The 144,179-nt window shown below is 49.0% G+C and overlaps 1 protein-coding gene across 1 annotated transcript; it reads left to right on the forward strand.

Moving 5' to 3' along the window:
• Window positions 1-29,448: 29,448 nt before the first annotated feature.
• LOC148146479 (putative G protein-coupled receptor 139) lies at window positions 29,449-97,707 on the forward strand. The gene is made up of 3 exons (XM_087998642.1): window positions 29,449-29,761; window positions 83,834-84,739; window positions 97,562-97,707. The coding sequence occupies exons 1-3, from the start codon at window positions 29,449-29,451 to the stop codon at window positions 97,705-97,707; spliced, it is 1,365 nt and encodes a 454-aa protein (XP_087854768.1).
• The last annotated feature ends 46,472 nt before the right edge of the window (window positions 97,708-144,179 follow it).

Below are 144,179 nucleotides of genomic sequence, written 5' to 3' on the forward strand. Positions count from 1 at the left end.
TAGCAACTACTTCATTCTGTCTTCACAGAAGATTACAAAGCAAAAAAAAAAATCCCAGCAATACCATGAAACGTTAGTCTGGTGAGAAAAAGAGAATAGAATGAAATTGGCAACTAAACCGTTCTAGAGAAAGTATTGAAACTGAACATAATGGGCATAGACAAAGTCAACATAGATTTATGAAATGGGAATCATATTTGAGAAAGTGCATTTTAGCAAAACTATGGAGAAGCTATCAATGTATTACGATTGGATTTTCAGAAAGATTTTTGATAAAGCCTATTGTGCAAATTTGAATCCTCTGGGACTCGGGCTAATATATGGCCATGGTTTTAGAATGGGAGAGCTGGCAGTAAACAGCGAGTAGGAATAAAACAGTTTTTTTTTAAATGGAAGGCTTGGAGGATATAGCAAGGATTAGGTTTTGGGACCCAGCTATTCCCAATACACAAAATATCTTTCGTTGAGGGGCTCAAATGCAATATTCCTAGGTCTGCTGATGGCATTAAACGATGTTGTATTGTGAGTGGGTGAACAGGATGTAAAAAAAGGTCCAACTCGATTGAGACAACTGGAGCGACTGGGAAAAAGTGAGGACTGCCGATGCTGGACATCAGAGCTGAAAAATGTCTTGCTGGAAAAGCGCAGCAAGTCAGGCAGCATCCATTGAGCAGGATAATCGACGTTTCAGGAATCAGCCCGTCTTCAGGGCTTATTCCCAAAACTACGATTCTCCTGCTCCTTGGATACTGCCTTACCTGCTGCGCTTTTCCAGCAACACATTTTGCAACTGGAGTGACTGGGCAACTATGTGGCCGATGGAGAGCAATGGGGGTGGGTGGGGAGATGTGATTTTGTGCACTTTGTTGGGAACAATAGAATGCCAGCCTATCAATTCAAAATGGATTGATTGAAAAATGTTGATCTATAAAGGAACTTAAGCTGCATTTTTGTTTCCTTCTGCGCAGACCTGTGAATACCATGCAGGGCTGTGAGTTCTAAAACCAGAAGTCAATACTGGGAATGGCACTGACACACTGACCAGTGTGCATAGACCCACCAAATGGGTAACTGTAACATTGAAAAGGATTTGGATCTTCTTGTACACCAGTCACTGAAAGCAATATTGCAGGAATAGAAAGTATTTTGGAAGAAAAATGATGCGTTGACCTTCATTTCAGGCGTATTTGAGTACAGCAGTACGGGTGTCTTACTGCAGCTGTGCAGGCCCTCGGTGAGACCCTATCTCGATCATTATTGTGTGCAGTTTTGATCTCCTTACCTAATAAAGTACAACCCCGACAATAAAGGACAAATCTGACAACATGATTTTCTACAACACGGTGTTCCACTGGAATATAACTACAGTGTTATTGGAGAAAAACCTGGAATGATATCTGATCCTCTATCTTCACACCATAATCCTGCTCTCTGTCTATCCCTTTAATTTCCAGAAATCCTCATTTACATTCAGTGTCTTGGATTCCACAGCCTTATGTGCGAAAGAATTCACCAGGTTCACCAGTCTCTGAGTGAAGATATTTATTCTCATCTCAATGCAGAGTTGGCCTGTCTGTACCTAATGTTGTGGACCCTTGTTTTTTGACGTCCCAGTCAGGGGAATTATCATCCCTGCTTCCAATCTGTCTCACCCTGTCAGAATTTTAAATATTTCACTGAGATCACCACTCATTTTCCGAAACCCCATGGAATACAGGCACAATCGTCCCAAACTCTGCTCCCACAACAAGCCTGTCTTCCCAGAGATCAGTCTGGTCATCCTTCACTGCTCTCCCTCAATGTCAGATTTGTCCTTTATTGGTAATTGGACAGATTGTAGTTATTCCCCTCTTCAGGGATTGGATATAGTTGAGTAATGTTCCACATTGCCAGGGAGTTGTCAGAGTTGGAGCTGGAATGAAACAGCTTCACCAGGGACACGGCTTGTTGTGCAGCACAAGTCTTCGGTCCTATTGCAGGAATGGGGTCAGGACCCATTGCCTTTGTCGTATCTACGGTGTTTAGCTGTTTCTTCATGTCACGTGCAGCGAATCGAATCGATTAAAGACTGGCATCTGTGATTCTGTGGGCATCATGATGAGGGTGAGGTGGAACATCCACTCAACACTTCTGGCTGAGGATGGTGCAGACATGACATCCTTATCTTTTACACTGATGTATAGGATTGTTCCATTATTTAGGATGGAGGTACTTGTGGAGTCCTCTCCTCCAGTAAGTGGTTTAATAGTCCATTGACATTTATAATTGGATGTTGCAGGAATGCAAAGCTTAGATCTGATCCGTTGGTCTTGAGATAATTTTGCCCTCTCCATCAGATGTTAGTCCTGCTATTTGGAATGTAACCGGTCAAGTACCACAGCTTTAATGGTTTGTCATCAGGTTTAGGTACACATGGTTCTGACTCTGGCATGTTCACCCACGCTCCTTACTGAACCTTGGATCAGCTTGATGGTAGATTGAGAGATTATCCCAGGGAAAAAGTTACAGAATGTGATTAAACACAATTCTGCTGCTGCTGCTGTGATTTACATCATCGCATAAATGCCCAGTTTGAGCTGCAATATCTGTAATTCAATTCTACTGACTGTTTCCCAATTCACACCGAGACCCATTCACCCATCAGCACTGTACTCAGTGATCTACCCTGGTGTCTGCTGTGGTAACATTTCCATTTTCATATTCTCATTATGTTAGGATTTCTCCATGGTGTCACACCTCCAATTTGTTACATTTCTTAAACTCTTTAACATATTCATCTAAATCTTTTCCATTCCCGCAATGATATCTTCTATATTTAAAATGGATGTGTATCCCTCTGTTTCTCTCCCTGACCATGATGAAGAGCTCTGCAGTGCCTGTGATGCAGCCTTATGCACCTTCAGAGCCAATGAATCTGTGCACCTGGTGTTATTGTTCAATTCCCTGGTACACAGCGCTCGGTATTGGACTGGGCTTTTGAGCACCTTTGACAGACATCTGTGGAACTTGTTCAATAACAGATGTAACTGAAGAAAGTAAGCAGGTCTGGCAGCGTTTTGTGGAATGAAAGCAGAGTTCATCTTTCGGGTCCAGTGGCCCATCTACAAAGCTTCCAGTTTCTCCAGAAATATTTGTGTTTTTATTTCCAGTCTCCATAATTGTTCGTTTATTTGAAAATTTTGTGCTGTGCCTATTCAAACCTGGAGAAACTCAGCATGTCTGGCAGAATCTGCAGAGGTAGAGAAACCGAGTTAGTTTATCAAGTCCAGTGTGACACTTCTTCAGAACGGAAAAGGATTGGAAAATGGGATTTTAATCCCTTGACAGAGGTGGGCGAGCGGGTGGTAAAAGATAAATGGGCTTTTAGCAGTGGTGATTAGATTAGATTAATCCCCAACAAGTCCATACCGACCCTCTGAAAAGTAACCCACCCAGACCCATTTCCCTCTGACCAATGGATCTAACACTATGGGCACTTCAGCAGGGCCAATTCACCTGCCCTGCACATCTTTGGACTGTGGGAGGAAACCGGAGCACCCGGAGGAAACCCACGCAGACACGGGGAGAACATGCAAACTCCACACACACAGTCGCCCGAGACTGGAAATAAGCCCGCGTCCTTGGCACTGTGAGGCAGCAGTGCTAACCACTCAGCCACCATGTCGGCCTCCAACTGTGTGGAGACTGTTTTGAAACAGTACAAGTGACTGGGGGTGCAGTTGGTGCGGCAGCACGGGAGATAGGTCAGTCACAGCATAAGGCCCTGTCCACCGTAGTTCGGGGATTCCTGGTTTGAAGGAAAAGTGCTCACGTCAGAGGCCGCCCACTGGAAAGTGGCATCATCAAGCAGAAACATCAGAGACGGAGAAACTGCGAGAAAGGAGTCAGCCTCCGCTGATCGTGTATTCAGCAACATGCAGAAGTTCCCGCTGAGTGATTGAAACGAACCAGACATTAAATGGAGAAGCTCTGTCTCACATCTGATCTGAAGTGTGATGTGGATAGAGACCCTGAGGAAGGTCAGTGGGTATACATGAGCAGACATTCAAGCAGATATTCCATATGTTCAGCAATTATTTTGTTTCTGTTCAAAAAGTGCTTGATAATGAGATGAACCACCCATGGTTGACTAAAGCTCTCAAGGATACCATTCAATCACAAATTGATGAGCATTGATATCGTGCCAGATTTAGGATGGTTATTTCAGGGACTACTGGCAGATGCTAAGCATGAATTTCAGCTGTGCTTCCTGAATTACTCACAGCAACTCCTGCCATTGTTGCTCCATCCTCTTCCCTGCTCGTCTCCCCTTCCTGATTTCAGGTTCTCCCTTTCCAATTGCAGAGCACATTCTCTCACATTATGGTCCCTACCCACTTCACCTGAAGCTCTTTGATCCAGTCTACCTTCCCTGAACTATCTTCAAGCTGCGTTTTGTGCTGCCACTTTGCCTCTGGTCTCAATGTGGCTAGGCCTCTCCATTCATGCTGTTTTACATCTCCCACTCACATCTCATTCTGGAAAGTTTCCTTCTTGGAGTAAACCTTATTGAAAACACCTCTCCTCCTTTGCCCTGAATTCACATTGAGATCCAAAATCCAAAATAATATATTCAGCCTTCATTTCACTCTGCTAAAGGTAACTGCATGCTGACCGTGTGGTATAAGAATTCCCTTTGTTACATAGATCTGGCCAGAGATACGTTTTCACTGTAGAAACCATCACCCCCTTTAGACAAAGGAATTTATGTGTTTGACTTCTTTTTCGAACTAGTAAGAGTTTCCTGCTGCCTTAGTATTATAACATGGAGAAAAACAAATCACAGTATGAGGTTTGGGCTGAGTGTTGTTTACCTGTCATTTTTAATATTATTTCGAATTTGCAGTGCTTATCTTTAAATGTTTGTTCTTGAAGTTAGTATCAGATGGAGTGTCGGAGGTTGAGGGGTGACATTATAGAAGCTTATAAAGTCTTGAGAGGTATGGGTAGTGTGAATAGACAAGGTATTTTCTCATAGGAAAGGGAAGTTCATACATGGAGGACATAGCTTTAAGGTGAAAGGGGGAAGATTTAAAATGGACAAAAGGGCAGGGCTTTCATGCAGAAGTTGGTGTGTATATGGAATGAGCTTCCAGAGGGAGAATGGCAGATACAAGTACAATTGTAAAATTTCAAAGATATTTTAACAAACATACGAATGGGAAACATTTAGAGGCATATAGGACAAGTGCAAGCAGATGGGGCTAACTTAGTTTGAAAAACCTGGCGAGCATGGGCACGTTGGATCAAAGGGTCTATTTGCGCTATTTGACGCCAAATGAACTTTGTGGTGAATGAAACTTTTGAAAAGCCGATGTGCATGCTGGAATGGATAGGGATAGAGGAAGCTGATGTGCTGAAAATTTTGTCAAAAATTAAGATTGACTAGTCGCCAGGCCCGAACCGGATTTATCCTCGGCTTCTTTGGGAAACGAGAAATGCAATTGCTTCGCCACTTGCTTCAGATTTTTTCATCCTCGCTCTCCACTGGAGTCGTACCTGAGGACTGGAGAGAGGCAAATGTAATTCCTCTCTTCAAGAAAGGAAATAGGGAAATCCCGGCAATTATGGACCAGTAAGTCTCACGTCTGTCGTCTGCAAGGTGTTGGAAAGCATTCAGAGGGATAGGATTTATGACAATCTGGAAGGGCATGGCTTGATTAAATGCAGGCAACATGGCTTTGTGAGGGGCAGGTCATGCCTCACAAACCTTATCGAGTTCTTTGAGGATTTGACTAGAAACGTTGATGAGGGTCGAGCTGTGGATGTGATGTATATGGACTTCAGCAAGGCATTTGATAAGGTTCCCCATGTTGGCTCATTCAGAAGGTCAGGAGGAATGGGATACAGGGGAACTTAGCTGTCTGGCTACAGAATTGGCTGGCCAACAGAAGACAGCGAGTGGTAGTAGAAGGAAAATATTCTGCCTGGAGGTCAGTGGTGAGTGGTGTTCCACAGAGCTCTGTCCTTGGGCCTCAACTGCTTGTAATTTTTGTTAATGACTTGGATGAGGGGATTGAAGGATGGGTCAGCAAGTTTGCAGACGACACAAAGGTTGAAGGTGTCGTTGACAGTATAAAGGGCTGTTGTAGGCTGCAGCTGGACATTGACAGGATGCAGAGAGGGGCTTGAGAGGTGGCAGATGGAGTTCAACCTGGATAAGTGCGAAGTGATGCATTTTGGAAGGTCGGATTTGAAAGCTGAATACAGGATTAAGGATAGGATTCTTGGCAGTGTGGAGGAACAGAGGGATCTTGGTGTGTAGATACATAGATCCCATAAAATGGCCACCCAAGTGGACAGTGTTGTTAAGAAAGCATGTGGTGTTTTGGTTTTCATTAACGGGGGATTGAGTTTAAGAGTCGTGAGATCTTGTTGCAGCTCTATAAAACATTGGTTAGACCGCACTTGGAATACTGTGTCCAGTTCTGGTCGCCCTATTATCGGAAAGATGTGGATGCTTTGGAGAGGGTTCAGAAGAGGTTTACCAGGATGCTGCCTGGACTGGAGGGCTTATCTTATGAAGTGAGGTTGACTGAGCTCGGACTTTTTTCATTGGAGAAAAGGAGGAGGAGAGGGGACCTAATTGAGGTATACAAGATAATGGGTGGCATAGATAGAATCGATAGCGAGAGACTGTTTCTCAGGGCAGAAATGGCTAACACGAGGGGTCATAGTTTTAAGCTGGTTGGATGAAAGTATAGAGGGGATATCAGAGGCGGGTTCTTTACACAGAGAGTTGTGAGAGCATGGAATGCGTTGCCAGCAGCAGTTGTGGAAGCAAGGTCATTGGGGACATTTAAGAGACTGCTGGACATGCATATGGTTACAGAAATTTGAGGGTCCATACATGAGGATCAATGGTCGGCGCAACAGGCTGAAGGGCCTGTTCTGTGCTGTACTGTTCTATGTTCTATGTATGAATCTAGAAAGCGAAGAAAAATGAAGTAAAGATATAATGTAAGTAAATTAGCAACAAATATAAAAACAAGCTTCACAAGCTTTTCCGTGTATATATATATATAAAACCTTTCAAGATGGGTGTTTGACCTTAGTTAGAAATTAAGTCAGAAGAGTATATTGAGGACACTTGGAGGGCGTGTCTGGGGAACTGGCTGCAGGGAACAGATAATTTACACCCGCATTTTACATCATTCCTCACAGAGACTGTAAGTATTGCAATGATATAAACAAAATTGCAATAGGAGGGAAGCTCTTGAACTGTCTCCAAACAATGAACAAGGATTTTAACAAACAGATAAGAGTTAGGGTCGACAGGTCAGCAATAATTCATATCTAGTTTTAAAAGAAGTGGTTACAGAGTGACGAGTGGTACTGTGTGAAATATTCCATACGTCACTGGATTACAGGAGTTTTCCATCGAAATTGGAGACCCTCCAATGTGGCGCCTGCCTTCAAGAAAGGACTGAGACAGAAAGCAGGAACCATTTAGCCTATCCATTATTGCTGAGAATCTGCGAGAGTCTGTTATTAAGGAAGGAATTGCAGGGCATTTAGAAAAGCTTCACGCAGAGTCAGCATGGTCTTGTGAAAGTGAAACTAGAGTTTGCCTTGCAAAATCATGTCAGGTTTTTTTTTCTAGAGATCTCTGAGAATGTAACAAGGGGATACGATAAAGGGAACAAGTAGACACGAGGCTTTCCAGAGATTTTCAACAAGGTATCACAAAATTAAGGTCCTTATACAAGACAGCTGCTCATAGTATGATGAATAATGTATTAGCATGGGATGACGGTTGGCTAACACATAGAAATCGGAGAGTCAGGATTAATGGATGTTTATGATAAAATGTACTGGAGTAAAAAATAACTGGAGTATACAAATATCAGTCCGATGGCCAGAGTTATTCACAATCTATACTGATAGCCTGACGGGGCGAGCTGAGTGCAATATACATACGAGTTTGTGGATGACACCAGTAACCAAAAGACAGGTTGTTATTTAATTAAGAGGACTCTCAAAGCGGAGCAGTAAAAAAGGGTTTGGAGTGTTCCTGTGTATGAAACATAACGTCAGCATGCTGATGCAGCAAGTAACTAGGTTGGTACATTAGGCGGGTTCCTGGGATGGAAGGGTTGAATTATTGAGCACATCTAAAATGGTAAGGCGATTATTCATTGTGGTTGAAATGAATGAGGATGATATTACTGAAATGTACAAGATACAGAGGGGTCTTGGAAAAGTAGATGTGCTTTCATACCTGGGCAGAGTCTCGAACTCTGGGACATGGAAACAGAATAGGAGGTATTGATTTCATTCTGAGATGCAAAAAAAGAAGTATTCTTTCAGAAGGTAGTGACTGTCTGGAATTCCCTAACCCAGAGAGTTGTGCAGGATGGATCACTGACTGTATTTACATACGAGGCGGATTGTTTTTTGCCACATCAGCAAGTTAAGGGATACAAGGTGTTAGCAGGAAAGTGGAGTTGAGCCGTGGAGTAGATCAGCCATGTACCAATTGAATGTCAGTGCTGGCTTGAGAGGCTGAACAGCCTGCTCCTGTTCCTATTTCATAAGTTCTCATGTCTGCTTTTGGAAAGTCACTGGTTATTTTCCTGGAAGTTGTGTTGTACAATGTTGCATTCAGGAAGAGCAGCGGATTTGTTTAAGTTAACCCTGGGTGGGGTATGAGGGCTGTATTCACAGTGAATCTGGGTTTGTAACATGACCCACATCTCGAGCGAGAAGTTACAGAGAAGGGAAGCCTGAATAGAGGAATTGGGGGTGGGGGGTTAACTCCAGCCTGAGCCTGGATTTTCTAAGGACATTTCCCAAACTACACCTAACCATCGGAGTGGCCTAAATCCTCCCCTGTGTAGCAGGTCTGAAGGGAACATGGAACATAGGGCTGAAGGACACGAGAGGGCCATTCGGCCCTTTGACTCTACTCCACAATTAAATAAGGTCATGGCTCATTGCTTTAGAATACTTATAATGTGGAAACAGGCCATTCGGCCCAACAAGTCCACACCGACCCGCCGAAGTGCAACCCACCCAGACCCATTCCCATACGTTTACCCCTGCACCTAACTCTACAGGCAATTTAGCATGGCCAATTCACCTAATCTGCACATTTTTGGAGTGTGGGAGGAAACCGGAGCTCCCGGAGGAAATCCACGCAGACACGAGGATAATGTGCAAACTCCACACAGTCAGTCGCCTGAGGCGCGAATTGAACCCGGGTTTCTGGCGCTATGAGGCAGCAGTGCTAACCACCGTGCCACCCATCTCATTGTGGTCCAACTTGCACTTTTCTCTCCATGCAATATTATCCCTGATTCACTCGTCTGTAGAAATTCAAGCGAACCAGCCTTGATATAATATAAAGATTCTGCCCTTCCAAACTTCTGGGAAAGAGTATTTCCACTTGAATGAAATCCCACTTTGTGAATTTCTCCTGGTTCCGGTTCTGACTGAGATTGGAGGATGTTGCTGTTTCCTTTTCTAGTCGCACTCCTCCACTGCTCACAACAAATTTTAAATGTAACCAGGTTGGTGATATAGCCAATGATAAAGGTCTCAGACTGGGTCAGGTTCAGTGATAGGAACAATTCCGGCAATATGTTTTAGTCAGAACAAGTAACAAATAGAGCTAACGAAGGAGCATGGTGGATCTGTGGTTCGCACTGCTGCTTCACATCACCAAGGAGCCAGGTTCAATTCCATGTGTCTGTGTGGCTTTCCTCCCATTGCTCCAATTTCCTCCCGCTGTCCAAAGATGTGCAGCTTAGAGTGGATTGGCCATGCTAATTCTCCCAAATTGCCCAGGGATGTGTGGGTTAGGTGGGTTAGTCATGGGACTGCAGGATTACATGGATTGGGTAGGGAAGGGCAGGTCTGGATGGGATGCTGTTCGGTGGTCGGTGTCGACTCGATGGGCAGAATGTCCTGCTTCCACAGTGTCGAGGTTGTCTGACAATGGCAACAAGGTTGGACTATGCAAACACACAGTGGTTATCGACCTGCTCCACTCTCCTCATAGTCTTGTATCTATCAATAAGATCACCTCTCATTCCAAGAGTAACCTGTTAAAGCCTCCATAATATAAGCCCTTCATCCGTGGAATACGTGAATCGAAACATCTCTGAACTGTTTCCTTTATATTTAATTATAATTATATCCTTTCTCCGGTAAGGTGACAAAAAAATCTTATACAGAGATGAGGTTAATTTTTGTTTTCTCAGTGTTGTGAGTCTTGGAACTCACTTCTCCGCAGAGCATTGGAGGCAGAGATATTGAATATTTTTTGAGGCACAGACAGAAGCTTATAAATAACAACAGAGTGAGAGATTATCAGGGAATGTGCAGGAATGTGCAGTGTGGGGGAAATGCTGACGGTGGTACAAAATCACACTGCTCCAGAACATCCAGGAATATAATGCAAACCGAAATGATAACATAGGTAATTTTTAAAATGCTAACAGTGAGAGAATAGAGTTCCAAAGGATCATGGGGCTGCTCTGTCATTAGGGAGAGAGTGACCACTCGTAGTGGATTAAACTGAGAATCTGCACATCCCGGTGACAGGGTGAGGTTGAGAGAGCGTCCCCTTCATGGTAATCTCTGTCAGTGTGGGGAATTGAACCTGCGCTGTTGGCCTCCCTCCACATCACAAACCTGCAGGCCAGCCAACTGAATGGGAGACTGTGTAACTGTTCCAGACAGAAACATTAACAGACAAAGGGCAAGAAAAACTTTATAGCAAAGAAAAAGGTACAATTCAGATAACGGTCAAGATAACGGCTGAGGATAAAAACGTTCTCTGCTCGAAAATGTACTTTATAATGAGACAAGTATTTAGAAGTTGTCTTTGGCTGAATACAATAAGGTGAGACAAGTGAAGGAACTAGAATAACTAAATGTGATTGGATGTTGATAAACATAAAATAAGTATATATATATTGATTCGTCTGTGTAAAATGTGCTTATCATTACGTAGAAGCATAAAGCTGATGGAATATATTGTAAGGAGGGTCCATTCCCATGGGAATTGCCCTCAAACAGGCATTTCAAGTAAATCGGGGGGAAAGTGCCTCAAGTGTTGTCTGCTCAGTGACAGGAACTCAGGGCGTTGAATGACGGAAATTTCTTGTCACATAGAGCTGAGAAAGCCATCTGATCAGCCACGATCTTATTAAATGCTAAAGCACGTTTGAAGCAATGAATGGCCTTATGGTGGATTTGAACTGTATGTGATTTGGGAAGAGTGCATCTTTACTCATTCGCCTCTGTTACCTCCTGGGGCATTGACATTTTCTTGAAAATGCGAATTATTTGGAACATTACCTGGAGCATTCCAGATTTGGCCCCGTCCAGAATATTCTGTCACCATGTTGTAGTATTGCAAAGGCAACAGAGAGAGAGAGAGAGAGAGAGAGCGAGAGAGAGAGAGAGAGAGAGAGAGAGAGAGAGAGAGAGAGCGAGAGTGTGTGTGTGTGTGTGTGTGTGTGCGTGTGTGTGTGTGTGTGTGTGTGTGTGTGTGTGAGAGAGAGGATGAGGGGTGGAAAGATGTTGCATGCAGTAGTGAAAGAGGTGGAGCATAATCGTTGTTCAGGCAGTTCCGTAAGTGTGAGGGTGAGGAGACAAAATGGTGACCCTTATCCTGGCAGAGCAGGGAAGGTTAATGATCCTAGTAGTGTATTGCCGGACATTTCCTCAGCCAGGAGATACTGCACCGAGCTGGGCGGGGAGCTCAGACCATACTCGGTGGGTCTGGTGGTGCAGCCTCCTCTGGAATGAGAATGGTGTCCCTCTATACTAGCCCATTCACCAGGACTTCCATACACCTATTGAGAAAGCATGGTGTAATTATCCCTTATCTGCCCTGCTCGGGGTAAACTGCAGGGCAGCTCCACACTGAGAAAGCTTAACTGTGTTTCCATTGGCACAAGTATCAGGGTATGCGGGCCTTGGGAAGTACCTTCAGCCATGATGGATGGGAGAATCGGGCTGGCGTTGAATGAGAGGGACACCATGGGGTAGTTAATGAGGTGAGTCAGATAAGATAGCACCAGGAAACTAGGTCGGCCGCGTGCAGACAATCCCCCTGTCACACTTAATGAAAATGGCACTGAGACAAATTATTGTTCGATTTAGCCCAGTGAGTCGAAGACTCTGCTGATCCCACTCCCAGTTACAAAGCTGGAGAACAAATGCTCATCCAATATTTTCCATCATTTGAAGAGACGCCAGCATCCCGTTCATCCATCATTCCTGGGAATACTGCCTCATGTTGCAGGATGCTTTTGAAATATCTTTATTTCAGCATTCTGAAAACTGTGATCTCACATGATTTCTTTTCTCAATCTCCTTTTCTCTTTTTCCCCAAAATCCTTTTGTTTGTTGGTACTTAAACTGACTCCCCCGCCATCTCTCTCTGACAGGGACGAGGGAATAGGGAAGATGGACTATGGGATAAGGACTCGATATCAGAGTGATAATGCAACTGGACGGGTAATTCAGAGGCACAGGCTATGACTCCAAAGGCAGTGTCTAAAATTCTACCACAGCCGATAACAGAGCTTAAATTCGAATGACAAAAGTTGGAATGAAACCTAATTTCACTCATGGAAAACAGAAACCATCAGGATTTATTTTTATTTTTCACTGATAGCCTTTTGTAAAGAAAGTTAACATTATTGCCCAGTCTGGATTAAGTTTGTCTTCAGACTCACAGCAAGGAGATTAGCTCCATATTATCTTGACAAAGTACCTCACAGTTTAAGGGCAATTAGTGGTGGACAACAAATGCTGCCCTTGCCAGTAATGCTAACATCCCGGGAAACAACAACATTAACGGTGAAATAAACCAAGGAACTGTGGATGCTGGAGATCTGACATAAAATTCTCCAGCGTCTGAAATTGTTGAAGAATCTCAACAGTATGGCAGCCTCTGTGAGGAGAAACACGGATAATCTTACGAGTCCAGTGACCCTGCTTCACAACGGAAAGCAATTGGGAAATAATATTATTTATACTGGTATCAGGGATGGTTGAGTTGGAGGGAGAGGTGGGGCAAGGTTTGAATTGAATAGAGGGAAAAATGGACAGAAAAAGAGAGAAAAAAGAAAAGCGAGCAAAGGTGTTGCTGATGATGAACTGAAAGGAAAATAGAATGGGAAGTTATTCCAACGTTTCCCCTTTTCCGAAATTCATGAATATCACATCTATTTAGGATGCCTGCTTAAAGTGAGTCATGTTCACACTCTCTCTCTTCTCTGAGCGTGATGATCTCCTCCTTTGGCAATACTGGTGCTGCCCTTATAGTTGCTGAGATACAGAGAAACGCGATGTTCCATTGTCAACTGCTTTGGGCAGAGGAACTGTTGCGTTGGGACTGTACAGAGATGTAACGGTTTTCTCAGCCAGGAAGAGAAACTGAGGCGTTTTCAACACTGAATGGGTGCACCATGTATGTGAGTAATTGCTTTTCTCCTGTCCTTGGAAAGTCAGTGGAGGCTCTGTGGACGCAATTTTAAGGTTTGTGTTGTCAGCTGCTGGGGTCATACAGGGAGATCCAACAGTCTTTTTATCGCACTCTGGACACTGCATTTACAGAGTGTCTGGGTCCATGGCAAACAAATGGAGCTGAGACTACATAGAAGGGAACCACTATTAACAGGGAGAAGCAAGGCATTGCACTATCCTCCCTGGGATTTCCCAGGGATTCGGGAGCATTACAGGCAGGGGTGGGTGACATATCCACCATCTCCGGAGTGCAGTCCTCTGATGTATCACAAGCTGACAGAAGCCATCTGCCTGCTGAGAGGAATACGTTGGTCCTGTCTCCACGAAGAAAGGTAATGGAGAATAATGATGTGATTTGGTAGAGTTTGCCTAGATTCAGGAAAGGGCAATGATCTTTGATAAACCTGCTGGGGTTTGTGGACATTGCCCGTTGTAACATCGACAATTGAGAACCAATGGGAGTGGAGTATTTGAATTTTCAGCAGACGTTTGACATGGTTGAATACGTGTGAGTAGGGAATGTTAGTGTCCATGCGTAGTTATGGGTGGGGTATATACCCCATGGATTAAAAATTGGGTAATGGAGATACGAGAAGAGTCGTGTTTTTCCTGGACTAAAGGCTTGTTGGGTGGCAGCAGGATCAGTGTTTGGGCTTTAGCTGTTCACAAAGTATAAAAACGATTCAGATGTGAACAACAAATCCCATCACAAACATTTATATTCATTACATTGTGAGAGTTTGGGAAGGGTTGTTGTTGAAAACGACCTGGATGTCCTTGGTCATAATTCATGAACATAATTCTTACGGGGCAGGAAGTAAATGGTATGTGGCTCTTCATGCAAAAATGATTGCAGTACCAGCGTTTGTATATCTTTCCCAAAGGTAGTGTTTTGTTGAGAGAGCATTTGGTGCATTGTGTAAAGATTTTGTCTGCTTTATAAATAATGGTCTCTTTGTCACCGAGACAGTGCAAAGACGTTTTGACCAGACTAAATCTTGGCATGATGGTACCACCAAGAGAGATTGCAGTAACTATGTGTTTAATCTGTTGCACTGAGAGAGAAACAAAAATGAAACTTGATGGTTATGGGAGGACACTCATTATGTCTCAATAAGCAGAATAGGCTGAAATTCTTTACTTTTAATTGGATGCTTGATTCCCAACAATTTACATGCATCTGCAGAGCCCCCATGTCGATTGACAGAGAGGTACAGGCTCTGAATGAACTCTGAACACTTTAATACACAGTTACTGAGTGACACTGCATTGAATGTCACTTTGTACACAATTCTGTCAGCACCCACAATACCTTCATTCTGAAACAGTTAGCCAAGATTCCGAACATTTATGCAGACCAAGGGTATGCTTTCTTGGAGATGGAAGACAACTTGGAGAATGGCTAAAAATGTTGACATCATTCTGACTGCCAGAAAACCATGTTAAAGTAACATGTACGTACGATGGGTAATTAGGCCATGTGGTTCACTTTGAAGTAGTCTCTCTGGTCAGTCCCTGCTTCATTTGTTTGTGATGTTGGAGCATCTCTGACACCTTCCTGATGCTGTGTCAGTGACTTGAGAAGCTGAGTCACAGATTCCTGTTCCCTTTTAATGACTCCTGGTATGTAATGGTCTCTTTGTGATCCTGGTCTCTTTGTGATCGCGTGGGTGTGAGCGAATTCATCCTCTTCCTTTGTAACAGGTAATAGGGACTGAATGAGATATCCTACGTCTTGCAGAGTAGTTTTGATGGGCAGAAAGACTTCTCTAAATTCCTGTGAATCCAGATTGAGGTGCTGAACGAGTTCCTCCTTTTACAGTGGAAATGTACAGTGCTGTTATATGAATGCTACCGAGACTTTAACAGCACGATATTGAATGTTGTTCAGGTCAAGTTGCACATGAACACCGATTACTTCAGGAGCTGAAGGGGGACAACATGTTCTGAACATTATGGAAACTTCAGTGAATATCCCCATTTCTGCTCAGTTTGGACTCAATAGGCTGAATGGCCTCCTTCCACACGATATGGATACTGTGCTGATAAACTGGACATGCCTGGGCTGAGGGAGCTACCCTGAGGATCCCTTGCAGTGATGTCCCACGGCTGATATGATTGATGCCTCTGATAATAGACATCTTCCCTTGTGCTGTAAATGAATCCAAACAGTGGAGAGATCACGATCGATTCTCATTAAGAGCGTGTTTCCTCTGGTTCCTTGATGTCTTCCTCAATCTAATACTGAATTTGTGCAGCTTGCATTATTGTTCACTTCCTGGTCTCTGGTTTTGACACACGTCTTTGAAACTTGTTCAAAAATAAAACTTGCTGGAGAAAGTCATCAGGTCTGGTTGCATCTGGCGAGACAGAGAAACAGAGATAATGTTTCAAGTCCAGCATGACTCCTGTACAGAACTGAAAATGACTTCCTAATTCTTTGGCAAAATTGGACGAGGGATGATGGGAAACAGGGCATGTGGAGGTGCAATGGCAGAGAGGATTGGAATTTTAATTGGGGTGAAAGAAGAACCGATTTAAAATGGGTGTAAATTAAATTGTGAATTGGAGAAATTGGTTGTCTCTATTCAGTGCAAGATAAAGAAGACACAGACAAAGTCATAGGGAGACCACGAAGATAGGGAGACCAGGAATCAGACTGTATGAAGAATGGAGGACAGCCATAATGGGGTCAGGCTGTGAAGTTCTGAAATTGAAGATTAATTCCTAAAAGAGGAAACGTACCAAACTGTAAAGTGAGGTATAATTCAAGCTTGGGTTGTGCTTCACTGGAAGATTGCAGCAGCCCAGGACCGAAATGTTAGCATGAGAGAAATGTAGGTTATTGAAATGGGAAGCAATGAGGGTGTCATGGTTATTCTTACAGACAGAGTGGAAGTGTTCCTCAAAGCAGTCTCTGTTTGGTCTCCCCAATGTAAAGGAGACTGCATTGTGAGCAAGAATGAGAGGAGACTGGATTGAAAGAGTACAAGAGAAATGTTGCTTCACCTGGGAGGTGTGATTGAGGCCTTGGACAGTGAGGGAGGAAGAGTTGAATGAGCAAGTGTTGCAGCTTCTGCAATTGCATAAGAAGTTGCTAATGGGGGAGTTGAGAAGTATTCGGGGAGATGGAGGGTGTCACATAGTGAATGGTCCCTGTGAAAGGCAGACAGTGAACGGGAGGGGAAGATTTGTTTGATGGTGCTGTCTTGCTGGAGGTGTTGGAAGTGGTGGAGGACGATTCTATGAATGTGGATTCCAGTGCAGTGTGAAGTGAGCGCAAGGGCTGATCTGTCATTGTACTGGGAAAAAGGGAACGGAATGAGGGCGATGCCGCGGGAGGTAGGACAGTGAGAGTTGAAGGTCCTATCTACTTGACTTAGGGGATTCCTGGTTTGATGGAAAAAGACGTCACATCAGAGGCAGCTCATTAGAATGTGGCATTATCAAATAGAAACGACAGAGATGGAGAAACTGGGATAATGGAGTCAGCCTCCGCTGATCATGTGTTCAGCCACACGCAGAAGTACCCCCTGAATGATTTAAAAGAACCAGACATCTAAATTAAGGATTTTTGCCTCACATCTGGTCTGAAGCGGGATGTGGATACAGACCGATAGGAAGGTCAGTGGGTATACATGGGCCGATATTCAGGCAGATATCCCATAATGCTCAGAAGGTATTGATTCTGTTCAAAAAGGACTCGATAAGGAGATGAATCACCTACTGTTGACAAAAGCTGTCAAGGAAATTATTCAATCACAATTTGAGGAGTGTTAATGTAGTGCCTGATTTAGGATATTTATTTTATGATCGATAAGCAGATGCTAGGTATGATTTGAGCGGTGCTTCCTGAATTACCCCCAGAAATGCCTGCCATTGCTGCTCCATCCGCTTCCCTACGAGTCTCCCCTTTCTGAATCCAGGTTCTCCCTCTCAAATTACAGAGCACATTCTCTCACGTTATCGTCCCTACCCACTTCACCTGAAGCTCTTTGCTCGAGTCTACCTTCCCTGCACTAGCATCAAGCTGCGTTTTGTGCTGCCACTTTGCCTCTGGTCTCAGTGTGGCTCGGCTTCTCCATTCATGCTGTTTTACACCTCCCACTCACATCTCATTCTGGAAAGTTTCCTTCTTGTAACAAACCTGATTGAAAACATCTCTCCCCCTTTGCACTGAATTCACACTGTGATCCAAATTTCAAAAATTATACTCAGCCTTCACCTCACTCTGCTAAAGGCATGCTTACCGTGTGGTATAACAATTCCGTTTCTGACAAAGAATTGGCCAGAGAAACGTTATAATTGTAGAGATCATCACCCCCATTAGACAACGGAATTCAGGTGCGTGACTTCTTCTTGCCACTAGAAAGAGTTTTCTTCTGCCTTAGTATTGTAACATGGAGAAAAAGAAATCACAGTATGAAGTTTGTTTACCTGTCATTTTTAATATTATTTCAAATTTGCAGGGCTTACCTTTAAATATTTGTTCTTGAAGTTAGTATCAGATGGAGTGTAGGATGTTGAGGGGTAATATTATAGAAGTTTATAAAATCATGAGTGGCATGGATAGGGTGAGTAACTAAGGTCTTTCCCACAGGATAGGAGAGTTCAACATAGAAGACATAGGTTTAAGGTGAAAGCGGGAAGATTTAAATGTGACAAAAGGGCAACGTTTTCACGCAGAGAATGGTGTGCTTCTGGAATGAGATGCCAGACGAAGTGTGGTAGATGCAAGTACAGCTACAAAATTTCAAAGATATTTGGACAAGCATATGAATAGGAAATGTTTAGAGGCATATGGGACACATGCAAGCAGATTGGATTAGTTTGTTTTGGAAAACTTGGCCAGCATGTTTGTGCATGATATGACTGATGAATCTAGAAAGCAAGAGAAAAGGAAGAAAATATATGATGTAAGTAAATTGGCAAGAAATATAAAAACAAGCATCTAGAGCTTTTCTGTGTATATGGAAGCATGTTCAAGGTGAGTGTGTGACCTTTGGTAGAAATAAAGTCAGCAAAATATTTGAGGACATTTGGAGATAGGGGAACTGGCTGCTGGGAACAGGCAGATAACTTACACCAGGACTTTGCATTCATTCCTGACAGGAGAAGGCACTGTAAGAATTTCAATGATATAAACAAAATGGTAATAGGAGGGGAGTTCTTGAACTGTCTCTAACCAAAAGGAACAATTTTTATTTTACAAACAGATAAGACTAAAGGTAAGCATCAGCAGCAATTCACAGCTGGTTTTAACAGAAGTGTTTACAGAGTGACTGGTGGCACCGTGTGAAATATTCCATAACTCCCTGGATTACAGGAGTGTTCCTGCGAAACTGGAGACCCTCTAATGTGGCGCCTATCTTCAACAAAGCAGGAAGCAGGAACCATTTAGCCTCACCATTATTGCTGGGAATCTGCGAGAGTCTGATGTTAAGGATGGAATTTCGGGGCATTTAGAAAAGCTTCACGCAGAGTCAGCATGGTTTTGTGAAAGGGGGACAATATTTTGTCTGTAAAATCAAACAAGGTTTTTCTGGAGATCTCTGAAAGGGGACTGGTAGACATGCGGCTTTCCAGAGATTTTCCACAAGCTGTCACAAAATTAAGGTTCTTATACAAGACAAAAGTTCATAGTATGATAGATAATGTATTAGCATGGGATGAATGTTGCTAAACACATAGAAATCGGAGAGTCAGGATTAATCAATCTTTCTGACAAAGACGTACTTACTTGAGCACCACAATAACAGTACGATAGCTTCAGTTATTTACAATCTACACTGATAGCCTGAAGGTGGGAGCTGAGTGTAACATACATCGGAGTTTGGGGATGACACTGAAAACCAAAATGCAGGTTTTTAGTTAATGAAGAGGACTCCCAAACTAAGGAGCAGTGCAAAGCGGGTGGCATGTTTTTGTGAAAGAACCATAACGTCAGCATGGTGACACAGCAAGTAACTACTTTAGTTCATTATGCGGGTTCCTGTGATGAAAGGGTTCAATTATTGAGTGCATCTAAAATGGTGAGGCGTATATTCATTGTGGTTGCAATTAATGAGGGTGATATTACTGAAACGTGCAAGATACAGACGGGGCTTGACAATGTCGATGTTGAGGATATGGTTCCTTTCCTGAGCAGAGTATCGAACTCGCGGGTTCCTGTGATGAAAGGGTTCAATTATTGAGTGCATCTAAAATGGTGAGGCGTATATTCATTGTGGTTGCAATTAATGAGGGTGATATTACTGAAACGTGCAAGATACAGACGGGGCTTGACAATGTCGATGTTGAGGATATGGTTCCTTTCCTGAGCAGAGTATCGAACTCGGGGACATAGATACAGAATTAGCGATATCGATTTCAACCTGAGATGTAAAGAAATGTCTCCTCTCAGAAGGCAGTGAATGTCTGGAATTCCCTAACCCAGAGAGTTGTGGGGACTGGGTCACTGAATGTATTTACAGACAGGGTGGATTGGTTTTTGACACTTCAGCAAGTTGAGGAATACAAGGGGTTAGCAGGAAAGTGGGGTTGAGCCCTGGAGTAGATCACCATGTTCTTATTGACTAACAGTGCAGGCTTGAGGGGCTAAATGGCCGACTTCTGTTCCATTTCTTACGTTCAAATGTTATGCTTTTGGAAAGTAACTGGTTATTTTACTAGAAGTTGTATTGTAGAAAGTTGCATTCAGGGAGAGCAGAGGAATTTTTGAGTTAATCCTGGGGGGTGCGGGTGTATTGGGCCTTTATTCCCAGTGAATCTGGGTCTCTAACATGACCCACATCTCGAGCAGAAGTTACAGAGTGGGGAAGCCTGGAAAGAGGGATTGGAGAGCGGGGCTCACTTCCTGACCCACCCTATAATTCCAAGAACATTTCTGAAATTACACCTAACCATCAGAGTGGCCTTGATCTGCCGTGCAGCAGGTCTGAAGGGCTGAATGGAACATCAGAACACAGAGCTGAGGGACACGAGGGGCGCATTCGGCCCTTTGACACTGTCCCACCAGTAGTAAGATGGCGGCTCAGCTCATTGTGGTCCCAGCTGCACTTTGCTCTCCATGCACCATTGTCCCTGATTCACCTGTCTATCGAAAAGTAGACAAAGCCAACCTCGGTACAATATAAAGATCTGGCCATCCCAAACTTTTGGGGAAGATAGTTCCCACTTGAATGAAATCCCACTTTGTGAATTTTTCCTCACTCCAGTTGTGACTGATGTTGGAGGGTGTCACTATTTCCTTTTCTAGACCGACTCCTCCACTGTTCACAACAAATTATAAATGGAACCAGGTTGGTGATATGGCTAATGATAAAGGTCTCAGACTAGGTCAGGTTCAGTGATAGGAACAAGTCAGGCAGATTTCTTTAGTCAGACACAAGGAACGTATATATCTCACAGAGGAGCATGGTGGATCTGCGGTTAGCACGGCTGAGTACTATTCCAACTTCTAGATTAGAGTGGTGCTAGAAAAGTACAGCAGGTCAGGCAGCATCTGAGGTACAGGAAAATCGTCATTTCGGGCAAAAGCTCTTTGTCAGGAATGGAACGGTTCAATTGCAACCTCGAGCGAACCTCTATGTGGAGTTTGAACATTCACCACGTGTCTGTGGGAGTTTCCACCCAGTGCCCCAGTTCCCTCCCACAGACCAGAGATATGCAGCTTAGAGTGGACTGGCCATGTTAGATTGCCCATAGTGACCAGGGATGTGTCGGTTAGGTGGGTTGGTCATGAGAAATATAGGGTTACATGGAGGCAGGTCTGTGTGCGATGCTGCTTGGTTAGTTGATGTGGATTCTATGGGCAGACCGTCCTGCTTCCTCATTGTAGAGATTCTATGACAATGACAAGTTTGGACTATACAAACACCCATTGGGCATCTACCTGGTCCGCTCTCCGCAAGGTCTTGCAAGTATCAATAAGTTCAGCTCTAATTCCAAGAGTAACCTGGTAAAGCCTTCATAGCATAAGCCCTTCATCCTTGGAATATGTGAAGAATATCTGATCTGCTTCAAATGTCATTATATCGTTACTCAGGTAAGGATAAAGAAATTAATCACAGATGAATTTTATGTTTGTTTTCTCAGTGTTGTGAGTCTTTGTAACTCTATTCCCCGCAGAACATTGCAGACAGGGATATCAAATTCTTTATTTTGAGGCATAGACAGAAGGTTCATAAATAAAAATGGAGTCAAGGATTATTAGGCAGGAATATGCATTGTGGGGGAAATGCTGACAGTGGTACCAAATGACTCAGATTTAAAACATCAAGGAATGTAATACAAAACAAAATTATAACATAGATAAAAATCTAAAATGCAACAGTGATGGAATACAGTTCGAAAGGACCACGGGACTGCTCTGTCATTAAAGAGAGACCACTCATGGTGGTTTACCCTGAGGGTCATGGGGTGAGGGTGAGAAAGCGACCGCTTCATGGTAACCTCTGACAGTGTGGGGAATTGAACCTGCGCTGTTGACCTATCTCTGCATCACAAACCAGGTATCTAGCCAACTGAGTGGGAGACTGTGTAACTGTTACAGACAGAAACAGTCACAGACAAAAAGCAAGTGAAACTTTCATTAACAAGGAAAAAGTTACAATGTCGATAACGGTCAAGATAACAGCTGAGGACAAAATCGTTCTCTGCTATAAATAGTATTGTATAACGAGGAAATTGTTTAGAAGCTGTCTTAGGCTGAATACAATATGGTGAGACAAGTGAAATAATCAGAATTATTAATTGCAATTTGATATTCATCTCCATAAATAAGTGTATATTTTTGATTGGTCTATGTAAAATGTGCTTACCATTACATAAAAGTAAAAAGCAGATGGAATATAATGTTTGGAGAGTCCAACTCCATGGGAAATGCCCTCGAACAGGCGCTTGAATAAAACCAGGGTAAAAGTGCCGGAGTGTCGTCTGGTCAGTGACATGAACCCAGAGGGTTGAGTGACAGAAAGTTCCTGTAACATGTAACTGAGACAATCATCAGATCAGCCGCGATATTATTAAATGCTAGAGCACATCTGAAGGGCTGAATGGTCTCATGATAGATTTGAATTATATGTGATGTAAAAAAGGTACATCTCTATTCCTTCCACTCATGAGTTTCATACTGGGGCACTGACACTTTCCCTGAAAATTCAAATTATTTGAAACATTATCTGGAACATTCCATAATCAGCATTATCCAGAAAATTCTATCGCCTTGTGGTGGTATTGAAAAGGCGAGAGAGAGAGGGAGAGGTAGAGAGGGAACTTGCTGCATGCGGTAGTGAGAGTAGTGGACCATGAGCCTTTAGGGTGTAGGTTTGGTGTAGGGTTTCACTTGTCTCACCATATTGTATTCAGCCTAAGACAGCTTCTAAACAATTTTCTCGTTATACAATACTATTTATAGCTGAGCTGTAGGTTTGGTATCCAGACGTTTCATTACCTGGCTCGGTACATCATCAGTGGCGACCTCCAAGTGAAGCGAAGCTGTTGTCTCCTGCTTTCTATTTATATATTTGTCCTGCATGGGGTTCCGCGGTTTGTGGTGATGTCATTTCCTGTTAGTTTTCTGAGTGGTTGATAGATAGTATCGAGATCTATGTGTTTGTTTATGGCGTTGTAGTTGGAGTGCCAGGCCTCCAGGAATTCTCTGGCATGTCTTTGCTTAGCGTGTCCCAGGATAGATGTGTTGTCCCAGTTGAATTGGTGTTTTTTTTCATCCGTGTGTAGATCTACGAGGGAGTGAGGGTCGTGTCTTTTTGTGGCTAGCTGGTGTTCGTGTAACTTGGTGGCTAGCTTTCTTCTTGTTTCTCCTACGTAATCCTTGCATGGAATTTTATAGATGACGTTGGTTTTGTCCATGGGTTGTACTGGGTCTTTTAAGTTTGTTAGTTTTTGTTTGAGAGTGTTGGTGGGTTTGTCTGCTTTGTTCGGGGGTAGATGCTATAACAGATGTACAGTGAGTGTGAGGGAGCAGAGGGAATACTGTGACCCTTATCCAGACAGAGCGGGGAAGGTTATTGAGTCTTGCCCTGTATTGCTGGGCATTTCTTCAGACCACAGATACCGCACTGAGCTGGATTGTGAGCTCAGACCATGCTCGGTGGGTCTGGTGGTGAGGTCTCATCTGGGAAGAGAATGGTCCCCCTCTGTACTAGCCCATCCACCAGGACCTCTGTGCCCCGTTAACAAACTGTGGTGTAATTGCCCATTATCTGCTATGCTCAGGGTAAACTGTGCAGGGCAGCTCCGAAGTGAGATAGCTCAACTGTGTGCACATTGGCCTTTTAAAGATGTCCCGACTGCCAGGGATCACAGAATATCCACGGGCATTCGAGCGATGTTGAGTACCTCCAGTCATGATGGGTGGGAGAATCGGGCTGGCATTGAATGAGCGGGACACCATGGGGTGTGGTGGGTAATTAATGAGGTGTGTTCGATAAGTTAGCACCAGGAATCTAGCTCGGACTCGTGCAGCTAATCCCTCTATCACACTCAATGAAAATGACATTGAGACAAATTACTGTTCAATTCAGCCCAGTGAGTCAAAGACTCTTCTGACCCCACTACCAGTTGCAAAGCTGCAGAACAAAACGTCCTGAGAAGTGATGGATGTGGGTAAAGTTACAACGTTAAAAAGACAGTTGATGAAGTACAAGTATAAGAGAAGATTTGGGAAAATATGGTCCAAGCGCATGCAGGTGGGACTGGTTTAGTTTGAGATTATCATCAGCATGGACTGTATGAGCCGATAGGTCTGTTTCCAAACACCCAGTGTAACTCTATGACACCATGTGTGTTTGTATGTCCAAGCATGTATCTGCATATTTATGTCCACGCTTGCCTATTTGTGTGTGTTTATATGTATCTCTGTGTGCCCCCTGTGTGTATCTATCTCTCTGTGCATGTGATGTGTCTGCTTCTGTGTGTGTGTGTGTGTGTGTATCTGTGTGTGTGTGTGTGAGTGTGTGTGTGTATACCTGCGTGTGTCGATGATGCTGTGAGCTGCTGCCCTCCCTCTGTCCCTCGTAAACAGAATCTCTGATGTTTTTCACCCTCCACTCCCACCTGTACAGTGGTGTGGGGAGGCCAGCAGAGACTGACAACAACAGAAAGCTCAGCAAGCCTGGCAGCATCTGTGGACAGAAATTAAAGTTAACGTTTCAGGTCGTAACACTTCCTCATAACTCATGTCAGGGGGATATTACATCACTTTAAGCACCATAGAGACTGCCAGACTGTCCCCACACGGATACACACAGATACACGCAAACACTAATACAGAGACAGCGAGACACTCACTAATACACGGAAATTAATACAGACGTAGAGTGTCAGTCAGTATTTCTCTTGCTCCATATTTTTCCTGTCAATATTTCACTTACACTGTCTGGTGAGTGTCAGTATTTAATTCTGTCCTCAGGAAGTGTGTTAGTATTGCACTTGCTCACAATAGTGAGTGAGTCGGTATTTCAGTGTGGCATGTGACTGTTGGACAATTTCAATGTTTGCAGATACCAAACCTGAAAGAATTATAAAGTTTTAGATGGATAGTGTGGAATTCCAACGGGACAGTGACGCGTTGGTGTAGGTTTCAGGTTTATGGAAGATGAGGATCAATGTGGAGCAGTGTGAGGTGATACACTTCGGTAGTAAGAACATTGAAGTACAATATGAAACAGGCTGTGCGGTTATAAAAGGGGTGCAGGAACAGAAGGCCCTGGGTGCATATGAGCACAGATTATTGAAAATGTCAGGATAAGTGGGTACAGCAGTACCTCTCGCAGAAAAGTTTCAGTATCTGCGCTGTTTACAGGAGGAGGTGGAGGAAGGAGCCTTCGTGCTCCCTTCCTGGGACATGGTTGTGACAATGTGTTGTGAGCCCACCCTCCTGCCCACCGAGACCATGGGGATTCCATTCCTACCAACTCGGCACAAAAGGGAGATGGCATCAGGGCCATGCTTCTAAGTTGTGCCGGGGGGAAATGGAACGGCCAGTGGGCTTAAAGTGAGAATTGCCCTTCACTGAACATTGCTCCTTCCTCGGTCGGTGGGATGTGGATGTTTCAGAATCTCCACAAGAGGCGTCGTAGTCCTCTCCGGCTCGTAGCAGTGTCCTCCCCACAAGGCGGGGAGAGGGGGGTGTGAGGGAACGGATATCGGCACTCCACCACCCGAATTAGCCCTTTCCGTCCTATGCCAGGCTTTTTCTCCTGGAATGAGAGGAAGGGCGGGAGGGAGTGAGGGTAGGAATGGGTGGCCCTGCTGTTAGTGCTGGTGCAGGTGGGGAGGGTGGACATGGTGATGTGTCCGGAGGGAGTCAGTCCACAGTGATGTGTCCATGCAATGCTGTTAGTGTAAGGAGTGTAGTGGAGGGAGAGAGAGAGAAAGAGCGAGAGAGGCGGGGGGGGGGGGGGGGGGGGGAGTAATAGCGGGGAGCACAGAAGGCGATGCAGTGAGAGTGGTGGAGCATGAGCAGTGTTCGGGAGTTGGTGCTATAACACATATTCAGTGAGTGTGTGGGAGCAGAGAGAATACGGTGAGCCTTATCTTGACAGAGTGGGGAAGGTCATTGATGCTTGGCCTGTATTACTGGACATTTCTTCAGACCGCAGATACTGCACTGTGCCGGGTGGTGAGCACAGACAACGCTCGGTGGGTCTGGTGGTGTGGTCCCCTCTGGGAAGAGAAAGGTCCTCCTCTGTACTAGCCCATCCACCAGGACCACCTTGCATTTGTCGACAAACCGTCGTATATTTGCCCCTCATCTGCTATTGTTGGAGTAAACTGTACCGGACAGCTCTGAACTGAGAAAGCTGAACCGTGAGCCCATTGGCCTTTTAAACATGGCCCCACTGCCTGGGATCACGTATTATTCAGGGTAATCCGAGCAATCGTGAGTACCTCCAGCCATAATGGGTGGGGGAAACAGGCTGGCATTGAATGAGAGGGATACCATGGGGTGGGTGGGTAGTTAATGAAGTGAGTTCAATAAGACAGCACCAGGAATCTAACACGACCCCGTGCAGACAATCCCCTCTGTCACACTCAATGAAAATGTCAAAGAGACAAGCTATTGTTAGATTCAGCCCAATGAATCGAAGTCTGTGCTGACCCTTCTCCAAGTTACAAAGCTGCAGAACAAATGCTCATCTAATACTCTCCATCATCTAACCTCACACCAATATCCCGTTCACCCATCATTCCTGGAAACACTGGCTTATGTTGCAGGATACTGTTGAAAGGTTTACATCTAAACATTCTGGAACCTGGGAACACATCCATCCATGGCATAGACTCGCAATTTGCCCCTCTCTGTCTGTACCCCAAACTCCTCCCATTTATTGGTATTTAAACTGATTCCCAGGCGATCGCTCTCTGGCAGTCATGTTCACACCCACAGCACTCCTTATCATGGCACAGTGTAGATATGGAGCTGCAAATGGATGGGAGCTGCACATTGTGTCACTCCCAGCATGGGCTGCAAGTTTCCCCACGCTGCCCAGGGATCTAAAACAGTGTTACTGAGCAATGTACTGGAGTGGTGGACACGGTTCCACACTCTGGTCACATGTCTTATCTGTGTTTATAGATCAATGCACTGCTGTGATCTGCATAAATTTCGACTCAGGGTAGATTGTGGCTTTTATTGTACAGTACATCAGCCCGGTCTGCACGGTGCTCCATGCTGAAAACATTTCTGATCTGGGTTTATAGATCAATGCACTGCTGTGGTCTGCCCAGTGTTCCACGCTGAAACGTTTGCAGGGTTGTATTAAGCAGTACACGATCCTGGTCTGCACAGTGCTTCAAGTTGAACAGATATCTCCTCCGGATTTATGGTGTCAGGGCTGGATCTTTGAGGTGGATTGAGAATGTGATATAACTAATCATTTCAGTCGATATGACAATGCGTTTATTTATGTTCTCATTCTTGTAATTGGACCCTCCAAATTCTGAATCCTCCGTCTACTTGCATATTTCAGCAATCTGTCCCATGAGTAATTGTTCAGTTATACTGTGAATAACTGTCCTGTCTCTTTCTCTGATCTTTGGAGCATCGTGATTCAACGCTGTAAACCTCAGTGAGGTCATTCCTCAAACTCAACGCTCCAAGGAATATAACCCCAACCTATTCATACTCTCTGTGTAGGTCAACATCAGCAACATACTTGTAAATTTTTACTGCACCCTTTTAACTTTCACAACATCTTTTCTATAGCAGGGAGAATAGAATTCAAGGCAGTATTACGGAAGTGGCTGAACCTAGTGGCAGAAATGAGTACTGCAGAAGCTGGAGATTAGAGTGTGGTCTGGAAAAGCACAGCATGTCAGGCAGCATCCGATGAGCAGGAAAGTCAATGTTTTTGGCAAAAGTCCGATTCCTGTTGAAGGGCTTTTGCTCAAAACATCGATTTTCCTGCTCCTCAGATGCTGTCTGATCTAGCCTGCTTTCCCAGCACCACACTCTGATCCCAGTGTATATCTCAGATGGCTTCCATCTTCAAAAAACGTAATTTCCCCTCCCACATGGTCGACGATGCCCTGCAGCGCATCTTATCCACTTGCCACGCCTCTGCCTTCGAATCCCACCCCTCTAAACGCAACAGGAAAGTAGCATTCCTGTTCCCCACCTTCCAACACACCAAACCTCCAGAAACAATATATTTTCCTCCCCCATTTGCGTCACCTACAAACAGACCCCACCACCAGAGATATATTTCCCTCCCACCCCTTTCTGCATTCAAGAAAGACTGTTCCCTCCGTGACTACCTCATCAGGTCAACACCCCCCACCAAAGTACTATCCCCTCGCAGCTCCTTCCCCTGCCACCGCAGGAATTGCAAAACCTGCGTCCTCACCTTCCCCCTCACCTCCGCCCAAGGCCCCAAATTATCCTTCCACATCCATCGACATTTTACCTGCACTTGCAGGCACACCACCTACTGTATCCATCGCTCCTGATGTTGTCTCCTCCACATTGGGGAGACAGGATGTTAACTTGCGGCATACTTCAGAGAACATCGCCAGGACACTCGCACCAACCAACCCCACTGTCTCATGGCCGAACATTTCAGCACACCCTCTTACTACGCCAAGGTCCTGGGCCTCCTCCACCACCACCCCCTAACCACCTGATGCCTGGAGAAGAAAGCCTCATCTTCCACCTTGGGACATTGTAACCACACGGGATCAATGTGGATTTCACTAGTTTCCTCATTTTCCTTTCCCACAGGTTAACCTTCCAACTCAACATAGCCCCCATGACCTGTCCTACCTGCCCATCTTCCTTCCAACCTTTCTGCTCCACCTCCCTCTCCCACATATCACCTCCACCCCCAACTTCATCTCCCTGTCACCTTCTCAGCTACCTTCCCCCATTCCCATCCCCATCCCATTTATCTCTCAGCACCTTTGGGAGACAAGCCTCATTCCTGATGAAGGGCTGAGACATGAAATGTGGATTCTTCTGCTCTTCGATGCTCCCTGAAGGGCTGCGCTTTTCCAGCACCACATTCCGGACTCTGATCTCCAGCATCTGCAATCCTCACTTTCTCCCTTGAGTTAGTGTATCCAGAAATTTCCCCGAAAGACGTTTTATGCAGCTGGTCTGTTATTTCATCTCTGTCTCCTTTTATAAACAGAGTGGGACATATACAGCCTTGCACAGCTCTGAAAATTCTCCAGATACAAGGAAATTGTATAAAGAAAGATTGAAAGATTTATAGTCTTTCCGGCAGTAACCCTCATCCATTCCATCCAGACTGAGTAAATATTCCCTTTTAATATGATATAAAATGTGATGTAAGGAAGGGGTTAACTGAACGTGTTCATTCAGTGACTGTGGTTAATGTCAGTCTCCATGGATTTTAATTATTCCAGTGGAAGGTTTCCATCTTTTACTAATAAATGGGCTCCGTCAATGTGTTATTCCACAAGATGAACGGGAGCATCACCGACAGCACAACAAGGATCAATTGCTCCAGACAGAGGGGGAAGAGAGATCAGAATCTGAGAACTTTGGACTGGAATTATCCAGCAATGCATCAGAATCTGAGAACATTAGACTGGACTGTTCCAACAATGGACAGGGGTTTATCCAATTCTGTTTTGCATCTTTCTACATATTATGATTATTTTTCGTTATCATGGCGGATCTATTATGCTCTTCGCATTATTCAATATATTTATTATCCTCTCCTGTCTATCGTTGGTGTCCCTGGTAAGTCTCACTGTCCCGATTTTTTTTCTATAAACCAGTTATGACTGCATTTCTGTTCTTTCATATAGTCCACACTTCTTGCCACCAATAGTGTTCCTGTTGATATATTGAATCCAGTTCAATTCCTGTCTCCCTCCTTGCTTCTGACAGTGTTACCTATGGGTCTCTATGTTGACCTACTCTGCGGATGTGAACCATTGTCGCTCTGCCTTGTTATTTAAATATTGGGAGCTTGGAGGTCATTGTCATCTATTATGTTTACAAACTCCATTTCCTTACTGGGATGCCATCCCATCCCTGGCCAATATATTTTATTTTCATTCATTTGTGGGACTTGCGTGTTGCTGGCTGGCCAGTATTGATAGCCCAACTCTACTTGCCCTTGAGAAGGCGAGAGTGAGCTGCCTTCTTGAATCGCTGCAGTCCAGTTGCTGTTGGTTGACCCACAATGCCAATAGGGAGGGAATTCCAGGATGTTGAGCCAATGACTGTGAAGGAACAGCAATATATTTCCAAATCAGAGTGGTGATTGGCTTGGGTGGGGGTGGGGAATTTGGAGTGGGGGGTCGGGGGGGGGGGCGCGATGGGAGGTGAAACATGCAGGTGTTGTTTGAAACAGTCGCATCACAAGTTCGGTGATCCCTTTGGCCATGAGCTGATTCCTGACACCATGCCCTGACCATTATTAACTTTAACTACTCACTGCTCCAGAATATACTTCACTGGCTTAACCCATCTGCTGTTTGAACCTTGAGCTGTGAAATACAGACTTAATGATGACAACAATCTGCTGCTGACACTCTCGCTTTGAAACCTGCAAAAACAAATCTGATTCGAATTCATCCAAAAATCCCATCTGTCTGACATTCCTGTGCACGCTGATCTGCATCACCATGGTGTCTGGCAATGCCTTTATTTTAATATTCTTAAGCACTTTAACTCATCTGTCCATGAAACCTCCCTCAATCTCTCTGTGTTTATTATCTAAATCCCGGCCAGTTGTTAATATTTAACCTGGTTTCCTTCAAGTGCAAATACTTTTAAGCAGTGATTTTCATATTCAACCTCCCCAAATGCACGCCCGACCCACCACCACCACCACACACACACACACACACACACACATACACACACACACACACACACACACACACCTGATCCAATGGAGGTAGAAACCTTCCCCTGCTGTGTATATTTGATACGTGTACCGTTCCCATATGATAGTTAAGGTTAGCAATACTCCTCGTGCTGGGCAGATAATCCAGTTTACTGAGCAATACACTAGCATAGTCTATACAGCTCCCCATGTTGATCTGTCATCTTGTCCCAGCTTATGCGGCTTGAAGTGTTCTGTGAAGCCGATTCAGAATTCAATGAAACAAAGTATTTCAGCTGATCTGAAAATACCTTTATTTAATGTTCTCATTCTTGTAATTTTGCTCTCTAAGGATTCAATCCTACAGTTAGTCCCACTACGCGGTATTTTTCTATATATTTTCACAGCACCTTCTCAGTTAATTAACTGTCTGTTTCTGTCTTTAATGTGAACCTCTCTGTCCCTCTGTATCTTTCCTTGGCCTTGGTTTTTGACTCCCTAGTGTATTGGGTGCTGGCATTGTGAAGCTCAGAAACAGTAAAATGGTGTGTGTCAGGCTTCTGTCCACTTCCCAGTGTGTCCTATGTGGTGCTCCATGGACGGGGGGGGATGGTGTGTGTCGGGCTGTTGTTCACTTCCCGGTGTGATCCATGTGGTGTCCATGTTCAGGGGAGTGTGTGTCGGGCTGTTGTTCAATTCCCAGTGTGTCCCAAATGGTGCTCCATGTTTGGGAGTGGGTGGGTGTGTTGGGCTGTTGTTCCCTTCCCGGTGTGTGACATATACTGCTCCATATTGGATAGGGGTTTCAGCAGCTTTGACTCACATCTTTTAAACTTCATCTGTGCCTGGCCACTGAACGTCCGACTTCTGTGTTTATCCCTTTGAACTGATCGTGTGGTCAGTAACACGAGGAAGCCCCTTGAGTATTATTGTAAATGACCAGGCACCTAACATCTCTGACATTGCTGTCACTTTAAATAAAGGTTATTTGCTCCTTTTCTTGTAAGAGAGATCTTAAAGGCCGAACTACCTACTGCAAACTGTTGAAGTAAATAACTTAGGAGGCTTTTTTTATATCCATATAAATAGTGATAACAATGGTCAGTTCGCACAGACCAGGCTTTCCAGTTTATCTGAGCTGTAACAATCACCAGGTGCCTGGGGTGGGAGAAGGGTTGGATGCTTCAGTAAATAATCCCGAGCTGCTATTCTCTCTGATGCTGTTTCCTCTTGGATTGGAGACCTACATGCCTGGCTGACTGGCCTTGGGTGTGTCTTTTTGCTAAGGGACACGTTTATGGGATGATAGTACATTGGAACTGTTCATTAGTGGAAAGTACTGTGTCTAATATTCTGTTAAGATTTCCAGTAGTTAAGTTATTCTACGTACCTCTTCTTTTTGCATATATTTTTATTAGAGTGTTTAACTAAATTGTGTTATGCTTTAAGTCGAGTGGTTTGACCAGCTGCATCACATCTGGAACATTCATTTCACATCCACCTTTACTATAAGACAAAATTGGCTTCCAGGCTGCTATCTTAAAGCATTTTAAGGCAATCTGGTCTGGTCCATTGCAAAGAGGGGACTCTTGTCCGTTTCGAAATCGATAATTCCAAATTGGATTCAGGTTCAGAATCCCTACAGTGTGGAATCAGGCCATTTGTCCCAACAAGTCCACACCAATCCACCGAAGAATAACCCACCAAGACCCATTCCCCTACCCTATTGTTCTATACTTACCATGACTAATGCACCTAACCTACACGTCCCTAAAGAGTGTACACAATTTAACATGGCCAATTCACCTAAACTGCACATTTTTGGGTTGTGGGAGGAAATCTGAGCCCCCAAAGGAAACCCACGTTGGGAGGGGGAGAATGTGCACAGGGAGATTGATGGGTTCAAGGCGGCGTTTGGGAGTTATTGGTGCCTTTTGTTCCGGGTGTTGAATTCGGTTGGTTTGAACAGTGCTTTGTGAAGTAATGGTTCTTTCTGTTTCTAAGAGTTCTCTGGGTGTGGAAGAAGTGAATTTGGAGATTTTTAGAAAGGTGAGAAAGGCAAGGTTTTTAGAATTGGCTGACAAACTGTAGTTGGGTTTGTGTTTGTCTGTGAGAAAAGGGAAGATAATTATAGCTATAGCTTGGCATTTCGATTTTGGTGGAAACACCATTAGAATCTTTGGAAAAGTCTGGAATTCAATTGCAGAAGAGGCAGATTGAACACAAAATGAATTGAAACAGTTTAAAATACTATTAAAGGTAGAATTAAAAGAAAATACAGGGAGGTGGGCAGAGGGGTGGGGTGGCCTTGTTAGTTAAGAACAAAATTAAATCTATGGCACTAAACGACATAGTGTCGGATGATGTGGAGTCTGTGTGGGTGGAATTGAGGAACCACAAAGGCAAAAAAAAAACATAATGGGATTTATGTAGAGACTTCCTAAAAGTGGCCAGGACCAGTGGCGCAACATGTAACGAGAAATAGGAAAGGCATGTCAGAAAGGCAAGGTCACGGTGATCATGGGGGACTTCAATATGCAGGTGGACTCGGTAAATAATGTCGCCAGTGGATCCAAAGAAAGGAAATCATGGAATGCTTACAGGACGGCCTTTTGGAGCAGTTTGTCATGGAGCCCACACGGGAGCAGGCTCTTCTGGACCTAGTCCTATGTAATGAACTAGACTTTTTAAAAGATCTTAAAGTAAGGGAACACTTAGGAAGCAGCGATCATAATATGGTAGAGTTCAGTCTGCAGTTTGAAAGAGAGAAGGCAAAATCGGATGTAATGGTGTTACAGTTAAATAAAGGTAATTACGAGGGCATGAGACAGGAACTGACGAAAATCGACTGGAAGTAGAGCCTAGCGGGGAAGACAGTAGAGCAAAAATGACAGGGGTTTGTAGGTATAATTGAGGACACTGTACAGAGCTTCATCCCCAAGAAAAGAAAGATTATCCAGGGAGGGATTAGACAGCCATGGCTGACAAAGGAAGTCAGGAGATGTATTAAAGAAAAAGAGACATCGTATAAAGTGGACAAGAGCACTGGGAAATCAGAGATTGGGAACGTTACAAAAACAACAGAGGATAACAAAGAGGGAAATAAGGAAGGAGAGGAACAAATATGAAAGTAGGCTAGCCAGTAATATTAGAAATGATAGTAAAAGTTTCTTTCAATACATAAGAAACAAACGACAGATAAAAGTAGACATTGGGCCACTTCAAACTGATGCTGGAAGGCTTGTGATGGGAGATAAGGAAATAGCTGGAGAACTTAATAAATACTTTGCGTCAGGCTTCACAGTGCAAGACATGAGTAATATCCCAAAAATTAAAGGGAGTCAGGGGGCTGAGTTGAGTATGGTTGCCATTACAAAAGAGATAGTGCTAGAAAAGCTAAAATGTCTTAAAATTGACAAATCCCCTGGCCCCGATGGGCTACATCCTAGAGTTCTGAGGGAGGTGGCTGAGGAAATAGTGGAGGCATTGGTTGAGATCTTTCAAAAGTGACTGGAGTCAAGGAAAGTCCCGGATGATTGGAAGATCGCTGTTTTAACCCCCTTGTTCAAGAATCAAGACAAAAGATGGAAAACTATAGGCCAATTAGCCTAAGCTTGGTTGTTGGTAAAATTCTAGAATCCATCGCTAAGGATGAGGTTTCCAAATTCTTGCAGGAGCAGGTCGGATTACAAGTCAACATGAATTTAGGCAGGGGAGGTCGTGCCTGGCAAACCTGTTGGAATTCTTTGAAGTGGTGACAAGTAGGTTAGACCAGGGAAACCCAGTGAATGTGGTCTATCTAGACTTCCAAAAGGCCTTTGATAAGTGCCACACGGGAGGCTGCTGATTAAGTTGAGGGCCATGGTGTTCGAGGTGAGCTATTGGTATGGATTGAGGATTGGCTGTCTGACAGAAGGCAGAGAGTTGGAATAAAAGGTTCTTTTTCGGAATGGCAGCCGGTGACAAGCGGTGTCCTGCAGGGTTCAGTGTTGGGGCCGCAGCTGTTCACGTTATATATTAATGATCTGGATGAAGGGACTGGGGGCATTCTAGCGAAGTCTGCCGATTATACGAAATGAGGTGAACGGGGAGGTCGTACTGAGGAAGTGGGGAGACTGCAGAAGGATCTAGACAATTTGGGGGAGTGGTCCAGGAAATGGCTGATGAAATTCAACGTGAGCAAATGCGAGGTCTTGCACTTTGGAAAAAAGAATACAAGTGTGGACTACTTTCTAAATGGTGAAAAATTTCATAAAGCCAAAGTACAAAGAGATCTGGGAGTGCTAGTCGAGGATTCTCTAAAGGTAAACATGCAGGTTGAATCCGTGATTAAGAACGCGAATGCAATGTTGTCATTTATCCAAGAGCGGTGGAATATAAAGCGGCGATGTGCTACTGAGCCTTTATAAAGCTCTGGTTAGGCCCCATTTGGAGTACTGTGTCCAGTTTTGGGCCCCACACCTCAGGAGGGACATACTGGCACTGGAGGGTGTCCAGCGGAGATTCACATGGATGATTTCTGGAATGGCAGGCATTACATACGAGGAACGGCTGAGGATCCTGGGATTGTATTCATAGGAGTTTAGAAGGTTAAGGGGAGATCTAATAGAAACTTACAAGATAATAAATGGCTTGGAAAGGGTGGACGCCAAGAAATTGTTTCCGTTAGACGAGGAGACTAGGACCAGTGGGCACAGCCTTAGAATTCCAGGGCGTCAATTCAGAACAGAAATGTGGAGACATTTCTTCAGCCAGAGAGTGGTGGGCCTGTGGAATTCATTGCCGCGGAGTGCAGTGGAGTCCGGGACGCTAAATGGCTTCAAGGCAGAGATTGATAAATTCTTGGTGTCACAAGGAATTAAGGGCTACGGGGAGAATGCTGGTAAGTAGAGTTGAAATACCCATCAGCCATGATTAAATGGCGGAGTGGGCTCGATGGGCCGAATGGCCTTACTTCCACTCCTAGATCTTATGGTCTTATGGTCTAAAAAGAGAGGAAGACGAAAGACAGAAAAAAGATGAAAAGCAGAAAGACAGAGAGTTTCAACTTCAAAAGTTAGCAATTAGAGAGGAAAGTCGACTTCGCAGGGTGGAGATGAAGGCAGAGGGTAGGCGGCGTGAGGTGAAGAGTGAGGATGAGCTTATGTCCGAAACGTCGATTCTCCTGTTCCTTGGATGCTGCATTACCTGCTGCGCCTTTCCAGCAACACATTTTCAACTCTATAGTAGCCAAAGGTCTGATAGGGATCTGTTTAAATACCTCCAGGCATTGTCTAAATTTGATAAGAAGGATGCAGACGCCTTTTTAATTTCATTTGAGAAAGTGGCTAAACGGATGCCGTGGCCACTGACCATGTGGATTTAGTTGATCCAAACAAAGCGGGTCGGGAAAGAAGTAAGGTATTTGCATCCCTATCGGAGGGTGTATCTGGTCAGTATGAGGGGGTGAAAGAAACGTCCCTGGTTAAAGGTACATGCGATTTGAAAGAATCAAACAAAGTAATTTTGAAAGGTGGATAAGGGGATTAAAAACAAAGCAATCTATGACACTCTTCGAGAGATTCTTACCTGGGAGGAGTTCAAAAATTCAGTTTCTGCAGTCGTGAGAACTCGTGTGGAAGAGCAAAGAGTTAAATTGGCAAGCCTCGAAGCTGAAATGGCTAATGATTAGCAGTTGGTCCATAAATTAAAGTTCGGCTTCTGTGAGGGATGGAGAAGAATGTGCGAGATCTTGAAATATATACCTGTGAGAATAAGGTTTATTGGCATAGGCCAGGAGTAGCAGGTAAAGAGGTTTCAGCATTAAGCGGTACAGAAGCATGTAAATCTTCTAAGCTGAGACATGAGGAGACATGTCATTGAGAAGGACTATTGGAGAGATGAGATTTGCTCCATTATGTAATGTGTGGTTGCAGTGTCCGATTAAACTAACAACAGAAAAATACACAATTGGGCCTTGAGCTTGGTGTTGGCGTTACAACATTTCAGCATTTAACATGTAAATAAAGTGCCCGAGACAAATCTACATGCGATCATAATCGTAAATGTTTTTGGAGAAATTTAGGGAGAGAACTTCTGAGTTTTTAAAATTGAGGTTATTATTGTTGCCATTCAATTTGGAATTTATACAGGTGACAGGATGAGAAACCTTACTTGCTGCCAAGTTGTCGAGACTTGAATGAAGAAGAACAGAGGCGTTCTGTGGCCGGAGTAAACTGAATGAGATAAAATGGAGTTGCGAATGTTTGCATGCTTAGTGTCAATACAATATATATATGTATTGTAGTCGACTAAAACAGTAAGAATAATGAGTTTAAAATGAAATCACCTTTGCACATTGATTGTTATTTGTTTTCAAAGGGGGAGTTGTGACTTTTATGGTCCGGTACTAACCAGGCAGGACTGGTGACTTATCCATCAATGTCACCATTCAGAGTCGGAGGATATATATGGTGGATGAGGTTAATACAATGTTTTCTCCCTCAGCAGGGAGCTGCCGAGTGTATCCTTGTTTTCCCAGTAATTTTCTCAATGATGTACATGACTCTGCGAGTTCCCATTTCATTGAGGAGATGGAGGGGAACTGAAGGACATCTCACTCCATTAATGTAACAGTGCGCCCATGCACAGTATATCATGTTGGTGAATATCCACTGTCCTCGCAACATCCACAGCCTCTTCATTCAGACGCAGTCAGACCATTCCTTCATCGTCATTCTCCATGTAGAAAGAAGTGAATGCATCTTAAAGGCTGTCCCCTTGCTACACGTTTCAAAACACTGTCCCTACTGCCAACCAACAACATCAAAATATGTTCTGAGAGCAACCGGGCCACTGGGAATGTTACAGAGCAGACCATCAGGGAGATGGAGCAAAACCTCCCATGTCTGAACGGGTCTGAGTGAACTCCCCAGTACACAGTGTTACTAAGCCCTTTAATCTCTCTCGATTTCGGAAACATACTCCCTTCCATTCTTCCTGCAAATGTAATGACAGGTTATATCATATTATATTCCACCTGCCTCTCTTGATCATTTAATGTCTTACTTATCACAGAGTCATCACCAAACTTAGTAGTCGTACATCTGTTCCATCCACCTGATCATTGATATAGATTGTAAATAGTTGAGGTCCCCGCACTGGTCATTGTGTGACTCCACTGATGACGTTCTGTCAAACTGATTTAGACTGATTTATCCGGAGTGCGTGCTTCCTGTTTGATAACCAGTCCTCCCTCAATCCTGTGTAACACATTCGAAGGGCTGAATAAGAACAAGGAACATCAGTCAGTAATTCAGCTGCTCGAACCTGATCCACCACTGAATGGCTGATGTTATCGTGGCCTCTGTTCCACTTTCCTGCCATCCCTCCATCCTGAAATTCTGTTCTGCTGTCGTCGATTGCTGCACATGAAAAAATATCCACTCCACATCTACACTGTCAATTACTTTTAGGATTTTACAGATCTCAATGAGATCTCCTTTCATTATTTTTGACCTGAACTGCTGTTCATAACACAAATCCCTCATAGTTTATATCCTTATCCAATTCACTTTCAATAGGATCAGTTGGACTGAATTGCCTCCTATTATCCCAGCATAACAATCTCCAGTCACTGTGTGGCCTCTTCCCGTTCCTGAGTAACAGACGTGAGAGGGCTGAATGCATTGATCCTGTTGCTGTGTAATAGGATACTGCTACTTTATGGCCTAATCTGGGTCCATGGTCATAGGTTCGAGGGGCTGATTGGCCTCCTCCGATAATTGTATATCAGGCCTGAGGGGCTGTTCAGCCTCGTCCTATTCTGGTGTAACAGTGTTGAAGTTCTGAATATCCTTCTGTTGTTCCTGTGTAATGTAATTGGCTTCTGTGGCTGACTCCTTCTGGACATCTATGTTGAAATAAGATCATCTTTCATTCTGGTAAAGTCCAGAATGTATTGGATCAACCTGACCATCCTTTCCTTATAAGGTAACAGCTTCATTATATGAATCAGTTGAGGGAACCGTTTATGAACTGCTTCCAATGTAACAATATCCTTTCTTCAGTGAGGAGATTAAATCTGTACACACTACTCCAGATGTGAGCTCACTAAGATTCTGTACAGAAGCAGCAACGCTTCACCAGCCTGTTGTAAGGTTCCCATCCAGATTAGAGCAGTCTCAGCTGTCGCAGGGATACGCAGGGCAAAATTGAGGACTGCAGATGCTGGAAACCAGAGTTTAGATCAGAGTGGTGCTGGAAAAGCGCAGCAGTTCAGGCAGCATCAGAGGAGCAGAAAAATCAATGTTTTGGGCAAAAGCCTTTCATCATGAATTGATGATGACGGGCTTTTGCCCGAAACGTCGATTTTCCTGGTCCTCGGATGCCGCCTGACCTACTGTGCTTTTCCAGCACCACTCTGATCAAAACGCAAGGAATAAACAGCATTGTTGAAACATCATTGCCCGTCTCTACTCTATCAGCATAATGGGAGATCTAGAGAAAAACTCACAATAAAGCTTGCGAAGAGCATAAGTGATGTGGTGAGATGATTTCTACCATTAATCTCCCCAGAACCCACTTCACTGAGATTTCATTGAATCATATGAAGTGGAGCTCAGAAACAGCAAGGAAGAGCAAACATTGATTGGAGTTATATAACAAAGTGAGAGCTGCAATACATATGTTGGGCATGTCATAAAACAGAAATGGGATATACACATATCTGTGTACTGCAGTAATAATGTACTGTTTAAATTATATCTAAGCTGTGCTAACCCAACAGAATACTAATGCTCCGAAAAATGGATTTCATGAGCACGTGTGAGATGGATTGTATTAACATTATTTCGAGCACCGAGCTCGAGATCAGGTTATTTAGGAATTCGTGTTGGATGATTAGAAGAGCTAATTGAAAACTTTGCTGTAAAGTATCTTTTGCGAACAGTGACCACAACTTTTCATTTGAGATTCGATTCCCACAGTATGGAAACAAGCCCTTCGAGCCAGAAAGTCCACATCAACTCTCCAAAGAGTTACCCACCCAGATCGGTTCTCTCTGATTAATGCACCTACCACTATGGGCAGTTTAGAATGGTCAATTCACCTGGCCTGCACATCTTTAGACTGTGGGAGAAAACTGGAGCACCCAGAGGAAACCCACGCAGACGTGGAGAGAATGTGAAAACTCCACACAGACAGTCGCCGGTGGCTGGAATCAAACAGTGGTCCCTGTTGTTGTGAGGGTGGCAGTGTTAGTCAATGAGCCACGGTGCTGCCTCTATTAGTTTTCCTTTATGCTGTTTGACTACATGACAGTTTTTGTTTTATTTGAAGTAACGGTTATGAATCTGAGTCATGCAAGCCATGAAGGTGTGAGGAGAAAGTGGGGACTGCAGATGTTGGAGATCAGAGACGAAGAATGTGGTGCTGGAGAAGCACAGCCGGTCAGCCAGCATGTTCGCAACATGAGAATCGACATTTTGGGTAGAAGCCCTTCATTAGGAATGAGGCTTGAGGGCCAAGGGGGCTGAGAGATAAATGGGTGCGGGGTGTGGCGGGGGGACATAGCCAGGAATGTGATATGTAGATGGAGGAGGGGTTGAAAGTGATAGGTGATGAATGGAGACAGAACACCTCATCTACTGCATCATTTAACCCGATGTGGTCTCCTCAACATCGGCGAGATAGGACATCAATTTGTGGATCGTTTCTGGTACAGTCGCACAGACCAACTTCACCACCAACTCCCTCTACCACTCCACCAAGGACATGCAGGTCTTGGGCCTCCTCCAACGCCAAACCCTGACCACCTGACGCATTTAGGAAGTACACCTCATCGTCTGCCATGGGACCCTCCAACCATAGAGGATCAATGTGGATTTCACCAGCTTTCCCATTTCCTCTCCTCCCACCTTATCCCAGTCCAATCTTCCAACTCAGCACCGCCCTCTTGAATGTTCCTGTATGTCCATATTCCTTTCCAACTATCCACTCGACCCTCCTCTCCGACCTATCACTTTCACAATCCCTTCCTCCCCACCCTACCATTTACGTATTAGATCAAATGAAGCAGCTTAGAAAAATGCCAAGTATTGTCGTAAGTCAGTGGATTCAGAGTAATGTCGGACCCAGCAAAGGAGGGGAAAGAAACGGAGAAAAAAAATCAAAATGATAAAAAGCACGCCAACAAAAAAAATGTAAAAACTGCTAAAAGACCTTCTATCAATGTATGAAACAACAACAAAAATAAGGTCAAATGTGGAACAGTGAGTGTGCGGACAGGATAATTTATTGTACGTTACAGTGAAAATACACAGTTTGTTTGTGCCTGTCTTCATGGAAGAATATCCAGAAATTCTCCCAGAAATACCAAGTGAACATGGGACTTGTGTAAATAAAGTCTAAGTGATGAGGTAATATTTGAAAAGACAACTGGATTGAGTGTTGATAAATCTGACAGACCAGGTTTACTTCATACAAAAATTTCAGTGGAAGCAGCAATAGTCATATTGGTTGCATTACGTATTTTCACGTTTTTTTCAGACACATTCCCGAAAGGCAGCCAGCCAATCGAGATAAGGGACGGTTATAATATTATCCGCCAGCTTAAGTAGGGATGAAGATGGAGAGTGGCGAACTACAGATCAGTAACTTGTCATCCGCAGTCGGGTGTCTGTTGGACTCGATTACACAGAACATGAGACTAGATATATAGAAGGTAATGGAAAAACTGGGGAGTATGATAATGCATCGATAAAAGGAAAACCATAAGTGGCAAACATTCTTTTGGAATAGTTTGAAGATGATTCTTGTAGATATTATCAATGAGGAACCAATGGATAACGTATACTTGGATATTTAGGTGGATGTTTTTAAAAGAACTCACACACTAATATCATGAGAAAAGTTAAAGCAAAAAGTATTGTGCAGATGGGACAGTAAAAATTAGGTTTACATTCATGTGAATTTAATTGGAATATGAAAGATGTCGTGCACCCGTTGCAAAGCGTGTTGCTGAGACAAAACTGAGAGTATTGTGTTCTGTTGTGCAGTCTCCATCTAAGAAAGAATATACTGAGTACAGAGGATCCCCAAAAGGCATTCTCCAGATTAATTCCTAAAATGGCACGATTGTCTGATTGGGAAACACGGCCTGTGATCTCGAATTTCAAATAATGAGACGTGATCGTAGTGAATCTTATAAACTTAGAAACGTTGAGGGGACTGAATAAGTCAGGGATATGGAGAACTGCTACCAGGCGCGATTAGGGAGAATCCCATGATGTTCTATAAGGACAACAAGTAGAACAGAATAATCAGTGAACAGTTCGAGTCACTTAGAAACCTAGGGGGCAATCTGTGTGTGACGCTGGAGAACATTGACAGATTGTGACACGAGAGCTTCACATCTGTTTTACTTGGGAGAAGGAGGAGGCAGGTACAGAATTCGAGAACATGAATGGGGAAGCTCTTGAACAGTTTGATGTAAAATGCGAGCAGGAATTTGAGGCTTTGGCTGATCGAATATTGGGCTGATTGCCAGGTCTGACTGAGTTGTATCACAGGCTGTTGTGGGAGACAGGAAGTAAAGACCCTTCCTGAAAAATTTAATTAGAATCCGACCACAGTGGAGGTGCCAGAGGACTGGAGAACAGCTAACGCGATTCCACTTTACAGTAAGGATGGAAGAGATAGACCGGGAACTATAGACAAGCAAGTATTAGATCATTGTTAGGTAAACTACTGGAGCAAATAGAGAAGGAAAAAAAATGAACCTCAATCAGGATAGCAAGGCTTGATCAGGGATAATAATCATAATCTTATCAGAGGGAAGGCACACCGACGAAATGTGAATTAGTTTGAGGAGGTCGCTGAATGAGTTTTGCAGCAAGGCCTTTGACAAAGTTCCACATGGGAAAATGAAAAATAAAGTAAAATCTCATGGAATCAACGAGAACTTGAAAAGTTACAATGAAAGTTGTCTCAGTGGCAGGAGTCAGAGGGTGGTGGGAGAAAGTTGTTTGTTTGACTGGAGACCAGTGTCCTCTGATGTACCGCAGTGATCAGTGCTGTGTACCTTATTGTTTGTGGTGTTCATAAATGGTGCAGATGTGAATACAGGGGGGTGGGTGAAGGGGTTGGGGGTTGTGATAAGTAAGTTTGTGTTTGCCTGGTTGATTGGTAGTGAGGAGGAAGGTCTTATGTTACAGAAAGATACACATGGATTGGTCAGATGGGCAGATCATTGGCAGGTGGAACGTAAACCTAATAAATATGATGTGATACACTTTGGAAGAAGGAACCAGGCGGGGAGGACTCAATGAATGACAGCACACTAGGAAGCTCAGAGGGTGCTTCTCCACACATCCCTGAATGTGACTGGCCAAGGTAATAGGTTAGTTAAGAAGTGGACCTTGGGTGTAGCAATTATTTTTTGGGACGTAGATTATTACAGGTATACACGGCTTTGGAGAGGCCAATATGGAGAACTGTGTGTAATAGTGGGAGCCACATTACAGCAAGGACGTGATAGAACTGGAGGGTGTGCTGAGGAGATTCACCAGGACGTTCCCTGGGATGGAACATAGCAGCTATGGAGAGAGGCGGGATAGGCTCTGGTTGTTTAGTTTGGAGCAGAGGAGGCTGAGGGGGATGTGATTCAGAAGGACAGGATGATGAGGGGCATGGAGAGGGTGGATAGACAGCAGCTGTTCCTTTGAGACAGAATGTCAAGAACAAGGGAGCACACTTTCCAAGAGAAGGGTTTGAGGTTTCGTGGTGATTAAAATATAGTTATCTTTTACCCAGACGGTGTTGGGGGAGGAATTTAAGACCTGAGAGGAGAGGTATCACGGGTATCCTCACAGCCATTAAACAGTGCTTGGACGAGCAATTGGAAGTGTCAAAACATTCCAGGCTATGGACCTGGTGTGGGAAAGTGGGACTACAGTAGATCGTGCTGTATTTCTGACAAAGTGCAGCAAGTCAGGCAGCATCAAAGTAACAGGAGAATAGACGTTTCGGACATAAGCCCTTCTTCAGGAATTCCTGAAGAATCGACGTTTCGGGCATAAGTCCTTCTTCAGGAATTCCTGAAGAAGGGCCTATTCCCGAAACGTCGATTCTCCTGCTCGTTTGATGCTGCCTGACCTGCTGCGCTTTTCCAGCAACACATTTTTCAGCTCTGATCTTCAGTATCTGCAGTCCTCACATTCTCCCTGTATTTCTGACAGTATCGGATATAAACTCCTGTGAGTGTATGGCTATACAAGGTCAGTCATTGAGCAGACTCAGGCAGGAATTGATGAGTTTCTGAAGAGTATATTCACAAGGGATATAAGAGTGAACTGTAATAGCTAGTTAAATCATGTCAATGTGAGAAGTATGAGAATACAATTGCAGCTTCCTTACAATCTGAAACCAGAGAACAGGAATGAGGAACAGGGAAATGTCAGAACTATGAAACCACTACCTCAGTTCTGTCTTCAAAGAACTTTCTATCAATATTAGGAAAACGAAGTCTGGTGTGGGAAAATTATACAGTACATGGAACATAGAACATGGGAAGTAAATGGTTTTGGAGAAATTATTGGGAGTGAAAGTAATGGTCATAGACAACACTAATACGGATTTATGAAATGGGGATTATGTTTGAGAAGCAGACTGGGAGACAAATGAAACAGAAACAATGGATGTAACACATCGGCATTTCCAGAAAAAAATTGGTAAAGCTCCAAGCCCAGTTAACAAAATTAAATCTTATTGGATTGGGGCGAATATATGGTCATGATTCTAGAATGGGACAGCTGGCAGGAAACAGTGAATAGAAATAAACAGACTCGTCAAGCCATAGCCTAACATTGTCTGAAAGGTATGATTCTGTGAGTAAGACCATGTCACAGACACCCCATTAACTTCCCCAGATATCTTCTGTCTCACCAGCAGGATAGACACAGCAGAAGTGGCGGCACAGTGGGATAAAGTTGGAAGGGAACTGCTCTGGGAATCCTCAACAGTGACACCGTACCCCATGATGTCTCGTGGCGTTAGTTTACACATGGGAAAGGAAACCTCCTGCTGATTACCATGTACCAGCTTCTCCCAACTGATGAGTCAGTACTCCTCCATGCTGACCAACACTTGGAGGAAGGGCACAAAATGTTCTCTGGGTGGGGGATTTTAATGTCCACCACCAAGAGTAACTCAGCTGCAGCATTACTGATCGAGCTGGTCGGGTTCAAAAGGATATAACTGCTAGACTGGGTCTACGGCAAGTCGTGAAAGAACCTACAAGAGGAAAACACATACTTGACCACATCTTTACTAGTCTGCCAGTTGCAGAAGTATCTGTCCATGACAATACCGGTAAGAGTGACCACTGCATAGTCATTGTGGAGACAAAGTCCCACCTTCACATCGAGAATAACCTCAATCATTTTGGGTGGCACTATCACTGTGCTAAATGGGACATACTTCAAGTAGATCTAGCAGCTCAAGTCTGGACTTCCATAAGGTGCTGTGGGTCAACAATAGCAGCAGAAGTGTACTCCAGCGCAACCTCATGGCCTGGCATATCCCCCTCACAACAATTACGATCAAGCCAGAGGATCAACATTGGTTCAATGGAGTGTGCAGGAGGGCAGGAGCAGCACCAGGCATACCTGACAATGAGGTGTCAGCCTGGTAAAGCCACCAACCAGGACTACCTGTGTGCCAAACAGCATAAGCAGTAGGTGATAGACAGAGCTAAGTGATCCCACAAGCAACGGTTCAGATCTACGCTCTGCAGTCCTTCCACTTCTAGTTGAGAATAGTTATGGACAATTAAACAAGTCATTGGAGGAGGAGATTCCACAAGTATTCCCATCCTTAATGATGTAAGAGCCCAGCACTTCAGTGCAAAATATATGGCTGATGCATTTGCAACAATCTTCAGTCAGAAGTGCTGAGTGGATGATCCACCTGAGCCTCCTCCAGTGGTCCTCAGTAATTCAGTTACCAGTCATCAATCAATTTGATTCACTCCACGCAATATCCAGATTCAGTTGGAGACACTGGATACTCCAAAGGGTACATACCCTGACAACATTCTGGCAATAGTACTGAAAACTTGTTTTGCAGAACTTGTCACTGCCCTAACTAAGCCGTTCCAATACAGTTACGACAAAGACATTTCCCCGATTACGTGGAAAATTACCCAAGTATTTGTGGGCGGCACGGTGGCACAGTGGTTAGCACTGCTGCCTCACAGTGCCAGAGACCCGGGTTCAATTCCCGATTCAGGCGACTGACTGTGTGGAGTTTGCACGTTCTCCCCGTGTCTGCGTGGGTTTCCTCCGGGTGCTCCGGTTTCCTCCCACAATCCAAAAATGTGCGGGTCAGGTGAATTGGCCATGCTAAATTGCCCGTAGTGTTAGGTTAAAGGGGTAAATGTAGGGGTATGGGTGGGTTGCGCTTCGGCGGGTCGGTGTGGACTTGTTGGGCCGAAGGGCCTGTTTCCACACTGTAAGTAATCTAATCTAAAGTATCTCCTATACATAAAAAGCAGAACAAATCCAATCCGGCCAATTACCAACCCATCAGTAAAGTGATGGAAGGTGTTAGTGCTTTCAAGCAGCTACTGCTCAGCAATAATCTGGTCAATGACGCTCAGTGTGGGCTCCATCAGGGCCACTCAATTCCTGATCTCATTACCTTTGTTCAAACATGGACAAAAGAGCTGAATTCCAGAGGTGGGGTGAGAGTAACAACCCTTTCAAACAAGGCAGCCTTCGACCAAATATAGCATCAAGGCACCTTAGCAAAACTGGAATCAATGGGTATCAGGGGCAAACTCCCCGCTGGTTAAAATCACACCTGACACGTAGGAAGATGGTCATGGTTGATAAAGATCACACAACGCAGCTCTAGAACAAGTCTGTAGGAGTCCCTCGGGCAGTGGCCTCGGCCAAAGCATCTTCAGGGCTGCTACATCAATGACCTTTCCTCCATTATAATATCAGAAGTGGGGAGGTTCGCAAATGATTGCACAATGCTCAGCAACATTTGTGGCTCCTTAGATGTTGAAGCAGTCCATGTCCAAACACGACAAGATCTGGACAGTATCCAGGCTGACAAGTGGTAAGTAATATTCAGGCCACACAAATGCCAGACCGTGACTATCAGCACTAAAATACAATCTACCAACTGCCCCTTGGCATTCAATGGTGTTACTATCACTGAATCCACAGTGGTCTGCAAACTCCCCGTTCAACAAGGCAGCTCACCACCACCTTCTCAAGGGTAAACCAGGGACAGGCAATAAATGCTGGCCCAGCCAGTCACACCCAGATTCAGGAAATAAATATATATTTTTAAAACAATTAACATGGGAAGGTTGCTTAGGTATCATAGGGATCTGTGCTCAGGCCCCAGCTGTTCACAGTATCCATTAACAATTGGTTGCGGGAATCAAATACAATATATCCCAACCTGCTGACAGAACAAAAGGATGTTGGATTCTGAGTGGGTGAGGAGGTTGAAAAATGCTTCAGGATGACTAAGACAAGTGAATTGAATGGGCAAATACGTTGCAGATGGAGAGCAATGTAGGTAGAGGTGAAGGTGTGCCCTTTGGTAGGAACAATAGACTGGAAGCCTATAGTTTGAAAAGGGATTATTTGAAAGGTGTTGATCTACAAAGGGACGTGTGCTCCTTTTTGTTGTTTCCTTCTGCGCAGCCCTCCGAGGTCCCTGCACCGTAGTGAGGTCTGAACCCAGAAGGCAATACTGGAAATGGCACTGGCACACTGCCCAGTGTACATAGACCCACAAAGTGAGAGCTGGAAAATTGCAAAGGATCTGGATTTCCCTGGACACCAGTCACTGAAAGCAAAATTGCAGGAAAGAGAGCAGTTAGGAAGATAAATGGTGTGTTGACCTTCATTTCAGGGGATTTGAATCCAGGAGAAAGGGTGTCTTACTGCAGCTGTACAGGGCCTTAGTGAGACCCCATCTCGAACATTGTACAATATTGTGTGCAGTTTTGGTTTCTGTACCTAACAAAGGACAAACCTGACATTGAGGGAGAGCAGTGAAGGATGACCAGACCGATTTTGTGATGACAGGCTTGTTGTGGGAGCAGTCTTTGGGGCGACTGGGCATGTATTTCATGGGCTTTAAGAAAATGGGTGGAGATCTCAGTGAGATATATAAAACTCTGACAGGGTGAAAGAGACTGGAAGCAGGGATGATAATTCCCTAGGCTGTGGTGTCTAAAACAAGGGGCCACAGTATAATGTACAGATAGGCCATTCTGCATTGATATGACAATAAATCTCTGCACTCAGAATGGTGAACCTGGGGAATGCGCTGGAACCTGGAAGCCAACACACTGAATACAAATACGGATTTAGAGCAAGTAAAGGGATGGTGGGAGAGCAGGAGAACGGTGTGGAATAAAAGGCCAACCATCTTATACTGAATTGGGTAGCAAACTTGATGGACCAAAGGGAGTACTGTACTTCCTATTTATAGCTTCCCAAAGTTAACCATATTAACGGATATATTCATTGTGTGGGATAAGTGCATTGAGGAGATGTTTGAACATGAACTGGAATGGGGGAGGCTCAATGTGTTGTATGACCTCCATCTTTACCGGTGTTTCTGTGTAGGCTGTGGGAAATTTGTCACAAACTCTCAGATGTTAGGAAGGAGATCTCTGCAGGATCGACAGGATTGTGTTTACTGTTCTCTTTTCCGATACGGAGGCTGGTGCCAGGTGTTCGGTCTGGTTTTATCCTTTAAGACGTCGGAACAGTTTGATGCAATTGAGTGTCTTTCTTGGCCGATTCAGAGACCATTGAAGCGTTTAACAAATGTCTGTGTGTCTGGAGTCACTTTTAGGCCAGACCAGGAATGTACGGGAGATTCACTTCCTGCAAGTACATTGAGGAAAGAAATTGGTGTGTGCAATCGACATTGACTTCAAGGTCATATTACAGACACTAGATTTTTCTTGTTACTATTTTATTAACACCAGCTGCCAGAGCATTAGCCTGGTCTGGATTAGTAAACCAGTGACTTTTCCACAACAGCACCGTCTCCACATGGGAACCCATCGGAAACCACATTGAGCAGGTTATTTCTGTGCTGTTTGACAGCTTTGTCAAAAAGAACTCCCACCAAATTGGCTATCGTGATTGTATTGAGGGAGTGGTAATTGGTCAGATTGCAAATATTCCCGTTTTAGGGGATGGGACATGGCTGAGTAATTTTCCACATCGCCAGGGAGATGTCAGAGTTGGAGCTGGAATGAAACAGCTTCCCCAGGGGCACGGCTTGTTGTGCAGCACAAGTCTTCTGTCCTATTGCAGGAATGGGGTCAGGTCCCATTGCCTTTGTCGTATCTACGGTGTTCAGCTGTTTCTTCGTGTCACGTGCAGCGAATCGAATTGGTTGAAGACGGCATCTGTGATTCTGTGGGCATCATGGCGATGGTGAGGTGGATCATCGATTCAACACTTCTGGCTCAAGATGGTACAGATATTACATCCTTGTCTTTTACTCTGATGTGAAGGCCTGTTCGATTATTTTGGATGGGGATGTTTGTGGATCCCTTTCCTCCAGTCATTTGTTTAATCGTCCATTACCATTTATGAGGAGAAAGTGAGGTCTGCAGATGCTGGAGATCAGAGCTGAAAATGTGTTGCTGGAAAAGCGCAGCAGGTCAGGTAGCATCCAGGGAACAGGAGAATCGACGTTTCGGGCATAAGTCCTTCCTGAAGAAGGGCTTATGCCCGCAACGTCGATTCTCCTGTTCCCTGGATGCTGCCTGACCTGCTGCGCTTTTCCAGCAACACATTTTCAGCATCACCATTTATGACTGAATATGGCAGGACTGCGGAGCTTCGATCAAATCGGTTGGTCAAGTGTGGTAACAATAATGGGTTAGCATCAGGTTTAGGTTCACATGGTTCTGACCCTGACATGTTCACCCACAGTTATTACTGAAACATAGATCATGTTGATTGTAATGGCAGACTAAGGCAATTATCCCTGGGCAAAATGTTACAGGTGGTGGTTGAATGGTGTTCTGCTTCTCCTGCGGCTGTGGCTTACAGCAATATATGAATACGTAGTTTTGAGCTGCAATATCTGAAATGCAATTCTGCTGGCTGTCCCCTAGTTCACATCGAGACCCTTTTACACATCAACCCTGTACTCAGTGACCTACTCTGTTTTCTGATGTGGTAACGCTTTCATTTTCATATTTTCATTCTGCTGAGGTCATGCTTCCAATCTGACACATTCCATTAAAACATTTAACTGATTTTAATTCAATTGTTTAATTCATCTGAATCTTTTTCCTTGAGTAATACCATATTCTGTGTTTAAGTTGAATGTGTTTCCATGTGTTTCTCTCTGTGACCATGATCAATGGCTCTGTAGTGTCAGTGATGCCAGCCTTATATAGTTTCAGAGCTAATTAATTCTCTGGATTCCCAATCATCTTCACCACATCGTATGCTTCCTGTTTTGGTTTGTTGCCTTATTACTCATGGCTGCCTTATCCTCCCATGAGTATATTTTATCTTTTTTGGGAGAATTTATGATATCCTCCGATATTTTGCACAGAAATTCCTGCGTTTTCTGCTCCATGGTCTACCCTGCTCGACTCCCCTTCCAATTAACTCTGTCCAGCTTCTCCCGCATGTCTTTGTAGTGACATTGCTCAATTATAATCACATTACATCAAGAAGACAGCAATAGATATAAACCGAAAGAAGGAGTTTTGAGAGGTAGGACATAAAGAATAATTGGCAGATTTCTTAACTAGATACAAAGAGACGACGGGAGAGAGGATATAGATGAGGAAATGTGAAAAATGAGAAAACTAGATTATTGAAAGAAGTAGATGTACATCCCTCAATGTTTTGTCAATTCCTGTGTGATGTGGTCCGTTGTACAGTGCATGTACCACAGAGTAATATGTTCAAATGCTGGGTCTGATGCCAGAATTTTAATCTCCAATAATATGACAGACACTAGCTTTGGAAAGAACCAGCGGGCCAATATATTGAAGTCCCGGTAGAAAGGGAATTAACTGAAATAAGTTGGGATACGAGAAACAAGAGTTTATAACACACATGCTGATAAGAATGAGAGATTAGAGGAGAGAATTCCAGAAAAGGAGGGACCATTGAGAGAAGGGGAACTTATCACTTTAGATGAGCATCAAACAATGTTTTATAAATTTTATACATCATGTGCTTCATTTTTTCGATAATTATGTCTCCGTTATTCATTTAGAATGTGTTGTTCACATATGAAAAATATCTGCACACACATATTGTTTAATCAATGTATACAAAATATTTTTTCTGCCATTGAAATGGTCCTGTTGTCGTGTTACCAGGATACATGAACAGCAACTGGCCACCAAAAGACATGACCCGCTATCACTATGTTCCATACATACAGACAAAGAAGGGCACCACTTTGACTCGAACAACACACACGCATACTAAGACACGCAAGGACGTTCTTAGAGGAATGACATTCTAACCAGAAGTCCATCAATAAACACAGCAATTTAGACCCGATCTACCTTCTCTTGTAATAGAAAAACCGGAAATGATATCACCCACCTTAAGAAACCAAGACATGTAAACAGAGAGGTGGGACATACCACCAGCACTTCAGCGGACACTCTCACTGATAATGTCATCTAGTCATGGTGACGAAACGTCTGATAACACACCTTCAAGTTCAGCGAGCTAACTTGCATACATATACATTGTTATTTTTCATTAATTACTGGAATTTAGGAGTTCTCTGTCACCCACGTTTTAACAGATTTTGATGTGAGGTGAGCTTTTCTGGGTGAGTGGCTTTGATTAACAGAGGGGTTCGATATTGATGTCATAACAGTTTGCGGCCTTGCAGTATGGGATTTGGACAGACTTGAACAGATTTGGGATCCAAAGGTCCCAGCAGATTCCAACACGTGACAATTAGTGACCTAGATCTTCAAATAAAACCGGTGGGAAAATGCATTTAATTTAGTTAACTTGTGGTTGGTTAAATTTAAAGTGAGAGGAATGGGTCGAGACGTTACTAAAGAGGTTCCCAAATTTGCCAAGGAAGTTTACAAAGACAGAAGAAGGAATATTTTTAGAATTAGCAAATAGGTTGTAATTGGGTTTAATCAGGGACAAAAGGAAAGCTGAAATTGTAATGGAGTTGGTCAAGCACTTTGGTGTGTCAGAGAAATAGGCAACTGCGGTAGAGTTAGGAAAACTTAAATTGTAAAAATGCCGACTGGAGTTAGAAGATGTAAAAAAAGAAACGGAAACAGAGGGAGAACAAAGAGAAAGAGAAAGATGAAAAAGAGAGAGAAAATTTGAAATTCAGAAGTTGGGAATTAGACAAGAAATTAACAGGAGAGGCATGAAGGGAGAACGTCGGGATGTATACAGCTATGTTAATACATCGCCAGGTTTCGGTGAGAAAAATGTCAAAACCTGTTTTTATTTTATTTGAAAGAAAAAAATGGCTCGGCAGATGGCGTGTCCAATGAACTTGTGGGTAATGCTCGTTCAGATTAAGCGGGTGGGCACAGCTAGTGAGGTATGTGCAGCGCTATCAGATGAAAGGTCAAGAGATTATACAGATATCAACCGGGCTATTTTGAGTGGTTATGAATTGGTACTAGAAGAATATAGGCAGAGGTTCAGAAATATAGAGACGAGACCAGGTCAGACTTACGTTGCATTTGAAAGAGTTAACCATAGTCATTTTGATAGATGGGTGCTGCCTTAAAAATGGATCAGACCTGTGAGGCTCGAAGGGAGATTATTCTGCTGAAGGAGTTTAAAGACTCACTTCCAAAGAGGATAAGAATTCATGTGAATGAACCGAAAGTTCAAGAAGTGAAAAGCACGGCAGAAATGGCAGGTAAATATGCATTGGTGCATGAGATGAAATTTAGCTTCTGGGAGGATTTTCATCCGGTGAGGGATAGAAATTGGGAGAAGGTGAGATCCTACACCACAAAGTGAACAGTAGAGCACAATGACAATAGTTTACCACAGGTGAAAAAAGAAGCCCAAGGGGGTTGAAAGGAGGTGAAAGGCCTCAGGTGTTCTCACTATAAGGGAGTGGAACACATTAAATTATAGTGCTGGTGGTTTAAGAAGGGCACTGGGAAAAAAAAAAGTGTTTTCACTGCAGTAAGCTGGAACACACAGTGCTGGGTATTGAAGGAAGACACTTTGGGAAAAGATGTGGCAAAAGAGGCTAAGCCAGTGGCATTAGTGAAACTGGTAAAGAAGACACCAAGTGGAGCCGAGGAGCTGCAGAAGAGTGAACAGTCGAGGCAAGGGCTAGGTATGGAGTTAGTACCAGATCTCTGAAAATAATTTACCCCTGTGGATAAACTTTACTCAGAAAGGGCTGGGGGGAGGGAGGGGAAGGACAAGAAATTCAAATTTTGTGAGTTACGAGATCTGCTCACTCTCGAATAGTTGAGAAGTGAGACGACCGAAAAGCACAACAGATCAGGCAGCATCTGAAGAGCAGGACAATCGACATATCAGGTATAAACCCATCGTCAGGAATGTGGCGATGGGGACAAGGGGGCTGAAAGATAAATAGGAGCTGATCTGGCGGGAGGGTCGCTGGGAAGGCTGTAGGAAGATGTAGGTGGGAGTGATAGTGATATGTCGGAGGGGAGGGTGGAGTCGATAGGTGAGAAGGAAGATAGACAATTAAGACAGTTCAAGAGGGCGGTGCTAATTTGAATGGTTGGATCTGGGATGAGGTTAGGGAGGGGAGATTTGGAAATTAGTGAAGTCAACATTGATGCTGTATCGTTTGAGGGATCCAGCTGTCCTACCACCTATCCACTTCACCCTCCTCTCCGACCTGTCACCACTACACCCCACCTGCATATACCTATCATCTTCCAAGCTACCTTCCACTCAGCTCCACCCAACACTCCTATTTATCAGGTTGGAGTGCCAAATCAAGATTGGAGAAGTAACAGTGAGAGTGAGTGACAGACTGTCAGTTCCAGGAATACAGTTTATTCTTGGGAACGGTTTAGCAGGATCCAAGATGTGCTGACAAGTGAGATGATGCTGCAGCTTTAAGAGGTTATTTTGTCCTGGTTTCTTTTAAGAGGCAGATTGAACGATTGTTACCAAAATGGCTAGTTAAGACCACCTGAGCAAACAGCTAGGGAGGCTTTAGGTTTATTTTATTGCAGCTTGAATGGGTGTGGCCAGCTCTCGCATATTAGGATCTCTGGGTGTTGGTTTCTCAGTAACATTAGAAACTATTGGGGCCTCCACAGAGTTGCAAGATTCAGGGAATGTCTCTTGGCTGCTACTCTCTCTGAAATTTCTCTTGATGCTGTTTTCAATTCCTGGATTGGAGAAATGTTTGTGACAATCTGTGTCTAAAATTCCCTTTTGCCAAGGGCTGTGTTTATGGGATTTTCCCATATTGGAACAGTTCATTAGTAATAGTTCCTAGATCTATTATTCTGTTAAGCTGTCCAATAGAATTACGTTATTCTAAATTCCTCTTTCTTTGGTTTCATTTTATCTTTCGTGTTTAAGTAGATGATGTTTTGCTTCACACCGAGTGGTTTGGGCAGTCACATTGCATCTGGAACAGACACTTTACATTTCCTTTAAAATAAGAAAACATTAGAATCTAGGCTACCACCTTCACATATTTTCGAGGGGCTCCGGTGTGGTCCATCACACTAGACTCCTGCCCTTCCTGAGTAATAGGCTGGAGGCACTGAATGGGCTCTCCCTGTTCTTCTCCAATAATGTCAATAGGCTGAATGACTTCCTCATATTCCTGTGAAACCAGCGTGAGGTGCTGAATGAACTTTTGTTTTACCGTGGCAATGTGCAGTGTCAAGCAGTGCTGTTACATGAATGTTATGGAGCCTTTAACAGTACAAGTCTGAATGGAGTCTGGGTCTTGCTCCACACAGATATAGACCAGTTCAGGAGCTGACGGGGGACAAAATGTTCTGAACATTGTGGAACCTTCAGTGACCATCCCCACTTCTGATCTTATGATGGGGAGACATTGATGAAGCAGCTGAAGATATTTGTGAAGAGGAAGCTACCCTGAGGATCTCTCACAGAGGTAAACCAGGACTGAGATGATGAACATCTTCCTTTGAGCCATGTTTGACTCTAAACACTGGAGAGTTTACTCTGATTCCCATTAAGTGCAGTTTTGTTATGCTCCTTGATGCCAACAGGAGTCAACCACTGCTTTGATATCAGGACCAGTCATTTTTACCTGAACCCTTGTGTCAACCTCTTTTGTTCACATCAATAAGCCATGATATAGGAGCAGCAAGTGTTTTCTTTAAACAGGTGGTATTGAAAGTCAGGATTTCTCTTCTCAATAGTGTTGGGGGAGCTAGATGACTGAAAGTATTGGAAGAGGATGTAGATGGACATTGATCTGTCAGAGAGTTGAGGGCAATGAAGAATTGGGTACGAAAGAGGATTTCAGACCAAGAGAAGATCAGTCATGATCTTAGTGAAGGGCAATGCAGGCTTGGGGAGTGAACGACCTGCCCCTGTTTCTGATGTACTCACATTGCAAAGTTAGTGGGTATTATTTTCATGAATGTTCTGTTATTGCATATTGCAGTCAGGGAGACCAGACAATTTTGTGAGCCATTGCTTGGTGAGGTATGTGGTCTGTATTCACAATGGATCTGGTCGACAACATGACTAACAAATGGAGCACAGGTTGCAGATGGGGAAGCTCTGTAAAGAGAGATGAGGGGCCTCTTTCATACCCAGCCTGGGTTTTCCAATTACATTTCCCAAATCACTTCAAATCGTATGGGGCAGTCTTGAGAGGCTGAATGGTCTCCTGTTTCTGTGCACAAGGTTATAGGAGTAAGTGATCTCCAACTGTTCCTGTCTCGAGAGTTTCAGGGGCTGAATGGAACACAGAAACATGGGACTGAGGAGCAGGAGTGGGTCATTAGATACTTTGAGCCTTCTCCACCAGGCACTAAGATTGTGGCTGATCAGGTTTTTGTCACAGCCTCATTTTCCCGTCTGCATGGCTCATTTCTCTGTCAAATATCTAACTTTTGCAACTTTCAATCAAGGTGAACATAGAGGCACGATAAACTTCCAGTGAAGTGAATTCCGACTTGAAAGGTCCTTTTAGAATTTTTCATCATCCCTCTTGCAGAACCAGAGAGTCATGCAGAACGGAAACAGACCCGTTAGTCCAATTTGTTCACTCCGATCAGATATCACATCTGATCTAGTCTCATTTGCCAGCATTTGGCCAAAATCCCTCTTCTCAGGTACTTTTCAATGTGTGATTGTAACCAATTTTAGCACTTCCTCTGACAGCACTTTCTGTACACGCACCACTCTCAGTGTGAAACATTTATCTTCAGGACCCTTCTAAATCATTCGCCATCTCGCTTTCAACCTATGCCCTCTTGATCTGGACCCCCCTATCATTGGGAGCAGAGCGTGGCTGTTCAGAATACCCATGCCCCTGCTGGTTTTATAAACCGCTATAATGTCACCCCTCAACCTCTGTCCCTCCAGGGGAAACACCTCAACCTAATCAACCTCTCCCTAAAGCTCAAACCCTCCAGCCCTGGAACATCAGAGTAAAACTTTTCTGCAGAAAACCGAGTTGTACGCAGTATTCTTAAAGTGGCCTCACCAACATCCTGTACAGATACAACATGCCACCACAACTCCTATATTCAGTGCTCTGACTGATTAAGGCAAATGTGCCAAATGTGTTCTGCACCACACTGTCTACCTGCGACTCCACTTTCAAGGAACAATGTACCTGCAGCCCTATGCCCATTTGTTTCACAACACTCCCAGGACCTTACCATTAAGTGTATAATTTCTGCCCTGATTTGCCTTCCCAAAATGCAAAACCTCGTATTTATCTAAATTAAACTTCATCTGTCACTCCTTGCCTCTTTGTCCCATATAATTGTGGTCTCTCTTACCCACCACTGACATCAGACTCACCGGTCTATAGTTCCCTGGCTTTTTGGGTCACTGTTAGGGCTGAGATAATCTACTACACCACCCTTCTGATATCATCTGCATACTTACTAACTATGGCCCCAATATTCACATCCAAATCCTTTACATAAATGATGAAATGTAGTGAACTCAGTCCTGATTCTTGCAGCACACTGCTGCTCACAAGCCTCCAGGCTGAAAAATATCCCTCTTCCTTCAAGCCAATTGTGACGAGCATCTTCTGTATCTTATGTGACTGAAACTTACTAATCTGTCTACCAATCAGAATGAAATACTAGCTATGAAGACAGGCTGAGTAGGTTAGGTTTATTTTCACAAGAAAAAAGGAGATTGAGGGGGGACCTGATTGAGGCTTTCAAAATCATGAAGGGTAATGCCAAGGTGGAAAGAGACAAGCTTTTTCCCAGGATGAAGGATACAATAACGAGATGTCATGCTTTCAAGGTTAGAGGTGGCAAGTTTAAGGGGGATACACACGGTAAGAACTTCACATAGAGCGTGGTGGGCGTTTGGAACGTGTTGCTAGCAGAGGTGGTAGAGGCAGGCACGGCAGATTCATTTAAGATGCGTCTGGACAGATGCATGAGTAGGTGGGGAGCAGAGGAAGACAGATGCTTAGGAATTGACCAACAGATTTAGACAGTAAATTTGGATCGGCTCAGGATTGGAGGGCGAAGGGCCGGCTCCTGGGCTGTAAATTTTCTTTGCTCTTTGTTCTTTAAATGAACACCTTGCTGAAGTCCAAATAGACAATGTCTACCAAACTGCCTTCATCAATCTTCTTTGTCACCTCTTCAAAAAACTCAGTCAAAGTAATGAGCCATGATTTCCCATGCAGAAAGCCACGTCGACTACCCCATCAGCCCTTGCCTTCCCAAATGTATGTGGGCGGCACGGTGGCACAGTGGTTAGCACTGCTGCCTCACAGCGCCAGAGACCCGAGTTCAATTCCCACCTCAGGCGACTGACTGTGTGGAGTTTGCACGTTCTCCCCGTGTCTGCGTGGGTTTCCTCCGGTTTCCTCACACCATCCAAAGATGTGCAGGGTCAGGTGAATTGGCCATACCTAACCTGTAGTGTTAGGTAAGGGGTGAATGTAGGGGTATGGGTGGGGTTCGCTTCGGCGGGTCGGTGTGGACTTGTTGGGCCGAAGGGCTTGTTTCCACACTGTAATCTAATCAATCTAAATCTAAATGCTATCCCTCAGAATCCCCTCCAATAACTTACCCACCACTGACATCAGGCTCACCGGTCTATAGTTCCCTGGCTTTTTGGGTCACTGTTTCCTTTTCTAGTCCCACTGCTCCACTGCTCACAACAAATGTTAATTGTAACCAGGTCGGTGATATGGCCGATGATATCAAACTCAGGGTCAGGATCAGTTTTAGCAACAAGTCAGGCTAGTTTCTTTAATCTGCTCAAATAGTACGTTTATGATCCAGAGTAATGTTACTCAAATTATGATGGAAAGATGAATGGCAAAGAGTTTGGGTATTGCAAATATATAATCAATATTTCCCTTTCTAAAAACACTGACACACACACACACACATTCTCTGCAATTTTAACTTGAAAGAACTTTGTCCAGATATTATTGTAACTCATGACAGAAGGAAAGATTGAGAGATTGTCCAAAATGTGATTCTGCTTCTGAAGATATTGTACTCACACAAACTGCGAATAATGGGATTTCATCCTGTAACAGTTGGATTATGCTGAATTCCCTTTGCATTAGGCAGTGAGCCATTCCAATGAATTCTGGTCAGGGATCTCCCAAGAGGTGGTACAGTGGCTCAGTGGTTAGCACTGCTGCCTCCTAGTACCAGGGGCTTGGGTTCGATTCCAGCCTTGGGCGACTGTCTGCGTGGAGTTTGCACATTCTCCTTCTGTTTGCGTGAGCTTCTAATGGGTGCTCTAGTTTCCTCCCACAGCTCAACTGTGTAGGTTCGGTGGAGTGGTCATGCTAAGTTGTCCGTAGTGTTCAGGGATTTCTCATTGAGATGCATTAGTCAGGGGTAAATGTTGGGGAACAGGTCTGGGAAAGTTACTCTTTGGAAGGTTGTTATGGACTTGAAGGGCTTGATAATAATAAGAATGGTAACGATGACTGTAGGACTTTTTTTAGCTCGCGCACATTGCTGCGATGAGCAATAATAAAGGAGAGAGAGTGCAATACGCCGTTCCTTCTCGGGTAGATTACATTTTCTCCCTCTCTGAGCAGAATCACACAAAAATGTCATCCTCTCCCAAACTGGATCATGTGAGATTTCCTTGTACATTGTCCAAACTATGTCTCCATCACATTCCCTGTTCCATGCAGGTGCATCATTGCTGCTGTCATACACAGAGCCATACCCTTAGCAGCAAATAGTATCGGTCAACTTGAAATGTGTTTACATGGCCTTGCGTCATTAAAAAGTAAAATGTTTAATTTATTCGGAATGCCTGTGTTAAAATGAATGCATTTTGTAACAAATACAGAAATTGCTGGTAAAGCTCGGCAGGTCTGTCAGCATCCAGATGTCTTTTACATGCTGTAGTTGTACCCGTCTCCACCACTTCCTCTGGCAGCTCATTCCATACGCACACCACCCTCTGCGTGAAATGGTGCCCTTTTGGCCTCATCAAAACCTTTCCCCTCTCGCTTTTAACCAATGCCCTATCGTTTTGGACACACCTAACCTGGGTAAAAACCCTGACAACTCACCCTATCCATGACCGTTCTGATTTTATAAATCACTACTGCTGTGAAATGTGACTCCAATCAACACGAATAACTGTACTTTCAGTTATCCCCGGCCTAAATTCTGAACCTCAATGCTGACACCTCTTCCTTCTCCGTCAAGTCACAATTCTAAATCCATTTTAATGAGTTTGTTCAGATCTATATGAGACACTTCTGTGGGCTTTACACCTAAACCTTTGTGCCCGGAGGTAGGGACACTCGCACCACTCTGTAATACCCATAAAGCTGTAACAGTATTCTCCTGTCAGCCTGTTATAACATTATGTGACATACCTCTGCAACAGGCAGGACTTGAATCCAGGCCTTCTAGTTCAGAGCTAGGAACACTACCACACAAGTTCAGGAATTATAATCAAATCCAGAGCTCTGGCTCAGAGAAGGGACACTACCCACTACAACGACCATACCCAGATTTTGGGTCATATTTTAGTCCCCGCTTTCAGCTCGGTGTGGATTTATTATAATCAGGTTACCATTACTGGACGACACAAAACACTTTGTTTTGTTAAACAAATGCAAAATATTTGTCTCAACTAAAGGATATTGAGCATACGTGCTATGCTATCGAAATTAACTATAAGCATCTTTAATCGTTATTATCTGTAGTCTGTAATATTAGGGAAAGAAATCCTGCAGGCACACTCTGCCCAATGAAGGGTCTCAAACGGATATTTATTACTGAACATCAGAGACGAAGGAAGAGCTTAATGTCTGGTCCCAAAACACCGATCAGTATTTCCCAACTGTAACGTGTGACTGCCCTCTTCCTAAAACCATGAAATGATACCAGGCCACTGATTACTCCAGCCTCTCCTCCCCACTGACTGTGTCTGCAATCTGTCCCTCCTCCCCCTAACCATACAAGGCAACCCAAGCTCAGGGTCTTTGTGAAAATCAAAGCCGGAGTGTGCAGGCCTCCTGGAGAGGGATGGGCATTTTAAAATTGAAGGGGGAGGGTGAGGTGGCAGTAATATCACACACTGGACTGAGGGGTGGCTGATGGAGTTTAGTTTGGATTAATGCCAGGTATTGGATTTGGTAAATCAAACAAGTGCAGGACCTATACAATTAAAAGCAGGGCCATTGGCAGTGTTGTAGTACAGAGACCTAGGCCGTCAGGTATGATTCTTTAAAATTTGCACCTCATATAGATAGTGTGGTTAAGAAGGTGTTTAGCACACTTGTCTTCATTGGTCAGACCTCTGAGTATCGGAATTGGGATGACATGTTGAGGTTGTACAGGACATTGGTGAGACCTCTTCTGGAATATTGTCAGTCTCGTCATCCTGCCCGCTCATTCCATAGGCACACCACCCTCTGGGTGAAAAAGCTGCCCATTAGGTCACTTTTAAATGTTTCCACTCTCACCTGAAATCTCGGTCCTCTAGTTTTGGACACCCCTACGCTTAGACAATACCTTGACTATTCACTTAAATATTATTGACCTTGATATTATTAAGCTGGAGAGGGTTCAGAAGAGATTAACCTGGATGTTGTTGGGAATGGATGGAGTGAGCTATAAGGAGAGGCTGGGTAGGCTGGGACTCTTTTCACTGGATAGTATGAGGTTCAGGGGTGACTTTACAGAGTTTATAAAATAGTGAGGGGTACAGATAAGCTGAAGGGCTAATGTCTTTTCTCTAGTGTTGGAGATTCAAAACTGAGGGATATTTTAAGGTGCGAGGAAAAAGATTTACAAAGGTCATGAGAGGTGATTATTTTAGACAGAACCTGGTTTTGTGTGGAATGAACTTCCAGAGGAAGTGGTGAAAGCAGGGACAGTTACAAAGTTTAAAGGACATTTAGATCAGTCCATGGATAAGACATCAGTTTGGATGGTGCTGTGAGCAGCTGCCCTCTCCCACACCCTCTCTGAATGAATCCCTGTTGGTTTTCTCCCTCTGCCAATGCCTGTGCAGTGGCGTATGGAGGCCAGCAGAGACTGCCAGACCTGCCCCACACAGAGACACACAGATACACACACGGGGATGGTGAGGACATGACGTGAAGCTCATCTGGTAACTGAAATGAAACATCAATTGATGCTCAATTCGCCTCATAAACTTAAAATATGAGGGACAGAGAACTCCCAAATTCCACTGTTTAAATAAATACATCAATTTATTTTTTCACTCTGAAAGTGAACATATTACATCAACTATTCACGACTCTGGGACCCTCTTTCTCTTAACTGCTTATTACCCGACTCCAGCTCTACAGCAATATATTGTTTCTGGGTCTGCAATCCTCTCATACCACAGGAGCTTGTAAGCTCTCAGTTCAGAACAGCATTCCCTCTCTCTTAAAGGTACAGTACACACTTTCAACTTCATCACATTGTACCCTGATGAATATAGATAAGCGGAGTCGATACAGGTTTCTTTTGCTCTGTGGTTTGTCAATATTTCATTCGCTCCGTCTGGTGTGTGTCAGGACTTTTGTTGCTCCATTGACAGCACATCATTATTCAAACCCGTCCGTGGGAATATATCAGTATTTCACTTGCTCACACTCGTGAGTGTGGGGCAGGATTCAGTTGTTTCATGGGGACTGTGACACTATGACAATCTGAGTGTTTGTAGATGGCACCAAACCTGGAAGAATTGTAAAGTCTATGGAGGAGAGTGTGGAACTCTTAACAGGACAGTGACACGTTGGTGTCGTGTTCAGGTGTATCGCAGTTGGGGATCAATGCAGAGCAGTGTGAAGTATGTACTGTGGTAGGAAAGACAATGAAAGACAGTTTAAAACAGGCTGTGCCATTATAAAGGGGGTGCAGGAACAGAGGGCCCTGGGTGTATATGAGCACAGATTGTTGACGATGTCAAGACAAATGAGGAGAGCAGTAACTATCAGAGATTAGTTTCAGTATCTGAGCTGTTTACAGGGGGAGGTGTAGGAGGGAGGCTCGGTGCTCCCTTCCTGGGAAATGGTGGTGACGATGTGTTGTGAGCCCACCCTCCTGCCCATCGAGATCGTGGGTATTCCATTTGTACCAGCTCGACACAAAAGGGAGATGGCAACAGGACACGGCTTCTATGTTGTGCCGCTGGGAAACGGATCTGCCAGTGGGTTTAAAGTGAGAATTGACCTTCACTGAACATTGCTCCTTACTCGGTCAGTGGGACGTGGATGTTTCAGAAACTCCACACGAGGCGTCCCTCTCTTCTCTGGCTCGTACCAGAGTCCTCCCCACAAGGCGGGGGGGGGGGGGGGTGAGGGAACAGATATCGGGCACTCCACCACCCGGCTTGGCCTTTGCTGTGCTATTCCAGGCTGTTTCTGCTGGAATCGGCGAAAGGGAGGGGGGTTGGTGGGAATGGGCGCTGTTAGTGCTGGTGCAGGAGGGGATAATGGCAAATGGTGAGGTTTTCAGAGGGAGTCTGTCGACAGTGTTGTATCCATGCAGTGTCATTAATGTGGGGCGTAAAGTGGACGGGGTGACAGAGAGAGAGACAGAGACAGAGACAGAGAGAAGGTGCTGAATGCAGCAGTGACAGTGTTGGAGCATGAACCTTGTTCGGGGGTAGCTGCTATAACAGATACACAGTGAGTGTGAAGCAGCAGAGAATACGGTGACCCTTATCCTGATAGAGCGGGAAAGGTTATTGATGCTTGTCCTGTATTGCTGGACATTTCTTCAGACCACAGATACTGCACTGAGCTAGGTGAGGAGCTCAGACCATGCTCGGTGGGTCTGGTGGTGTGGCCTCCTCTGGGAAGAGAATGGTCTCCCTCTGTACTAGCCCATCCACCAGGACCTCCATGCCCTGTTGACAAACTGTGGTGCAATTGCCCCTTATCTGCCATGCTCAGGGGAAGCTGTGCAGGGCAGCTCCTATCAGAGAAAGCTCAACCATGTGCACAATGGTCTTTTAAAGATGGCGCCAGTGTCAGGGATCATGGAATATCCAGGGGCATCCAGGCGATGGTGAGTACCTCCAGCCATGATGGGTGGGAGAATCGGGCTGATAGTGAATGAGAAGGACACCATGGGGTGGGCTGGGTAGTTAATGAGGTGAGTTCGATAAGATTGCACCAAGAAACTAGCTCAGCCTCGTGAGGATAATCCCTCTGTCACAGTCAATGAAAATGTCACTGAGATAACTTATTGTTAGATTCAGCCCAGTGAGTCAAAGACTCTGCTCATCCAGATACAAAGCTGCAGAACAAATACTCGTCCAAAATTCTGCATCATCTGAACTCCCACCAATATTCTTTTCACATACCATTCCTGGAAAAACTGGCTTATGTTACAGGATGCTGTTTAAATGTTTTCATTTCAGCATTCTGAAACCTGGGAACACATCCTTCCATAACACTGTCTCTCAGTCTCCCCCACTCTGTCTATTTCCCAAACCCCTCCCATTTGTTATTGTTTAAACTGATGCCCCCTCCTTCTCTGTCTCTCTATGGCAGTGATGTTCACACCCACAGCACCCCCTTGTCAGGGCACAATAGACAGATGGAGAATGAAATGGATGTTAGCTACACATCCTGTCATTTCCAGCATGAGCTGCAAGTTCCACACTGGGCAGGGATCTAACACATTGTTACTGAACAACGCGCCGGGATGGGGCTCATTGTGCTATATGCTGGGAGGGAAACTGCTCCTGGTTTACAGATCAATGTACTGGGGTGGTGTACACAGTCCTACATGCTGGGAGCGTAACTTTTCCTGGCTTACAGATCAATGCACTGGGGTGGTGTACAAAGTAATACATGTCGGGAGGGTAAAAGCTCCTGGTTTACACATCAATGCACTGGGGTGGGATGCACAGTCCTACATGTTGGGTGGGTAACTACTCACGTGTTACAGATCAATGCACTGGGGTGGGATGCACAGTCCTACATGTTGGGTGGGAAACTACTCACGTGTTACAGATCAATGCACTGGGGTGGTGTACAAAGCTCTACATGCTGAGAGAGTAACTGCTCCTGGGTTACAGAACAATACACTGGGGTAGTATACACAGCCCTACATGCTGGGAGGGTAACTGCTCCTGGTTTACAGATCAATGTACTTGGGTTGTGTACACAGTCCTACATGCTGGGAGGGTAACTGCCCCTGGTTCACATATCAATGCACTATTGTGGTGTACACAGTCCTCTATGCAGTGAGGGTAACTGCTCCTGGTTTGCAGATCAATGCACTGTGGTGGTGTACACAGTCCTACTTGATGGGAGGGTAACTGCTACTGGTTTACAGATCAATGCACTGGCGTGGTGTACACAGCCCTACATGCTGGGAGGGTAACTGCTCCTGGTTCACATATGAATGCACTATTGTGGTGTACACAGTCCTATATGCAGTGAGGGTAATTGCTCCTGGTTTACAGATCAATGCACTGGGATGTTGTACTCAGTCCTGCATGCAGGGAATATAACTGGTCCTGGTTTACAAATCCATACACTGGGGTGATGTACACAGCTCTAACTGTTGGGGGGTAACTGCTCCAGGGTTACAGATCAATGCAATGGGGTGGGGTACACAGTCCTACATGCTGGGAGGGTAACTGATCCTGGTTTACAGATCAATGCACTGGGGTGGTGTACACAGTCCTACATGCAGAGAGGGTAACTGCTCCTGGTTTACAAATCAATACACTGGCGTGGTGTACACAGGTCTACATGTTGGGGTTAACTGCTCCTGGGTTATAGATCAATGCACTGAGGTGGTGTACACAGTCCGACATGCTGGGGAGGGGTAACTGCTCCTGGTTTTCAGATCAATGCACAGGGGTGGTGTGCACAGTCCTGCAGGCTGGGAGAGTAACTGCTCCTGGTTTACAGATCAATGCACTGGCGTGGGTTTCACAGTCCTACATGCTGGGAGGGGAACAGCGCCTGATGTACAGATCAATACAGTGTGGTGGTGAACACAGTCCTACATACTGGGAGGGTAACTGCTCTTGGTTTAAAGATCAATGCACTGCGGTGGTGTACACAGTCCTACTTGCTGGGTGGGGAACTGCTCCTGGTTTACACATCAATGCACTGGGGTGGTGTACAAAGTCCTACATGCTGGGTGGGTAACTGCTCCTGGGTTACAGATCAATGCACTGGGGTGATGTATACTGTCCTACATAATGGGACGGTAACTGCTTCTGGTTTGCTGATCAATGCACTGGGGTTCGGTGCACAGCTCCACCTGCTTGGAGGGAAATTTCGCCTGGGTTACAGAACAATGCAGTGGGGTGGTGTACACAGTTGTCCATGCTGGGAGGGTAACTGCTCCTGGTTTACAGATCAATGCACTGGGTGGTGTACACAGTCCTGCATGCAGGAAGGGTAACTGCTCCTGGTTTGCAGATCAATACACTGGGGTGGTGTACACAGTCTTACATGCTGGGTGGGTAACTGCTCCTGGTTTACCGATGAATGCACAGGAATGGTGTACACAGTCCTACATGCTGGGAGGTTAACTGCACCTGGTTTACAGATCAATGCACTGGGGAGGGGTACACAGATCTACATGTTGGGTGTGGGGTGGTAACTTCTCCTGGTTTACTCATCAATGGCGTAAGTTGGTGGTACACAGTCCTACGTGCTGGGAGTGTAAGTGCTCCTGGTGGTGTACACAGTTCTACATGTTGGGAGGGTAACTACTCCAGGTTTACAGATCAATGCACTCGGGTGGTGTCCACAGCTCTACATTCTGGGAGGGTAACTGCTCCTTGGTTACATGTCAATGCACTAGTGTGGGGTACCCAGTCCTACATGGTAGGAGGATAACTTCTCCTAGTTTACAGACAAATGCACTGGGGCGGAGTACAGAGTTCCAAATGCTGGGAGGGTAACGGCTTCTGTTTCACAGCTTAGTGCACTGGGATGGTGTACACAGTCCTATATGCAGTAAGGGTAGTTGCTCCTGGTTTACAGATCAATGTACATGGGTTGTGTACACAGTCCTACATGCTGGGAGGGTAACTGCCCCTGGTTCACATATCAATGCACTATTGTGGTGTACACAGTCCTCTATGCAGTGAGGGTAACTGCTCCTGGTTTGCAGATCAATGCACTGTGGTGGTGTACACAGCCCTACATGCTGGGAGGGTAACTGCTCCTGGTTCACATACGAATGCACTATTGTGGTGTACACAGTCCTATATGCAGTGAGGGTAATTGCTCCTGGTTTACAGATCAATGCACTGGGGTGGTGTACACAGTCCTACATAATGGGACGGCAACTGCTCCAGGTTTACATATCAATGCACTGGGGTATGATACACAGACCTACATGCTGGGTGTGGGGTGGTAACTTCACCTGGTTAACTCATCAATGCCGTGAGTTGGTGGTACACAGTCCGACGTGTTCAGAGTTGTAAGTGCTACAGGTTTACTGGTCAATGCAATGGGATGGTGTACACATTTCTACATTCTGGGAGGTTAACTGCTCCTTGGTTACATATCAATGCACTAGTGTGGGGTACCCAGTCCTACGTGCTAGGAGAGTAACTGCTCCTGGTTTACAGGTGAATGCACTGCGGTGGTGTACAGAGTTCTACATGTTGGAAGGGTAACTGCTTCTGTTTCACAGATCAGTGCACTGGGATGGTGTACACAGTCCTACATGCAGGGACGGTAACTGCTCCTGGTTCACAGATCAATGCACTAGAGTGATATACACAGTCCTACATGCTTGGAGGGTAACTGCTCCTGGTTTACAGATCAATACACTGGAGTGGTGTACACAGTCCTACATGCTGGGACAGTAACTGCTCCTGGTTTACAGATAAATGCACTGTGGTGGTGTAGACAGTCCAACAGGCTGGGAGGGTATCTGCTGCTGGTTTACAGATCAAGAGGCTGGGGGTGGTTTACACAGTTGCACATGCTGTGGGGGCGCAGAAACTGCTCCTGGATTACAGATCAATGCACTGGGGTGGTATACACAGTCCTACATGCTGGAAGGATAACTGCTCCTGGTTCACAGATCAACGCACTGTGGTGCTGTACACAGTCCTACTTGCCGGGAGGCTAATTGCTCCTGGGTTACAGATCAATTCATTTGAGTGGTGCACACAGACGTCCATGCTGGGAGGGTAACTGCTCCTGGTTTACTGATCAATGCACTGGGATGGAGTACACAGTCCTACATGCGCGCAGGGAAACTGCTGCTGGTTTACAGATCAATGCACTGGGGTGGCGTACACAGCTCTACACGCTGTGTGTGTGTGTGTGTGGGGGGGGGGGGTTAATGCTCCAGGGTTTCAGATCAATGCACTGGTGTGGTGTAGCCAATCATTCATGTAGGGAATGTAACTGCTCCTGGTTCACAGATCAATGTACTGGGGCGATTAACACAGTCCTAAATGCAGTGAGGGCAACTACTCCTGGCTTAAAGATCGATGCACTGAGGTGGTGTACACAGTCCTACATGCTTGGAAGGTAACTGCTCCTGGTTTACCGATGAGTGCACTGGAGTGGTGTACACAGCCCTACATGCTGGCAGGGTAACTGCTCCTTGTTTACAGATCAATGCATTGGGGTAATGTACACAGTCCTACATGCTGGCAGGGTAACTGCTCCTTGTTTACAGACCAATGCACTGGGGTAGTGTACACAGTCCTACATGCAGGCAGGGTAACTGCTGCTGGTTTACTGATCAATGCACTGGGGTGGTGTACATATCTCTACATGCTGGGAGGGCAACTACTCATTGTTTACAGATCAATGCACTGGGGTGGTGTACACAGTCCGACATGCTGGGTGGGTAACTGCTGCTGGTTTACAGACCAATGCACTGTGATGGTGTACACAGTCGTACATGCGGGGAGGGTAACTGCTCCTGGTTTTCAGATCAATGCAGTGGGGTGGGGTACACAGTCCTACATGCTTCGATGGTAACTGCTCCTGGTGTACAGATCAATGCACTGGAATAGTGTACACAGTCCTACATGCAGAGACGGTTAGTGTTCCTGCTTAACAGATCAATGCATTGAGGTGATCTACACAGTCCTACATGCTGGGACGGTAACTGCTCCTGGTTTACAGACCAATGTACTGTGATGGTGTACACAGTCCATCATGCGGGGAGGGTAAATGCTCCTGGTTTTCAGATCAATGCACTGGGGTGGTGTGCACACTCCTACATGCGGGGAGGGTAACTGCTCCTGGTTTACTGATCCATGCACTGGGGTGGTGTAAACAGTCCTACATGCTTCGTGGGTAACTGCTGCTGGTTTACTGATCCATGCACTGGGGTGGTGTACACAGTTCGACTTGCAGCGTGGGTAACTGCTCCTGGTTTTCAGATCAATGCACTGGTGTGGTGTACAGAGTCCTACAAGCTGGATGGATAATTGCTCCTGGTTTTCAGATCAAGGCACTGGGGTGGTATAAACATTCCTACATGCAGGGACGGTAACTGCTTTTGCTTTACAGATCAATGCACTGCGGTGATGTCCACAGTCCTACGTGCAGGGAGGGTATCTGGTACTGGTTTACAGATCAATAGACTGCGGTGGTGTACACAGTTGTCCTTGCTGAGGTGGCGCGGGAACTGCTCCTGGATTACAGATCAATGCACTGGAGTGGTGTACACAGTCCTACATACTGGGACGGTAACTGCTCCTGGGTTTCAGATCAATGCATTGGGATAGGGTACACAGTCCGACATGCAGGAAGGGTAACTGCTCCTGGTTTACAGACCAATGCACTGTGGTGGTGTACACAGTCCTACATGCGGGGAGGGTAACTGCTCCTGGTTTTCAGATCAATGCACTGGGGGGGGGGGGGGGGGTGCACAGTCCTACATGCGGGGAGGGCAACTGCTCCTGGTTTACAGATCAATGCACTGGGGTGGTGTACACAGTCCTACATGCTGTGTGGGTAACTGCTCCTGGTTTACATATCAATGCACTGTGGTTGTGTACACAGTCCCACATGCAGGGAGGGTAACTGCTCCTGGGTTACTGATCAATGCACTGGGGTAGTGTACACAGTCCTACATGCAGGCAGGGTAAGTGCTTTTGGTTTACTGATCAATGCACTGGGTGGTGTACATATCTCTACATACTGGGAGGGCAACTGCTCATGTTTTACAGATCAATGCACTAGGGTGGTGTACACAGTCCGACATGCTGGGTGTGTAACTGCTGCTGGTTTACAGACCAATGCACTGTGGTGGTGTACACAGTCCTACATGCGGGGAGGGTAACTGCTCCTGGTTTTCAGATCAGTGCAGTGGGGTGGGGTACACAGTTCTACATACTTGGAGGGTAAATGCTCCTGGTTTTCAGATCAATGCACTGGAGTGGTGTACACAGTCCTACATGCAGGGACGGTAGGTGTAACTGCTTTGCAGATCAATGCATTGAGGTGATGTACACAGTCCTACATGCAGGGAGTGTAACTGCTCCTGGTTTACAGACCAATGCACTGTGATGGTGTACACAGTCCTACAGCGGGGAGGGTAACTGCTCCTGGTTTTCAGATCAATGCACTGGGGTAGTGTGCACACTCCTACATGCGGGGAGGGCAACTGCTCATGGTTTACAGATCAATGCACTGGGTGGTGTACACAGTCCTACATGCAGGGACGGTAACTGCTCCTACTTTACAGATCAATGCACTCAGGTGATGTGCACAGTCCTACATGCAGGGAGAGTAACTGCTCCTGGTTTTCAGAACAATGCAGTGGGGTGAGGTACATAGTCCGACATACTTGGAGGGTAATGCTCCTGGTTTACAGATCAATGCACTGGGGTAGTGTACACAGTCCTACATACTGGGACGGTAACTGCTCCTGGTTTACAGATCAATGCACTGGGGTGGTATACACAGTCCTACATGCTGGAAGGATAACTGCTCCTGGTTTACAGATCAATGCACTGGGGTAGGGTACACAGTCCTACGTGCTGGGAGGGTAACTGCTCCTGGTTCACAGACTAATGCACTGGGGTTTTGTACACAATCCTGCATGCAGGAAGGGTAACTGCTCCTGGTTTACAGACCAATGCACTGGGGTAGGGTACACAGCTCTACACGCTGGGGGGGGGGGGGGGGCGGGAAGGTGGTTAATGCTCCAGGGTTTCAGATCAATGGTGTGGTGTAGCCAATCATTCATGTAGGGAATGTAACTGCTCCTGGCTCACAGATCAATGTACTGGGGCGATTAACACAGTCCCAAATGCAGTGAGGGCAACTGCTCCTGGCTAAAAGATCGATGCACTGCGGTGGTGTACATATTCCTACATGCTTGGAAGGTAACTGCTCCTGGTTTACCGATGAGTGCCCTGGAGTGGTGTACACAGCCCTACATGCTGGCAGGGTAACTGCTCCTTGTTTACATATCAATGCACTGGGGTGATGTACACAGTCCTACATGCTGGGAGGGTACCTGCTTCTTGTTTACAGATCAATGCACTGGGGTGATGTACACAGTCCTACATGCTGGGAGGGTAACTGCTCCTTGTTTTCAGACCAATGCACTGGTGTGGTGGTGTACACAGTCCTACATGCTGGGACGGTAACTGCTCCTGGTTTACAGATCAATGCAAAATGGCGGTGTAGACAGTCCTACATGCTGGGAGGGTATCTGCTCCTGGTTTACAGATCAATAGACTGGGGTGGTTTACACAGTTACACATGCTGTGGGGTCGCGGAAACTGCATCTGGATTACAAATCAATTCACTGGGGTGGAGTACACAGTCCTGCATGCAGGAATGGTAACTGCTCCTATTTTCCATATCAATGCAATGGGGTGGTGTACACAGTCCTGCATGCAGGGAGGGTAACTGCTCCTGGTTTACAGATCAATGCACTGGGGTGATGTACACAGTCCGACATGCAGGGAGGGTAACTGCTGCTGGTTTACTGATCAATGCACTGGGGTGGTGTACACAGTCCGACATGCTGGGTGGGTAACTGCTCCTGGTTTACAGACCAATGCACTGTGGTGGTGTACACAGTCCTACATGAGGGAAGGGTAACTGCTCCTGGTTTTCAGATCAATGCACTGGGGTGGTGTGCACAGTCCTACATGCCGGGAGGGCAACTGCTCATGGTTTACAGATCAATGAACTGGGGTGGTGTACACAGTCCGACATGCTGTGTGGGTAACTGCTCCTGGTTTCCATATCAATGCACTGGGGTTGTGTACACAGTCCTACATGCAGGGAGGTAACTGCTCCTGGTTTACAGGTCAATGCACTGGGGTAGTGTGCACAGTCCTACATGCAGGGATGGTAACTGCTCCTGGGTTACAGATCAATGCACTGGGGTACTGTCCGCCGTCCTACATGCAGGGAGGGTAACTGTGCTGGTTTACTGATCAATGCACTGGGGTGTTGTACATATCTCTACATGCTGGGAGGGCAACTGCTCATGATTTACTGATCAATGCACTGGGGTGGTGTACACAGTCCGACATGCTGGGCGGGTAACTGCTGCTGGTTTACAGATCAATGCACTGTGGTGGTGTAACCAGTCCTACATGCGGGGAGGATAACTGCTCCTGGTTTTCAGATCAATGCACTAGGGTGGTGTGCACAGTCCTACATGCCGGGAGGGCAACTGCTCATGGTTTACAGATCAATGAACTGGGGTGGTGTACACAGTCCGACATGCTGTGTGGGTAACTGCTCCTGGTTTCCATATCAATGCACTGGGGTTGTGTACACAGTCCTACATGCAGGGAGGTAACTGCTCCTGGTTTACAGGTCAATGCACTGGGGTAGTGTGCACAGTCCTACATGCAGGGATGGTAACTGCTCCTGGGTTACAGATCAATGCACTGGGGTACTGTCCGCCGTCCTACATGCAGGGAGGGTAACTGTGCTGGTTTACTGATCAATGCACTGGGGTGTTGTACATATCTCTACATGCTGGGAGGGCAACTGCTCATGGTTTACTGATCAATGCACTGGGGTGGTGTACACAGTCCGGCATGCTGGGCGGGTAACTGCTGCTGGTTTACAGACCAATGCACTGTGGTGGTGTCACCAGTCCTACATGCGGGGAGGATAACTGCTCCTGGTTTTCAGATCAATGCAGTGGGGTGGGGTACACAGTCCTACATACTTGGAGGGCAACTGCTCCTGGTTTACAGATCAATGCACTGGGGTGGTGTACAAAGTCATACATGCAGGGACGGTAAGTGTTCCTGCTTTACAGATCAATGCATTGGGGTGATGTACACAGTCCTACATCCAGGGAGGGTAACTGCTCCAGGTTTACAGACCAATGCACTGTGGTGGTGTGCACAGTCCTACATTCGGAGAGGGTAACTGCTCCTGGTTTTCAGATCAATGCACTGGGGTGGTGTGCACAGTCCTACTTGCGGGGTGGGCAACTGCTCATTGTTTACAGATCAATGCACTGGGGTGGTGTACACAGTCCGACATGCTGTGTGGGTAACTGCTCCTGGCTTACAGATCAATGCACTAGGGTGGTGTACACAGTCCTATATGATGGGAGGGTAACTGCTCTTGCTTTACAGATAAATGCACTGCGGTAATTGACACAGTCCGACATGCAGGGACGGTAACTGCTGCTGGTATACAAATCAATACACTGGGGTGGCGTACACAGCTTTACACGCTGTGGGGGCGGTGGTTAATGCTCCAGGGTTTCAGATCAATGCACTGGGGTGGTGTACCCTATCCTTCATGTAGGGAATGTAACTGCTCCTGGTTCACAGATCAATGTAATGGGGTGATGTACACAGTCCTATATGCGGTGAGGGCAACTGCTCCTGGCTTACAGATCGATGCAATGAGGTGGTGTACACAGTCCTACATGCTTGGAAGGTAACTGCTCCTTGTTTACCGATGAGTGCACTGAAGTGGTGTACACAGTCCTAAATGCGGCGAGGGTAACTGCTCCTTGTTTGCAGATCAATGCAATGGGGTGATGTACAAAGTCCTACATGCTGGGAGGGTAACTGCTCCTGGGTTACAGATCAATGCACTCGGGTGATGTACACAGTCCTACATGCTGGGAGGGTAACTGCTCCTTGTTTACAGACCAATGCGATGGTGTGGTGGTGTACACAGGCCTACATGCTGGGACGGTAACTGCTCCTGGTTTACAGATCAATGCACTGGGGTAGTGTACACAGTCATACATGCGGGGAGTGTAACTGCTCCTGGTTTACAAATCAATGCTCAGGGGTGGAGTACAGTGTACGACATGCTGGGAAGGTAACTGCTCCTGGGTTAAAGATCAGTGCACTGGGGTGCGATACAAATCCTACGTGTTGGGAGGGTAACTGTTCCTGGTTTACAGATCAATGCACTGGGGTGGTGTACACAGTCCGACATGCAGGATGGGTAAATCCTGATTTACAGATCAATGCACTGGGGTGGTGTACCCAGTCCGACATGCTGGGTCGGTAAACCCTGGTTTACAGATCAATGCACTGGAGTCGTGTTCAAAGTCTTACATGCTTGGAGTTTAACTGATCCTGGTTTACAGATCAATGCACTGGAGTGGTGTACATGGTCTTAATTGCTGGGATGGTAACTGCTCCTGGTTTTCCGAGCAATGCACTGGAGTTGTAGTCCACAGTCCTACATTCTGGGAGGGTAACTGCTCCTGGATGACAGATCAATGCACTGGGGTGGTGTACACAGTCCTACATGCCGGGAGGGTAATCGCTCCTGGGTTTCAGATCAATGCATTTGGGTGGTGAACACAGCTCTATATGCTGGGAGGGTAACTGCTCCAGGTTTCCAAATCAATGTACTGGGGTGGTGCACACAGTTCTACACGCTTTGATGGTAACTGCTCTTTGGTTACATCTCAGTGCACTTGAGTGGGGGTACACAGTCCTACACTCTGTCAGGGTAACTGCTCCAGGTTTACTGATCAATGCACTGGGGTGGTGTGCAAAGCTCAACATGCTGGGAGGGTAACTGCGCCTGGTTTGCAGATCAATGCACTGGGGTGGTGTGCACAATCGTACATGCTGGGAGAGTAACTGCTTCTGGGTTTCTGATCAATGCACTGGAGTGGGGTACACTGTCCTACATGCTGGGAAGGTATGTACTCCTGGTTTACAGGTCAATGCATTGGGGTGGTGTACACAGTTGTACATGTTGGGAGGGTAACTACTCCAGGTTTACAGATCAATGCACTCGGGTGATGTGCACAGCTCTACATTCTGGGAGGTTAACTGCTCCTTGGTTACATATCAATGCACTAGTGTGCGGTACCCAGTGCTAGATGCTGGGAGGATAACTACTCCTGGTTTACAGATAAATGCATTGGGGCGGAGTACAGATTCCTACATGCTGGGATTTTAACCGCTTCTGTTTCACAGATCAGTGCACTGGGGTGGTGCACACAGTCCTACATGTGGGGAGGGTAACTGCTCCTGGTTTACAGATCAATACACTGGGGTGGTGTACACAGTCCAATATGCCGGGATTGTAATTGCTCCTGGTTTACACATCAATACACTGGGGTGGTGTACACAGTCCTGCATATTCAGAGAGTAACTGCTCCTGGGTTACAGGTCAATGCACTGGACGGGGGTGTACACAGCCTATATGTTGGGAGGGTAACTGCTTCTGGTTTACAGATGAGTGCACTCGGGATGGGAGTGTACACAGTCCTACATGCTGGGAGGTTAACTGCTCCTGGTTTACAGATCAATGCGCTGGGGTGGTGTTCGCAGCTCTACATGCTGGGAGGGTAACTGCTCCAGGTTTCCAGATCAATGTACTGGGGTGGTGCACACAGCTCTACAGGCTTTGAGGGTAAGTGATCCTTGTTGACAGATCAATGTACTGTGGTGGGGTACAGAGCACTACATGCTGGGAGGGTAACTGTTCCTGGTTTACAGATCAATGCAGTGTGGTGGTGTGCACAGTCCTACATGCTGGGAGGGTAACTGCGCCTGGTTTACAGATCAATGCACTGGGGTGGGGTACACAGTCCGACATGCTGTGCGGGTAACTGCTGCAGGTTTACAGATCCATGCACTGGTGTCGTGTACAGAGTCCTACAAGCCGGGAGGGTAACTGCTCCTGGCTTACAGATCAATGCACTGGGGTGGTGTACACAGTCCTACATGCTGGGAGGGTAACTGCTCTTGCTTTACAGATAAATGCACTGCGGTAATGTACACAGTCCTACATGCAGGGACAGTAACTGCTCCTGGTTTACAGACCATTGCACTTTGGTGGAGTACACAGTCCTAAGTGCGGGGAGGGTAACTGCTCCTGGTTTTCAGATCAATGCACTGGGGTGGTGTACACAGTCCTACATGCGGGGAGGGTAACTGCTGCTGGTATAAAAATCAATACACTGGGGTGGCGAACACAGCTCTCCACGCTGTGGGGGCGGGGTTAATGCTCCAGGGTTTCAGATCAATGCACTGGGGTGGTGTAGCCAATCCTTCATGTATGGAATGTAACTGCTCCTGGTTCACAGATCAATGTAATGGGGTGATGTACACAGTCCTATATGCGGTGAGGGCAACTACTCCTGGCTTACAATTCGATGCCCTGAGGTGGTGTACACAGTCCTACATGCTTGGAAGGTAACTGCTCCTGGTTTACCGATGAGTGCAGTGGAGTGGTATACACAGTCCTAAATGAGGGGAGGGTAACTGCTCCTTGTTTACAGATCAATGCACTGGGGTGATGTACAAAGTCCTACATGTTGGGAGGGTAACTGCTCCTGGCCTACAGATCAATGCACTGGGGTGGTGTACACAGCCTTACATGCTGGGAGGGTAACTGCTCCTTGTTTACAGACCAATGCGATGGTGTGGTGGTGTACACAGTCCTACATGCTGGGATGGTAACTGCTCCTGGTTTACAGATCAATGCACTGGGGTAGTGTACACAGTCATACATGCGGGGAGTGTAACTGTTCCTGGTTTACCAATCAATGCTCAGGGGTGGAGTACAGTGTACGACATGCTGGGAGGGTAACTCTTCCTGGTTTACAGATCAATGCACTGGAGTCGTGTACAAAGTCCTACATGCTTGGAGGTTAACTGATCCTGGTTTACAGATCAATGCACTGGAGTGGTGTACATGGTCTTAATTGCTGGGACGGTAACTACTCCTGGTTTACCGAGCAATGCACTGGAGTGGTTGTCCACAGTCCTACATTCTGGGAGGGTAACTGCTCCTGGGTGACAGATCAATGCACTGGGGTGGTGTACACAGTCCTGCATGCCGGGAAGGTAATTGCTCCTGGTGTTGCAGATCAATGCATTTGGGTGGTGAACACAGCTCTACATGCTGGGAGGGTAACTGCTCCAGGTTTCCAAATCAATGTACTGGGGTGGTACACACAGTTCTACACGCTTTGATGGTAACTGCTCTTTGGTTACAGATCAATGCACTTGAGTGGGGGTACACAGTCCTACACTCTGCCAGGGTAACTGCTCCAGGTTTGCTGATCAATGCACTGGGGTGGTGTGCAAAGCTCAACATGCTGGGAGGGTAACTGCGCCTAGTTTGCAGATCAATGCACTGGGGTGGTGTGCACAGTCGTACATGCTGGGAGAGTAACTGCTTCTGGGTTTCTGATCAATGCACTGGAGTGGGGTACACTGTCCTACATGCTGGGAAGATATGTACTCCTGGTTTACAGGTCAATGCACTGGGGTGGTGTACACAGTTCTACATGTTGGGAGGGTAACTACTCCAGGTTTACAGATCAATGCACTGGGGTGGTGTGCACAGCTCTACATTCTGGGAGATTAACTGCTCCTTGGTTACATATCAATGCACTAGTGTGGGGTACCCAGTGCTAGATGCTGGGAGGATAACTACTCCTGGTTTACAGATAAATGCACTGGGGCGGAGTACAGATTCCTACATGCTGGGATTGTAACCGCTTCTGTTTCACAGTTCAGTGCACTGGGGTGGTGTACACAGTCCTACATGTGGGGAGGGTAACTGCTCCTGGTTTACAGATCAATACACTGGGGTGGTGTACACAGTCCTATATGCCGGGAGTGTAATTGCTGCTGGATTACAGGTCAATACACTGGGGTGGTGTACACAGTCCTGCATATTCAGAGAGTAACTGCTCCTGGGTTACAGGTCAATGCACTGTGCGGGGGTGTACACAGCCTACATGCTGGGAGGGTAACTGCTCCTGGTTTACAGATCAATGCACTCGGGATGGGGGTGCACACAGTCCTACATGCTGGGAGGTTAACTGCTCCTGGTTTACAGATCAATGCACTGGGGTGGTGTACGCAGCTCTCCATGCTGGGAGGGTAACTGCTCCAGGTTTCCAGATCAATGTACTGGGGTGGTGCACACAGCTCTACACGCTTTGAGGGTAAGTGCTCCTTGTTGACAGATCAATGTACTGTGGTGGGGTACAGAGCACTACATGCTGGGAGGGTATCTGCTCTTGGGTTACAGATCAATGCACTGGAGTTGGGGTACACAGTCCTACACTCTGGCAGGGTAACTGCTGCTGGTTTGCTGTTCAATGCAATGGGGTGGGGTACACAGCTCAACATGCTGGGAGGGTAACTGCTCCTGGTTTACAGATCAATGCACTGGGGCGGGGTACAGAGTCCTACATGCTAGGAGAGTAACTGCCCCTCGTATACAGATCAATGCACTGGAGGGGGTTACACAGTCCTGCATGCTGGGGTGGGGTGGTAACTTCTCCTGGTTTGCTCATCAATGTCGTGAGTTGGTGGTACACAGTCCTACGTGCTGGGAGTGTAAGTGCTCCGGGTTTACAAGTCAATGCATTGGGGTGGTCTACACCGTTCTGCATGCTGGGAGGGTAACTGCTCCTGGGTTAAAGATCAATGCACTGGGGTGTGGTACACAGACCTACATACTGGGTGGGTAAGTGCTCCTGGTTTACAGATCAATGCACTGAGATGGTGTACAAAGTCCTACCTGCCGGGAGGTTAATTGCTCCTTGGGTTAGATATCAATGCATTTGGGTGGTGAACACAGACCTATGGCCGGGAGGGTAACTGCTCCCGGTATACACATCAATGCACTGTGGTGGTGTACACAGCATTACATGCTGGGCGGGTAACTGCTCCTGGTTTACAGATCAATGCAATAGGGCAGAGTACACAGTCCTACATGCTGGGAGAGAAACTGCTCCTGGTTTGCAGGTCAATGCACTGGGGTGGTGTACACAGTCCAATATTCTGGGAGGGTATCTGCTCCTGGTTTACAGATCAAAGCACTGGGAAGGAGTACACAGTCCTACATTCTGGGAGGGTAACTGCTCCTCGTTTACAGATCAATGCACTGGGGTGGTGTACACTGTCCTACATGCCGGGTGGATAACAGCTACTGGTTTACAGATCAATGCACTGGGTGGTGTACAGGGTCCTACATGCCGGGAGTGTAACTGCTCCTGGTTTACAAATCAATGCACGGGGTGGGGAACACAGTCCTACATGCTGGGAGGGTAACTGCTCCTGGTTTACAGAGCAATGCACTGGGGTGGGGTACACAGTCCTACATGCCGGAAGTGTAACTGCTCCTGGTTTACAAATCAATGCACAGGGGTGGGGCACACAGTCCTACATGCTTGGAGGTTAACTGCCCCTGGTTTGCAGATCAATGCACTGGGGTGGGGTACACAGCTCTACATTCTGGGAGGGTTACTGCTCCAGGTTTGCAGATCAATGCACTGGGGTGGTGTACAAAGCTCTACACGCTGGGCGGGTAAGCACACCTGGTTTACAGATCAAAGCACTGTAGTGGTGTACAGAGCTGTACATGCTGAGGGGATAAATGCTCCTGGTTTACAGATCAATGCAATGGGGTGTTGTACACGGTCTGACATGCTGGGAGGGTAACTGCTCCGGGTTTACAGATCAATGCACTGGGGTGGTGTACACAGCTCTACTTGCTGGTAGGGTATCTTCTCGTGGTTTACAGATCAATGCACTGGGGAAGTCGACACAGTCCTACTTGCCGGGAGGGTAATTGCTCCTGGGTTACAGATCAATGCATTTGTGTGTGTGAACACAGACCTACATTCTGGGAGGGTAACTGCTCCTGATTTACAGTTCAATGCATAGGGCTGGTGTACACAGACCTACATGCTGGGAGGGAAAAGCGCCTGGTTTACAGATGAATGCCCTGGTTTGGTGTACACAGCTCTACATGCTGGGAGGGTAACTGCTCCTGGTTTACAGATGAATGCCCTGGTTTGGTGTACACAGTCCTAAATGCTGGGAGGGTAACTGCTCCTGGTTTACAGATGAATGCCCTGGTTTGGTGTACACAGTCCTACATGCTGGAGGGTAACTGCTCCTGGTTTACAGATTAATGCACTGGGGTGGTTCACACAGTGCTACATGCTGGTTTACAACTCCGCGTGGTTGACATATCAATGCACTGGGGTAGGGTACACAGTCCTACATGCTGGGAGGGTATCTGCTCCTGGGTTATAGATCAATGCACAGTGGTGGTGTACACAGTCCTACATGCAGGGAGGGTAATTGCTCCTGGTTTACAGATCAATGCACTGGGAAGGCGTAAACAGTTCTACATGCTGGGAGGATAACTGCTCCTGGTTTACAGATGAATGCCCTGGTTTGGTGTACACAGTCCTACATGTTGGGAGGGTAACGGCTCCTGGTTTACAGATGAATGCCCTGGTTTGGTGTACACACATTCCTACATGCTGGGAGGGTAACTGCTCCTGGTTTACAGATGAATGCCCTGGTTTGGTGTACTCAGCCCTACGTGCTGGGAGGGTAACTGCTCCTGGTTTACAGATGAATGCCCTGGTTTGGTGTACACAGTCCTACATGCCGGGAGGGCAACTGCTCCTGGTTTACAGATGAATGCCCTGGTTTGGTGTGCACAGTCCTACATGCCGGGAGGGCAACTGCTCCTGGTTTACAGATTAATGCACTGGGGTGGTTCACACAGTGCTACATGCCGGTTTACAACTCCGCGTGGTTGACATATCAATGCACTGGGGTAGGGTACACAGTCCTAAATGCTGGGAGGGTAACTGCTCCTGGTTTATAGATGAATGCCCTGGTTTGGTGTACACAGTCCTACATGCTGGAGGGTAACTGCTCCTGGTTTACAGATTAATGCCCTGGGGTGGTTCACACAGTGCTACATGCTGGTTTACAACTCCGCGTGGTTGACATATCAATGCACTGGGGTAGGGTACACAGTCCTACATGCTGGGAGGGTATCTGCTCCTGGGTTATAGATCAATGCACAGTGGTGGTGTACACAGTCCTACATGCAGGGAGGGTAATTGCTCCTGGTTTACAGATCAATGCACTGGGAAGGCGTAAACAGTTCTACATGCTGGGAGGATAACTGCTCCTGGTTTACAGATGAATGCCCTGGTTTGGTGTACACAGTCCTACATGTTGGGAGGGTAACGGCTCCTGGTTTACAGATGAATGCCCTGGTTTGGTGTACACACAGTCCTACATGCTGGGAGGGTAACTGCTCCTGGTTTACAGATGAATGCCCTGGTTTGGTGTACTCAGCCCTACGTGCTGGGAGGGTAACTGCTCCTGGTTTACAGATGAATGCCCTGGTTTGGTGTACACAGTCCTACATGCCGGGAGGGCAACTGCTCCTGGTTTACAGATGAATGCCCTGGTTTGGTGTACACAGTCCTACATGCCGGGAGGGCAACTGCTCCTGGTTTACAGATTAATGCACTGGGGTGGTTCACACAGTGCTACATGCCGGTTTACAACTCCGCGTGGTTGACATATCAATGCACTGGGGTAGGGTACGCAGTCCGACATGCTGGGAGGGTATCTGCTCCTGGGTTACAGATCAATGCACTGTGGTGGTGTACACAGTCGTACATGCTGGGAGGGTTACCATTCCTGGTTTACAGATCAATGCACAGGGGTGGCGAACACAGCCTCACATGTTGTGAGGGTAACTGCTCCTGGTTTACAGATCAATGCACTGGGGTGGTGTACATAGTCCTACATACTGGGCGGGTAACTGCTCATGGTTTACAGGTCAATGGACTAGTATGGTGTAGACAGTCCACATGCTGGGATGGTAACTGCACCTGGTTTACAGCTCAATGCACTGGCGTTATGTACACAGCTCTATATGCTGAGAGAGTAACTGCTGTTGGTTTACAGATCAATGAAGTGGGGTGTTGTACACAGTCCTACATGCTGGTTGGGTAACTGCTCCTGGTTTGCAGACCAATGCACTTGGGTTGTGTACACAGTCCTACTTGCTGAGAGCGTAAGTGTACCTGGTTTCCAGATCTATGCACTTGGGTGATGTACTCTGACCTACATGCTGGGACGGTAACTGCTCTTGGTTTCCAGATCAATGCACTGGGGTGGTGTACATAATCATACATGCTGGGAGGGAAAGTGCCCCTGGTTTGCAGATCAATTCTTTGGGGTGGTGTACACAGTCCTACATGTTGGGAGGGTAACTGCTCCTGGTTTACACAGTAATACACTGGGGTGGTGTACATAATCATACATGCTGGGAGGGTAACTGCCCCTGGTTTACAGATCAATTCTTTGGGGTGGTGTACACAGTCCTACATGTTGGGAGGGTAACTGCTCCTGGTTTACACAGTAATGCACTGGGGTGGTGTACACAGTCCTACATGCTGAGAGTGTAACTGCTCCTGGTTTACAAATTAATGCCCTGGAGTTCTGTACACAGCTCTACATGCTGGGAGGGTAACTGCTCCTGGTTTACAGATCCATGCACAGGGGTGGGGTACACAGTCCTATATGCTGGGAGGGTTTGCTCCTGGTTTACAGATCAATGCACTGGGGCCTGGGTACAGAGCTCTACATGCTGGGAGGGTAACTGCGCCTGGTATTCAGATCAATGAACTGGGGTGGCGTACACAGTTCTAAATACTTGGAATGTTACTGCTGCAGGTTTACAGATTAATTCACTTGTGATCAATGCACAGTTCGCAGTGTTGGTCAGACTGTCTTGTTGAGTTTTATGGATAACGCAATGATGTGGTTTGTGTAACTCCTTATGCTGGATGTATATTTGTTTCAGGTTTACACGTTAGTGCCCTGCTGTGGTCTGCGCAGCTCCCAGTGCTGGACAGATATCTCGCCTGGGTGTGTAGATCAATGCACTGCTGTGGTCTGCACAGCTCCCCGTGCTGGACAGAAACCCAATCCTGGTTTATAGATCAATACACTGCTGTGGTCTGCACAGCTCCCCGTGCTGGACAGATATCTAGCCAGGGTTTATAGATCAATGCACTGCTGTGGTCTGCACAGCTCACTGCGTTAGACAGATATATGGTCTTGGTTTGTAGATCAATGCCCTGATCTGATCTATGCAGTGTATCACTCTGTACAGATTGCTGGATTGTATTGACCAGTGTAATGGATGAATCTGGACAGATTTCTGGGTTGTACTGAGCAAGGTACACTGACCTGGTCTGCACAGTGTTCCACGGTGAACAGATATCTCCTCTGGGTGTATGGTGTCTGGGCTGGTTCTGTGAGGTGGATTGAGAATGTGGTATATCTAACCATTTCAGCTGATCTGGCAATGCCTTTAGTTCCCATTCCTGTGATTGGACCCTTCGTCTCTCACCCCATTAATTTTACAGTGTGTCCAGGCACAGTACATCATGTTGGTGGGGTGGGTAGGGGGGAAAGGGGCGAAAGGATGGACAGGTCAAGGAGTTCTCCGGAACGTTCTGTCCCTGACATTGTTTGTGAACGGCCAATCGTCAGTGAATTGAACAAACGATAAGATCCCGAGGGAAGAGATCCCGTTCCAGGGAGAAGGAGACACTGTTCCGAAGGCCCCTCAGGCAGGTAAAGGGATGAATACGTTTTCCCTGCGTTTACATTTCTTAACGACACAGGACCTCCCACAATTTAGACCAAAATACAGACATTCGCAAACTCCGTTTGTCTTCAGGAAACTGGGAGAGAATCCTTCAGGACAGCAACGTTCCCACCCTCCGTATTAGGAATTGGCTAGGAGTGACCTGTGTCTGCTCTCGAGTGATCGAGTGTGTGGGAACGTTCTAGAAACCATCTGTCCTTATGGATGTGTCTCTGTGTGTTTGGGGATGGAGGGCTTCTTGTGGTTTATGACCCATTTTTGTCAGTAATTCCGACCTTCCCATTTGTTATTCCAGCTCCAATTATTTTAATAAATCCCTGAATACAGGGACACATTTGAAAGTCTCACTGGGTCCCCGATCAAACGGGTCCCTTTGCCTCCAGGCTGATGGATAATGGGTTTGTTTTCCTTCCTCACAGTTAACGTAGTGACCATCTATGTCCTGCTTTATAAAGATTGTGGATTGTCTCCATGTGTCAGACGTTACCTGGGGGCCATGGCAGCGGCGGATCTCCTGGTCATTATCCTCGACCTGATCCTGAGACACATTCCCATTGTTTATCAGGAACAGTTTTATTTCCTGAGGCACTCCGTCCCCATGTGTAATATCCACGCCGTCCTGCTTTATGCAGCCACTGACTGCTCTGTCTGGTTCACCGTCACTTTCACCTTTGATCGGTTTGTGGCCGTTTGTTGCCAGAAGCTGAAAAGTAAATATTGCAGTGAGAAAACGGCGGCTGTCGTTCTGGGAGCAGTGACTGTGCTGAGCTGTTTAAAGAACATTTTCTGGTATTTTATGCTCACGGCTCGGTATTGGCTGGTGAACACTCCCTGGTTTTGTGCTGTAACATTTGATGTTCTATACTCCAGTGTCTGGGCCACAATCGAGTCTCTCCACCACATTCTAACCCCGTGTGTCCCATTTCTCCTGATCCTGCTGCTCAATGTTCTCACTGTCAGACACATTGTAGTGACCAGCAGAGCCCGCAGGAGGCTCCGCGCTCACACCAATGGGGACGCTCAGTCTGACACTGAAATGAGGAACCGAAAAAAATCCATCATTTTACTGTTTGTGATCTCGGCCAATTTCATCCTGTTATTGTCAACTTTAATGCTGTATTCTTTATGGGCCCGGATGTGGTGGAATGGGTATCGGTCTGTGATTCTCCATCGCTTTGTGCAGGAATTGGGCTTCATGCTGCAGCTCCTCAGTTGCTGCACAAACACCGCGATTTATGCCGTGACCCAGACCAAGTTCGGGCAGCAGTTGAAGAATGTGCTGAAATATCCCTTCACCAAAATCCATCCATCAATCAAATTCCCTGGTTTGTCCATTCTTATCCCACAGGGGGGTTTCAGGAACACATTTCAATGTTTCTCACAACTCAGGGGCCAGTGAGAAAGGGCACCATCCCACTGACTGTATCCATCACTTCCATTTGTAAACAATAAAAATGTTGATTAAAGCGTGACGATGTTGTTGTGTATCTTTGTGTTGGAGAAGCTGAGCTGGAGAGAGACAGACTCAGTCCCAAGTCCTGGTCCTCAGGGAAGGGGAGGGCACCGTGCCCTGAGTTCAGGAGCTGCGTTTAACTCCCTCTGTCCTTACTTTCCCTTCTGGGTCTCCCACTCCAACTTGGCTATCAGCAGAATTCAACTTACTCCCTCCATATATCCCTCCCGCTCTCACACTGCACTGCCATGCCTCTCTCCTTTTCCCATTTACACACTCAATTCCACTGTCCTTGCCTTCCCCAATCTCATTCACTCTCTCTCCATCTTGCTATTCTAACCTCCCAATGTTACTGTCTTCCTCCAAATCCTTCGGTGCTGGGGGATCAGAACAGGGTTGTTGATCTTCAGGCCGATGTTAGGGAACAGAGATTGGGACGACATGTCAGGCCATTGGTACGGCAACAGTATGGAGCTTGGGCCAAACGCCATTCCACGGAGACATAGTGAGTTTGAGAACACGAGCCGTTACTAGGGGGTAACAGGTGGAGTCGCACCGTAGGCTGTGGCTGAGACTGGTACAACACGATATCACAAACAGAACACATTGTGTGGGGGTGGTGTGGGGCACTGCGTGTGATGGTGGTAGTGTGTGCGGGAGGTGAGCGTTATGGTGGGGGTGGTGTGGGGCACTGTCTGTGATGGTGGTGGAGTGTGTGGGGTTGAGCGTGACGGTGAGGGTGGTATAGGGCAGTGTGTGAGATGGTGGTGGAGTGTGTGAGTGTGATCTTGACAGTGGGGGTGGTGTGGGGCACTGTGTGATGGTGGTGGCGATTTTGCGGGTGAGTGTGATGGTGGGGGTGGTGTAGGGCAGTGTGTGTGAGGATGGTGGAGTGTGTGGGGGTGGGGTGATGGTGGGGGTGGTGTGGGGCAGTGTGTGTGAGGGTGGTGGAGTGTGGAGGGTGGGCATGACGGTGAGGGTGGTGTGGGGCAGTGTGTGTGATGGTGGTGGAGTGTGTGGGGATGAGCGTGACGATGAGGGTGGTGTGGGGCAGTGTGTATGATGGTGGCATGTGTGGGGGTCAGCATGACGGTGGGTGTGATGCAGGGCAGTGTGTGTGATGATGGTGGAGTGTGTGGGTGTGAGCGAGACAGTGGGGGTGATGTGGGGCAGTGTGTGTGATGGTGGTCAGGGTGACAGTGATGGAGTGAGTCTGAGGGGGTCAGGGTGACGGTGATAGAGTGAGTGTGAGGGTGTCAGGGTGACGGTGATGGAGTGAGTGTGAGGGCGTCATGGTGACTGTGATGCAGTGAGTGTGAGGGTCAGGGTGAGGGTGATGCAGTGCGTGTGAGGGGGTCTGTGTGTGGGTGAAGGAGTTAGTGTGAGGGGGTCAGGGTGAGGGTGATGGAGTGAGTGTGAGGGGGTCAGGGTGAGGGTGATTCAGTGAGTGTGAGGGGGTCTGGGTGACTGTGATGGAGTGAGTGTGTGGGCGTCATGGTGACTGTGATGCAGTGAGTGTGAGAGGGTCAGGGTGAGGGTGATGCAGTGCGGGTGAGGGGGTCTGTGTGTGGGTGAAGGAGTTAGTGTGAGGGGGTCAGGGTGAGGGTGATGGAGTGAGTGTGAGGGGGTCAGGGTGAGGGTGATTCAGTGAGTGTGAGGGGTCTGGGTGACTGTGATGGAGTGAGTGTGTGCATCAGGGTGAGGGTGATGGAGAGAGTGTAAGGGGGTCAGGGTGACATTGATGGAGTGAGTGAGAGGGGGTCAGGGTGACGGAGATGGAGTGATTGGGAGGGGATCAGGGTGACAGTGACAGAGTGAGTGTGAGCTTGTCCGAATGACGGTGATGGAGTGAGTATGAGTGGATCAGTGTGACGGTGATGGAGGGAGTGTGAGGGGAAAGGGCGATGGTGATGGAGTGAGTTTGAGGGTGTCATGGTCACTGTGATGGAGTGATTGTAAGGGGGTCAGGGTGACGGTGATGGAGTGAGTGTGAGGGGGTCAGGGTGACTGGGATGGAGTGAGTGTGAGGGGGTCAGGATGACGATGACGAAGTGAGTGTGAGGGCATCAGAATGATGGAGGTGGTTAGAGTGAGTGTGATGGAGTGAGTGTGAGTGGATCAGTGTGACGGTGATGGAGTGAGTGTGAGGGGATCAAGGTGATGTTGATGTAGTGAGTGTGAGGGGGTCAGGGTGACGGTGTTGGAGTGAGTGTGAGTGGATAGGTGTGACAGTGATGGAGTGAGTGTGAGGGGATCAGTGTGACGGTAATGGAGTGAGTATGAGGGAATCAGTGTGACAGGACAGAGTGAGTGTGAGCTTGTGCGAATGACGGTGATGGAGTGAGTGTGAGTGGATCAATATGACGGTGATGGAGTGAGTGTGAGGGTGTCATGGTCACTGTGATGGAGTGATTGTGAGGGGGTCAGGGTGACGGTGATGGAGTGAGTGTGATGGGTCAGCGTGATGGTGATGAAGTGAGTGTGAGGGGATCAGAGTTACGGAGATGGTGTGAGTGTGAGGTGGTCAGGGTGAGTGTGATGGAGAGAGTGTGAGGGGGTCAGGGTGGCGGTTATGGAGTGAATGTGAGGGGATCAGTGTGACTGTAATGGAGTGAGTGTGTGGGGATCAGTTTGACGGAGATGGTGTGAGTGTGAGGGGGCAGTGTGACGGAGATGGAGTGAGTGTGAGGGAGACATGGTGACTGTGATGCAGTGAGTGTGAGGGGATCAGAGTGACGGAGATGGTGTGAGTGTCATGTAGGTAGAGTGAGTGCGATGGAGTGAGTGTGAGTAGATCAGAGTGACGGTGATGGAATGACTGTGAGGGGATTAGGGCGACGGTGATGGCGTGAGTGTGAGGGGGTCATGGTGAGTGTGATGGAGAGAGTTTGTGGGGGTCAGTTGACGGTGATGTAGTGAGTGTGAGTGAGTCAGGGTGACAGTGATAGAGTGAGTGTGAGGGGGTCAGGGTGACAATGATGGAGTGAGTGTGAGGGGGTCAGAGTGACCATGATGGAGTGAGTGTGAGGGGGTCAGGGTGACCGTGATGTGGTGAGTGTGAGGAGGTCAGGTGACAGTGATGGAGTGAGTGTGAGGGGGTCAGGGTGATGTTGTTGGAGCAAGTGTCCGTGGGTCAGACTTACAATGATGGAGTGAATGTCCGTGGGTCAGGGTTATGGTGATGGAGTGAGATTGAGGGGGTCAGTGTGACGGTGATGGAGTGAGATTGGGGGGGTTAGGGTGACAGTGATGGAGTGAAATTGAAGGGTTTAGGGTGACAGTGATCGAGTGAGTGTGAGGGGATCAGGGTGACAGTGAGTGAGCGAGTATGAGTGGATCTCTGCCTGCTTGGCACACCAGCCTCATTCCTTAAGAAGGGCTTATGCCCGAACCGTCGATTCTCAAGTTCCCCGAATGCTACTTGTCCTGCTCCATTTATCCAGCGCCACATTTTTCAACTCTGGTCTCCAGCATCTGCAGTCCTCACTTTCTCCTGAGTGTGAGCGGGTCAGGGTGAGGGTGATGGAGTGAGTGTGAGGGGGTCATGGTGAGGATGATGGAGATAGTTTGAGGGGGTCAAGGTGACCATGATGGAGCGAGTGTGGGGGAATGAGTGTGACGGAGATGGAGTGAGTATGAGGGGTTCAGGGTGAGTGTGATGGAGTGAGTGGTCAGATTGATGGTGATGGAGTGAGTGTGAGGCGGTCAGGGTGAGGGTGATGGATTGAGTGTGAGGGGGTCAGGGTGACGGTGACGGTGTGACTGTGAAGCGGTCAGAGTGAGGGTGATGGAGTGAGTTTGAGGGGGTCAGTGTGATGGAGTGAGTGTTATTGGCCAGGAGGACGGTGATGCAGTGAGTGAAGGGGTCAGATTGAGGGTGATAGAGGGAGTTTGAGGAGGTGAGGGTGATGGATTGAATGTGAGAGGGTCAGGGTGACAGTGACGGAGTGAGTGTGAAGGGGTCAGGGTGATGATGATAGAGTGAGTGTGAGGGGTTCAGGGTGAGTGTGATAGAGTGAGTGTGAGGCGGTCAGGGTGATGGTGATGGAGTGAGTGTGAGGCGGTCAGGGTGAGGGTGATGGAGTGAGTGTGAGGGGGTCAGTGTGACGGAGATGGAGTGAGCGTTAGTGGCCAGGGTGACCGTGATGCAGTGAGTGAAGGGGTCAGATTGAGGGTGATGGAGGGAGTGTGAGGAGGTCAGGGTGAGGGTGATGTAGTGAGTGTGAGGGGGTCAGTGTGATGGAGATGGAGTGAGTGCGAGGGGATGAGGGTGACAGTGATGATGTGAGTGTGAGTGGGTCAAGGTGACATGATGGAGTGAGTGTGAGGGAGTCAGGGTGATGGTGATGGAGTGAGTGTGAGGCGGTCAGGGTGAGGGTTTGGAGTGAGTGTGAGGAGGTCAGGATGACGGTGATGGAGTGAGTGTGAGAGAGTCAGGGTGACGGTGATGGAGTGAGTGGGAAGGGGTCAGGCTGATGATGATAGAGTGAGTATGAGAGGGTCTGTGTGAGGGTGATGGAGTGAATGTGAGGGGGTGATGGAGATGGAGTGAGTGTGAGCGGATGAGGGTGACAGTGATGGAGTGAGTGTGAGTGGGTCATTGTGAGAGTGATAGAGTGAGTGTGACTGGGTCAGGGTGAGTGTGATGCAGTAAATGTGAGGGGGTCAGAGTGAGGACGATGTATTGAGTGTGAGGCGGTCATGATGACTGTGAGGCGGTCATGATGACTGTGATGGAGTGAGTGTGAGGGGGTCAGGGTGAGGGTGGTGGAGGTCAGGATGACGGTGATTGACTTAGTGTGAGGGGGTCAGGGTGACGGTGATGGAGTGAGTGTGAGGGGGTCAGGGTGAGAGTGATGTAGTGAGTGTGAAGCGGTCAGGGTGACTGTGATGGAGTTAGTGTGAGGTTGTTAGAGTGATGGTGATGGAGTGAGTGTGAGGGTGTCAGGGTGAGGGTTATGGAATGGGTGTGAGTGGGTCAGGGTGTCAGTGATGGAGTGAGTGTGAGTGGGTCAGGGTGACGGTGATGAAGTGAGTGTGAGGGTGTCGGTGTGATGGTGGTGGAGTGAATGTGAGGGGGTCAGGGTGATGGTGATGGAGTGGGTTTTGGGGGATTCAGTGCGACGGTGATAGAGTGAGTGTGGAGGTGTCGGGATGATGGTGATAGCGTGATTATGAGGGGTCTCGTTGAGGGTGATGGAGTGAGTGTGGAGGGTGTCAGCGTGACGGTGATGGAGTGAGTGTGGAGGATGTCAGGGTGACGGTGATGGAGTGAGTGTGAGGGGGTCAGGGTGAGGGTGATGGAGTGAGTGTGAGGGGGTCAGGATGAGGGTGATGGAGTGAGTGTGAGTGGGTCATGATGAGGGTGGTGGAGTGAGTGTGAGAGGGTCAGGATGAGGGTGATGGAATGAGTTGAATGTGAGGGGGTCAGGATGAGGGTGATGAAGCGAGTGTGCGTAGCAAAACTACTAACAGGGAACATTCCAATTCTCCTTCTTGTTATCAGAATTTTGTCCTTTAAATTTGATGGGCCGGGATCTCATACGAAGACTGGGGTTAGATTTGTTCAGTACTCCGACGAGCTTGCAGATCATTCAAAGGGAAGATTTACCAGGGCAGGCTGTAAAATATTACCTACGACCCCTGATGTATGTCTATGAGTGGTTATTAATCCAGAGGGCGATAAGTTCAGTGAGCAATTCACTCACCATGGAAGCAAGTAGCTATGTTAATCCTACTAACACCGATTTTCTTGCTGGAGACATGCTGCACTGCACAGCACACATACACCATGATGGCCCTGATGGAAAATATGAGAAGGATTGGTTCAGGAGATTGGTTAAACCAGATCACTTGTTATTTTGCGATTTTTATTGGAGTGATCACAGATGTGCAGTCAGTGTGAACTTAACTAAGGTATCTGTAACAGTACGTAGACCCTATCTTTTTGATGTGGAAGGCTCTGTTCCTCACGTGTCACTGGCGAAGGCGTTCAGTAACAGGTGGCAGGATTTGGGAACATGGGTTATAAAGGCACAAAGTACGAAAGGTTGAGTCATCAGGGACGATGTGGGTGTCTGGTTCAATGCAGATTTGCGAACATATAGGAAGAAACTAAATTGACTAACTCAGGCAGATAGGACAGTCCAGGTAACCCCCACTCGCCCTGAAAAGCCTAGGGGGATAGCCTGGCGTTTCCCTAAGATAAAAGTCTCAGACCCAAGATTAAAAATGGACCCTACTGAGTTGTGGGCACAGGGCAAACATGATGTGGGGCTCATACGGGGCTGTGAACCCATAAGGATAACTGCTAAGTCTGAGTATCGTCCTTACAGAGCACAATACCCGTTAAAATCCAAAGCCATAGAAAGAATTACTCCAGTCTTTGAATCCCTCCTAAAGGCTGGAGTGATAATCCCCTGTGAAAACTCATCGGTGAGAACCACGTTTTTCCGGTCAAAACGGCAAACATTCCTGGTGAACCAGAGGAATGGAGATTTGTTCAAGGCCTGCAGGCAGTCAATAATGCTGTTGTTCCACGCGCCCCAAATGTTCCCAACCCCTACACTATATTAGCTCAAATTCCATGGGACAGGAAATGGTTCCCTGTTGTGGATTTAGTAAATGCCTTCTACAGTGTACCGGTGCACCCAGATAGTCAATTCTGGTTCCATTTTTCAATCAAAAGGAAATCATGTACCTTCACACGAGGTTACTGTGAGTCCCCCACCATATATAATGGGGCTCTGCGCAGGAGTCTGGAGACTCTTGTTCAAACCTTGGGGTCAGTGCGTCTGCAGTATGTAGATGATTGCTTGATAGCGGCACCAACGAAGGAACAATGTGGAAGGAGACCCTTGCGTTGCTCTGCCAGCTAGCGCGGCAAGGGCACAAAGCCAGTCTCGTAAATCTACAATTTGTGCAACAACAGGTGAAGTTCTTAGGTCACCTAATATCTGAATAAGGGAAGGCTATTGGTCAAGACGAGTTCAAGCAATCCAGCAAATTCCAAACCTCACACGAAGAAACAATTGTTGTCCTTTTTGGGCATGAGCTCCGACTGTAGGATGTTCATCCTGCATTACTGCAACCCTTGAGGCGTCCCTCAGTGACATAGCCCATGGCAAAGGGTTGCAGAACCAGAGTACGTTGCAGTGGACCCTAGAGGCCGAGAGTGCCTTTGTTGAATTAAAAAAGGCGCCTCCAAACTACACCCACACTGGGAATTCCGAATCCAAACAAGGCTTTTGTACAAACGGTGGATGACAAGCATGGCTACATGACATTGTTGCTGTTGTAGGATCATGGGGGGAGATTGAGGCCGGTAGCATATTTTTCAGCTAAACTAAACCCCGTAGCAGCAGGATTGCCTAAATGCCTGTGAGCTGTGGCTGCAGCTGAAAAGGCTTTTGTAGCATTCAGGGATATAATCGGCTGTGGTGAATTAACCCTTCTGGTCCCACATGCAGTATCCTTACTGCTTTCCGAGCAAAGGACAGCACACATGTCAGCAGCACGTAGGCTCCGATACAATACTGTGTGATTGGAGATGCCTAACATTACAATAAAGCGATGTAACACTGCTAAACTTCTCCCCACAGAAGGAGACGGAGACACACACGGTTGCTTCGCTGTAACTAATGAAAATTGCAGCCCCAGACCAGACCTGCAGGATTCACCATTTCAGACTCCAGATATGCAGAATTTTGTGGCTGGGTCAGCATTCAGGAGCAGGAGATAGGCCAGAATTGTGTTGGGTATGCTGTAGTGACTATCTACGAGGTAGTCAATGCAGGATCACTCCCTTCTCATCGGTCAGCGCCAGCAGCGGAGCTGATTGCCTTGACTGAGGCCTGCAAATTGACTGAGGGAAGGACAGTGAATATTTACACCGATAGCAAATATGCCTTTGGGGTTGTACATGATTTTGGAAAATGTGGAAACACAGGGGCTTCTTGACCTCCACCGGAATGCCCATCACACACCGTGACCTGATTTCCGACCTCCTGGAAGTGGTCCTGTTGCCTAAATCAATCGCTGTGCGTACGTGTGAAGCCCACACGAAAAATAATGATTTTATTTCCCAAGGCAATGCAAGGGCAGACTCAGCAGCAAGAACAGCAGCCCAGCAGCAGCCAACTGAGCAGATTGACATGTGCATGACAAAAAATTGTTCCCCAACAGATGTACGGGAGTTACAGTCACAGGCCACACCGGAAGAAAAGCGTGTGTAGACAAAAGCAGGATGCAGTGTGAGGGAAAGAGTATGGTGTGGCCTCACCACACACTTCACATTCAACAACCAAGTATATGAACAACTCAACGGCACACCCATGGGCTCACCCATCTCTGGACTCATAGCAGAAGCGGTAATGCAAAGATTAGAACAAACAGTCTTACCGCAAATTCAACCCAAACTCTGGGTCAGATATGTGGATGACACCTTTGTAATCATTAAAAACACAGAAATGGAGAACACATACCGGATCATCAACGCCACACTCATAGGAATCCGATTCACTAGAGAGAAAGAAAAGGACAACCAACTTCCATTCCTCGACGTGATGGCACAGAGAACACCTAACGGAGAATTCACCACAGGAAAGCCACACACACAGACCAAGTCCTGAACTACGAAAGCAACCACCCCAACACACACAAAACAAGTTGCATAAAGACACTGTTCAAAAGGGCCAGAACACACTGCAGCACACCAGAACTGCAAAAAGAGGAAGAAGAACACCTCTACAATGTATTCGTCAAAAACGGATACCCGCGCAATTTCATCAACAGATGCCTAAGGGAAAGACAATGGAATGAGGACATGCCACAACCCAAAGGACTAGCCACTTTACCATACATTAAGAACATTTCGGAACTGACAGCCAGACTACTATGAAAATTAGGACTCATAACAGCACACAAACCAACAGCCACGCTCACAAAACAACTCACCAGGACAAAGGACCCGATACCGAGCATGAGCAAAACCATCACAGTATACAAAATCCCATGCAAGGACTGCACAAAGCACTACATAGATCAAACAGGAAGACAGCTAACGATCTGCATCCATGAACACCAACTACCCACAAAACTACGCGACCAGCTATCCTTCGTAGCCACACACGCAGATGACAAGCAACATGAGTTTGACTGGGACGTCATTACTATTATAGGACAAGCCAAACAGAAAACAGCCAGGGAATTCCTAGAGGCATGGCACTCATCCACAGATTCAATCAATAAGCACATTGATCTGGATTCAATATACCGGCCACTGCAGCGGAAAGCTGGAACTGGAAACCTGAAGTGGCAGATTCAAACCACTGTAAATGTCGGAGGAAAGATCACAGAAGCGCTTCACAGGAGGCTCCAAAGCACTGAGGATGTCACCTAGACAGGGGAGGAAACGTCTACAACACAAATTCCCAGCTCGGCGAACAGAACCACAACAACGAGCACCCGAACTACTTTGAATACCATGTTATAAAACAAATTGGTTTGAATGGTGTTAAGTGAACCTGCTCGTTCAGTTATTGTAGTTAATGTGAGTCTCCATGCATCAAATTATTTCATGAAAAGGTTTACTTCCTATTAATAAGGGGCTCTTACAATGTTATCACATAGTATCAGTAGGAACTTCAACTTCAGCACTAACCAGGATCAACAGATCAAGAGTGAGGGAGGGAAGAGATCAGAGTCTGAGAACAATGCCCTGCAGTACTCCAACAGTGGAGCAGAATATGAGAACAATAGACTGGAATGTTCCAATACTGACCAGGAGTTTATATTTGGGTCTTCACAATCTTCCTCAAGATTGGGCGAATCTTAAGAGTGCTTTGGCTGATTCAAGCTGATCTCTCCTCACTGTTATTTTTGGTAAGTCTTTCTATCTGACTATGAATTCAATAAACTTTGTTGAACTAACTTACTGTCCTCATAATTTCAATACTGAAAAAAAAGGAAGCTGTTGCCATGACTTCTGTCTGCACACTCCATTCCTTACCAAACAATTTTAATGCCAATATCTGAAGTGGAATCAAACTGCTTATAACTCCAACAATCACTTTTGCTCTACGCTGATATCTATTTCCATATCCTGTCCAGCACCAATCCTGTTCACTACTAACACCACAATATCTCAAGTCGCCCCTTTTGTCTCTGTCTAGCTGCTGAATAAACCATCATCTGCACCTTCAGTGCATCCAGATTCAACTGTTCCTATTCTCTTCCAGCCACAAAATAATTTGACCATAAATGTTGAGTGTTCTCCCTGAAAGGTGCTGACTTCAAGAGAGTCAGTGGGATTGTGATAATATCACTACACTTGCAATCAGAGCTCCAGGCTATTACCATGGTTTCAAATACCCCCACTTCACCACCACCTCCCCACCTCTTCTCCCTCCCGCACCGTCCGCCCCCCCCCCCCCCCCCAACCCACACCCCGAATATCTGGTGGTTTTTGAATTCAATTACAGTCAGGAATGGCAACAACACGTTGTTGTAGAAATTCCGGTTCATTCATGCCTTTTTAGGGAGGGACAGCTACCATCCTTTCCAAATCTGACATCATGATTCCAGACTCTGACAAATGTCTTTGCCTCTTTGTTGTCCACTAGAATCACCAAACAGACCATTCAATTCAGGGCTGAGAATTATGGAATCAACAAGACGAAGAGGCCTGTCGAGGCTTGTGTACTTTGTGTGAATGTTGTGTATATTTCTGATCACCACACTACCAGAAAGATGTGGAGGCTTTGGTTTACCAGGATGTTGGCTGGTTTGGAAAGTATTGGCAATGAGGGCAGATTGGACAAACTTGTGTTTTCACTTGAACACTGATGAATGAGGGGGTGACTTGAAAGAAGTTTAAAAAATTCTGATCGCATGGACAGAATGGATTGTCAGAGCCTTTTTTCCCAAGATACTAATCTTAATTACAAGGGGATATAGTTTTAAGGTAAGAAGGGAACATTTAAAGGAGATGTGAGACAGCTTTTTTACACCAATGGTGATAAGTACCTGAAATGCGCTTCTGAAAGGTAATGGTGGAGGTGGATACAATAGCAATGCCTTGAATAAGAAGGGAATCAAGGGATATGGACCATGAAAAGATAAAAGGTTTTTCATTTGCAAAGGCATCAAGTGTGAGCACAGTCTTGGTGGGCCGAAGGGCCTGTTCCTGTGCTGTGCTGTTCTTTGTTCTCTCTTCTCTCTTTCCTCTACATCTGTTTAAAGAGTTGCATCATCTCCTTGGTGCACTGTACAGTAAGCTCGAAGCGCTGAATGCAAGTTCCTATGCAACTCCTTAGAGGGGCTAAATGGTGTATTCCTGTGCCTCAGTAATAGCCTTGAGGAATTCAGTCAGAGACGTGTTGTGTGACATTACATGGAGTTAGTAGCACCGGTTGGTCATTCGGTCTCTGCTACACCATTCAGACATATCAAAGCTGATCTGACTGTGGCTGAACCTCCCTGTCCATCTCTGTTCCCAATAACCATGCGCTTCCTTGACCATCAAGGAGCTACTGAGTTCAGCCTTGAATATCTTCACTGCTCCCTGCAGATGAGAATTCCACATTTAGCACAGCCCTCAGGACAAAGAAGCATCCTCATCTCAATCTGAAATGGGAGCAGCCTTACATTTAAAGTGATTGTCTGCACCAAATCACCTTCTATTTGTGACATGATGCAAAACAAATAAGAACAGACGTAGACCATTCAACCCCCTCAAACCTGACCGACATAAGCACCGGCTCTTTAGTTGATCAAATATGCATCAAATTCAGCCTTCACTGCTCTCTGGGCAACACATTATCAGATACATCCTTATCTCAGTCTGAAATGGAAGAGGCCACATTTTCAAGCATTCTACAGTTCCCCTAGTTCGACACACCCGCACGTGGGTAGCCATCCTCTCAGCATCCACACTGTCAAGTCCTCTCAGGGTCAGTTATGTCTCAAAATGATCATGTCTATTTCTGCTGAACTTCAAAGGTTATACATCCAAACTGCGCAACATTCCCACATGGGATGAACTCGTCATCCCAGGAATCAACTGAGTGAGCTGTGTCCATACTACTCCTCATGTAATTAAATTCTTTCTGAGGTAAGGAGATTACAAAAGCCTCATACAGTCCTCCAGCTGTGATCTCAGTAAAACTGGGAACAACTGCAGCAACGCTTCCTTCATGGGTGACTCCTTGCAATTGAGACTAGAGCTGGAGGACACTTGTTATTTTTTATCTGAAATAAGGCAACTTTGATTGGTTACAGAAATGAAGAGAATCTTTTCCTTTTCTCAGAGTGCTGTGAGGCATAGAATTACAGAATAGCATCCTTACAGTGCACAAGATACCATGTTGTCCCTCAAGTCTGCCCTGACCTCAGGCCCAGCACCCCCACCTTATCGCTGCAATTCCCAGAGCTAATCCAATGACCCTGCACAATCCTTGTCACTCTGGTGCAAATATATCATGGCCAATCATCTAACTTGTACATTTTTGGACTGGGGTACAGAGTAGAGACCCATGCCGACACAGGGAAAATGTGCAAACTTCACACAGACTGTTGACCCAGACTGGAATCAAGCCCATGTCCCTGGCGCTGTGAGGCAGCAGTACTAACCATTAAGGTACTGTATCCTTACCTCCAAATTAATGTATAATTTGTTTGCTTGCCTTCCTCACAGTTAATGTAGTGATGATCATCATGCTGCTTGATAAAGATTGTGGATTGTCTCCATGTGATACCCGTTACCTGGTGGCCATGATAGTGTCACGTCTACTGGTCCTTATTCTCAACCTGATATTGAGACACATTCCGATTATTTATTAAGAACACCACAGTTTCCTGTGGGGTACCCCAAGTATAATATCTATGCTGTACTGCTTTATGTCGGTCGGACGGTCCTGTCTGGTTTGCCATCACTTTCACCTTCGATTGATTTGTGGCCATTTGTTGCCGGAAGCTGAAAATTAAATATTGCAGTTAGAAAACTTTTCTGGGAACAGTGACTGTGCTGAGCTGTTTAAAGAACATCTTCTGGTACTTTATGCTCCCAGCTCGGTATTGGCTGGATAACGCCCCCGGCTTTGTGATGTAACAATCAGTGTTTATTACTCTTGAGTTTGGATCATATTTGAGTTCTTCCACCACATTCTAACCCTGACTTTCCAATTTCCCCTGATTCTGCTGCTCAATGTTTTCATCATCAGACACATGTTACTGACCAGCAGAGCCCACAGGAGACCAGTGGAGAGTCTCACAGGGACACCGAAATGCAACGCTGAATTAAATCCATCTTGTTACTGTTAGTGTTAACAATGTATTCGATATGGAGCCAAATGTTTGTGATAGGCTATTGGTCTACGTATCAACATGAGTTGTGCTGGAATTAGGATTCATGATGCAGTTTCTCAGTTGCTGCATGGTATTTTTGCCATTACCGTGACAAAGTTCAGGCAGCAACTGAAGAAGTTGCTGAAATATCCCTTCACTCTAATCAATGAGTGAATCAATCAAATTCATTTGGTGTGTACTTATTGAGCCGAACGGCCTGTTTCCGTACTGTAGGGATTCTATGAGGACATAGATGTGTCAGTGTTGGACTGGCCAAAGTTTAAAATCACACAACACCTGGTTATAGTCCAACTGGTTTATTTGGAAGTACACTAGCTTTCGAGAGCTTCATTGGGTAATTAGTGGGGCAAGATCATGGAACACAGAATTTACTATAAATTCGGTGTCCTGTGATCCTGCCCCACTAGCGACCTGATGGAGGAGCAGCGTCCAGTCAGTCCAGGTTTTTCTCATTTTAATTCAAATTCACAGCAATGAAGCAGCCTATCACAATGGTAACAGACTGAGGACAGGTGACTGAGGTGTCAGTGGGGGAACACTTTGGGGCCAGTGACCAAAGTTTGATTAATTTTAAAGTAGCAATGGATTTGTGTGTGGGAAATCATGTCTCACGAACTTGACTGATTTTTTTGAAGAAGTAACAAAGAGGATTGATGAGGGCAGAACAGTGAACGGGATCTGTATGGACTTCAGTAAGGTGTTTGACAAGGTTCCCCATGGAATACTGGTTAGCAAGCTTAGATCATATGGTATACAGGGAGAATTAGCCATTTAAATTGGCTCAAAGGCAAGAGGTGGTGGTGTAATGTTGCTTTTCAGACTGGAGGTCTATGCCCAGTGATGTGCTCCAAGGATCGGTGTTGAGTCCACTGCTTTTCATCATTTATGTAAATGATTTGGATGCAGACGTAGGAGGTATGGTTAGTAAGTTTGCAAGTGGCAATAAAATTGGAGGTGCAGTGGACAGTGAAGAAGGTTACCTCAGAGTACAATGGGATCTTGATCAGATGGGCCAATGGGTTGAGAAGTGGCAGTTGGAGTTTAATTTAGATAAATGCGAGGTGCTGCATTTTGGAAAAGCAAATCAGAGCAGGACATATCCACTTAATGGTAAGGGTGTGTTGCTGAACAAAGGGACATTGGAATGCAGGTTCATAGTTCTTTGTAAGTAGGGTTGCATGGAGATAGATAGTGAAGAAGGCATTTGGCATGCTTTCCTTTATTGGTCAAAGTATTGAGTATCAGAATTAGGAGGTCATGCTGTGGCTGTACAGGACATTGGTTAGGCCACGTGCAATTCTTGTCTCCTTTCAAACGAAGAATGTGTGAATCTTGAAAGGGTTCAGAAAATATTTACAAAGATATTGCCAGGGTGGAGGATTTGAGCCATAGTGAGAGGCTGAAATAGGCTGGGGCTGTTTTCCCTCGGAGGCTTAGATTAGATTACTTTACAGTGTGGAAACAGGCCCTTCAGCCCAACAAGTCCACACCGACCTGCCGAAGTGCAACCCACCATAACCCTACATTTACCCCTTACCTAACACTACGGACAATTTAGCATGGCCAATTCACCTGATCTGCACATATTTGGACTGTGGGAGGAAACCCACGCAGACACAGGGAGAATGTGCAAACTCCACACAGTCAGTCGCCTGAGGTGGGAATTGAACCCGGGTCTCTGGCGCTGTGAGGCAGCAATGCTAACCACTGTGCCACCATGCTGCCCACAAGCTTCTCTAGTTTCATAAAATCACGAGGGGCATGGATCGGACGAAGTCTTTTCCCTGGGGTGAGAGAGTCCCAAATTGGAGGGCATAGGCTTACAGTAAGAGGGAAAGATATAAAATGGACCTAAGGAGACAACTTTTTCGCATAGAGGATGGTGTGTGTATGGAATGAGCTACCAGAGGAAGCAGTGGAGACTGGTACAATTACAGCAGTTAAAAGGCATCTGAACGGGTATATGTGTAGTAAAGTTTAGAGGGATACAGGCCAGGTGCTGGCAAAAGAGACTAGATTAGGTTAGGATATCTGGTTGGCATGAATGAATTGGACCGAAGGGTTTGTTTCCATGCTGTACATCTCTATGACTAAGTGCAGTATAAGAGAGCATTCAGGGCTCCCTTAGTGACAACAAGGGAGTGTTTGCACTGTAGTGATATTTGCACTCTAAATCTACATATCTGTACATGACAAACACCTCAAAGTACAGAGACCAGGAGGGCAATCTGTCAAGACTTGAATTCTCTAACCAGAGACTGTGAGAACGAGAACATCTTTGGGGGGCATGACAGATGGATGTAGCTTCATAAATCAAAACACGTGTATCCTTCAGCTCCTTTGTTAAAAAACACTTCCTCATTTAAACTGACTAACAGTTCCAGTATCCACTGTCATTTGTGGAAGAGAGTTTCAAACCTCTCACATCCTTTGTGTGTAGATGTGCATCCTAACATTTCTCCTGAACGCTCTGGCTCTCATTCTCAGACTGTGCCTCCTCGTTAGAGAATTGCCAGCCAATGGAAATCATTTATCTTTTTCTGTTAATGACTTGGAGGACTTCACTCAGATCAGCCCTTAACCTTCAAGATTCTTGCGAACACAGGCTTCATTTGTATATAAACAAACAGAAATTGTTCAGCAGTTCTGGCAAGCATCTGTGAGAGAGAAAGTAGAGCAAATGATTCAAGTCCGGAGACCCTTCTTCAGAACTAAGTTGCATGATCTCCCTTCATACCTTCAGAACATATGAAACCAGAACAGCTGACAGAATATTGAAGTCAGGAAATTCTGCAGCAGCAGTGACTTTGGGAATCTCTGTCAATGGAAAATTGTTGAACACATCGACCTGGACCCAATACAGCGGCCATTGCAGCAGACAGCTTGTACTGACAACCAGAAGCGGCAGATACAAACCAATATAAATGCGGGAGGAAACATCACAGAAGCGCTTCACAGGAGGCTCCCAAGCACTGAGGATGTCACCTAGACAGAGGACGAAACGTCTGAAACACAATTTCCCAGCTCGGCGAACAGAACCACAACAACGAGCACCCGAGCTACAAATATTCTCACAAACTTTGAACACCTCTTCTCCATCCTGTCTCAGACTTTGCGTCTCATGCTGTCCCTCCCTCAATCTCTCTGTCTCTCACAGCAGCCCCTCCTTTCTCCGCCAACCCCAAAACCCCATCAAACAGTCCCCCGTCTCTGGCTGTCCCACTCCCCCCTTGTCTCCAAATCTACCCCTTCCCATGTAGACCCACAGCTCCTGGGCTGGAGGACATCGTGCAGAGACTAACATACCTTTTGATTGACTGCTGTCATGCACAGAAGGATCTCACTCTGCAACCTTTCCCCAGCCACACACACTGCCCTTCTCCCTCCATATGTGTCTTTTTTCCTCTCCCTGTTTCTCACTGCCCATCTCTCTCACTTTCCCCACTTTCTCCATCCCTACTCTCTCCACATCGTTCTTTCTCTTTTTGTCACCCTCCCCTTCTCTTTTTCTTCATTTCAGACTCAATGAGAAAAGTACTCCCTCCCCACAGTCGGGGTAAAAGCCGGGAAAGACCAGGAAACGGTTGATCCCCCGCATTAACTGTACAGCATCCAGCGACACAGAGACAAACTCTTCTCAATGTCCCATCCCCTGTCACTGGGACAGAGCAGAGGGGTCCAGGAAGAAAGAGGGAGAGAAACTACAAGAGAGAAAGAGAGACGGCTAGACAGACAGTGAGAGGGAGGAAGAGAACATGAGAAAGATGGGCAGGCAGAGGGAGGGAGAGAAAGTGAGAAGAACTGAAAAAGAGCAGGAGAGAGGCAGAGAGAGAGAGAGGAAAACCCCAGGAAGAGAACTACAATGTCAGACAGATACAAGGTGAAAAAGGGGAGGCAAAGACAGGGAGTGACGGTCAGATAGACAGCAGGAGAGAATACCCCGGGAGAGATATAGGACAGAGAGAGAGAGAGGAGTTGCAGCAGTAGCATAGAGCTGAGAGAGTGGAGTCGGGGGGGGGGGGGGGGGGGTGGGCTGCTGTGAAGCAACGAAAATGATTTACAGACAAGAATAGAAAGATCCCACAGAGCTGAGAGAAAGATGCAGGGAGAGAGATGAGCAAGTTGTTGGTTTTGTGGAAGATTGAATGATTAAGCATTCCTGAAAAACATGGAGGGGTGACAAAGGGGCAGAGTGTTGTAGGAAGGGAACCTGCAGGGAAATGTCAACAGGGCAGAGATATGAAGGATGTTGAGAGATAGGGATTGAAGGAAAAATGTGGAAGAGACAGCTGGGAACACAGAAATATACATAAGAGCTCTCATGGGAGTGGGAAGCAGTAGAGAGATTGGTAGGATCAGACTGTGCAGCTGCCCTCTCTAGCATTTTGTGCCTTTGTCTCTCCTCAGTGTAGAGCTCGCATCTTGGGGTAAAATTCCCAGAGCCAGCCTGAAATCCACAATGTGTTTGTGTGTGTGTGTGTGTGTCTGTGTGTGTGTGTGTATGTGTGTATGTGTGTATGTGTGTCTGTGTGTGTGTGTATGTGTGTGTGTGTTTATGTGTGTCTGTGTGTGTGTGTGTGTGTATGTGTGTCTGTGTGTGTGTGTGTGTCTGTGTGTGTGTGTGTGTGTCTGTGTGTGTGTGTGTATGTGTGTGTGTTCGCTCTCTCTGGTTCCAGCTCCTGTCTGATGATTCCTCATGGCAGAATAATTTGATTCTCTGTCTCTGTACTGTCCGGGTTTCAGCTCCCAAATGAAATGCTAAATCATGCACGATCCTATTGAATAGTAGAGCAGGCTCGAGGGGCTGGATGGTCTCCTCCTATTCCTATTTCTTATGGTCTTATGTTGTTAACACTACCTCCCAGCTCTTGGCCCATCCACTGGAGGTTATGACTCCACAAGGGACTGATCTGAAGAGTGCTGCACTCTTCCGTGAGTCTCGGAGGGAACCAGCCTGATTTGGATTGGAGTTGCAGCCTCTCAGTGAGAAGTGAAATATCCTTGAGGTTCCCCTCAGTCTCTCACTGTAAGGTGTAGCAGGCCAGTCTCTGGGAAGCAAACAGCAGGCCAGGTCTGCCATGACCTCCAGCTCCATTTCAGAAGGCCACATGGGAGGGGCTTGTTTCCTTCATCAGCTTCCCGTGCTCTCCCTTTTGGGTTAGGTTGGGGCCGAATGGCCTTGCTCCTGGCTCCTATTGAGGTGCATCTGGCTATGATTGGGTTATCCAGGGAATGCCATGGAGTGAAGTCCGTTATCTCAGTTGGCTGGACAGTTGGTTTATAATGCAGAGTAAAAGCAATAGCGTGTGTTCAATTCCCACACCAGCTGGGGTTACCCTGAGGGACTCTCCTTCCCAACCTTTCCCCTCAGCTGGGGCATCGTGACCCTCTGATTAAAACACCACCAGACACCGCTCTCAAATGAGGAGCTGCACTTTGCTCTGGTAAGACTATGGTGACATTACATTGGTTTGTACCTGGGGCACTGTGTGCAGGACTAGTCACTGCATTGCCAGAGGGATGCTAGTGTGTGGGGAAGGTTTACTGGATGAATCCCCACTGGAATGAACGGCACACTCTTTCCCCCAGTTAATTCACTCTTGCAGCCTTTGTGTCTTTGGAGACACGAGGACCAATTCACCTGAAGCAGCAGCTAGATTTTATATTCATGGGCTAGTTGGCTAGTTTACATGCACACACACACAGACACACTCCCTCAAACACACACAGACACACTCTCACACGCACATACACAAAGCACCCCGCCACACACAGGCTCTCTCACACACACAGACACATGCTCCACCAAACACAGACACACTCTCACACACAAGCACACACTATATCTCTCACACACATATACGCACAGACATACGCTCCCTCAAATACACATACGGACACACTCTCTCACATATACACGCAGACACACTCTCTCTCTCACACACAGACACACACTCTCTCTCACATACACACACTCTCTCTCATTTACACACACACACTCATTCTCTCACACACCCACTCACTCTCACGCACACAGACACTCTGTCTCTCTCACACACACACTCTCTGTCTCTCACACACTCACAGACACTCTCTCTCTCTCACACACACACTCTCTGTTTCTCACACACAGACATTCTCTCTTACACACATACACACAGACACACGATCCCTCAAACACACATAGACACACTCTCTCACACACACACATAAACACACAGTTACTCTCTCTCACACACACAAACACACGCAGACACACGCTCCCTCAAACAGACATAGACACACTCTCTCTCACACACAGACATTCTCTCTCACATACATACACACAGACACACTCTCTCTCACACACACACATAAACACACAGTTACTCTCTCTCTCTCACACATACACACGCAGACACACACTCCCTCAAACACACAGAGACACACTCTCTCACACACACATAAACGCACAGTTACTTTCTCACACACACACATACACACGCAGACACACACTCCCTCAAACACACATAGACACACTCTCTCTCACACACACACAGACGCACACACTCTCTCTCACACACACTGACACACACTCTCTCACACACAGACTCTCTCTCTCTCTCACACACATAAACACACAGTTACACTCTCTCTCACACACACATACACACGCAGACAAACGCTCCCTCAAATATGCATAGACGCACTCTCTCTCACACACACACGGACACCCACACTCTCTCTCTCACACACTGACACACACACTCACTCTCACACACACATGCACGCAGACACACAATCGCACAGACACACACACACTATTTCTCACATAAGACACACTGTCATACAGACACACAGACACATATACACATAGACACACAGACACACACACATAGACACACAGACACATTCTCTCACACACACAGACACACTCACACACACACATACACACTCTCTCTCACACACATACACACTCTCTCACACACACCCTCACTCACACACATGCACACAGAGACACACACACCCTCAAACACACACAGCCACACACTCTCACATGAACATGCACTTTCTCTCTCATGCACACATATGCAGACACACAGAGATACTCATTCATCCACTCTTTCACACATACAAACACGGGCAGCCTCTCTCTCTCTGTCTGTCTGCCTCTCTCTCTCTCTCTCTCTCTCTCTCTCTCTCACACACACACACACACACACGCACCTGTAAAGGCATGGTTGAGGTATTGCTGGAGAAATGATTTCTCCGAGGACTGAACCCTGATCTCGCATGATGACTGCTCCAGGGGGACAGACAGCAGCTACAGATGACCTGTTGGATCTTCCTGTGCACCTCCTCTTGCATCGACAGCATTAGTCTGTTTGGGTGCCTGCTTTTCTAAAATGTCTCCAAGCAACAAGTGACAATAGATTGATGAAAGTTTTCCCCCAAACCATGTTTCAGATACATTCTGCTGTTATTTTTCGCTGATTGTTTAAAATGATCTGAATCTTTTGAAATGGGGAGTGGCTTCCATTTCAAATTACGACTCCAGAGTGCCTCGGGGACCCTGAAAAAATGATCAGGAAATTGCATCTGTTCCTTTCTATCCTTTGCACTCTGTACCACCAGATAGTGCTCCCTCAGTAACTCGGATAGCTCTCCCTGTATACCCCAGATAGTTCTCCCTCAATACGTCAGATAGTTCTCCCTCAGTACCTCAGATAGTGCTCCCTTAATACTTCAGATAGTGCTCCCTCAATACCTCAGAAAGTGCTCCCTCAGTACCTCAGAAAGTGCTCCCTCAGTACCTCAGATAGTGCTGCCACAATACCTCAGAAAGTGCTCCCTCAGTACCTCAGAGAGTCCTCCCTCAATACCTCAGATAGTGCTCCCTCAATACCTCAGAAAGTGCTCCCTCAGTACCTCAGAAAGTGTTCCCTCAATACCTCAGATAGTGCTGCCACAATACCTCAGAAAGTGCTCCCTCAGTACCTCAGATAGTTCTCCCTCAGTACCTCAGATAGTGCTCCCTCAATACCTCAGAAAGTGCTCCCTCAGTACCTCAGAAAGTGCTCCCTCAGTACCTCAGATAGTGCTGCCACAATACCTCAGAAAGTGCTCCCTCAGTACCTCAGAGAGTGCTCCCTCAATTCCTCAGATAGTGCTCCCTCAATACCTCAGATAGTTCTCCCTCAATACCTCAGATAGTTCTCCCTCAATACCTCAGAAAGTGCTCCCTCAATGCATGTAAATTGTCTCTCAAAATGCCCTCCAACAGCTTACCCACCACTGCCATCAGGCTCACAGCTCCATTGTACAATGGCTGTTCCTTACTTCAATAATGGTACATCATTAATCACCCTCCAGTCTTCAGGCACCTCACCCGTTGCCACTGATCGGTCCATCTGAGAAGGCCATCTACATCCTTCTGTAATCTAAGGCTATCATCCTCAGTATTTATCACCCAACCAATCTTCATATCATTCATGAACCCAATGATTAACCCTCCACCATTCAAATCTAAATCTTTTCTAGCAATCACATCACAAGACCCCAACAGTGAGACATGAACAGACAGAGATTTCTAACTGGGCCATCACTGTCTGCTTCCTGCCACTCAGCATTCTACGCCAAATTCCTTGGATCTTGAGTTTTTATGTTCACTATCAGTTTCCAGTATGGGTCCTGATAAAAGCCTTACTGACCTCCAAGCAGGCGACAGGAAAGTATTGCCCTTATTTACACACCTGGTCACCTCCTTAAAAAGTGCAATCCCATTGGTCAGACCCGACCTCCCCTTAACACAACCATTCTGACTGTTCTTCATGATCTCCAGCCTCTTTAAACGGTGATTAATTCTAACTCCCAAAATTGCTTCCAACAGACGTCCCACCCACGGTATTAGCCTGACTGGCCTGTAGCTCCCATGTTCCCTCTTGGATAACAGGACCACATGGTCAGTCCGACGACAACCCTCCTGTGGCGAGAGGGGATTTGAAAATGTTTGCAAGTGTGCCTGCTATTTCCTCCATCACCTAATTCGGTAAACTGAGATACATTTCCACCGTCTTTGGAGATCTACTGGGTTGTAAGAAGGCCAGACCACTCAGAACCATCTCCCTCTATATATGCTAATTCATTTAATTGTATCACAGAGCATCTTCACGATTTCATATCAACCCTGTCCCAATGAGCATTGACAAAATGCATCCATTCACTACAGCCTCTGGGTCCATGCACAAATTCTCACTGTGTTCCACAACCTACTCTTTCTCTCATTATTAATTCACCCTTAATGTCACTGTAAAGTCCTTTCAGGTTTTTATTTCCTCTCTTAGCACTCCTCGCTCCCAGGCAATTAGCCTGCGATATGATTTGGAGGAGTGTGGGATGTCATTCTGGATGTGGATTAGCATTGGGAAGCTCAGAAATAAGGAGCACTCGACTGTGCTGAGTGTGGGGCAGTGGGATTCATTTGGGATGAGCACACGGAAGCTGAGGAATAAACCTCAGCCCTGCAGCATGAAAATATCCCGTTGAGCTGGCAGGTCAGTCACACGAAACGAAAACTTGATCCCTGGGAAAAGAGGGTGGTAACCAAATGAAGACGGTCTGTTTGAACACAGTCTTTGGAATCTGGACGTGGGAATCATTGGTGAGCAGGGTCTGTAGGAAGCAGAGGCAGAAATGTACTGAACAATTTCAGATATTCCTCATAGACCACAAGACATGGGAGCAGAAAATAGGCCATTCAGCCCATCTGATAGTGTGGCACTCACTCAGTACTGACTCTCTTACAATGCAGGTATCCCCCAGACTGATGCGCTGACAGTGCAGCACACCCTCAGTAATGACCCTCTGACAGTGCAGCGGTCCCTCAGTACTGACTCTCTGACAGTGCAGTACTCCCTCAGTACTGAACCTCTGACAGTGCAGCATTCCCTCAGAAGTGAGCCGCTAACGCCACAGCATTCCCTCAATACTGACCCTCTGACTCTGCAGCATTCTCTTTGTATTAACATTTCTACAGTGCAGTACTCCCTCCGTACTGAACCTCTGACAGTGCAGTGCTCCCTCAGTACTGACCCTCTGATAGTGCAGTGCTCCCTCAGTACTGACTCTCAGACAATGTAACGCTCCCTCAGTACTGATCCTCTGACAGTGCAGTGCTCCCTCAGTACTGACTCTCTGACAGTGCAGCATTCCCTCAGTACTGACCCTCTCACAGTGTGGCACTCCCTCAGGACTGACCCTCTCACAGTGCGGCGCTCCCACAGTACTGACCCTCTGACAGTGCAGTGCTGCCTCAGTACTGACCCTCTGACAGTGCAGCGCTCCCTCACTACTGACTCTCTGACAGTGCAGCGCTTCCTCAGTACTGACCTTCTGAAAGTGCAGCATTTCCCCCAGATTGACCCTCTGACATTGCGGCAATCCCCCATTACTGACCCCCTGATAGCGCAGCGCTCCCTCAGCAGTGACCCTCTGACAGTGCAGCATTTCCACAGTACTGACACTCCGACAGTGCGGCACACCAGCAGTGCTGACTCTCTGACAGTGCAGCTCTCCCTCAAACTGACCCTCTGACAGTCCAGCACACCCTCAGAACTGACGTTGTGATAGTACGACACTCCCCCAATACTGACTCTCTGACAGTGCAGCACTCCCTCAGTACTGAACCTCTGACAGTGCAGTGCTCCGTCAGTGCTGACCCTCTGACATTGCAGTACATCCTCAGTAATGACCCTCTGACAGTGCAGCACTCCCTCAGTACTGATCCTCTCACAGTGTGGCACTCCCTCAGTACTGACTCTCTGACAGTGCAGTGCTCCCACAGTACTGACTCTCTGGCAGTGCAGTGCTGCCTCAGTACTGACCCTCTGACAATGCAGCGCTCCCTCAGTACTGACCCTCTGACAGTGCAGCGCTCCCTCAGTACTGACCCTCTGACAGTGCAGCGCTCCCTCAGCACTGACCTTCTGAAAGTGCAGCACTCCCCCCAGATTGACCCTCTGACTCTGCAGCACTCTCTTTGTATTAACATTTCTACAGTGCAGCACTCCCTCCGTACTGACCCTCTGACATTGCAGCGTTCTCTCAGTACTGACCCTCTCACAGTGCAGCATTCCCTCAGTACTGACCCTCTGACTGTGCAGCACTCCCTCAGTACTGACCCTCTGACAGTGCAGCGGTCCCTCAGTACTGACCCTCTGACAGTGCAGCGGTCCCTCAGTACTGACCCTCTGACAGTGTAGCAATCCCTGAGTACTGACCCTCTCACTGTGCAGAGCTCCCTCAGTACTAACCCTCTGACAGTGCGGCGCTCCCTCAGTACTGACCCTCTGACAGTGCAGTGCTGCCTCAGTACTGACCCTCTCACAGTGCAACACTCTCTCCATACAGACCCTGTGACAGTGCAGCACTCCCTCCGTACAGACCCTCTGACAGTGCAGCACTCCCTCAGTACTGACTCTCAGACAGTGCAGCACTCCGTTCGTACTGGCCCTCTGACAGTGCGACTCTCCCTCAGTACTGTTCCTATGACACTTCAGCACTCCCTCAGTACTGCCACTCTGACCGTGCAGCACTCCCTCAGTACTGACCCTCTCATAGTGTGGCATTGCACGTATACTGACCCTCCCACAGTGTGGCACACCTTCATACTGACTTTCAGATAGTGTGGCGCATCATCTGATCATTCAGTCCTCCCTCAGAACTGACCCTCTGACACTGCAACATCGCCTTGGTGCTGCAATCCCTCAGTACTGACCCTCTGACAGTGCAGCTCTCCCTCAGCACTGCTCCTTTGACACTGCAGCACACCCTCAGGAATGACAACAGCATTCCCTCAGTACTGACCATCTGACTCTGCAGCACTCTCTTTGTACTGACATTTGTACAGTGCAGCATTCCCTCAGTACTGATATTTCTGCAGTGTGGCATTCCCTCAGTACGGACCCTCCGACAGAGCAGAACTCCTTCAGTACTGAAACTCTGACAGAGTGGCACTGCCTCATTCCTGCACTTCTGATAGACCAGCAATGCCTCAGTACTGACCCTTTGGCAGTGTAGCACTCCTTCAGTACTGACCTTTTGGCAGTGCAGCACTCCCTCAGTACTGACCCTCTGAAACAACACTCCCTCAGAACTGACACACTGACCGTGTAACACTCCCTCAGTAATGACCCTTTGAGTGTGCATCACTCTCTAAGTACTGACCCTCTGGCAATGCAGCAATCACTCAGTACTGACTGTCTGACAGAGAGTGCGGCGCTCCCTCAGTACTGACCCCCTCACAGCACGGTGATCCCTCAGTACTAACCCCCTCAGAGTGTGGTGCTCTCTCAGTTCTAACCCTTTCACAGTGCAGCGCTCCCTCAGTAGCAACCCTCTGACAGTGTGACACTCTGACAGCATGGCCATCCATTAGCACTGACCCTCAGACATTGCGCACTTCATCATTACTGACTCTCTCACTGCACAGCAATCCCTCCGTCCTGACTCTCTGACAATGCTGCACTCCTTCTGTCTTGACTCTCTGACAATGTAGCACTCTCTCCACACTGATCCTCTGACAATACAGCACACCCTCCACACTGATCCTCTGACAATACAGCACTCCCTCCACACTGATCCTCTGATAGTGATGCACTCCCTCAGTACTGAATCTCTGACAGTGTGGAACTGGGCCTATACTGACCCTCCGACAGTGTGGCCCAATCTCAGGATAAAACCTCTGACAGTACAGCACTCCATCAGAACTGACACTCGGACAATGTAGCACTCCCTCAGTATTGACCCATTGACAATTTAGCACTCCCCTCAGCACTGACCCATTGACAGTGTAGTACTCCCTCAGTACTGACTCTCTGTCTCAGTCCTGCACCTCTGACAGTCCAACAGTGCCACAGTACTGACCATCTGACATTGTAGCACTCTCTCTGTACTGACCCTCTGATAGTGCAGCACTACCTCTGTGCTGACCCTCTGACAGTGTGGTGCTCCCTCAGTACTGCCACTCTGACAGTGCAGCACTCACTCAGTACTGACCCTCTCATAGTGTGGCATTGCACGTATACTGACCCTCCCACAGTGTGGCACACCTTCATACTGACTTTCAGACAGTGTGGCGCATCCTCTGATCATTCGGTCCTCCCTCAGATCTGACCCTCTGACACTGCAACATCGCCTTGGTGCTGCAATCCCTCAGTACTGACCCTCTGACAGTGCAGCTCTCCCTCAGCACTGCTCCTTTGACACTGCAGCACACCCTCAGGAATGACATTCTGACACAACAGCATTCCCTCAGTACTGACCATCTGACTCTGCAGCACTCTCTTTGTACTGACATTTGTACAGTGTAGCATTCCCTCAGTACTGACATTTCTGCAGTGTGGCATTCCCTCAGTACGGACCCTCCGACAGAGCAGAACTCCTTCAGTACTGAAACTCTGACAGAGTGGCACTGCCTCATTCCTGCACTTCTGATAGACCAGCAATGCCTCAGTACTGACCCTTTGGCAGTGTAGCACTCCTTCAGTACTGACCTTTTGGCAGCGCAGCACTCCCTCAGTACTGACCCTCTGAAACAACACTCCCTCAGAACTGACACACTGACCGTGTAACACTCCCTCAGTAATGACCCTTTGAGTGTGCATCACTCTCTCAGTACTGACCCTCTGGCAATGCAGCAATCACTCAGTACTGACTGTCTGACAGAGAGTGCGGCGCTCCCTCAGTACTGACCCCCTCACAGCACGGTGATCCCTCAGTACTAACCCCCTCAGAGTGTGGTGCTCCCTCAGTTCTAACCCTTTCACAGTGCAGCGCTCCCTCAGTAGCAACCCTCTCACAGTGTGACACTCTGACAGCATGGCCATCCATTAGCACTGACCCTCAGACAGTGCGCACTTCATCATTACTGACTCTCTCACTGCACAGCAATCCCTCCGTCCTGACTCTCTGACAATGCTGCACTCCTTCTGTCTTGACTCTCTGACAATGCTGCACTCCTTCTGTCCTGACTCTCTGACAATGTAGCACTCCCTCCACACTGATCCTCTGACAATACAGCACACCCTCCACACTGATCCTCTGACAATACAGCACTCCCTCCACACTGATCCTCTGATAGTGATGCACTCCCTCAGTACTGAATCTCTGACAGTGTGGAACTGGGCCTATACTGACCCTCCGACAGTGTGGCCCAATCTCAGGATAAAACCTCTGACAGTACAGCACTCCATCAGAACTGACACTCTGACAGTACAGCACTCCCTCAGTTCTGACTCATGGACAATGTAGCACTCCCTCAGTATTGACCCATTGACAGTTTAGCACTCCCCTCAGCACTGACCCATTGACAGTGTTGCACTCCCTCAGTACTGACCCTCTGTCTCAGTCCTGCACCTCTGACAGTCCAACAGTGCCTCAGTACTGACCATCTGACGTTGTAGCATTCTCTCTGTACTGACCCTCTGATAGTGCAGCACTCCCCCTGTGCTGACCCTCTGACAGTGTGGTGCTCCCTCAGTACTGACCCTCTGACAGTGCAGCACTCACTCAGTACTGACCCTCTGAAAGTGCGGCACTCCCTCAGTACTGACCCTCTGACAGTGCAGCACACCCTCAGTGTTGACCTTCTGACAGTGCAGCACTCCCTCAGTGTTGACCCTCCGACAGTGCAGCACTCCCTCAATACTGACCCTCTGACAGTGCAGCACTCCCTCAGTACTGACCCTCTGACAGTGCAGCACTCCCTCAGTACTGACCCTCTGACAGTTCAGCACTCCCTCAGCACTGACCCTCTTTTTTTCTATTTCATAGAGTCTTGTGGAAATTTGGAGACATAGGGTTTGCAGATTCTGAGTACGCATGAGAGACACACAAACCAAGCCCTGCCTGAAACTCTCTGCAATAGACTATTCATAGGCACAGAGTCACAGAGGTGCACAGCTTGGAACCAGTCCCTCCTGTCCAACTCGTCCATACCAACCAGATATTCTCATCTCATTTCATTCCATTTGCTAGCACTTGGCTGATATCCCTCTAAACCCTTCCAATTCACATACTCATCCTAATGCCTTTTAAATGTCGCAATTGTACCAGCCCCCATCACTTCCACTGGCAGCTACCTGCATATCCTTGAAAAAGTGCTCAAACATTCATACTGTCGATACAAACTCTAATAAACACCAACCTGCGAAATGCTATCATTGTCATTTTCAACCCACCCTTTGATTCTCCATTATGCTGATTTGAACAGAGGTAAAGAAACAGTCTTAGTGACCATCCACCGTGACCCTGTAATACAACTTATTTTCAAATGTGGCTTGCATGTGATTCCCACACCCTCTGATAGTTGCCTGGAAGGTGGGGGTGAACTGTACTCTCCTGCTGCAGTCCTTGGGTGTCCCACAGTCATGTTAGGGAGGGAACTCCCGGATGTTGACCTGAACCATGTAAAGAGCTATCTTGCTGCAGTGCCTTTTTAAAGTTGGGAAGTTAGTATAGACCAGGAGGACCCGAGAGCTGCTAACTTATCAGAGAGAGAGGCATGGTGGGTCACACACCTCAGGTGAGGGGTGAGGTTGAGAAGCTGGGGGCTTCATGGTAATTTCAGACATGATAGAGATTGATCCAACAGTGTGGGCATCACGAACCTGTTAGCTGTGGTAACTGACCCTCCTTTGTAGCAGAGGGATTCAATCCCTTTAATAGAGCAAGCTTGAGAATTCAACACTAAAATCAATCTGTACGGACGCGCTGGAGACCTGAAACATCAATACAGAGATTGCTGAAGAAACTTAGCATGTCCGGCAGCATCTCTGAAGGGAGAGGGAGAAAGAGACAGCGAGAGAGTTCACCTTTCAATCCAGTGATTTCTGCGGGAAAGTTCCTTCAGAAAAGACCATTTTGAGGAAGGGTCACTTGAAATGCGAATTGTTCCTCTCTCTCTTCACCGTTGCTACTGAATATCCCCAGCCATCTGTTTGCTTGAGAATTTGATCTGACCTGATCCAAGCGTCACTGAGTAATTCAGTCTGTGTTCAATGCCCTGAGGCTCCTTCTGCTGAAAGTTAACAAACAGGTTTAAGGCTTTGTAAGGTATTGTATTCGAAGGGCGGGGTACATGGGAGAACAGGTACAGGACACAGGCACTTCACAAAGATCCTTATCAATATAACTTTGTGATGTTAATTCAGAAGGAACAGGTCAGACCTAACATTTCAGTTAATCAGCCAAGGGGAGTATATATGTCATGACAAAGACTTGTTTTAAGGACTGTACAGAACCGAACTTTAGTGACTATGTTTGTACGTAAAGATTTTTTTTTAGAATAAAGTATCTTTTTGATATTGATATAAATATTTTTTCGAGGGGGATCAAGCATCTTGAGCTTGTGGAGGCATTGCCCTTGTCCCTAATCTTTCTTTCATAAACGCTAGACAAGTTAAATACTCCCCGGGTATAGACATCAAACGGTCATCGACGGAGAGGAGATGGTGGGATTGTCACGGGGGCTCAGTGTTGCCTCACCCCACCCGGGTTCGATTCCAACCTCGAGCGACTGTCTGTGTGGAGTTGGCACATTCTCCCCATGTCAGCCTCCGGGCGCTCCAGTTCCCACCCACTGTCCAAAGATGTGCAGGCTAGGTGGATTAGCCAGAGGAAATGAAGGGATGCAGGGATAGAGAAGGTGGGTGGGATGCTCTGCCGAGGGTCAGTGTGAACCTGATAGGCCGAATGGCCTGCTGCCACATTTAGGGAATCTATGATCAATCCAGAGACTCAAATAATATTCTGGGCCCTGGGCTCCAATCTTGGGGGTGGCAGTGGGTTATCACAGTGAGAACAGGTTTGGGGATGAACACGGTCCAAGGGGGAAACAGGTTTGTTTTCTGAGGTGTTGAGGGCATGAATGTTCTGTCGAGGTGCTTTGGGGATAAGGTATTGAGGGAGCACTATCTGTCAGTACAGGGTGCAGATGGTCGAAAGGTACAGATATACTTCATAGAACATAGAACATAGAACAGTACAGCACAGAACAGGCCCTTCAACCCACGATGTTGTGCCGACTATTGATTCTCACGTAAGGTAAACCTAATGTATGAACCCTCAAATGTCTGTGACCATATGCATGTCCAGCAGTCTTTTAAATATCCCCAATGACCTTGCTTCCACAACTGCTGCTTGCAACGCATTCCATGCTCTCGCAACTCTCTGCGTAAAGAACCCGCCTCTGACATCCCCTCTATACTTTCCTCCAATCAGCTTAAAACTATGACCCCTCGTGTTAACAATTTCTGCCCTGGGAAAAAGTATCTGGCTATCAACGCTATCTATGCTTTGCATTATCTTGTATACCTCAATTAGGTCCCCTCTCTTCCTTCCTTTTCCCAATTAAAAAAGTCCGAGCTCAGTCAACCTCTCTTCGTTAGATAAGCCCTCCATTCCAGGCAGCATCCTGGTAAAGCTTCTCTGAACCCTCTCCAAAGCATCCACATCTTTCCTATAATAGGGCGACAGGGACTGGACACAGTATTCCAAGTGCGGTCTAACCAAAGTTTTATGGAGCTGCAACAAGATCTCACGGCTCTTAAACTCAATCCCCCTGTTCATGAAAGCTAAAACAACATATGCTTTCTTAACAACCCTGTCCACTTGGGTGGCAATTTTAAGGGATCTATGTACCTGCACACCATGATCCCTCTGTTCCTCCACACTGCCAAGAATCCTGTCTTTAATCCTGTAGTCAGCTTTCAAGTTCGACCTTCCAAAATTTATCACTTCACATTTATCCAGCTTGAACTCCATCTGCCACCACTCAGCCCATCTCTGCAACCTGTCAATGTCACGCTGCAGCCTGCAACAGTCCTCTATACTGTCAACGACACCTCCAACATTTGTGTCGTCTGCAAACTTGCTAACCAATCCTTCAATTTCCACATCAAAGTCATTAATAAAATTACAAAGAGTAGAGGCCAAAGAACAGAGCCCTGTGGAACACCACTCACCACTGACTTCCAGGCAGAATACTTTCCTTCCACTACCACTCGTTGTCTTCTGTCGACAAGCCAATTCTCTATGCAGACAGCTAAATTTCCCTGTATCCCATTCCCCCTGACCGTCTGAACGAGCCTACCATGGGGAACCTTCTCAAATGCCTTGGTGAAGTCATATACATCACATCCACCGCTCGACCCTCATCAACTTGTCTAGTAATCTCCTCAAAGAACTCATTAAGATTTGTGAGGCTTGACCTGCCCCTCACAAAGCCGTGCTGACTGCATTTAATCAAGCCATGCTTTCCAGATGGTCATAAATCCTATCCCTCAGAATCCTTTCTATCACCTTGCAGATGACAGACGTGAGACTGACTAGTCTGTAATTGTCGGGGATTTCCCTATTTCCTTTCTTGAAGAGAGGAATTACATTTGCCGTCCTCCAGTCCTCAGGCACGAATCCGGTGGAGAGCGAGGTCTTTGTAAGTGGCGAAACAATCACATTCCTCGCTTCCCAAAGCAGCCGTGGACAAATCTGCTCCGGCGCTGGCGACTTGTCAATCTTAATGTTTGTCAAAATGTTCAGCACATCAGCTTCCTCAATCTCTATCCGATCCGTTACCTGCTCCTCATTGGTTTCATTCACTACAAGATCCTTTTCTTTAGTAAAGACAGAAGCAAAAAAACTCATTTAGGTCTTCCCCTACCTCCTCAGACTCTATACACAAGCCTTTTTCGTGCCCCGCTCCTGCCTCTCCTCAGGACATTTTTGAGCTCCTTCCTCGCCTGCCTGTAATCCTCTAGAGCTGAGCAAGACCCTTGCTTCCTCCACCTTACGTAAGCTGCCTTCTTTCTTTTGACGAGAAGCTCCTCCGCTCTCATCATCCAAGGTTCCTTTATCTTACCCCTTCTTGCCTGTCTCAGAGGAACACATTAATGCATCACTCGCAATAACTGTTCGTTAAACAGTCTCCATATGACTATCGTGCTCTTTCCATGGAACAATTGCTCCCAGTCCATGCTTCCCAACTCACGTCTGATAGCATTATAGTTTACTTTTCCCCAATTAAATATCCTCCCACTGTGTCTGCTTCTCTCCTTCTCCATAGCTATGGAGAATGTGAGGCAGTTGTGGTCACTATCATCAAAATGCTCTCCCACCGCAAGTTCTGACACTTGCCCCGGCTCATTGCCAAGCACCAAATCCAAAATGGCCTCTCCCCTCATCGGGCTGTCAACGTACTGAGTTAGGAAAACCTCCTGAACACACCTTACAAAAACAGTTCCTTCCAAACCATCTGCTCGAAGGAGGTTCCAATCAATATTGGGAAAGTTAAAGTCACCCATTACAATAACCCTACTACATTCACACTTTTCCAGTGTTAGGTGTATTAATCATGGGTAAATGTAGGGGAATGGGTCTAGGTGGGTTCATCTTCGGAAGGTCGGTGTGGACTTGTTAGTCGAAGGGCCTGTTTCCACACTGTAGGGAATCTAAGGATCTATCCTTGGTCCCTCCTGTATCTCACCTACATACTGCCACGAGGTGACATTGTTCGAAAGCAATGTGTTAGGTTTCACATGTGCAGTGACAATGCCCAGCTCTACCTCCCCATCATCCCACTCCACTGTTACTCTGTTATCAAACTGCTAACCATGCTCCCACTACTCGATTAGCTGCGATTTCCTCCAATGAAACACTGCAATGGGTAAACCCTTTACTTTCAGTTGCTATTACAAATTCCTTTCCCTTACTGCTGAGTCCCTCCCTCTCACTGGGAACTATCTGAGGCAGAACTCGACTCTCCACAATATTGCTGTTATATGTGACCCTAAGGTGACCTTCTGATCAGACATCCACACAATCACAAACACCAGGAATTCCAATCTCTAAAACGTTGGCTTGTCTCCCCCCCAACCCAGCTCCATTGCTACTGAAACCCTTTACCCGTGTTGGTGTTGCTTCAAACTTAACGAATCTGAAATAGAACCTTTGATTTCGTGACTGACCGAGAATCTGCTGCTTTCTGTGTTTCCTGCACAATTGCCTCCTGGTCCCTTTGTGGTGCAGCTTTCTACAGTTTCCAGCATTTAAATAATATTCTGTTCTTTTATTATCTCCTCCAAAAATGACCAACTTCCCATTTTCCCAAATTATACCCCATCTGGCAACTTCTGGTCCACTTCTCGTGTGCATCTCTCTCTCTTCACAATCCTCTCAGAACTTTACAGTTATGCCTTTTCTGACAGATTCCACCACCCCAATTCTTCTAAATATTTACTGGGAATACTGGGCAGTGGGAAGCGTGCAGTTTTGCTCTGATTTTCGTGAGACTCTATGGAATGACTGGGAGGAGCTTGCTGCCCATTGGTCAGAATGGAGACAACTTGCCCATCGAGCTGCATGAGCCTTTCACTCCCCATGTCTTATTGATGAGGCACAGTGGCAACACGGAAGGAAAGAAAAGGAAGGAAATCCTACTCTCCACATCTCACTGACTCTTGGAACATTCTGTCCCATGTGTCAAAGATCTGCCCTGTTCAGTCACATGAAGTCCCAAGGTGGAAACTCCTAGAAACCCACATATATTTCCCCCTGAACTAACTGCTGACCTCCACAAGAGGTAACGTGTACAGTCATCCTGGGCCAGGAGGAGGGGATGGTGCGAGTTTCTGATCCGAACTGACACTGACGGATTTTATAAACTTGTCTTACAGGATAGGTGGGCATTCAGATGATAATCTCAGTAGCTTTAACGCCAAACTCTGACAGAATTATTCAATTCATCAGGACCTGGATATTCACACTGTGTGTGAGTATTGTGTTCCAGCTTATTCCCATTTTCTGCATAAAAGTTCTCCTTTGAATCACCCCATTCTCTCTTTTGATCTCCCCAAACGTTCAATGTGTACTGTAATCCTTGCATAATGAGCTGATGGGTGTAAGGTTTATTATTATAACGGGTAACTTTTGTAAACCCCTTTGTCACAGCTCACCCTCAATTTCCTTTGCTCCAAGAAGAATAATCTCAGTTTCCCCAAACCCCTGATTCCCCAATGTCTGTTTGCTCTCTATAAGGTACACATCAGGATTGTGTTGGAAGTGTCCACTTGCCTGCATTGGTGCAGGTCCCAGCAATGTTAAAGAACGTGAACATCCTCCAGGATAAAGCACTGTGCCTGAGTGGTGTCCCATCCACTACCTTCAGCATTCCCTCTCCCCATCCCAGAGAAACAGTGGCATCACTGTGTAAAAGGTAAAGACAGCATTGTCCTACCAGACCATAGGGATGCTCTCTCATTAGGGAGAGATGGCTGGTGGTGGTTTAACCTGCAGGTTACCACAGCCCAGGCAAGGGGAGAGGGAGAGAAGGAGACTCCATCTGTTGTAGATCGTTATTCTCTATGTATCTGCAACACCAATATCATAAAAATGAATAGCGTAAAAAAAATCCAAAACACACTACTAAAATCTCCCATTCCTTGAACCATCCTGGTAAATCTCCTGTGCCCCCTCTCATGGACCCTGCCATCCTTCCCAATGTGTGGGCGATCTCTGGTTTGCACAGACCCAGCTGATTTGTGTTCCTGTGGATGATGTCATTACCGAGCAACAGTTGCACTAAACCTCACTGTCTGTAAGGGTAGGAAACACAAAAATCCCAATAGCATTTAAGACATATTTATGTGCACGCTTGTGATACCAAGACAGATAACGCGATGAACCGTGCATTGGAAAATGGATTAGGATAGTTCGGTGGTATCTTTCTTTACTGGCACCGACTCAATGGCCCACAGAGGCTTTTTCTGTGCTGTAAACCTCGAGGTACATAATATAGGGATATGACAGGACACATTTGAAACCAGGTCAGAAAAGGTGATGTTAAAATAGATGACACATGATTGGTCAATGTGTTTGAGAGGAACATGAGACGGAGAGGTTTAGGAGGAAATTCTGGAGGTCGGTGCAGGAATCTGAAAGGGCCGTCATCAAATGAGAAATAAAAATGGGAAATCCACAAGGCTGGAAATAAAGAAAGGCATATACAGCAGAGCATTGAGAGACTGGAGGGGATTAGAGTTAGGGAGGGTTCTGAGGCTGTCGAGGAATTATTAGAGATAAGGAAGAGTTGTGAGGCTGGATGAGGTGACAGTGATACGGAGAGTTTTGAAGAGGGAGGAATTTAGAGATAGCAAGAATTAGAGTCGTAATGTTAGATAGCACGGAAACAGACGCTGTGGTCTAATCAATCCGGGTCAGCCATAGTTCCAAACCGAGTTAATCTCACCTGCCTCCCCTTGGTCCACATGCATCCAAACATTCCCTATTAGGTACCTGTCCAAATGACCTTCTCGTAGAATCACTGCTGGGCGGAAACAGACCATTTGCCCAACAATCCACCTGGACCCATTCCCCTACATTTACCCCTCACTAATGCACCCAACATACACATCCCTTAACATTATGGGCAATTTAGCATAGCCAGTTTACTAGTGGGAGGAAACCCACACAGACACGGGGAGAATGTGCAAAGTCCACACAGACAGTCGCTAGAGGCTGGAATTGAACCCAAATCCCTGGTGCCATGAGGCGGCAGTGCTAACCACTGAGCCACCGTGCTGCCTAGCCTTTGCATTTATAGCTATCACTCCGCTGGAGGTTCATTCAACACATACACTAACTGGGTGTAAAAAATAATTTTAAAATCTCTAATATCTTTTTAAAGCCATTTCTCCCCTCAGCTGTAAAATTATGCAGCCCATTCTTGAATCACACCTCCTTCTAGAAAGGGCACCTGCTATTCACATTACCCTAGACGACTCATGATTTTATAAACCTCTAATAAGGTCACCCCTCAACCTGTATCGGCGCTACCTCGTGCTCCCACGAGGAGGTTGAACAGTTCATCCACTACACCAACACCTTCCACCCCGACCTCAAATTCACCTGGACAGTCTCGGACTCCTCCCTCCCCTTCCTAGACCTTTCTGTTTCTATCTCAGGCGACCGAATCAACACGGACATCTACTACAAACCTACCGACTCCCACAGCTACCTGGACTACACCTCCTCCCATCCTGCCCCCTGTAAAAACGCCATCCCATTCTCCCAATTCCTTCGTCTCCGCCGCATCTGCTCCCAGGAGGACCAGTTCAAAATACGTACAACACAGATGGCCTCCTTCTTCAAGGACCGCAATTTCCCCCCCCGACGTGGTCGACGGTGCCCTCCACCGCATCTCCTCCACTTCCCGCTCCTCCGCCCTTGAGCCCCGCCCCTCCAACCGCCACCAGGACAGAACCCCACTGGTCCTCACCTACCACCCCACCAATCTCCATGTACAGCGCATCATCCGCCGTCACTTCCGCCACCTCCAAACAGACCCCAGCACCAAGGATATATTTCCCTCCCCTCCCCTATCAGCTTTCCGTAGAGACCACTCCCTCCGCGACTCCCTTGTCAGATCCACACCCCCCACCGACCCAACCACCACTCCCGGCACCTTCCCTTGCAACCGCAGGAGGTGCAACACTTGCGCCCACACCTCCCCCCTCACTTCTCTCCAAGGCCCCAAGGGAAACTTCCATATCCGCCACAGATTCACCTGCACCTCCACCCACATCATCTACTGCATCCGCTGCAGCCGGTGTGGCCTCCTCTATATTGGGGAGACAGGCCGCCTACTTGCGGAGCGATTCAGGGAGCACCTCTGGGCCACCCGGACGAACCAACCCAACCAACCTGTGGCACAGCATTTCAACTCCCCCTCCCACTCCACCGAGGATATGCAGGTCATTGGACTCATCCACCGCCAAACCACAACAACCCGACGGTCGGAGGAGGAGCGTCTTATCTTCCGACTGGGAACCCTCCAACCGCAGGGGATGAACTTGGACTTCACCAGTTTCTTCATCCCCCCTCCCCCCACCTTGTCTCAGCCGGATCCTTCCAGCCCGGCACCGCCTTCCTGACCTGCAGTCTTCTTCTTGACCTCTCCGCCTCCACCCTACTCCGACCTATCACCCTCACCTTGACCTCTTTCCACCTATCACATTTCCAACTCCCCTCCTCCAAGTCCCTCCTCCCTACCTTTTATCTTCTCCTGCTGAACACTCTCTGCTCATTCCTGAAGAAGGGCCTGTGCCCGAAACGTCGAATCTCCTGTTCCCTGGATGCTGCCTGACCTGCTGTGCTGTTCCAGCAATAAAGTTTCAACACCCCTCAACCTCCTACACGCCAGTGAAAATAAGTCCCAGCCTCTCCTTATAACTGAAACCATCCATTACCATCACCATTCTGGGAAATCTCTTCTGAACCCGCTCCAATTTAATGATATCCTTCCTATAACAGCACAACCAGACCTGAGGACAGTATTGCAGAAGAGGCCTCCCCAACACCCTGTACAGATTCAACATAACGTCCCAACTCCTGCACTCAAAGTTCTGAGCAATGAAGGCAAATGTGTTAAACACCTTCTTAACCACCCTGTCTACATGTGAAACAAACTTCAAAGACCTGAACCCTTAGGTCTCTTTGTTCTATATCACTTCTCAAGGCCTGACTTTTAATGAATGTAAGTCCTGCCCTTGTTTATTTTATGAAAATGTAATATCTTGCATATATTCAGATTAAACTCCATCTGCCACTCTTCAGACACCCACCCAATTGATCAAGATCTCTTTGGAATCGTACATAACCTTTGTTGCTGTCTACTTTAACATCATTTTTAGTGTCACCTGCAAACTTACAAACCAATCTTTCCATATTCTTATCGAAATCATTCATATGAATGGCAAACAACAGTGGACCCAGATTTGATCCCTGCGGAACATCGCTGGTCACAGGCCTTCAGTCTGAAAAACAACCTTCCACTATTACTCTCTCGCCTGCTGTTTCAATGCTGATTAGCAATAATCATTCCATATCTCTCCAAGTACATGTAAATCCTATCCTTCAGAATCACCTGCAGCAACTTACCCATCACTGAAGTCAGACTCACAGGCCTGCCTTTCCCAGGCTTCTACTTATATCCCTTCACAGACAAAGGTGCAACATTAGCCACTCCACTCATCAGACCCACACCGCCCTCCACACACTGCCCCCGGCCTGACCCTCACCCCCATCCACACACCGCCCCCATCCTGATCCTCACCACCATCCACACACCGCCTCCAGCCTGACATTCACTGCCTTCCATTGTCGCCCACAGCCTTAACCTCACCGTCGCCCACACATCGCCTCCAGCATCACCCTCACCGCCGTCCACATGCCGCCCTCAGTCTGACCCATACCGACCTCGTCTGACCCTCACTACCCTCCACACACTGCCCGCCGCCTGACCCTCACCGCCATCCACATACCGACCACAGCCTGAACCTCACTGCCATCCACATACCAACCACAGCCTGATCTCACTGCCCTCCACACACCGCCCCCGTCCTGACCCTCACCGGCATCCACACACCGCCACCAGCCTGACACTCACTGCCTTCTATTATCGCCACAGCCTTAACCACATCGCTCCCCACACACTGCCTCCAGCATCACCCTCACTGCCGTCCACACACTGTCCCTGTCTGACCCTCACCGCCGTTCAATATCGTCCCCAGCCAAACCCTCACAGCAGTCCACACACCAGCCCCAGCCTGACCCTCACCACCGTCCAAAAACCGCCCCCAGCCTGGACCTCACCGCTGCCCACACAACACCCCCAGCCTGAACCCAGCACCGTTCAACACAGCCCCAAACCTGACCCTAATCGACCTTTCACACCATTCAATTTGACCTTCACCGCCGTCCATACACCGCCCCCAGCCTGACCATCACCGTCCCCAGCATGACCCTTGCCACCATTCACACACACACACCACCCAGAATGACCTTGACTGCCGTTCAACATCACCCCCCAGCCTGACCCTCACCACTGTACAACTACCACCACCAGCCTGACCTTCACCCCGGTTCACACACCGCCGACAGTCTGACTCATACGGCTATGCACACACCACCCCTATCTGACCCTCACCGCCCTCCACACACCGTCCGCCGCCTGACCCTCACTGCCGTCCACAAACCACCACTTCCTGTCCCTCACCGCCATCCACACACCGCCCACAGCTTGACCCTCACCGCCATCTACACACCATCCACAGCCTGACCCTCACTGCCCTCCACACACCACTCCAAGCCTGACCCTCACCTGTATCCATACCCCGCCCACAACATGACCCTCACTGCCATTCACACACCGCTCCCAGCCTGACCCTCATTGCCGTTCAACTTCACCCCAAGTTTGAACCTCACTGCCTTCCACACACCACCGCCAGCCTGACCCTCACTGGCTTCCACACACAACCCCCAATGTGACTCTCACCACCGTCCACACATTGTCCACAGCCTGATCCTCACCACCGTCCACACACTACCCCCAGCCTGACCCACACTGTCGTCCACACACCGCCCCCAGTCAGATGCACACCGCCATCCCCACACTGCTCTAAGCCTGATCCTCACTGCCCTCCACACTCTGCCCACGCCTGACCCTCACTGCTGTCCACACACCATCCCCAGCCTGAAGCTCACCGCCATCCACACACCGTCCACAGCCTGACTCTCACTGCCCCCACACACCGCTCCCAGCCTGATACTCACCACCATCCACGCACCGCACACAGCCTGACCCTCACCAGCATCCACACACTGCCCCCAACCTCGCCCTCACCGGCATCCACACACTGCCACAAGCCTGACCGTAACTGCCTTCCATTACCGCCCACAACCGTAACCTCACCCCCGTCTACACACCACCCCAGTATCACCCTGACTAACGTCCAGACACCGGTCCCAGGCTGACCCTCACCGCCGTTCAGAATCACCCCCAGGCTGACCCTCACCGCCGTACAGACACCACCACCAGCATGACCTTCACCCGCTCCACAAACCGCCCCTGTCTGACCCTCACCGCCATCCACACACCGCCCGCCCCCTGACCCTCACTGCCATCCACACACCACCACCTTCCTGACCCTCACCAATGTCCACACACCACCCCCAGCCTGACCCTAACCGCCATCCACACACCATTTACAGCTTGACCCTCAATGCCATCCACAAACCGCACCCACAGCCTGACCCTCACTGGCGTCCGCACACTGCCCAAAACCTGACCCTCACTGCCGCCCACACACTGCCCCCAGCCTGAACCTCACTGCCGACCACACACCGCCCCCAGCTAACCCTCACCGTCATTCAACATCGACCCCAGCATGACCCTCACCAGTTTCCACACACAACCCCCAAAGTGACCCTCACCACCGTCCACACACTGTCCACAGCCTGACCCTCACCACCGTCCACACACTGCCCCCAGCCTGACCCACATCGCTGTCCACTCACCGCCCCCAACCTGACGCTCACCACCGTCCCCTCAATGCCCCCAGCCTGACCCTCACTGCCGTCGAACACCGCCCCCAGCCTGACCTTCCCCACCGTCCACCCACTGCCCCCAGCCAAACCCTCACCAGTGCCAACACACGGCTCCCAGCCTGAACTTCACTAGAGTCCACACATGCCCCGAGGCTGACCCTCACCACCGTCCAACACCGACACCAGCCTGAACCTCTCCACTGTCCAACACTATCCCCAGCCTGACCCTCACTGCCATCCACATACCACGCCCAGCCAGACACTCACCGCCATTCAACATCGACCCCAGCCTGACCCTCACCGCCGTCCACACACTGCCCCAGCCTGAATTTCACTGCCGTCCACACACCGCACCCAGCCTAACTCTCACCGCCATTCAACATCAACCCCAGCCTGACCCTCACCGGCTTCCACACACAACTCCCAACGTGACCCTCACTGCCATCCACACACTGTCCATAGCCTGACCCTCACCACCGTCCACACACCGTCCCCAGCCTGACCCTCACCACCGTCCACTCATCGCCCCAGCCTGATGCTCACCACCGTCCACGCACCGCCCCAGCCTGCCTCTCACCGCCGTCCCACAATGTCCCCAGCCTCACCCTCACCGCCATCCACACACCGCCCCCAGCCTGACCCTCACCACCGTCCAACACTGACACTAGCCTGAACTTCACCGCTGTCGAACACTGCCCCCAGTCTGGCCCTCACTGCCGTCCACACACTGACCACAGCCTGACCCTCAGTGCCGTCCACATACCGCCCCAGCCTCACCCTCACTGCTGAGCACACACCACCCCCAGCCTGACCCTCTCTTCTGTCCACACACTGCCCCCAGCCAGACACTCACCGCCATTCAACATCGACCGCAGCCTGACCCTCACTGCCGTCCACTCACTGCCGCTTCCTGAGCCTCACCACTGCCCACACACCATCCCCAGCCTGAGCCTGACTGCCATCCACACACTGCCCACAGCCAGACCCTCACCACAGTCCACACACCGCCCCAGCCTAACTCTCACTGCTGCCCACACACCGCCACAAAACTGACCCTCTCTGCCGTTCAAATTCGCCACCAGCCATTCCCTCACTGCCGTCCACACACTGCCCATTGCCTGACGCCAACGCTGTCCACTCAGTGCCCCAAGTCTGATTCTCACCGGTGGCCACACACCACCCCTGGCCTGACGCACACCGCCGTCAGACACCGCACACCAGCCTAACCCTCAGTGCCGTCCACACATCTACCCCAGCCTGACCCTCACTGCCATCCATACACCGAGCCCAGCATAACCCACACCGCCGTCCACTCAATGCCCCCAGTCTGAACATCAACACTGCCCACACACCGCCCACAGCCTGACCCTCACTGCTGTCGAACATGGTCCCAGCCTGACACTCACCGTCATCCGCACACCATCCCCCCCAGCCTGTCCCTCACCGCCGTCCGCACACCACCCCAGCCTGACCCTCACAGTGGTTCAACACCGCCTCCAGCCTGACCCAAACTGCCCCCATGCAATGTTCCCAGCCTGATCCTCACCGCCATCCACACACCACCTCCAGCCTGACCCTCACCGCCAGCCACACACTGTCCGCAGCCTGACCCTCACCGTCGTCCACAATCCGCCCCCAGCCTGACACTCTCTGCCATCCACACACCGCCCCCAGCCTTACCCTCTCTGCCATCCACACACTGCCCCCAACCTCACCCCAACTGTCGTTCAACACTGCCCCCAGCCTGACACATACTGCCATCCACAATCTGCTCCCAGCATGACCGTCACCACCGTCGACACATTTCCCCCAGCCTGACCCTCTCTGCCATCCACACACCATCCCCAACCTGACCCTCTTCGCCATACATACACTGCCCCCAGCCCGACTCTCACCTCCGTTCAACACCGCCTCCTGCCTGATACATACTGCTGTCCACAATCCGCCGCCAGCCTGACCCTCTCCGCCATCCACACACCGCCCCCAGCCTGACCTTCACCGCCGTCCACAAACTGCCCCAGCCTGACCCACACTGCTGACCACATCCCGCCCCCATCCTGACCCACACTGCCGTCCACACACCGTCGCAACCAGACACCCTCCGCTGTCCAACACCGCCCCTAGCCTGACCCTCACTTCCCTCCACACCTTGCCCCCAGCCTGACCCTCATCGCCATCCAACACCTTCCTCAGCCTGACCCAAACCACCGTTCACACACACTGCCCTCAGCCTGACCCTCACCACTATCCACACACCACCTCCACCTGACCCTCACCGCCGTCCACACACCACGCCCATCCAGACCCTCACCATTATCAACACACTGCCTACAGCCTGACCCTCAATGCCTTCCATTACTGCCCCCGGCCTGACTCTCACCGCCGTCCAACACCGCCCCCAGCCTGAACCTCACTGCCGTCCACACATTGACCCCAGCCTGACTCTCAGGCCGTCCACACACCGCCCCCATCCTGACCCTAACCACCATCCAACACGCCCGCAGCCTGACCCTCACCACCGTTCACATTGCCCACAGCCTGACCCTCACCGCCGTCCAAACACCATCCTCAGCCTGAACCTCACTGCCATCCACACACGGTCCCGAGCCAGAAACTCATTGCCATTCAACACTGCCCCCAACCTGTCCCTCACTGCTGTTCAAAATCGCCCCCACCCTGAACCTCACCGCCTCCACAAACACCATCCCGCAGCCTGACCCTCACTGCTGTTCAACTTCACCCCAAGCCTGATGCTCACCACCGTCGACACACTGCTCCCAGCCTGACCCTCTCCGCCGTCCACATACCACCCCCAGCCTGACACACACTGTCCTCAACACATCACCCCCAACTGACCCTCACCGCCGTCCACATACCACCCCCGTCCTGAAACACACTGCCGTCCACACACCGCCTTCAGCCTGATCCACACCACCGTCCACTCAATGCCCCCAGCCTGACCCTCACCACCGTCGAACACTGCCCCAGCCTGAACCTCACCGGTGCCCACACACCACCCACAGCCTGACCCTCACCGCTGTCAAACACCGCCCCAGCCTTACCGTCACCGCTGCCCACAAACCGCTCCCAGCCTGACCCTCACCACAGTCCACACACCGCAACCATCCTGACCCCCACCACAGTCCACACACCACCCCCAGCCTGATCCTCACTACAGTCCATACACCACCACCAGTCTGACCCTCACCACAGTCCATGCACCGCTCCCCAGCCTGAACATCATTGCCGTCAACACACCGCCACCAGCCTGAACCTCAGCGCCATCCAAGACTGCCCCCAGCCTGACCCTCACTGCCGTCCACACACTACCAAACGCCTGTCTGCCATCCACACACTGCGCTGAACCTGACACTCACCACAGCCCACAAACCGCCCCCAGCCTTACCCTCACCGCGGTTCAATACCACCCCCAGCCTGACTCACACTGCCCCATGCACTGTTCCCAGCCTGACCCTCACCACCATCCACACACCGCCCTAAGCCTGACCCTCACCGCCGTCCGCCCAGCACCCGCTGCTGGATCCTCACCACCATCTGCTCACCACCCTCAGCCTGATCCTCACCGCCGTCCGCACACCGCTCCTAGCCTGACCCTTACCGCCCTCCAACACCGCCCGCAGCCTCACCCTCACTGCCGTCCACACACCACCCACAGCCTGACCCTCACTGCCCCCAGACTGACTCTCACCGCCCCCCAACACCGCCCCCAGCCTCACCCTCACTGCCATACACACACCACCCACAGCCTGACCCTCACCTCACCCACCTGACCCTCACCGTCGTCCACAGACCGCCCCCATCGTGACACACACTGCCGTCCAAACACCAGCCCCACCTGACCCTCACCGCCGTCCACATACCGCCCCCATCCTGACACACACTGCCGTCCAAACACCGGCCCCACCTGACCCTCACCGTTGTCCACACACTGGCCCCAGCCTGACCCTGACTGCTGTCCACACACTGCCCCCTGCCGGACCATCACCGCAGACCACACACTGCCCCCAGCCTAACTCTCACCGCTGCCCACAGCCTGAACCTCACTGCCGTCCACACATTGACCCCAGCCTGACTCTCACTGCCGTCCACACACCGCCCCCTGCCTGACCCTAACCGCCATCCAACACGCCCGCAGCCTGACCCTCACCACCGTTCACATTGCCCACAGCCTGACCCTCACCGCCGTCCAAGACTGCACCCAGCCTGATCATCACTGCCGTCCACACACCACCAAACGCCTGTCAGCCATCCACAATCTGCCCTGAGCCTGACACTCACCACAGCCCACAAACCGCCCCCAGCCTAACCCTCACCGCGGTTCAATACCACCCCCAGCCTGACTCACACTGCCCCCATGCACTGTTCACAGCCTGACCCTCACCGCCATCCACACACCGCCCTAAGCCTGACCCTCATCGCCGTCTGCCCAGCACCCCCTGCTGGACCCTCACCGCCATCTGCACACCACCCTCAGCCTAATCCTCACCGCCATCTGCACACCACTCCTAGCCTGATCCTTACCGCCGTCCTACACCGCCGACAGCCTCACCCTCACTGCCGTCCACACACCACCCACAGCCTGACCCTCACTGCCCCCCAACACCGCCCTCAGCCTCACCCTCACTGCCATACACACACCACCCACAGCCTGACGCTCACCTCACCCACCTGACCCTCAACCGCCGTCCACATACCGCCCCCATCCTGACACACACTGCCGTCCACACACCGGCCCCAGCTGACCCTCACCGTTGTCCACACACTGGCCCCACCCTGACCCTGAATGCCGTCCACACACTGCCCCCAGCCGGACCATCACCGCAGACCACACACTGCCCCCAGCCTAACTCTCACCGCTGCCCACAAACTACTTCCAGCCTGGCTCTCACTGCTGCCCACACACCGCCACAAACCTGACCCTCACTGCCGTTCAACTTCGCCACCAGCCTGACCCTCACTGCCGTTCACATACCGCCCCCAGCCGAACACACACCATCATCCACACACCGTCCTCAGCCTGAGCCCCACCGCTATCCACTCAGTGCCCCCAGCCTGACCCTCACTGTCGTCCACACACCGCCCTCAGCCTGACTCCCACCACCGTCCACTCAGTGCCCCTAGCCTGACCCTCACCGCCTAACAGCGCCCCCAGCCTAACTCTCGCCGGTGCCCATACACCGTTTCCAGCCTGACCCTGACCGCTGTCCACCCACAGCCCCCAGCCTGAACCTCACCGCTGCCGACACACCGCCCCCAGACTGACCCTCACTGCTCTCAAACACCGCCCCCAGCCTAACCCTCAATGCCGTCCACACACCGCCCCCATACTACTACACACCGCCATCCACACACCGCCCCCAGACTGACCCTCACTGCTCTCAAACACCGCCCCAAGCCTAACCCTCACTGCCGTCTACACACCGCCTCCATACTATCACACACCGCCATCCACACACCGCCCCCAGCCTGACCTTCACCGGCGTTCAATGTCACCCCCAGCCTGACCCTCACTTTCAACCACACACTGCCCCCAGCTTCACCCCGACCGCCGTCCACACACCACCTCCAGCCTGACCCACACCACCGTCCACTCAATGCGCCCAGCCTCACCCTCACCACCATCGAACTCCGCCACTAGCCTGAACCTCACCGCTGCCCCCACACCGCCCCCAGCCAGAACCTCACCGCTGTGAAACACTACCCCAGTCTCACCGTCACCGCTGCCCACAAACCGCACCCAGCCTGACCCTCACTACAGTCCACACACCGCCACCAACCTGACCCTCACCACAGTCCACAAACCGCCCACAGCCTGACCCTCACTACATTCATCACACCACCACCAGCCTGATCCTCACCACCGTCCAACCACAGCCCCCAGCCTGAACCTCACTGCTGCTGACACACCGCCCCCAGTCTGACCCTCACTGCTGTCAAACACCGCCAGCAGCCTAAACCTCACTGCCATCCACACACCGCCCCCAGCCTGACCTTCACCGATGTTCAACGTCACCCCCAGCCTGAGCCTCACCGTCATCCACACACCTCCCTCAGCCTGTCCCCCACCGCCGTCCACTCAATGCCTCCAGCCTGACCCTCACTGCCGTCCACTCAGTGCCCCCTACCTGACCCTCACCGCCGTCGAACACCGCCCAGCCTAACTCTCACCAGTGCCCACACACCGCTCCCAGCCTGACCCTGACCGCCGTCCACCCACAGCCCCCAGCCTGAACCTCACCGCTGCTGACACACCACCCCCAGACTGACCCTCACTGCTCTCAAACACCGCCCCCAGCCTAACCCTCACTGCCGTCCACACACCGCCCCATACTACCACACACCACTATCCACACACCGCCCCCAGCCTGACCTTCACCGGTGTTCAATGTCACCCCCAGCCTGACCCTCACTGTCATCCACACACTGCCCCCAGCTTGACCCCGACCGCCGTCCACACCACCATCGAACACCGCCCGTAGCCTGAACCTCCCCGCTGCCCACAATCGCCCAAAGCCTGACCCTCACTGCTGTGAAACACCACCCCAGCCTAACCGTGACCGCTGCCCCTAAACCGCTCCCAGCCTGACCCTCACTACAATCCTCACACGGCCCCCCAGCCTGGACCTCACTGCAGTCCACACACCACCACCAGCCTGACCCTCACCACAGTCCACACACGGCCCCCCAGCCTGACACTCACTGCCGTTCAATCAGTGCCCCCAGCCTGACCCTCACCGCCGTCGAACACCGTAGCCAGCCTAACTCTCACCGGTGCCCACACACTGCTCCCAGCCTGATCCTCACCACCGTCCATCCACAGCCCCCAGCCAGAACCTCACTGCTGCTGACATATTGCCCCCAGACTGACCCTCACTGCTGTCAAAAATCGCACGCAGCCTAAACCTCATTGCCATCCACCCATCGCCCCCAGCCTACCACAAAGCGCAATCCACACACCGCCCCCAGCCTGACCTTCACCGATGTTCAACGTCACCCCCAGCCTGACCCTCACTACAGTCATCACACCAACACCAGCCTGACCCTCACCACAGTCCACACAGGGCCCCCCCAGCCTGAACCTCACTGCAGTCCACACACCACCACCAGACTGACCCTCACCGCTGTGAAACACTACCCCAGCCTAACCGTCACCGCTGCCCACAAACCGCTCCCAGCCTGATCCTCACCACCGTCCAACCACAGCCCCCAGCCGGAACCTCACTGCTGCTGACACACCGCCCCCAGTCTGACCCTCACTGCTGTCAAACACCGCCAGCAGCCTAAACCTCACTGCCATCCACACACCGCCCCCAGCCTGACCTTCACCGATGTTCAACGTCACCCCTAGCCTGACCCTCACCGTCATCCACACACCACCCACAGCCTGACACACACTGCCGTCCACACATCGCCCCCACCTGACCCTCACTGCCGTCCACACACCCCCCTACCTGACCCTCACCGCTGTCCACACACTGCCCCCACCCTGACCCTGACTGCCATCCACAGACTGCCCCCAGCCGGACCATCACCGCAGTCCACACACCGCCCCCAGCCTAACTCTCACCGCTGCCCACAAACCACTTCCAACCTGACTCTCACTGCTGCCCACACACCGCCCCAAACTTCGCCACCAGCCTGACCCTCACTGCCGTCCACACACCGCCCCCAGCCGAACACAAACCATCACCCACACACCGCCCTCAGCCTGTCCCCCACCGCCGTCCACTCAATGCCCCCAGCCTGACCCTCACTGCCGTCCACTCAGTGCCCCCAGCCTGACCCTCACCGCCGTCGAACACCGCCCAGCCTAACTCTCACCAGTGCCCACACACCGCTCCCAGCCTGACTCTGACCGCCGTCCACCCACAGCCCCCAGCCTGAACCTCACCGCTGCTGACACACCACCCTCAGACTGACCCTCACTGCTCTCAAACACCGCCCCCAGCCTAACCCTCACTGCCGTCCACACACCGCCCCATACTACCACACACCACTATCCACACACCGCCCCCAGCCTGACCTTTTCCGGCGTTCAATGTCACTCCCAGCCTGACCCTCACTGTCATCCACACACTGCCCTCAGCCTGACCCTCAATTCTGTCCACACACCACCCCCGGCGTGACGCTCACTGCCATCCACTCATCGCCCCAAGCTTGACCCTCACCGCTGTCGATACACCGCCCCCACCTGACCCTCACCGCCATCCAATCATCGCACCAGCCTAACCCTCACCGCCGTCCACACACCGCCCGCAGCGTGACCCTCACCGCAGTCCACACACCGCCCGCAGCCTGGTCCTCACCGCCGTCCACACTCCATCCTCAGCCTGACCTTCTCCACCATCGAACACTGCCCCCAGCCTGACCCTCATCGCCGTCCAACACCGAACCCAGCCTGACTCTCACTGCCGTCCAATACTGCACCCAGACTGACCCTAACCGCTGTCCAACACTGCCCGCAGCCTGACCCTCACTGCCATCCACACACCGCCCACTGCCTGAACATTCCTGTCATTCACACATCGCCCGCAGCCTGATCCTCACTGCCGGCCACACAACACGCACAGCCTGACCCTCACCGCCGTCCACACACTGCCCTCAGCCAGACGCTCACCGCTGTCCACACACTGCCCTGAGCCTGGCCCTCACCACCATCCACGCACCGACCCCAGCCTGACCCTCACAACTGTCGATACACCGCCATCCTGACCCTCACTGCCATCCACTCATCGCCCCAACCTGACCCTCACTGCCGTCCACACACCCCATAGCCTGACCCTCATCACTGTCCACACACTGCCCTCAGGCTGACACTCACCGCCATCCACACACCGCCCCCAGCCTGACCCTCACAGCTGACCACACACAGCTCCCCTGCCTGATGCTCACTGCCGTCCACACACCACCCCCATACTGAACCTCACTACTGCCCACACACCGCAAACAGCGTGACCCTCAATGCCGTCCACACATCGCCCCGAGCCTGACCCTCACGGACGTCGATACACCGCCCCCACCTGACCCTCACCACCATCCACTCATCGCCCCCGGCCTCACCCTCACCACCATCCACACACTGCCCTCAGCCTTACCCTCACCGCAGTTCACACACCCGCGCTCAGCCTGACCATCACTGCCGTCCACACACCACCCTGAGCCTGACCCTCACCACCATCCACACACCACCCTCAGCCTGACCCTCACCGCTGTCGATACACCGTCCCCATCTGACCCTCACCGCCATCCACTCATCGCCACCGGCCTCACCCTCACCACCATCCACACACTGCCCTCAGCCTTACCCTCACCACCGTTCACACACCCGCCCTCAGCCTGACCCTCACTGCCGTCCACACACCACCCCCAGCCTGACCTCCACCGCTGTCCACACACCGCCCTCAGCCTCACCCTCACCGCCGTCAACTCAACACCCCCAATCTGATCCTCACCACCGTCGACACACCGCCCTGAGCCTAACCCTCAATGCCATCCACACACCGCCCCCAGCCTGACCCTCACCGCTGTCGATACACCACCCCCACCTGACACTCTCCACCATCCAATCATCGCCCCCAGCCTGACACTCACTTCCGTCCACACACAACCCTCAGCCTGACCCTCACCGCCGTCAACTCAACGCCCCCAAGCATGATCCTCACGACCGCCCAACTCCGACTCCAGCCTAACTCTCACCACCGTCCAAAACCGCCCGCAGCATGAACCTTCCTGTCATTCACACACCAGCCACAGCCTGAACCTTCCTGCTATCCACACACCGCCCCCAGCCTGACCCTCACCGTCGACCACACACTGCCCCCAGCCTGAACCTCCCTGCTGTCCACACACCACCCCCTTCCTGTCTCTCACTGCCTTCCACACACCACCCCCAACCTGACCCTCACTGCCGTCCACACATCACCACCAACCTGACCCTCACCGCCATTCAACACCACCCCCAGACTGACACACTGCCGTCCACAATTCGCTCCCAGCCTGACCCACATCACCGTCGACTCATCGCCCCCAGCTTGACCCTCACCGACATCTACACACAGCCCTCGGCCTGTACCTCACCACTGTCCACACACCGCCCACAGACTGAACCTTCCTGCCATCCATACACCGCCCCTGGCCTGAACCTCACTGCCATCCACACCCCGCCCCCAGCCTGACCCTCACTGCCATTCAACTTCATCCCAAACCTGGCCCTCACTGCCGTCCACACACCGCCCCCAGTCTGACCCCCACCGCCGTTCAACACCAACTCTAATTTGACCCTCACCACCGTCAACGCACTGCCCTCAGCCTGACCCTCACCGCCGTCGATACACCGCCCCCAGCCCGACCCTCACCCCAGTCCACAAACCACCCTCAGCTTGACCCTCACTGCCTTCCACACACCGCCCCCAGCCTGACCGTCACCATCAACCACACACCGCCCCCAGCCTGACCCTCACCGCCATTCAGCATCGCCCTCAGCTTGACCCTCACTGCCATCCACACACCACCCCCAGCCTGACCTTCTCCGTAGTTCACAAACTGCCCCCAGCCGAACCCTCACCGCTGCCCACCCACTGCCCCAAATCTGACCCTCGCTGCCGTCCACACACCGCCCCATCCTGACCCAGCCTGCCGTTCACACACTATCTCCAGCCTTAAATTCATCGCCGTTCAACACCACCCACAGCCTGACCCTCACTGCCGTCCACACACCGCCCCAGCCTGAACCTCACTGCCGTCCACACACAGCCCACAGCCTGACCCTCACCACCGTCCACACACCGCCCCCAGTCTGACCCTCTCTGCCGTCCACACACAACACACAGCCTGACCCTCACTGCTGTCCACACACTGTCCCCAGCCTGACCCTCACTGCCGTCCACACACCGGCCCCAGCCTGACCCTCACAGCTGACCACACACAGTCCCCCTGCCTGATGCTCACTGCCGTCCACACACAACCCCATCCTGAACTTCACCACTGCCCACACACCGCTCACAGCCTGACCCTCACTGTCGTCCACACATCGCCCCCAGCCTGACCCTCACGGCCGTCGATACACCGCCCCCACCTGACCCTCACCGCCATCCACTCATCGCCCCCAGCCTCACCCTCACCACCGTTCACACACCCGCCCTCAGCCTGACCATCACTGCCGTCCACACACCACCCTGAGCCTGACCCTCACCGCCATCCACACACCACCCCCAGCCTGACCCTCACCGCTGTCAATACACCGTCCCCACCTGACCCTCACCGCCATCCACTCATCGCCCCAGCCCCTCCCTCACCGCCGTCCACTCACCACCTGCAGTCTGACCCTCACCTCTGTCCACTCACCAGCCCCAGCCTGACCACCACCGCCATTCAGCATCGCCCTCAGCATGACCCTCACTGCCATCCACACACCACCCCCAGCCTGACCTTCTCCGTAGTTCACAAACTGCCCCCAGCCTAACCCTCACCGCTGCCCACCCACTGCCCCAAATCTGACCCTCGCTGCCGTCCACACACCGCCCCATCCTGACCCAACCTGCCATCCACACACTACGTCCAGCCTTAAATTCATCGTCGTTCAACACCAACCCCAGCCTGACCCTCACTGCCGTCCACATCCTGCCCCCAGCCTGACCCTCACTGCCGTCCACACACCGCCCCAGCCTGAACCTCACTGCCGTCCACACACAGCCCACAGCCTGACCCTCACCACCGTCCACATATGCCCACAGCCTGACCCTCACCACCGTCCACACACCGCCCCCAGTCTGACCCTCTCTGCCGTCCACACATAGCCCACAGCCTGACCCTCACTGCTGTCCACACACTGTCCCCAGCCTGACCCTCACTGCCGTCCACACATCGGCCCCAGCCTGACCCTCACAGCTGACCACACACAGTCCCCCTGCCTGATGCTCACTGCCGTCCACACACCACCCCATCCTGAACTTCACCACTGCCCTCACACCGCTCACAGCCTGACCCTCAATGTCGTCCACACATCGCCCCCAGCCTGACCCTCACGGCAGTCGATACACCGCTCCCACCTGACCCTCACCACCATCCACTCATCGCCCCCAGCCTCACCCTCACCATTGTTCACACACCCGCCCTCAGCCTGACCATCACTGCCTTCCACACACCACCCTGAGCCTGACCCTCACCGCCATCCACACACCACCCCCAGCCTGACCCTCACCGCTGTCGATACACTGTCCCCACCTGACCCTCACCGCCATCCACTCATCGCCCCAGCCCCTCCCTCACCGCCGTCCACTCACCACCTGCAGTCTGACCCTCACCTCTGTCGACACACCACCCCCAGCCTGACCACCACCGCTGTCCACACACCGCGCTCAGCCTCACCCTCACTGCCGTCAACTCAACACCCCCAGCCTGATCCTCACCACCGTCGACACACCGCCCTGAGCCTAACCCTCACTGCCATCCACACCGCCGTCAACTCAACACCCCCAGCCTGATCCTCACCACCGTTGACACACCGCCCCCAGCCTGACCCTCACCGCTGTCGATACACCACCCCCACCTGACACTCACCGCCATCCAATCATCGTCCCCAGCCTGACACTCACTGCCGTTCACACACAACCCTCAGCCTGACCCTCACCGCCGTCAACTCAACGCCCCCAAGCCTGATCCTCACCACCGCCCAACACCGACCCCAGCCTAACTATCACCGCCGTCCAAAACCGCCCGCAGCATGAACCTTCCTGTCATTCACACACCACCCACAGCCTGAACCTCACTGCCATCCACACACCGCCCCCAACCTGAACCTCACTGCTGCCCACACACCGCGCACAGACTGAACCTTCCTGCCATCCACACACCGCCCCTAGCCTGAACCTCACTGCCATCCACACACCGCCCCCAGCCTGACCCTCACCGTTGACCAAAGACCGCCCCCAGCCTGACCCTCACCGCTGCCCACACACCACCCCCCAACCTGAACCTCACTGCCATCCACACACCACCCCCAGCCTGAACCTCACTGCCGTCCACACACCGCCCCCAGCCTGAACCTCACTGCCCTCCACACACCGCCGCCAGCCTGAAACTCACTGCCGTCCAAACACAGCCCACAGCCTGACCCTCACCACCGCCCACACACAGCCCACAGCCTGACCCTCACCATCGTCCACACACCGCCCCCAACCTGACCCTCACTGCCATGCACACACAGCCCACAGCCTGACCCTCACCACCGTCCACATACTGCCCCCAGCCTGACCCACATTGCCATCCACACACCGCCCCCAGCCTGACCCTCCCCACAGTTCACACGCTGCCCCCAGCCTCGCCCTCACCGCTGCCCACACACTGCCCCGAAACTGACCCTCGCTCCCTCCACACTATCACCAGCCTTAAATACATCGCCGTTCAACACCGCTCCCAGCCTGAACCTCACTGCCGTTCATACTACACCCAGCCTGACCCTGATCATCTTCCCCACACCGGCCCCAGCGTGACCCTCAACACCGTCCAACACTGACCCCAGCAAGACACTAATCGTCATCCACAAACCGCCCCCAGCCTGACCCTCACCACCATCCACACACCACCGTCAGATTGACCCTCACTGCCATTCACTCAACGCACCAGCCTGACCCTCATCACCGTCGAACCCCACCCCCAGCCTAACCCTAACCGCTACCCATACACCGCTCACAGCCTGACCCTCACCACTGTCCAACACCCACCCCAGCCTGACCCTCACCGCCGTTCAACACCACCCCCAGCCTGACCCTCACTGCCATGCACACACAGCCCACAGCCTGACCCTCACCACCGTGCACATACTGCCCCCAGCCTGACCCACATTGCCATCCACACACCGCCCCCAGCCTGACCCTCCCCGCAGTTCACACGCTGCCCCCAGCCTCGCCCTCACCGCTGCCCACACACTGCCCCGAAACTGACCCTCGCTCCGTCCACACACTATCACCAGCATTAAATACATCGCCGTTCAACACCGCTCCCAGCCTGAACCTCACTGCCGTTCATACTGCACCCAGCCTGACACTGACCATCTTCCCCACACCGGCCCCAGCGTGACCCTCAACACCGTCCAACACTGACCCCAGCCAGACACTAATCGTCATCCACACACCGCCCCAACCTGAAACTCACCACTGCCCACACAGCGCTCCCAGGCTGACCCTCACTGCCGTCCACACACCGCCCCCAGCCTGACCCTCACCGCCGTCCACACACGGCCCACAGCCTGATCCTCATCCCCGTCCACACACCGCACCCAGCCTGACCCTCCCCGCAGTTCACACGCTGCCCCAGCCTAACCCTCACTGCTGCCCACACACCGCCCCCATCCTGAACCTCACCGAAGTTCAACATCACCCCCAGCCTGATCCTCGCTGCCATCCACACACTGGCCCCAGCATAACACTCAACATCGTGCAACACTGACCCCAGCCTGAGACTCACCGCCGTCCACACTCTGCCCACTGCCTGAACCTCACCACTGTCCACACCGCTCCCAGCCTGACTCTCACCGCTGTCCACACACGGCCCCCAGCCTGACTCTCACCGCCATCCACACACTGTCCCCAGCCTGAACCTCACCGCTGCCCTCACACTGCCCCCAACCTGACCCTCACTGCCGTCCACACACCGCCCCCAGCCTGACCCTCACCACCATCCACACACCACCCTCAGATTGACCCTCACTGCCATTCACTCAACACACCAGCCTGACCCTCATCACCGTCGAACCCCACCCCCAGCCTAACCCTAACCGCTACCCATACACCGCTCACAGCCTGACCCTCACCACTGTCCAACACCCACCCCAGCCTGACCCTCACCGCCGTTCAACACCGCCCCCAGCCTGACACATTGCCGTCCACAATCTGCTCCCAGCCTGACACTCACCTTCGTCCACACACTGGCCCCAACGTGCCCCTCAACACCGTCCAACACTGACCCCAGCCTGAAACTCACCGCCGTCCACACACCGCCCCCAGCCTGAAACTCACCACTGCCCACTCAGCGCTCCCAGCCTGACCCTCACCGCCATCTACACACGGCCCCCAGCCTGACTCTCACTGCCGTGCACACACCACCCCAACCTGACCCTCACTACCGTCCACACAATGCCCTCAGCCTGACCCTCACCGCCGTTCACACACCACCCCAACCTGAACCTCACCACCCTCCACAGACCGCCGTCCACACACCGCCACCAGCCTGACCCACACCCCCATCCACACACCGTCCCCAACCTGCCCCTCACCGCCGTCCATACATACCCTCAGTCTGACCTTCACCGCAGTTCAACACCATCCCCAGCCTGACACCCACTGCCAACCACAATCCGCCCCCACCCTGACACACACCGCCGTCCACACACTGCCCCCAGCCTGAACCTCACTGCCGTCCACAGACAGCCCCCAGCCTGACTCTCACCGCCGTCCACACCCCATCCCAAGCTTGTCTGCCGTCCACACACTGCTCCCAGCCTTATCCTCTATGCCGTACAACACTGCCCCCAGCCTGACCCACATTGCCACCATACATTGTTCCCAGCTTGACCCTCACTGCCGTCCACACACCGGCCCCAGCCTGATCCTCACCACCGTCCACACACAGCCCCCAACCTGACCCTCACTGCCGTTCACACACTGGCCCCAGCCTGACTCTCACTGCCGTCCACACACTGCCCCAGCCTGAACCTCCCCTCTGACCACACACCACCCCAGCCTGACCCTTACAGCCACCCACACACCGCCCACAGCCTAAACCTCACCGCTGCCCACACACCACCCCCAACCTGAACCTCACTGCCGTCCACATAGCGCCTTCAGCATGACTCTCTCTGCCGTTCAATTCCACCCTCAGCCTGACCCTCACCGCCGTCCATACACCCACCAGACTGACCCCTCACCGCCGTCGACACACTGTCCCCAGCCTGACCCTCACTTCCGTCCACTCACCGCCCTCAGCCTGACCTTCACCACCGTTCAACGTCGCCCCCAGCCTGACTCTCACTGCCATTCATGCACTGCCCCATCTTGAACCCCACTGCCATCAACACACCGCTTCCAGTATGACCCTCACCACAGTCCACTCAACACCCCAGCCTAACCGTCACTGCCGTCCAAACACCGCTTCCAGCCTGAACCTCACTGCCGTCCACACAGTGGCTCCAGCCTTACCCTCACCTCTGTCCATACACCGCCCCAGCCTGACCCTCACTGCCATCTACACACCACCCTCAGCCTGACACTCACAGCCATCCACCGTCCATGGCCTGATCCTCAGTGCTCTTCATATCGCCCCCCAGTCTGACCCTCACAGCATTCAACACACCGCCTCCAGCCCGACCCTCACCGCTGCCCAACACTGCCCCCAGCCTGACCCTTACCGCCATCCACACACTGCCCCCAGCCTGACCCTCACCACCATCCACAAAATTCCCCCAGCCTGACCCTCACCGCCATCCACACACTGCCCCCAGCCTGCCCCTCACCGCTGTCCACACACCGCCCCAGCCTGACCCTCACTGCCGTCCACTTAAAGCCCCCAGCCTGACCCTCACCACTGACAAGCACCACCCCCAGCTTAACCCTCACTGCTGCCCACACACCGCTCCCAGCCTGATCCTACCACTGACCACACACAGCCCGCAGCCTGACCCACACAGTCCCCAAACACTGCTCTCAGCTTCACCCTCACCGCCGTCCACACACCACCCCCAACCTGACCCTCACTGCCGTCCACACATCACCACCAACCTGACCCTCACCGCCATTCAACACCACCCCCAGACTGACACACTGCCGTCCACAATTCGCTCCCAGCCTGACCCACATCACCGTCGACTCATCGCCCCCAGCTTGACCCTCACCGACATCTACACACAGCCCTCGGCCTGTACCTCACCACTGTCCACACACCGCCCACAGACTGAACCTTCCTGCCATCCATACACCGCCCCTGGCCTGAACCTCACTGCCATCCACACCCCGCCCCCAGCCTGACCCTCACTGCCATTCAACTTCATCCCAAACCTGGCCCTCACTGCCGTCCACACACCGCCCCCAGTCTGACCCCTACCGCCGTTCAACACCAACTCTAATTTGACCCTCACCACCGTCAACGCACTGCCCTCAGCCTGACCCTCACCGCCGTCGATACACCGCCCCCAGCCCGACCCTCACCCCAGTCCACAAACCACCCTCAGCTTGACCCTCACTGCCTTCCACACACCGCCCCCAGCCTGACCGTCACCATCAACCACACACCGCCCCCAGCCTGACCCTCACCGCCATTCAGCATCGCCCTCAGCTTGACCCTCACTGCCATCCACACACCACCCTCAACCTGACCTTCTTCGTAGTTCACAAACTGCCCCCAGCCTAACCCTCACCGCTGCCCACCCACTGCCCCAAATTTGACCCTCGCTGCCGTCCACACAACGCCCCATCCTGACCCAACCTGCCGTTCACACACTATCTCCAGCCTTAAATTCATCGCCGTTCAACACCACCCCCAGCCTGACCCTCACTGCCGTCCACATCCTGCCCCCAGCCTGACCCTCACTGCCGTCCACACACCGCCCCAGCCTGAACCTCACTGCCGTCCACACACAGCCCACAGCCTGACCCTCACCACCGTCCACATAAGCCCACAGCCTGACCCGCACCACCGTCCACACACCGCCCCCAGTCTGACCCGCACTGCCGTCCACATCCTGCCCCCAGCCTGACCCTCACTGCCGTCCACACACCGCCCCGGCCTGAACCTCACTGCCGTCCACACACAGCCCACAGCCTGACCCTCACCACCGTCCACATAAGCCCACAGCCTGACCCTCACCACCGTCCACACACCGCCCCCAGTCTGAACCTCTCTGCCGTCCACACACAGCCCACAGACTGACCCTCACTGCTGTCCACACACTGTCCCCAGCCTGACCCTCACTGCCGTCCACACACCGGCCCCAGCCTGACCCTCACAGCTGACCACACACAGTCCCCCTGCCTGATGCTCACTGCCATCCACACACCACCCCATCCTGAACTTCACCACTACCCACACACCGCTCACAGCCTGACCCTCACTGTCGTCCACACATCGCCCCCAACCTGACCCTCACGGCCGTCGATACACCGCCCCCACCTGACCCTCACCGCCATCCACTCATCGCCCCCAGCCTCACCCTCACCACCGTTCACACACCCGCCCTCAGCCTGACCATCACTGCCGTCCACACACCACCCTGAGCCTGACCCTCACCGCCATCCACACACCACCCCCAGCCTGACCCTCACCGCTGTCGATACACCGTCCCCACCTGACCCTCACCGCCATCCACTCATCGCCCCCGCCCCTCCCTCACCGCCGTCCACTCACCACCTGCAGTCTGACCCTCACCTCTGTCAACTCACCAGCCCCAGCCTGACCACCACCGCCATTCAGCATCGCCCTCAGCTTGACCCTCACTGCCATCCACACACCACCCCCAGCCT

This window comes from Chiloscyllium plagiosum, unplaced genomic scaffold, assembly GCF_037043375.1.
Source record: "Chiloscyllium plagiosum isolate Xiang-an unplaced genomic scaffold, Cpla_swu_hap1 HiC_scaffold_21, whole genome shotgun sequence".
NCBI lineage: Eukaryota > Metazoa > Chordata > Chondrichthyes > Orectolobiformes > Hemiscylliidae > Chiloscyllium > Chiloscyllium plagiosum.

What these genes read in the sequence shown, in the direction of transcription:
- LOC148146479 (XM_087998642.1), top strand. Translation starts at nt 29,449, where the DNA reads ATGGGCTCCGTCAATGTGTTATTCCACAAGATGAACGGGAGCATCACC. An exon ending in GTCTATCGTTGGTGTCCCTG is followed by an intron (nt 29,762 to 83,833) that starts GTAAGTCTCACT and finishes CCTTCCTCACAG; the next exon opens with TTAACGTAGTGACCATCTAT. An exon ending in TCCATCAATCAAATTCCCTG is followed by an intron (nt 84,740 to 97,561) that starts GTTTGTCCATTC and finishes CCTTCCTCACAG; the next exon opens with TTAATGTAGTGATGATCATC.